General features: G+C 45.3%; 1 pseudogene; it reads left to right on the top strand.

Annotated features, from left to right (window-relative positions):
- The first annotated feature begins 117,153 nt into the window (after positions 1–117,153).
- On the top strand, positions 117,154–118,066 carry LOC129406807 (60S ribosomal protein L5-like; annotated as a pseudogene).
- The last annotated feature ends 26,113 nt before the right edge of the window (positions 118,067–144,179 follow it).

Raw genomic sequence — 144,179 nt, 5'->3', positions numbered from 1 at the left:
ATAGGCTCGGGGGATGCTCAGAAGAGACTCTTAAAATGCCCATTCTAATTTGAATCTTAAGAGAGAATAGGAGTAAGCTGATGAAAACTGCCAGTGATGTGGGTACAAAGGCAGTCTGTCCCAGGAAATAAGGGGAGACTGTTGCCAAGTCGTCAGGTATGACACTTGCTGTGCATTCTATTCACCAGAAGTTCAAATTCTCCAGCACCATATACAGTTTCCCAAGCACCACCAGGTGTCACTCCTGAGCACAAAGTCAGGAATAGACCCTGGGCATGGAGCAATGGCCAGGTACAGCTCCAAACAAACAAACAAAAAGTAGGCTCTTCAAATTTGTTTTAAAATAATTGGGGGTGCATTTGTAACTTTCAGATTCGTAAAACATAAAAATTTGAGATCTACCCCCTTTAATGTTCCAATAGATACACTAGACCAAGGTAAGTGTGTCTTACTAAATTTTAATCCAGTAACAGACACCAGGTCATTTGGTATGTGCTGCCTGGAATAGGTATTAGAAATAAGTATTGGAAATGATTCTGTGTCTCATATATGTTCTGAAAGATTCCAGAACTCACTAGTAAGTTCCCTCATGGATGAGGAGAGAGACTTGAGGGTTCTTGCTAATAAATATTCAATAACTATGTTCTAAAAGAAGGCCCTGATTTATGTCATTGGCCAATTTTCATGTTAAAAACATAAACTCCTTTTATGATCAATGTCAAGCCACCAACAGGGCTTCAGTGAGGACAGAGTGGGTAAGAACTATCTCCAGCGGTGATCGCCAGTGAGTCTGCCAGGCAGCCTGGCACTCTCATCACGTCTGTGCTATGCAAAACTTAGACCGTGGGAACCAGAACCTACTGCTTTTGTGTGTGGTTCAGTGCTTCCTGCCCAGACCCCAATTCATTTCCCCCTTGCTTGATTCTCTTTAACATATGCAAGTATGTCAGGAAAAAATAGTACATTCCTCTTCTTATCTGAGATAGGGCAGATCTGTCCATTCTAGTTTATGTGACTCCAGCATAAGATGAAATGACAATCCCCTGGAATCCTTCCTGACAAGAACAGTGACGGTGGAACATAGACATGGAAGCATGAACAGGGATGCTGAGGTAGAGATAGGGAAGGAAACTCCATCCAAGAAAACTGGCATTAGCTGCTGTGCCTGGTGGAGGCATTATTGACATTTACCTTCTTGCTCACAGATACAACATCAAGTGCTTATAAAACAATGCGAACTTGTTCTCTTGTGACCAAAATGAATTGATTCAAGATGTACCTCCAGGCTGAACAATGCAGCTTTCTGAGGAGTATAAAATCTCAGTATTTATTAAAACACTGAGTCATGACAGTAAGCCTGAGGTGCACTGATCCCGAGAAAGGCTTCCAGCAGATGAGTGTTGAGCCTGTTGTAAGTGAATGCGAGGACAGAGAGAGAGCTAATAAATATGCAGATCTTGCTTGCAGTATGCACAGTATTGCACAAATAGGGAAACCAAGGTTTAGAGAGGAAATTGCTCATTGTCCTAGAAATAAGAAGAATGACTAAAAGAAGGGGTTGTCCCAGGGTGAGAATAGCTGGGGAGAGGCAGCCCTTGAAAATCAAGGCTCTGAAATGTTTATAAAGTGAGACTTCAATTGGTATAGGGGTACAGGACTCTGACAGGATGAGAAATGGGTTGACAGCCCAAACAAAGGCTCTAGAGGAAATCTCGATGAGCTAGACAAGAGGGGCATGACTGGACCTCACCTGATTCCAGAAGATAAGCTGAACTTTTAAGGACCCACTGCCTATATTCATTTCCTGCATTCTAATGAAAGCTACACTTGTCTTCTTGCCTGCAGTCACAAGTCCTTCCAGAGTCATCTTCTCTCCCAGGGCAATCTTCAGTCAGTGGCCCTCTGACATTAAATGAAACGGACCATGGATTGATACCATTGCCCAGGAGAAGAGACTACTAGAGGAAGAAGGGAAGGTTAGGAGAGCAGATCACAAGGTAATGTTGGTGCAAACTGCTGCTTATATGATCACAGCACACAAACCCATAGCTTCTTCCTAATAAGCCTGAGGTAGGGTTTCTGCTCCCCATTCAAAATCTCAAAGGACAATTCAGACCAATGAACTGATATGCTTAAATTCCCACAGCCAAGAAGCAGCTGAGCTTCGATCTGAGTGATGTCAGTTCAATTCAACTCAATTCAATTCAATTCAATCCAACTCACATTTGAGCAATCATGTCCACATCTCAAATTGATACCTTGCTTCTGATTCCTGGGTTATGTTAGAAATTTAGACTCCCTGGGTCCATCCTACATCTACTGCATCAGAATCAGCATCTTAACAAGCTTCCTGAGTCTCATTTAAGTTTGAACATCGTATTTCTAGAACCCCTTCCAAGTAGCCTTCAAATAGATACTGCTTCCAAGGGAATTAAGTCTTGATTAATTTTTTTTCTGGTAGAGCATGGACTGGAGCAATAGCACAGCGAGTAGGGCATATGCCTTGCACTCGGCAAACCCGGGTTTGATCCCTCCATCCCTCTTGGAGAGCCTGGCAAGCTACCAAGAGTATCCCGCCCGCACGGCAGAGCCTGGCAAGCTACCCGTGGCGTATTTGATGTGCCAAAGACAGTAACAACAAGTCTCACAATGGATACGTTACTAGTGCCCGCCCGAGCAAATCAATGAACAACGGGATGACAGTGCTGCAGTGACAGTGCTACGGAGCATGGCCAAGATATTCTGCTATTCTTCCTTGAGATTTACCCTGGAGCAAGACAAATGTCAGAGGGTGGGAGCTTTTTCTTTCCCTTCCATTTCTGCATGATGGAGAGAAAAATGAGCAGGGCCATGTGGGACTTTTTGTAGGAGGTGACACAACCAAGATGAGAAGATGAGCATGTTTTAAGGTGAAACAGCCGCTCAGGCTGGCCACCAGCCAGGGCTCATCTGGCTGTATGGCACTTTTCATCACTCGGGCTGTCAAGTGGGAAGAACACAGTAGCTTTCTGATGTGAACACTGGTGGAAGCCGGAATGAGGCTGAGGTGGGCTGATTTCACCTCTGCTCTCCTAAGTGTGTGAGAACATACCCACTTCCCGTGACTTCTCCCATGGAAAGGGTGTCTAGGAGCAATAGCCACCCTTCAGTTGGCTATTCAAAGAACCTTTAGTCCCTCCTTCCCAGCCATAGTTGAATGGATGAAGAATGGAACAAAGAGACGGTATGGCCCCACCATTCAGAGATTCACTACCATCCCTATTCTCCCCTGCTGCCTTCCTCATTTCTCATTTGTTTCTGGGGTGTGTATGTGTGGGTGGGGGTGAGGCCACACTAGTCCATGCTCAGGAGCTGTTCCTGCTCTGTGCCCAGGAATTGTTGCTAGCACTATATGGGATGCATGAAGTGTGGGTTCAGTGGATTGTACCCAGACCTCCTGCATCCAGAGCATGCATTCAGCCCCTCGAGTTATCATTCCACCCCCACTCCTTTGCTTTATTCCCTCCTTTGTTCTCTGATGGTGCCCTCCTCAGTTCTTAGTTAGAATTTGGATACAGAGAAGTTGTCCATTCCAGTTACAGTGGGGTTCTTAGAGCAAGTGCAGTGCCTGCCTGCTTCGTGTCTATAGACCCAGTCAGTATTTGCTTAAAGCTGGTTTCTGAAGAAAAAAAAAAAAAACTTGCCCCCCTGGCTGCAGAGAGAAGTTGGAGAATTAACATGGAGAGGATAACAAGTGTAAGCCTGCAAGCAGCCCCGAAGAATGACCAATACCATTTGGTATATGAAAACCCTAAAACCCTGACTCATTTACCCTTGCATAGAATCTGTATGTCGGCGGGTCGGGGGGGTGGGGGAGAGGATAAGTCTGACTCTGACGTCTTCGAGGTGCTGAGAGGATTAAGTTTCATCCATCAAAAGGGTGACATGACTGATAATAACAATTCGTATTGTCCCTGCCTCACATCCTCACCACTGTCTCAGATTTCCTGGACCCATATCCCCAGTAATCACTCACGTATCAATTTCCATTTCAAGATCCGCTTCCAAAGACCACCTCAAAGGAGTGAGTAGAAAAACCAAAGAATGTTGAGGGAGAAGAAGCAAGGGGCCACTGTGGTCCCCAACCCCAGTGCTAACTCAGCTCCAAGCAGCATGCAGTTACAGACACAGACATCCTCAGAGAACTTCCCCTTTTCTGTAGAGACGTGAGGTCAGCCCTGGCCTTATAGTTGCCCTGAGAGCCTGTTAGATCTCTAGACACAACCGTGACACAAGATTGTTGCCCAGCCACTACCATTCGGACCACAGCAGTCCTGAGTATGTCCTGGGCTCCCAGGCTCCTCTCGGCACTTTACCTGTGTTGCCTCATGATTATCCTCAGTGCCTGTAAGGTAAGTGTTAGATCTACCTTCCATTGCTGATAAGGAAACCGAGTCACAAAATGTCATTGTTCACTCTGCATCTGCTCCACCCACAGCAGTCTGGTCCAGGTAGCCCGTCATGGTGCTGCCTCCTTGTCACTGAGACATGCGGGGGTCATGGGATTGGCCAGGGAGTTGAACCAATGGTGCCCACCTCTAGTGCGGGGAGGGGACAGCCCATTGAGGGAGAGTGAGCACAGGGAGCCACAAGAAAAGACTCGCACTCCAGGAGCCTCTGCAGGGAGAAAATAATTTACTGCCAGCAGGGTCCGGTTTCTATACACCTCAAGAAACAGGGAATGAACTTTTCATGGGGATATCCAGCACGCTTACACAAAAGGTGTGTAAGATGTTGCAGTTTATCATTCCTTCTTGGTTGGGGTCCTGTTTGCTCAATCATTCCCTTGGTGCCATCCAGGTTACTAGATGTTATGGCTGGATGCCCGAGGGGAGAGGGAAAGGGAAAAGAGAGGGGCAGCTGCTGAGATATTAAAGGGGACCTCCTACAGCTTTACCTGTTCAGGCCAAGTCTCAGGCGCTCCATTCTCACCCCTAGTTGCTCCCCAATTATTCTCTGCAACATCCCACAGAGACTGTGTTTTCACACGTTCAGAACATACATCTCTGGGCCCAGGGAAATATAGGAGATAAGGCATTTGCCTTGCATGAAGTTCACCCCAATTTAATCTTTGCTGACCTGTATGTCTCCTGAACACCACCAGGGGTCACCTTGAACAAAAAAATATATATAAAAATAGTTCCTAAGTATCCCAGGTATGGCCCCTAAATTCCCAAATAAAATTGAATGAATGAAAACAAGTTATTTTTTTCCAAAAAAAAATGGTTCTTTTTTTTTATTAGTTTATTTTTAATTAGAGAGTCATCGTGAGGGTACAGTTACAGATCCATACATCTTTGCGCTCATGTTTCCCCCATACAAAGTTCGATAACCCATCCCTTCACCAGTGCCCATTCTCCACCACCAGTAAACCCAACATCCCTCCCCCCCTCCCCAGTCCCGTCTCCTCCCACCCCACCCTGCCACTATGGCAGGGTATTCCCTTTTGTTCTCTCTCTCTGATTAGGTGTTGTGGTTTGCAATAAAGGTGTTGAGTGGCCAAAATGGTTCTTTTTTTTGAGAAGAAAAAAAGTGTCATAATATCCAAAACTTTCCAGGCTCTGGAGCTCATTTTGTTTGTTTGTTTTGGTTTGTTTTGTTTTCGAGACACACCTGATGGATTTGTTCAGGATTTACTCCTGGACCACATACGGCACCAGGGATGGAACCAGAGTCAATTCATGCAAGGCAAGTGCCTTACCTTCTGTATACTATTTCGCAGGGCCCTCTGAGTTTATTTCTTAAATGCATGGATTCCAGAGTAGCGCCTGACGCTGACCGGATGGTGTTCAGGGAGTCCAGCTGCAGCCCAGCTACCATTCAGAGCCAGCTGGTCTTAGCACCTGAAGGTGGGCTGAGACAGAGGGTGGGCAGCTGGAGTTCAGCCACTGGCAGCTGTGTGTCCAGCAGGAAGCCAGGAGTTTTTCTCTCTGACAGGTTAAGCAGCCATCCTCAAGGAGTTGGCTGCACCATCCAGAAGCTGGAGGGGGGAGTAGTGTCAGAGGGTTCTTCTTTCCTCAGCCTGAAAATCTATTCAGATTCTAGAACTGAGTGCCTTGCTCAGAGCTAGCTATTGTCCCAAGTCTACCTTTTGGTGCTACTCTTATCGATTTCCTGCAGGGCCTGTCTTTTGAAATTCAAAAGCCAGCACAGGAAATGAATGGTAAAGAGGAATGAGGCTGGAAGTTAAAAGAGGTGGGGAACCAGGGTGAAATTCTATCTTTGTAAGCTTTGGGGAAAGCTCAAACCTCAGGTAGGTTTTTGATTTTGAGTGTCGGATTCTGTTGCTCATTTTTCCTCTCCAGGAGACTCACTCTACAGGTCTGCGCCTTTTTCTTCTGTCTTACTCTACTCACCCAGAGACTTTACTGGTGCCCGCTCGAGTAAATCGATGAGCAATGGGATGACAGTGATACAGTGATATTCTACCCACCCTCCCACTCCCACGCTTCCCGATCAAAGAGATTTGGAAGGATCCTAAATGAAAGACTGATTATTGGTTACCTCCAGAGGAGGGATAGGAAAGAAGCTTTTTTTTTTTTTTTTTGCTTTTTGGGTCACACCCGGTGATGCACAGGGGTTACTCCTGACTCTTCACTCAGGAATTACCCCTGGCGGTGCTCAGGGGACCATATGGGATGCTGGGATTAGAACCCAGGTCAGCTTTGTGCAAGGCAAATGCCCTACCCGCTGTGCTATCACTCCAGCCCCTCGGAAAGAAGCTTTTTAAGAAAATATATATAGGAAAAGACTGGCAGAGGCAGGGGCCTTTGGACCACTACAGAGCAGTGCAGGCCTACTTTCTCGGGATAGTCAGTGTTCTTGAAAGCTCATTGTGATCAGAACTAGAATCCATCTTCCCTTTCTCTTTAACGTTTATTTAGTGTTTTGGTTTGGGGGCCACACCCTCTGGTGCTCAGAGCTTACTCCTGGCTCTGTGCTCAGGGCTCACTCCTGATGATTCTAGGAGGACCACAGGGGTGTTGAATATCAAACCACTGCGTGCAAAACTAGTCTTAATCCCTGTACTGTCTTTCCGGCCTCACCTCATCTTCTCTTAGTTCACACTCATTTCAGCATATTTTAGATTTCACATCCACTGTAGCTGTAATGAGGGAAAATCAGCTCAGATACTTCTAGTTTTCATTCACTTGCTACAAGAATCCAGGTGTGGTGTGCCATAGATCCCTGTCTTCCTGCCCACTGTGCCAAATTGGGTTAGAACATCAGACTGTCTGGGTTCTTCCCTGTACTTTCACCCCTGGGAAGTGCCCGGCACCTGCAGCTTCTTATGAGCAGGTTTATACACGGAAAGGGTTAGGTGCTCAATGGCCCAGCTACTAAGGCATCTCAGAGGCCATTCAGAGGGGATAACAGAGAAGCATTCAGAATAGGAAACGCACAGGTTCCTTGGTGAGAATCTGACCATAGGAGAATCATAACAGGAGGCAGTTTCAGTCTTCTTCCCAGCCATCCCAGTCATGATACTGCAAGAGATCCAGAAGCAAGGATGAGTAGGACTCACCAAGGGTCACATGGCAAAAGAATCAAGATGAGAACCCAGAACTCCATGCTCTTGGCACCAGGCCAATACAGCTGCTCTAACTCAATAGATTTTTTTCCAAGCATATTTTTTTTTACCCTAACTATTAAAGGTGTTCTTGTTCCTTACAGAGAATTTTCAAAATATCGAATGCAGAAGCTGAAGAGATAGTGGAGAAGGCATTCACCTTGCATGTGACCGACCTGGGTTCAATCTCTGGCATCCCACATGGTCCCCCAAAATCACCCTGAGAACCCTTAGGTGTGGCCTCAAAACAAACAAAAACCCAAAAGAAAATATGGAATGCATTGATCCTACAATCCTGTCATTAAAAGAATCACCATTAAGACTGGTTGCATAGGTCAAGAGCACTTTCCACGGAGAGGAGAGTGGATGCTCTACTGGGCTGTCTTCAGTTTCTTAAACTTTGAATTTGGTACAAAGTTTTCATTTTCATTTTGCTCTGTGCCCACCAGTTAGATAGCTGGTTCTCATTCCCATTAATTGTGTGTCTTCCTTTCCAATGCCAAGGGCCTGGTTTTATCTTCTCTATTCATTCATCATTTAACAACTGTTGATGAGCACCTACAATATGTGACTCCCAGAAGTTGTGGATTGGTCCTGGGGAGGAAGCTTTCCTTGTTGCTTTATGCCAAGCTCACAGACAATTGAGACAGAACTGCTACCCTAGGAAGACTGTCCATGAGGAAAAGATTAATTCAACTCACTTCACTCTACAAATGATGACCACAATATGGAGAGTATCATGCTGAGTGAAATGAGTCAGAAGGAGAGAATAGATATAGAATGACTGTATTCATTTGTGGGACATAAAAAAAAATAGTATAAGATTAATATATCCAATGCCAGGAAAAACAGGGATGAGTAAATGATTGGAAGCTTGCTACAGGTGTGTGGAGGACTAAGGGAGGTTAGGATAGGGAAGGGACAACTATGACAATGATGGTTGAAAATGATCACTTTGAACAGTAAAAATGATCACTTTGAACAGTAACTGAACGTTGAAAGTATGTAAAAGGGATATACCTGATAACCTTTCAGTATTTGTATTGCAAACCATAATGCCCAAAAGGAAAGTGAGAGGGGGGGAAGAGAGAGAAAGAGAGAGAGAGAGAGGACCTGCCATAGGGACCAGGGGAGAGCAGGAGGGCATTGGTTGTGGGAAACGTACACTGGTGAAAGGATGGGTGTGGAACATCATATGACTGCAACCCAATCATGAACAACTTTGTAACTGTGTATCTCCCTGTGATTCAATATATTTATTAATTGAATCATAGGGAGATACACAGCCCGGCAAGCTACAGAGAGTATTGCGCCCACACGGCAGAGCCTGGCAAGCTACTCGTGGCGTATTGGATATGCCAAAAACAGTAACAATAAGTCTCACAATGAGAGACGTTACTGGTGCCTGCTCAAACAAATCAATGAGCAACAGGATGACAGTGATATATATATATATATATATATATATATATATTTAATGACTACCACATAAAAGACAGGTCAGACATGGGTCCATGGATCTGTGCCAGCAGCCTATGCTGCATTTCGAGAGGTGTAAAGAGCTTAGATGGGGCATTGAGTAGGGCAGGGTTTGAAATGCAGACATTATTTATACCCAAGGGAAGACTCAGGGAACAGGCATAATTGGCAGGCACTTTTACAACCTAGCTGCCGGAAATGGGATTAGATTCTATCCAGTTCTTACCAAGGCCAATGCCATGGCCAGGGCCAGACACTTGCAGTGAGAAGCAAACCATTTAGTAATTATTGACCTTTCTCTGTCCTGAACTTCCCTCTATTTTTATAGTCAGAGAGTGGCTAGGGATATCTTTGCCCTGTAGTGTAGGGTAAGGTGCTTTTCAAAGTGACAAAGGGCCATTTCAAGCAAACAGTAAGTAGAAATGTAAAAGAAAGAGAATTCCCCCCAATTCTTTGGTGGATGCTTAAAATGCAAAGGACAAGACTCTGGAGGGTCCAAATGTTATTTCTCCACAAGGAAAAAAATAATGTAACCTTTCTTTCTCTGGACCAAAGGCATCTGATACAGATGCTCCGCATTTACAGCAATATACCCCACAGGATATTTGAAAGCTCTGATTTAATCTTTAATTTCTCCCCAACAAGGTGAGCGCCTGAATTGAACCATTGCAATAAGAATGAGATCTTAACTCTACAGCTAGAAGTCATGCTCAGTCCATATTTAGTTGCCTTTAGAAGTTCTAGGAAGGGGGGTTGGTCAAAGCATAAATCACCCCCCACCATGGTCCTACTTATCTTTCTCTGAATGAACCTCTCTCAAAATGAAAATCTCAGACCCATAAAGTGAAGACAAAAACATCCATTCAAAGTGAAGCTTTGCGTTCTCACTTCAGCTGTCTTCAGGGAGCCAAAGCCCTCCATTTCTCTGAAGTTTCCCTTTGGAGAAGACATCTATACACAGAAAATTCAAATTACTGGGTAGTTTGGACTGGACTTGGATAATTACCAGATTTCACTACATAATGATTGCCACCACATAATCATTGCACCCAAAAATGTACCCAATAATGCCAGTATGATTTTTTTTCCACAAAAGCTTCGCCTAATGGTAGCATCTACCCGCTTTTTGGCAAAGAAAAACTTTAAATAAAATCTGTGTCTTTTGTGTAGTGAAATACAGTCTGGATAATTTCTCCCATAAAATGTCCGCTGTCTTACCTCCTTCAATCAATACCCCTTCTAAGACCCAGGTGGCTTCCTAAAAAGCAAACCTAACCATCTGGGTCTTCAATGCCTATGTCCCCAAAGAACACCTGCATCAAGGGCAGGCTTGGCAGATGGCTCTGTGCACACACTCCATACCCCAGTGCACACAAAGATATAGCTTTAATTTGCTGCTTCTGTAAGTTCTCTGAAATCACAAATGCTATTCAAGCCCATGGTTGGCTCAAACACACTTGACTTTTGAAAAGACCAAAACTTAGTCAGGCAGAGGGAGAAAAGTGAGACAGGGTCCTTTGGCATCTAGGATAACCCATTCAGCTGTGTGAAGTGCTCTGGCAGAGAAGGAGAGGGTGTGAAGTGCAGGAAGGTATGAGTCATAGATTAATAGCACAGAGGCACAAGGAATCATTGCCCAAGGGCAATCCTAAACCAAGCCAGGGTGGGTCTATGGATCAATACACATCCTCCAACTCCCATTCTTTACTGACACATGGTCCCCAGCTCAGAAATGCTGAGTTCATTGGTCCCTGTGCCCATTTGTCCACATCTTCCATTCCCTAGATGCCACCTTCCAAATAAAACCCAGCTTCACACCCACTACCTTATCTTAGATGCTACTTTCAGAGAAGTCTCTCCTAGAATGCCATGTCTTTCCCCTCTTAAAACCTGCTCAAAATCTCTATGTGTTCAGACAAAAGTGAAGCTCCTTAACAACCAAGGCCTTTAAGAACTGGCTCTTGGCTTTTCATCCTTACTGGAACCACACTATCAGCAGTACCACCTACCTGCAAGGACAATAAACCCTGTGCACAGTCACTTCTTCCATCCTGAAGAGTCCTTTTCTTCTTTATCCTTGTAACCAAACTTATATCTCAAGCTCTGGCTTTAAGCCCACCCACCCCCACCCCTGCCCAGTTTAGAGCCCTGCCCTGTTGCAGTCTCTACGTTTAGTGTCTCTCCAAGGGGTCTTTCTCAGAGCATGGCATTTGCACTCATGTCCAGCTCCTGAATAGAATGTGTGATCCTCTCAAGCGGGACCAGATCTTAGTTTGTCAGTAGTATTCGGGATGTCATGCACAGTCTGGCACACTGAAGGGCACTTAGGCGAATAGAAATGACCAGATGGCTTATTGTACAGTGCTCAGTCTGATTTGGTGTCCTGGGTATTATTGGTCTTTCATGTGGGCGACCAAAAGATGCTTTTTTAAAGGAGTGGCATGAAATGTCTCATTCAAACACATGCTAAATTACCAACCACTGCACAATTTCCCCTCCTGTGGGAAGGATGATAATGGACGAGGCACAGAAAGATGCCAAGTGGGAGTGTTGGAGGTGGACACACACATGCCCAGGGAGATCAGGACTGGTAAGAGAAGTCAGTATCCATCTCTACCCAGCTCAGACACTTGAGTTTACATTACAGAGGAAATAAAGAATTTCTAGAGAAGACATATTGAAATAAAATAATTTAACTTAGGAACTATGACAGAAGAGAGAGAGGAGAGAACCCTGAAAAGTACAAGAAATGTTTTTTTCTCCCCAAGCTTGAGTGTGGGAAGACCCCAGAGTGTAGTACAGTGTGGAAAAGAGTTGTGCACCAAAGTAGAGGGGTGCAAGGTGCAAATGATGGCAGAATAGAGTAAAAAGGGCTTGCTTTTGCACATCTGGTTCTATAGACCCTTTTCTAAGATGCCTCAACTTGGGTATTTCTGTGCAGATGAGGGTCCTGATGCTGGGTTATTATCAAGAAAAAAGAACTTTGAGTTCTAGAAGTTTCTCTTCAGTCTTAGCAGAGGGTCCATTGTTGGGATTTGGGCAGGAATGCTCAGTCTGGAGCTGGGGGCTGGTGGCAGGAAGTTCTGTGCAGAACCCCCTCTTGATTTTGTCACTTCTTAAAATTCATGGCCCAGAGGGGCCCTACCCATCTGCAGATCAGAAGGAAGGGAGGATTCAAGTGTGTCAGAGATGGAAAAATCGGAGAAGCCAGACAGTTCAGAAGAGGGAAGAGAAACACATCAAGGGACAATACAAGGATGAGACACACAGACTCCAGATGCCCAGGCAAGCAGCACTTACATCACCATCACTCACAAACAGGAGATCAGAGCCAAGTTGCTTGGGCCTTGGCCTCATGGAGCAGGTCAGGAAGCAATGTATTTTGAAGGAGAAGGAAGTAATAGAGAAGCAGCACTTCAAAGAGAAGAATTGTTCTGAACACCCCAATTCAAGCTGAATCTGGCAAATTTCCCCAGAGGAACAAGAACACTATTTGTAGAACAAAGCTTGGGGAGAAAAAAAAATAATAATAAAACAAGGGTAATTGAGTTGATGGATCAGGTTTTCTGGAATGTGCTGTGTATTCTAAATATTCTTCGTTGTTTTCTTACTTTTATATAGATAGGACAAAACACCCTTTCATCACTGTGCACTGTGCGAAGCATCTGACTGTGGACTCAGCACTGGGAATGGCCCCTATTAATTTATTTCCATTTCTCTGGCATTGACTGCTGAAAACTGGTTAAGGAAATCAACAAAAGAACTGCATCATGTATGCAGCAAGGGAGGGGGATAAGAGGGTGAATGAATGGAGAGCCAAATGAGGTATGGGGAGGGGGGTAACTAGGAAAGGAAAATGAAGTGGGGGCGTCTTTCTTCAGTGTGTTTCTTCTTATCCTGCTTCTTCACAACCTCTAATTTTGCACCTAAGCCCATTATTCTTTGCCTTTCTTTCTGAGTCTTCTCTCAAGACAGGATCCAATTTCCAATTGATTGTTTTACCTATCTGGTAGAGTGTCTCTAAGACCTTTCTGATCTCTGAGAGAGAGATTTCTTGTATGAATGACCTCTCTCTCTACTCCTAAGACCCAAGTAGGTCAGTCCTCAAAAGTTTGTTTGGTATCTAAGGCCACCACACAGATGTCCTGCAAGAGAGAAGAGCTGAGACCCTTAAGAGAATCCTCTCTGGACCCCCATGAAATCTTCTGTGCTTGCAACCCCAGGCCCAACACTATTCTCCACAGGAAGTTTTCTCAGAGACATGGATTCCTCCCATCACTCTCTCTTCCCCATTCATCTTAGCATTTTGCATAATGCTCATTTCCCTAGAGTGTTTTCATCATGTTTATTTCAGGAACTCCAGCAGTCACTATTAGTGTGACCTACATATTTTTTTGATGTCCTAGGTGTTCTCCAATTATCATTAACCCAGTATGTTTTAAAACCAGTCTTAGAAGTAATTATAGCCGGGAACTAGTTTTTGCTTCTTTCCAATCAACAGGAGGAAATAATAAAAGAAGGATTTCAATCATGAGCTGAGAAAATCTGCTTCCTAAGCAAAAATCCAGGAGAGAAATTGGCCACTTGGGAAAGAAGGAAGCAAAAATTTCTTGATCCCCTATTGTGAGTTAGAGATTTTCACCTGCTATTTCCCACAAGTCTCATCACATCTTACAAAATAAGTGTCAAAACATCTACTTTTATGGATGGGGGAACAGAAACTTAGAGAAATGGCAGTCTCCCCAAGGTAAAAAGGCTAGTATATGTAGAAGCAGTGGTTTAAGTCAGCAAGCTTTGTAGGTCCACAAAATGGCCCAGAGGTTGCCTCTGGCTAGGTCTGACCACCGCATCCCACCTTCACCTGCTCTATGGAATAGCACTCCGCAGATTGAGCTCTTTTTCCTGACCTTGTCCCCCCACTCCCCCTCTCCATCACTGTATCACTGTATCACTGTATCACTGTCATCCCATTGCTCACTGATTTACCCCAGCGGGCACCAGTAACGTCTCCATTGTGAGACTTGTTACTGTTTTTGGCATATCGAATATGCCACGGGTAGCTTGCCAGTCTCTGCCGTGCAGACGAGATACTCTCGGTAGCTTGCTGGGCTCTCCGAGAGGGGCGGAGGAATCGAATCTGGGTTGGCCCTGTGCAAGGCAAACACCCTGCTGCTGTGCTATTGCCCTCTCTCCATGCACATACTTATAAGGCAGTTAATTGGTTGTTCCTGAGTTGAACATTTTTCCCGCGCTCAATGATAAATCACCAAGAGTTGGACATTTGACACAACTGATTGGTCTGGAGTTGGACATTGAACTAAAAATCAACCCATCTGATTGGATCCATTTCAAGACCAGCCAGTGTGATTAACTTGGATTGAACAGACAATCTAAGCCCAACCCATCAGAGTCCTTCTCTGGGATTTTTCACATTAGAACTGTAATTCTGAGCCAAACTATCTCTAATATGGAAGAAGAACAAGATCTAAGACCAGGAGCAGTGAGCAGCCTGACTCAGGGAAGACTAGAGTGAGAATGAATAGAGACAGGTAGCAGAACCTTTGATTACGGACAGTGTCCAAAACCCAGCTATGTCTCTGCCCTTATGGTTAGTTGGTCCACTTTACCTTGTCTTCCATGAGACAATAAATATCTTCAGTCTAAACTGTTTCTAGACAGATGTGAATCTTACAATGAGCAATCAAAGGGCCAATGTGCTTGTTTTCTAGTCCTTGCCTGGAGTCTGGATGAGTGACATCTGAAGGTAGCAGAATGTCACTCAGTTCTAACAGGTAAAGGTTATTCACTTGGAAAATCTTGCCTGAAAATTGAGTTTTTGTTTCTAAGGAATCAAAGCAACAACAAAAACTGGAACCCAACTCAGAGTGGTTTAGTATATGAGCAGGAGCACATAACAGGAAGAACACAGAGCAACTCCTCAGTTAGATACTATTCCCCTACCATGCTCCATCCCCCAACCTCCTTCTGCTCAACTCAACAGAGAGACAGTGCTAACTAAATCAGAATTTCAGCCACTTAATTATCGCCCTCATTGGGGTAACCAGTGTTGATGCAACATTTTTAAAAGCTGGATTTTTTTTTGCTGTCCTTTATAACAGTAAATAATGGAGTTATTGTACCATTGTTTTGCATTTTGTATGTTTTATTTTCCCAACTTGCCTTAAAATGCACCACTAGCAAAATAAAACAAGTTAAACTGGTGGACCCTACAAATCCATACCCTGGACAACTAGGGAGTCAGTGGCGTCTAAGAAGCAAGTAAACAGCATATGAAAGGCACCCGATGTTCAATTCAACAAACATTTAGAATCCCTGCTCCAGGCCAAACACTTTGAGAAACCATAGTGACACATGGTTTCTGACAGTAGTGAGCATTTATGATGGGCTAGACACTGGACTAAGCACTTTAGAGCTGTTGTCTCATTTTAATTCACTGGAAAAAAACTTCCCACGTGGTAGATATAACTAATTTCTGAATTTCACAAAGGTGAATTATTCTTCCACTAATTCCCAAAGCTAGTATATTTGTTCTTTATTGCTACCATAACAAATTATCGTGAATTTAGTGGCTTACAACACCCCACATTTAATATCTTACAATTTTGCAGGTCAGTAGTCCAACAAGGAACTCCAAAGCTAAAATCAAAGTGCCATCCAGTCTTTATATCTTTCTGGGCATGCAACAGGGAAAGGTCCCTTCCCTTATCTGCTTCTAGAGTCCCTTTCTTTCTTCAGTAAGTAAGCAAAGGCCATGTCCTTCTCCCGGGGCCCTCTAGGTGGTCAATGCAATCAAGTACTCGTGGTGATGAGTTGGGGTCTCTGAGTAATCTGATGGCCTCTCCTGCCTTGGTGGGCTTTGCTATCACCTCTGCAAAGTCCTTCTGCAGGACATTAACACATTTACAAGTCAGTGGAGTGGGGACAATGTGAGGGAGAAGACATTATCTTACATATCTTAGTGAGAGACAGTCAATCCTCCCTTCCAGAGTCTTCACCAGCGTTTCTCACCTGGGGCCATGTCCCAGTGGACATCTGGGAGATTCCAGGAAGGTGGACAGGTGTAAATCACATAAATATGAGGACCATGACATGAGACTTGGGAGCCAACTGGTAGGACAAGGGGACCACAGGGAGGAAACAAGGCCACAATGGGCAAGGATGGGGAAAAGGTAGACAAAACACCGGCCCTCAGCACTGGCGGACAGAGACAGCTTGCAGCTCTGTGAAGTTGGGTGGCAAATACGGAAAGTACCTCCTGCTCCTGGAAATGTGAATCCAGCTGCTGGTGGCTTGTTGTGGGAACTCCACGAGGTGCAGACTCCAATGCCCAGTTCCCTGCTGATTCTCATCATTTGGCAATGGGAGTGGCTAATGTGGCAGTAGCAGGGTACACCCAGCACCCAGAATGGGAATAGAAGCAGTCCTGACTGAGAGGGGCCAGGCATGGAAGTCACAGACCAGATTTATGTGGTTTTTGTTTGTTTTGTTTTTTTGCTTTTTTGGGGTCACACCCAGCGATACACAGGGGTTACTCCTGACTCTGCACTCAGCAATTACTCTTGGAGGTGCTCGGAGGACCATATGGGATGCTGGGAATCGAGCCCAGGTCGGTCGCGTGCAAGGCAAAACGCCTTACCTGCTGTGGTATTGCTCCAGCCCCACGGATCAGGAGTTCAGAAAATGAATGCCGCAATGTCCACATTTTTGCCCTGACTACACCTTGCATAGCTTCCACCTTTCTGTTAGATGCGTAATTCAAACCCATGTCACTTTTACTTTTTACCTTCTTTTATGTAGCCACCAGAACATTTCATATCATGTACAGGGCTTCCCACCCAACTGTATGTGCCCATCCAAAAGACCGCTTGGAGCACAGCAGTCACCCTGCAGAAAGTGGTCAAGTGACCAGAGTTGTGACAGAGACTGAGAGGAGTGGAGAACAAAACTGAAACTTGTGGAATCAATGCAACTCTGATTTAAGCATCTCTCTAACTTCCTTTTCCTCTGCACACAAGACACTGAGGTAAAGCAGTTACTACCCAGCTCTAACATTCCCTCTGGAGGGGACCCTTGGCCTAGTCCTGAGGTCTTTACTCCAGAAGCCAAGTGGAGAAGCCAGTCTTCTGTAAAACGTGTCCTCATCTCAGATTCCACGTGACAATACCACGTGACAACAGGTCACCTACCCTCTGTGATGAACTGGCTAAAAAGGTCTAGGGTTTCCTGGATCCCCACAGGTTGAACAGTTCACTAAAGTAGTTCACAGGACTCAGAAAGTGCTCTTACGGATTTTTCCAGTTTTATTTGTTATAAAGGACGACCCGAAGAAGAGGCGGATCTGGACAGGAAGGTCCCCAATGCCTTCTGAGTTCTCTCCCTACCGATCAACTCACCAACAGGGAAGCTTCTCCCTGCTCCCGGATTCATGTGAAAATCTGTCGCTTCATTACCAGGGGATGACTGATCCCTCCGTGAGGTCAGGCTGGTTCAAATCCCAACCCTCCCTTTTTGTTTTATTTTGTGGCCGTGGCAGTGCTCAGGGCTTATTCCTGGACCTGTGGATAACTTCTGGCAGGATTCAGGAGACCTGATGCTTTACTGGGAATGAAACCCAGGTCTTTCTGATGTCCTGTCCTGACCCTAAATCATCTCATTAACATAAATTTAGGTTTAACCCAAGAGCTCCAAAGATCCTCTTCTCACTTGGAAAAGTCTAAGGATTTTAGAAACTCTTCTAGCAACCCAGGACAAGGACACAGAAAATTATATATTGTGCAGCATGAGGCAAGGTTGTAGTGGGTAGCACAAAGCAATGATAAGCACTGAGTCCCCTCCATGCCTCATTCCTGTATTGCTCCGGGTGTTGGAATCTGCGCGGTGCAGCCCTTCATCCCAGAGCATCACTGTGAGGTGTGTGGGAGGGGAGGGAGACAGAAAAGGAGAAAAGACTGCAAGAGAAAGGGAGGAAGTGACTGTCAGTGAGGAAGGAAGGGAGGAAGAGAACAGAAGGAATGGAATTAGGAGAGAGACAGAAAGAGAGAGAAAAGAAAGATCCGAAAGGAGAAAGATGCTGACTCCATCTGGTAGGAAGCTGCTCTTAAGTGACAGTGAGTCAATGTTGAATCTGAAATCACATGGCAAAGAGAATGCAGCTGCAAGACTCAAATCCAGGACAACACCTAGCCAACCTGCACATTTTTAATTGGCACAAAGAGTGAACATGAATTTATCTCGGCTGTGCCTAACACAGCAAAGTGGCTGAGCCTGTATTCTGTTGGGTGATAGGACCCAGCAGAGGCTGATAATCAGGGAGCATCTTCAGTGGAGGTACTTGGAAAGGAAGGAGCCAGGGAGAGGGGAGGTCAAAGGGTAGCAAGGTCAGGGCCAGAGGGGTAAAGAGGAGGCCTAAAGTAGGGGAGATTAAGAGAGGAGAAAGTGTGATGATGGATCAGAGCGCTGGGATGTGGGGCTAGCTGACCAGCACAGTCTCTTGAAATCCAAACATAGGTGGACCTATTGTTACACAAACCCTGGCCTTTTGTTTATACCTGTGTCAAACAACTCAACTTTTATGCATATCCATATGACGTTCTTTCATCATCCCAGATGTCACTGGTGCAGTGAATTCAGCTGGTTCTCTTTCACCTTGACAATATATATTAGTTGTTCCTACAACAAAGACATCTTGACAAGCTTCCACCCCCAGTTAGCTGTCACATCTGTATGCCATCTATAAAGAACCAAGAGAAGGGATGACCCGTGGCTTTTACAAAACATTCCAGACAGGACAGGCAGAGTTTGTGGGGAGTCCAACTCATCTCCACTGGAGAGTCATATCACCCTGGGTTGGGGCTAGGGGATGTTCTAGAGAAAATGCTGGGGAGAGTATTCCTCACACACACTTGTTGCAGCCTGCAGTGGATACAGGCAGATTCAGTCAAACTTGCTGCTTCATCTCCCGGCAAAGTGATTGGTCCCCGGGCAGCCAATCTTATTCCTTCCTTAGAAGTGAAGCTCTGTTCTATTCAGCTGGGTTGCTGCCAATCCAATTCTGCTAAGGCACAGAGGCATCCCAAGGCATTCAGGAAGGGAGGCAGAGAAAGGAAGGGAGACAGGGAGATGATAGTGTCTCAGAGGTCCTGAGCTTCCAAGTTATATCAATCAATTACTGTCTTTCATTTCAAGAAGGCTTAAAGCATGTTTTTCTGTTGCCTGATTCAGAGACAGCCTATGAATCTGTGATCACGATCACGATCACGAAATCCCATTAATTACCGATTTCTCGGGCAGGCTCAGTAACCTCTCATTTCGTCCTTTCCCTGAGATCTTAGAAGTCTGTCTGGACTTGGCCTTCCCAATGATGTCACACTGGGGGCTGTTTCAGGGTCAGGGGAATGAGGTCCAGCTTGTTACTGGATTTAGCATATGAATATACCATGGGAAGCTTGCAAGGCTGTCCCATGAGGGCAGGAAACTCTCAGAAGATTGCCAGTTTCTCCCAGAGGGAGAAGAAGGCTAAAGATATCGCTTCTGGGAGCTCGCTTTCAAGTCTCTGGATGTTGGCCATTGATGGGATTACACACACCTGGGTTCCTCTGCTGGTACCTTCATGCATGAGGCCTGTCCAAAGGTGTGGAGAGGGGCCTCGAGCATGACTGTAACTAGGTTACGGTAGTCTTCGGCCGCTGGGAGCTCTGCTTTGGGTGGGGAGGGAAGCTGGAGCCCATCCCCTCCGAGGGGCCCCAGGGAAGACAGCCAGGCGTGCGGGCAAGAGACTCTCAGAATCTGTGATATGGTTTTGAAATCCACAATTGCACTACCTTTACCAGGTTCTCTGGGAATCATGGTGTCCAGGCATGGTTCTTGGCCTGACATTTTTTATTTTTGGTCCTGGCCTGGAAAAGTAGATCAGAGTTCAAAACTTATGTGAGAGCTACAGAGGGAGTAAGATGCTTGTCCTGCACACAGTCAACTCAAGTTCCATTGTCAGCACCATATATGGTCCCTGAACACCTCCAGGCTCACTCTTGAGCATGGAGTCAGAGATAAGCCTCTGTGCATGCACCACGATGTGGACTTAAAGCCAAAATCGAAAACAAAACTTTACATGAGCAATTAGCTGGCAGTTATTACCTTTTCAGCAGGAACCACCCTAGCAAAGCATCCTATGGGGAAGATATCAAAGAAAACTGCCAAGAGTCAAGTGTGCGAAAGGCTCGTGCTCAGGGCTAAGCCTGGGGAACAGGTATGCAAATAAGCTGTGAGCAAAGAACTGGGAGTAAAGGAGGGAGCACCAAGGGATTGGGCAGGAATAAAAGGACTGGACAGGATGTCAGTGACCAGCTGGAGGAAGATGAAGGGCATTTCTCCCTAAATTAGGGGAGCTATTCCCAAATTGTATGTGCCAATGTATGTCCCCATGGCCTGGTAGGGAATCCCGCACCGTGCTCCTCATTTATTATTGTCACTATTCATTGTTGGCAGCAGCGGGAGCCACAGGGAACAGCCACCCAACTGTGTGTGCAGGGCAGCTCGACTGTGGCTTCCGTTGTTGTTCCCACATCCTTGTTTACCACTGTCAGGTAAGCAGTGGCATCTGTTCAGAGATGAGGATGCTAACACCTGGGGAAGTGAGATCATTTGTTCACAGCTTCTAGGGAACACATCACTGACAAAGTCATTATCCTGATGGGAAAACTAAGGCCCAGAGAAAGTGACTCAATGACACACACAGCAAGTCACAGATTCAAACTGAAACTGGAAACTCAAGGTGCTCAGTGTCAGTCAGTGCTCTTCCTACGTGAGCTCAGGACTCTTGCAGCATCGTCAGTGTAATGCAGAGCAGGGAGCAGGTAAGGCCTGGACTGTTGCTAGTGTGCATTCTTGAATCCTTCCCTGAGAACTCTGACCAATGCCTAAGGTATATTCCTTGGTGGAGCAACAGAGGCTACCAGTGGTTATTCCACAAGCTGTGTAGAAGTAGTTGTGTTTTGCCTACCGGAGTCTACCCAAATTTGATCCAATCATTTAAAATGACGAGATTATACACGTAGGTCTGGACTGACATGGCCATACATTCCACCAGGCTTGGTGATAAATAAAATGTGGTTGCCTGGGCCAGAGTTAGTTACAGGGGTAAGGTATTTAACTCTTGCATGTGGCCAACTCTGATCCTATACCTGCCATTGCATATGAATTGATTCCTGAGAATAAAGCCAGGAATAAGCACTGAGTGTTGCTGCTGCAGCCAAAAAGCATCAACAGAAAAAGAAAGTGGGGGGCTGGAGAGATAGTATAACAGGGAAGGCACTTGCTTTGCAAGCAGCTGACCCAAGTTTGATCCCCAGCATCCTATATGATTACCTAAGACCTGCCAGTAGTAATCCCTAAGTGCAAATCCAGGAACAAATCCTGACTACCATTGGGTATGGCCCAAAATCCAAATAAAACAAAGAAGTGAGAGTCTGAAGCTGGATTGAGGGTTGAGTGTCAGGTGCACCAACAAGTCCACCTGAGTTTAGCCACATTCTCCAACACACCTTAGAGCACTGTTCCTGGGGTTCTCCAGGGCATCTACCATCCAGTGGAGCTATAAAAACAAATAATTGCCTCAACAGCAAGCAGAGCACTCTAGGGCCAAGTGCTTTTCTATAATATTGTGGTGTATCAAACAGGTCTAAACCTTCAGTAGTACAACATCAATTGCTCTTATAATCAGAGATTTTCTAGGGAATCCGGACCTCACCTTTGGTTCTGGGAGACTGGGAGCAAGATTGGGTCTTTTCTCACAAGCACCTAATCGAGGCATCTTCTCCTCAAAGCAAACAAATAGCAGTTGTGAGCAAGTCTAAGCAGAACCATACATTTCCAACTATAAATTCTGTTTTTGTCCTTATCTGCTAGCAACTCATTGGCCCATAGCCATACTTGAGTCTATAGAGCAGAGATCAAGACTAAAGTGTAAAGACACAAAAAGTTCTTTGCAAGGAGGATGGGTGGATAATCCCATTGCAAGAGGACCACAGAGAACTGGGAACGTGCAATCTACTACACTCATCCTGTGTCAGTCTTTTAAATCATTGATTTGGCACTCTGCTGGGCCCTGCAGGAAAGGAGACTGGAGAAGCAATGGGGTGAGTTGGAATCTATCTAAGCACCATGCCAGAGCACCAAAGCCAAGAGCTAAGCAGAGGCTATAGGACCATAGCAAGAAAGAGAAGAGCACATTGAATACTGTGGTCTTCAGAGAAAAGGGAGAAGGGCTAGGTGGTCCTGAACCCCAGGGTCAAAGGTAAGTATCATAGTACCCAAGTGTACCCCTCACTACCCATGGACAAATCAAAGCTAACAAGAAGGAAACATTCAGATGCACTTTTCATGCTCCATGTCCTTGACCTTGCAGTCCCCTTTTCAGGCTCACCTCCCTGATATGCCGTCCTTCTAGCATGCCTAGGCACTACAGACCCTTCAAGTCTCTTTCCAATCCTTCCTACACTACTGATGCACTCACACGCCAAACCCCACCTCTGCCTCCTCAATTGCCTTCCTGCTGAAGATGAGTCTCCTCATGAGACTCCCTAAGTGCCTTTTCTCATTCACTGAATGAAATCAAGCATCTGCTTCTTTTCCTTCATATGCTTATAAGAAGTAGGAACCACTTCATACTTTGGAGCATGTGGATTGGGGCACAATCAACTGTGCTCCTGGCTTTCTCCTGTCTCTGCGCTCAGGGATCATTCCTGGTAGGGCTTGGCAGGCCATATGGGATTCTGGGAATCAAATCTGGTTGCCACATGCAAGGCAAACACCCTATTTATGGTATCTCTCCAGCTTGACTTCATGCTTTTTAAGGGGCCACCCAAGGTCATACCCAGCGGTGCTCCAGGGGCCTGGAGCATGTGGTGTCAGGGATGGAATGGTGGGCTTTACACATGCTAGGTATGTGTTCTACTACTTGAGTGAACTCCTGGACCTGTTTTACATTTTATTATACACGGAGAAGCATCTAGCCCATGTTCACTCCATGCTGCATAGAAAGTGCTAGATAAATGTGTAGAATGAATGAGAATAAATGAATGAATGAATGAATGAATGAATGAATGAATGAATGAATGAACTAGGAATGCTAATTACACATACAGTGCAGAGTAGAGGGGGAATGTTGTCAAGTGTAGAACCACTACCAAGAATAGATTCAGCCAGCAGTTGGTGCCCAACACAACTTGGTTTGAATACAGATTAAGAGGCCAGTAGGACCTCCAGATGGTGGGGTGCATCCTGATTGTGCTCCCAGACAGCTGGACTGTGAAGACCATTAGGCACATCCATTAATCCATCCGTGTCTTTGGGTATCACTGCAGAGGAGTGTAGCACCCCAGACCCTGCTCCTGCAGGATTGATGGCCAGGAAGGATGAGTAATGAGGGAGGACAAAGGGCAGCCACCAAGCTGTTTCCAGGCAGGGAGTATCCAGGAACTTCCCATAGGGTCAGGAGGAAAATAACGGCAGAACTCAGAAAATGTCAGCCTAAGGCCCACGAAGAAACCTGCAGATGGGAAAAGGTCTGTTTCTCAGTCAATGGCACCCAGCAGCTTCCAAGAGGGGCCATTTAAAGTGACACATGGCAGGAGGAGCCCCCCAGAGAACCACTCCTCTTGAGGAGGAAATATTAAGCCATCAATCAGACACAAAGACTCTCCCAACCAGAGTCTCACGGATAAAGGATGGCACCATTTCTGAGCTAGTCCAGGGGATGGCCCAGTGAAAGGGCCCCACACCATGGGGGGGCACACTCAGTTGCATCTGTGACTTAGGGAGAGTCTGTGAGAGGGACAGCAACTGTCCCATCATTCTAGAACTTGATGGGAAAATTCCTTCTCTATTCCAGCAGTAGAGTGCCCTCAGCCAGATCTTCCTGATCAATCTCTCAGTCTCTGCCAGGATGCTTTCAGCGACGGAGAGAACAACTTCCTAGAAATGCTCTTCTATATTTGGAATTACGAGGAGGTTGTTTGGCTCTGAATCAAGTCCATGAGCCCTTCCGGCAACTTTACAAAGCATATGCCATTATTTCACTATCCCTTCCTGTAGACAGGAAACTAGAGTTCAGAGAGAAGACAATGTGCCAAAGATCACACAACCAATGAGCTATGGTTGTATTCATTTAGACACCCAGATAGCACACACTTGATCACTGTAAATGAATTGACTAATAGTTCCATTCCTGGGAGAGACATACCCAGTGGCTCAAATTTTTATGTAAACTTCACCCCAGTTTGACTTTTGGGAACCTTCACAATACAAACAGCCCTTCAGCTCTGTTTAGACATAAATCTCTATAAATGATTTCCAATAACACAGGCCTTGCCAGGAAAGGAAACATTTACACTGTTACTCATGTATAATATAGGTTAGTACTTAAAGATGCATTAAATGTGCAAATGTTTAGCATGTGGCAAAACGCTGGTTGTGAGCTAGGTCACTCCACAAAAGAGAAAAGAGGCTGGAGGGAGAGTGGTATATTTAGACTTGGACCCAAATTGACACTGCCCGTAAGTACTCTGTGTTCGTGGGCACAGTCGGCAATCCTGTTCCCTATTTGCCAGGGAGGAAAATAGCATGTTGGTTTCAAACAATTTCTCCTGAACTCTAATAGATGCTGATGACTTCAAGATGGTCTGACTGCCTTGTGGCTTCTTTGGAGACAGTCAAAATTAGGGTGGTATTTGGGGCATGACAAAGCCCCCAATCTGCCAGAGATGTGCCTAAATAACTCAGGAGTGGACATGGGTCCGATTAGCCATGTGTCACAATCAAAGGCATGGGCAGGAAATGAGAATTTTTTCTGCTGACTTTTGAAGGAAACAGGAGGATGAAGGGAACCCGAGGAAGTCGATGAGAACTGATGGGCAATCTAAAGAAATAAGAGAGAACCGATGGAAATCTGGTATTTGCTGGATGTTGACGACAAACATTACCCTTTCATCTGGGTTGATCTAATAATAACAGACATATTACTTCCTATTAATATGATATCATAACCAGTTCCAGTCTCACCTCTGCCTTGTTAAGGGAAAAGGAGATATTATCCATCATGTCCAAGCAAGATTTTGGAGAGAACAACAGTCAAACTTAGGACTGGATAGACTGGTACAAAAAGATTCAAGTATTTTTTTTCAGGGGAGAAAAGGGAAAAACAGAAAGACAGGAAGGATATGCTATGTTCCGAGCACTGTGTGCCTCTCTCCAACTTCCAACACTGGAATCCCAGACCCTGGAGATGACAGCTTTAGAAAGTGGGGTGCTTCAAGAATAGTATAGATAAGTACCAGGAGGATAACTCCACAGCTTAGAAGCCAGCCTCACATACTGGGGGAAAAGGCAGCTCAAATAGAGAAGGGACCACCAAGTAAGGGCTGCTAGGAGGGCCCACTTGGGATGGGAGATGCGGGCTGAAAGTAGACTATAGACCAAACATGATGGCCACTCAATACCTCTATTGCAAACCATAATACCCAAAAGGAGAAAGAGAACAAAAGGGAATGCCCTGCCACAGAGGTGGGGTGGTATGGAGGAGACAGAGTGGGGGTGGTGGAAGGGATGCTGGGACCATTGGTGGTGGAAAATGGGCACTGGTAGAGGGATGGGTACTCAACCATTGTATGACTGAAATGAAAGAATGAAAGTTTGTAAGTTTGTAACTGTACCTCATGGTGATTCACTAATAAAAACTTTAAAAAAAAAGAAAAAAAAGTGGGGTGATTAAGCCCTGAGAGTGGTCCCTTATCTTTGGGATTTGTGTCTTATAAAAAAGTTCCCCAGACCTCCATCCCTCTACTGACTGAGGACACAGGAGAAGACAGTGCCCAGTGCCATGCACCAGCGAGAGGGTCTTCACTGGAAAGCAGCCCTGCTGGTGCCTTCATCTCAGATTCTCCAAAGCCCAGTGCAGTAATTCCATGTGTTCATGAACCACCCAGTCAGAGTTATTCTGTAAGACTAGCCCAGGTGGACTGACCCAGGCACAGATAGTGAAAACCTGAACCAGGCTGACTGAGTCCAGTGGCATTTGCAGTGTCTGTCACCTCTGTCCCAGTCAATTAGTCCAGGAGCTGGAAGCATAAGTAGGCAGAAGAGTGGCACCTGTGGTCTTACCACCAGGTTCAAGGCTGTGTGTTCTTCAAGTTGTAGGAAGTTATCTGATGACTCCCCCCACACACACACATAAAGAGATAAATCCATGTCTTAACTCCCTGAATCAATGTCTATGACCTCCTAGAGTGGAAGAGTGATGGTTATCCCTCTGTGAATGGATTTGATGAAGGAGCCTAAAAGGAGGGATCATCCTGCAGAATTTTCAGACCAAAACTGTGTCCACATAGGAGGCAGACACAAAATACAAAATTCACCACGCACAAAGAGGGAGAAGGAATGTGAACATGGAGCCAGAGACTATAAAGGAGGGGTCTCAGGGGAAGGAGTGCTCCAGAAGTTTGAAGAGGCTAGGAGCAGATTCTCCTCAAGAATCTCAGCAGCCCAGCCTCACTAACCCTTGAGTCCAGCTTCCCTGATGGAGAAAGAATAAATGTTGTGTTAAGACACCAACTTACAAGAGATCTGTTGAGGCAACAGGCCCAGGAAACTGATACCCAAGCCCCACTCACTACTTCCCACCTTGCATCTTATCTTGGGTTTGTTACTTGGAAAGATGAGACTCCTATGAGAGAGGGCCCAGGAAGGGTCTGGAATAGCACTCCATGCTCACATGACACAGATGCAAGTTGCAGACGACACATGACAGGAGCTGAGACTTGTCAGACCCAAGACAATAGAGGAGGCCAATCCTGTGAGTGGCTGGTGTTTGCAAAATGAAGAACCTCTGAAAGTGGGGTGTGAGGGCTGCTGGGAGATGCTGATTCCTTGGCCCCAGCCATGGTCTCAGTCACAGCTGGGAACCAGCAGGTCTGCTCAGAGAACTCTCACTCCACCACCAACAAGGCCCATGTAAGGTAAAGGCACAGGCGAATCAAATATTCAGGAAGAGTCCATTTTCCTCACAGAATTGCATATTGGACACAATTGAAGCAATTGGGAATCTGGCATTTTTGAGCTTGTTCAGCCATCGGAAAAAGTATCTTTCAAAGAGATAGTTTTCAAAAAATGGGACGCAAGGGAAGAAAATGGTTATTAAAAATGCTTAAGAGCCTTCCTGAACTTCAAATGGGCTCTTCACAACAATAATACTGATGATTTAAGGGAAAAATGAATCAAGACTCTATTGATTAAATGTTCCTTAAATTACGTGTGGGTTTGGAAAATGTGTGCGGTATGCAAAGCACGTTAGAGGTAAAAATGTTTGAAAAATCACCCAAGACACTGGAAGAATTTGAAATGTAGCTGCAACTATAACCCCAAGAGTGAGCAGCTGGGGCAAACGTGAGCAGAAAGGTGAGCCCAGGACTCTCAACACTGTCCAGGAGGCAGGTCAGCTAGGCTGACTCCAGACCACTGAGAGCAGGCAAAAACTGAACCCTCCTGACCCAGTCCTGGGCTTCCCAATCCTCCCCACAGTCTTGTCTCTGCACCAAGAACCTCAGTACACAATCACCTCACAAATATTCATTTGCAGGATGAATGTGCCAGGTGTGAAGAGGGTCCACACTGATGCAGGGGTGGAGAGTCAGAACTAGAAGGGTGTAGGCCAAGGGGGCGACCATGGAAACCCACTGGAACAGCACTTGCCCTGCCCAGGGTGGCCAGACAGACCCCTGGAGGAGAAGAAACCCACAGAGAATCTGAAAGAACAGGCAGTGCTGACCAGAGGCAGAGAGAATGCAGGTAAGAGATTCACAGGAGGTGAGGTGGCACGGGCAAGCGCCAAAGAGAGGGTGGGTGAGCAGAAAAAGGAAGGAGCAGGAGAGATAGTCCAGGGGTTACATGAAACCAGCTCCAATTTGATCCCTAGCACTGCATGGTCACCTGAGCAATAGTGCTGAGAGCAGCCCTAGATGCTCTCCAAGCATCACAGGGTACGGTCAGGTTATCCCCAGCACCACATGCCCAGAGCAGTGGTGCCCATCCTTGGTCCTCCCATTGAACCACCAGCCCAGCTGGACAAGACTCACTGGGGGTGGTGGGTGGGCGTTGAGGGGGCAGGGGTACCTGAGCCTGGGCCTCCTGAGCACCCCTTGGAAGACCCAGAAATAAGAATAACTGTAATTAATAACCACTAAATGTGCTGTAGGACCCCTCGATCTGGACCCCCAGTCCCACTCCTGGAGACGTGGAGTCCACTTCCAGCAGTCTTTCTTCTTTGCTCACCCAGAGGCTCCAGAATCCACTGGACATCATGAACAGAGTTTTCAGCAGCCCTGGAATCCTGCTGGTTCCTCATATTCTCCAGGAGAACTCTCAGGCAGCCATCAGGGAGCTTTCGGAAAACCTGATGTTCCAACTTCAAATGCAAACTCCTCCAAGAGAAGGACAAACCACTGAGCCACTGGCACTCACCATGTGACCAATGGCCTTGCCCAGCCTGCCCTAATTCCAAATCTCTCCCACCCTGTCTCAGTTCCAAATCCCAAGGTGCTCTGCCTCTTGGCTCTCTGATCTGTCCCAGAGAGCACAGAGGGCGGGAGAATGGAGGGGAGAGCATGGAGAGAGCATGGAAAGAGAGAGACGGGGGCAGGGGAGGGAGAAGAGAGTGGAGAGAGAGAGAGCTGTGGGGACCATGGAGATTGGAAGCATGGAGGAAGAGAGAAAGGGGAGAAGGATGACAACAAAACCTCAGGAACTGCTGAAAGGAGCAGAAGCAGAGACCTTGGACGGGTCCCTCCCTGGTCCTCACCATCCCTGGGAAGCGGCAACTGGAGGTACAGGAAAGCTTGGGGCACAGTCTGGCTGAGCAACTCTCTCCTCCATGGGCCACACTGTCCAGTCTCCTCCCAGATTCCACACACCCTCTCCACGGGGACTGCGCATGACAGGAGCCAGCCAGCAGTCTGGGCCCTGGCTAGTCCTCCTCAGTCATGGGTTTCATGTCTGGGATATAAGGATGCTTCATCAGCATTGCAGAGTGGCGGGTACACACAACCCAGTTACAGACCCTCTGGCTGACCTAGTGCCCATCTAGTTCATCTTGATCAAGTGCAGCAGGAAAGACTTCTGGCGGGGGATGGGAAAGGAGGAGCGGCATCAGAGACTTTTCCAAAGTATATCCCACACGATCACACAGCACCAGGCAGCCTAATCGGGACAAGAACCTGAGGGGGATGCTATGCCACGCCCTAACTCCAGCATGCTGCAGGCTCTCGAGGCAGAATGGGCCCTGGCCTGCACCCAGGAGACGGAGCAGAAAGAAGGGAAAGAAAACAGGGCAGGAGAAAGGGTTGGAGACATAGTACGGCAGTTAAGGCACTTGCAAGGCAAGTGCCTGAACCTGATTCCATCCTCAGCACCCCATAAGGTCCCCTGAGCACCTCTTCAAGTGATCCCTGAGCACAGAGCCAGGAATAAGCCCTAAGCACTGCTGAGTGTGGCCCCAAAACAAAAACAAAAAGGGAGAAGACAAACCTAGAGAAGCTTCCATCCAACATGCACAAACCCCATATTTGATTCCCAGATATTGTTCCCCCTTTCCTCTGTCCACGGAGTGGTGCATGGCACATTCATATATTTAATTAGAATGGATTAAAGTTAATAGCTTCTTGAGTAGTTCCTGACCCTTCTTGAGATAATTGGAGACACCCTGGGGTGACGGGACGCCAGAAGGAAGAATTGCTGATCTCGCCAGTAAAGGATGAGCTGTTGGGGATCAGTCTCTCTTTATTTTATAACCCAGACAAGTTCCCTTAAGGTTTGGAACCATGTCCCGTCCCTCGGCTGCAGGTTGGAGGCATGCTCTTGGCAAAGAGACCCGCTAAAATTTTCCCTGTTGCTTGTCTGCCTACCACTCCCAGCACTTGTGGGTCCTGCATGCATTGTTTTTAATGGTTTTTCTTTGCAGTGTGTGTTTCCATAGGCACAGACATGGAAACACATTCCTGGGCATCTTCTGGCTGCCAAGGAAAGGTGCAGGTTTGCTCACAGCCTTGACTTAGCCTTTTTTGAGACCCCTGGCAGCAAAGAGGTGGGGCAAAGTATCATCTTCTCCCTGAAGATAGTAGAGGGGAGCTTAATTCAGCCTTGAAACTGGCTCCCTGGGACCTGTCACCACCCAAGATACTTCAAGTATGAATCCCATGAGGTGCTCTATGTCACAGAATCCTGGCCACAGCTCGACCTCTATTCTATTTTTTTTTCTTTTTGGGTCACACCCAGCAATGCACAGGGGTCACTCCTGGCTCATGCACTCAGGAATCCCCTTCGCGATGCTCAGGGGACCATATGGGATGCTGGGATTTGAACCCGGGTCGGCCGCGTGCAAGGCAAATGCCCTACCTGCTGTGCTATCACTCCAGCCCCTCGACCTCTATTCTGAGATGAGTGTCAGTTTGGTTCCTTGGCTGTTGGAAAATCCGACATTTAGACTGCAATGAGTAGGCAAGAGCTAAAGAAGAATCACTAAGGGGAAGGGGAAACCAGAGAGAGGGACCCGAGCTCCATCAACAACCATGCCTAGTGGGCTCAGAGCTCACCACACACAGGTTTTTGGGTGCAGAAGTGTGCCCAGGAACAGCATCAGGCAGTTCTGGGTTCAGTCTCACCCCACCTCTTACCTTGTAGACAAGTGCATGACCATGGGTCGGCCACTTGCACCCACAGCGTCACCCCCTATAAACCAGCAGCCTCCAGCCTCCACCTTAAGAGTGGGTGGAGGAGGGGTGGCTATCCTGACCATCATCATTTTGTAGATGAGAGAACAGGTTCAGAGCCACAGTGACCCACAGAGATTACCTATCCCTCCCCCCAACTCCTCCTGGCTTCTCACAACACAAGGGGGACTGCTTTCTAGACCCACTGTAAAGCCATGTCATTGGGAAAGAAAAGCATTTGCGACTCTTTCATGGCATCACCCTAAACTTCAGAAGCCGGGACTATTCCCTCTCCTGGCAGGACCCTGCTCCCACACTCCCGTCACCCCCAAGCAGCCCCTTCCTCCCCACCATCCATGTGGGGCAGGTTCCAAGGTGCCTGGCTGTGCAAAAAGGCCTGTGCTTTCAAGGGGGAACCACAGTTTCTAGGTCAAATTAGGTCAGGCCCGATCAGCAGTGCAGGAGCTGCTGCTTTGGCGTTAGGTAATCAACTCAAGGCTGGTTCTGCCCGGAGCCATTTAATTTGGGGGAGGCAAGATTTAGCTGACTTGAAAGAAGGGGGAAGCAAGCTTGCAGAAAGAGATTGATTTCAGCGAAACACAAATTCATACTCACTAAATGCCTTAACACTTCGGAATCAATTAAAATGAGATGGAGAAAAAGGCACAGAGAAATTGAGGATGACAGCAGGCCCAATTGGAAAAACAGGAGGCTGGGGTGGAGAGAGGTGGAGCAGAAAGCAGAACCCGAGGGCCCCAATCCTCCGGCCCTGTGGTGGGTGCTTCCTTTTCTGGCTCTGAGGCTCTGCTGAGCCACAAGCCCAAGACCCAGATTGGCGGTTCTCAAATATAACTGAGGATCAGAATCATGGGGGAGGAGTGTGTGGAATGAAGTAAGGGTTTACACAAGCCGAGATCCAGACCCACTGGCAGAGTTTCAGATTCATCCCATCTGCGGAGGAGCTGGGGATCAGGTCGTCTAAGCCAACCCTGTCTCAATGCAGGTGGTCAAGACCACACCCCAAGAAGCCAGGACTACCCTGGAGAGTTCATGGCGGCCCCTCTTCCGCCTCCAGTGGCCAACATCATGACCACACACGCTGCTCATCTCTTCGGGAAGCCTGGAGAAAGTGCAGAGGGCCCCGTGGCTGTCCCTCGGCATGAGGGGGAGTTTGTGGGGGTGTTTTTAAAAGGCAGAATCCAAGAATTTGGCAAGTGTGGGTGGTGGGAGAGAGAGAAAGGGAGAGGTCAATGAAATCCCTGACTTAAATAGCACACTTCCCAACTCAAAAAAGAAACTAGGCTAGACTAGCTGTTAAGGCTGTCAGGCAGTTTATTGTTTTATTTATTTACTTTTTTCCAATAAATAAATAAATATAATCTTAGCAGAGGTCCCAGAACTCATGCCCTTGGTGCAGAAAACTAAGTCCATACAGAAGCCAACCACAGAGATGGACAAAGATTATTCCTGATTGCCAGAGCATGGAACAATCCAGACATCCTTCCTTAGGCAAGTGGGTACATAAACCATGGTCCCTTCACACAAGTGGAGTATTATTGAGCACTAAAAAGAAATGAGCTCCCATGCCATGAAAATGCATATTGCTGAGGAATCTTAAAAAGCATTTTTCCAGGTGAAAAAAGCACATCTGCAAAGATGACACACCGTATGATTTCAATTACCTGACATAAGAAAAGCAAAGCCGTGGATGGAAACAATGAAAAGATCAGAGGGTGGGGCTGGAGAGATAATAGAGTGGGTAGGGAGCTTACCTTGCACTCGGCTGACTGGGGTTCAATCCCTGGCACCCCATATGGACCTCAAGCATCATCAGGATTAATTCTTGAGTGCAGAGGAAAGAATTACCCCTGAGTATTGCCAGGTGTGACTCCAAATCAAAACCAAACAAAATAAAAGGACCAAAGGTCTCAGGTGATCCAGATGGGAAGATACCATGACAGTATATGCCTGTCATTATCCATTTGTCAAAATCCATGAACTATAAACCAGAGACAAATAAGATGATTATGGACTTTGGGGCAAAAATGATGTGTTTATGTAGGTTATCAATTGTCGTAATTGATGGAGGAATGGTAGGAGTGGATATTGTTGTCAATAACTGTGTAGATAAGGAGGCCTGGCCTATAATGATAACTCCCTCGACTTTCTACTTAATTTTGCTACAAAGCTAAAACGTGTTGTAAAAAAATTAAATATTTGTTTTTGTAATGAGTTGATGGCTGTCACCAGTCCCGTGAAATATGGGCTGTGTTGGGAAGGCAGATGGTGAAACACAGGGTGGAGACTAATGCATACAGGAGGCATGTGGCAGGAGTCAATCCAACCTGCTGGTGAGGGGCCATCCCTGGACAGGCAGAAAGGTTATGAACCGGAAATTTGGAGCTCTTTCCTCCCACCCTGGCACAGATGATGTTGCAGCAGCTGGCACTCAACCAACACAGTCTCTGTGCTGCTGGAACTTACCCAGAACCTGGTCCCTCCCCCCACCCCGAGAAAACTGCTCCAACATGTTGGCACACTATTAAGTCAGGGGCTTTGGAACTATAGTTTTCTTCCTAATGCCCCTTTATGGTGACTCTCCCCAATCTGCCCCTCTGTGAGAGCTCTATAAAATGTACAAATATTCCCCAAGGAACTGAGTGAGTGCCTAATGGCCCTTAATAGCTATCATAAAACAAAGGATAAAATGTGAGGAAGGAGATTGGCCATGATAATAATTGTCCAAGAACAAGAGCAGTGAATTTCTTTGCCCCTCTTAGGGTGAATTTTAGGGCAGAAGGTTGTTGCTGCAGTGAGAAGCTGACCAGAGAGGGGATGCCCAATCTCTGGACATGTGAACTGGGGAAGTCTCAGGGCCAAGAGAGGGACACATGCCCATGACCAAGTGACAGAACATCTGTGGTGCTGAGGATTACGTCCGGTTGATAAGATGCAAGGCAAGCTCTTACCCCCTGTACTATCTCTTTGGCCTGAGAAATTGCTTTCTTGTAAGTTTCACTCCCTATCCAAATGGAGGCATGTGGTGGGTGCTCTGTGTACATCAGCTCACTGATTCTTGTGAGATCCAGTATCAGTCTAAAGATACCAACCAGCTGCAGACCAATGCATGATAAAGTAATCAAATGTGGAAAGACTGAAGCAGAATAAGAAATCTGCCAGTCTTTGTGGAAAATGAAGATATCTTCCTGGGAAACCTGAAAGAATCTGCAATTATTAGATAAATGGGAAAGCTATCAAACTCATTGAGTATAAGAGCAATGTACAAAAGAACGGATTTCATTATCAGCAAATATAAATGAAATTCTAAAGAATACCATTTACAATAGCAACCAAATGCATAAAGGGCATAGAAGCTCAAGACATTTGTGGAAGAGATTAGAGAGATTTACTGAAAGACATTAAAGAGGACCAAAATATGTGGAAAAAAGCTAACCAACTTGGTGGGCTAAAAGATTCAATCTCATAAAAATATCAATATGGGAAGGATTAGCCTATAGTCGCTACATAATTCTAATAAAAATACCCACCAAGTGTTTTTGTGGAATTTCATAGGTTGGTTTATAGATAAATAGGCAAATATGTGCATATGAATGCATGTATGCACATATATAATTTTTAACTTATGCAAAGACAAATATAAATTGCAACTACATGGAGATACCAATTATTTCCCCTAACTTTTCAAAACATAGATGGGAACTAAAAGCATTTTCAAATACTGCTGGTGAGAATTCAAAATTCTGTTGAGGTCATAGAGTAGAATTCTCAGAGCAGAAAGATGGATAGGAGTTAACTAATAGCTATGCAATTACAGCCTGAGAACCCACAATGTATCTTCCATGTATGCATTTTTCTCTACATCTTAAAGGCTGAAGTTCTATCCACTGAAACAGTTCAGAAACAATGCTTAAGCCAAGAGCAATAAAGACTCTTAAAGCCAAGATTATAGTTTTTCTAAATAACATTTTACACTAATAGGAACCAGAACTTCTTAAACAAATGGTTCATTCCAGGCCCGGGGTAAGAAATGTCCAAGATCAGCCTGGCACATCTTGTCATTTCAGACTTCAAAGAAGCTAACAAAAGCACTAAATTATCTCAGTGTGGATGCTCCCAGTGGCCTTAGTTAGGACAATTTGAATATCAATGAGAATAATGAGTTCCATGGATTAAAGAACAAAGATTTAATGGTGCATTAGTAATGTGCTTTAAATACATATCTGTTACCTTTGGAGAATGGTTAGATGCCACATCATTATTTTGAAAACTAGTAAATAAAAATGATACCAATATTTCTCAGTGGAGATATCTGATTCTGATCCAATTTGTCATCTTTCCCTTATAAAGTATAACTAGAGATAATTAATAGTTAACTAGGGAAATTTTTAGTTTATAATATAACTCCAGTTAATAAGTTAGAAGGAATAATAGATTAAAATGCAGCCATTCTAGAATCTCTAGTGAATTAATGATAAAGGCAATAATGATCACCAGTTGCCGTGAGCCAAAGAGAGATAAGCAAATAGTATATTTCCTGATAGAAGTGTGTACCACCACCTCCCTCCTTCCCCCAAACAAACCTGAATCTGACCAATCTTCAATTTATTTACTCATGGGAAATACACAGAGCACAATGTTGGGGGGAAAGGAAATGGTGAGAAAATCTTCAATGTCTTTATAGTGATATAAAAGCAAAATCCAAATCATGGAGCACTCCTAGGATGGACTTTGCTTGAATCCTGACCCAGCCTTTAAAACTATGATTCTGTCTGCACTGCACTGCACTGCACTGTCATCCCGTTGTTCATTGATTTGCTTGAGCAGGCACCAGTAACGTCTCCATTGTGAGACTTGTTGTTACTGCTTTTGGCATATCGAATACGCCACGGGTAGCTTGCCAGGCACTGCCATTTGGGCGGTATACTCTTAGTAGCTTGCTGGGCTCTCAGAGAGGGATGGAGAAATCAAACCCTGTTCAGCCATGTGCAAGGCAAACGCCTTACCAGCTGTGCTATTGCTCCAGTCCTGATTCTATCTTCATTAATTTGCTATGTCAGGATATTAAAGTTTCAATATGATATAACATTATGGATGTTTGTAAATAACTCTTAAAAGATACTAACACAAACAAAAAGAGTCAAGACACAAAAGAAGCAAAAGTAGAGTAACTTGTCCCACTAGCCACCAAGAACTATTCCAAAGTAATATGAAGTAGAAATGCAGTAATTAGATACTTTCTCTAATGGAGCAAAGTACACCGCCAAGAAGTTTATCTATTTAAAATATATCTATGTGCCTTTATGTGTACACATACATATGTACTCTGAACAGAACCAATTTTTCTGGAAAATTGGAAATAGTAGGACTAATTGACAATTGGTATTGGGGTAATTGAACTGATTAACCACATGGAAAATAAACTATTGAAGAAAAGACTCATCATTTTAATACACTAAAATTAGAAACTTCTTTACATTGTAAGATGTCTGAAAGAAAGTGGAAAAATAGCTCAAGCTACACATTATGTTGGCCACATATATATGAAATATGAGGTATTAGAATCCAGAATATATATTTAATTCTGAAAAATCAATAAGAATGTGACACAGTCCAATTAAAAACTATGAAAAAGAATTGAATAGGTATTCTCAGGAAAGGAAATTAGAATTACTAATAGACTCAAGAAAAGTGAAACTGAAAAGAAAATAGAATATTTTTCATGCCCAGTTAAAGCCGCTGATAGAGAACTGCTGAAAATGTGTATTGAGGAAACACATATTCTCAAAGAGAATGGAAAGTGACTCAAGCCCTTTGGGAAGTAACATGGCATCTCCTGGCAGAGTGCAGAGTGAGAATCACATCCCTCCACCATCGTAGGTGTGTGCCACATGTGCACCCAGGTATGCTTAAAGGACCTTCCTTCCTAGAAAGCTGAAAAGAATTCCCCAACTATCCATTAATATAAAGATGAGGTAAAATAATGTGTTGTGGTCACACCAAGGAAGAGAACACAGTAGTGAAAATTAATCAAGGGCAAAGACACAGACCATCACAAATAAATTTCTCAAATCTAATAGCAAGAGAGAGGGAAAAAAAGCAAGTTACCTATTTAGAGCATGATGCAATTTTTTATCATGCTTAGTCAAACAACAGATCCCAGTAATCTAGTGTTTAAGGGCACAGACATTACATCAGTGCTCATGTTCCAAAGCAAGGCAGATGAATGAGAAACCCACAATCTAGAAAGGGTTAACAAATGTGGAAGAGAGACAAAACTTCGACTGGTTTTTGAAAAACATTTTTATTAAAAAAATAAGTTTTGTATTTTTTTTTAAAAAGTTTGGGGCTCCTGAGGCTTAATGTATTACTGCATTTAATAGCCTGCATGTTTACCACACTTACTTTTGAAGCTAAGGAATGGTCCAGTATAAAGGGCATGGCTGACTCTCAAGGGCTGAACATGCATCTGGTTCTGCCCGAATGAGAGGGACTCACGTCTGGATGGAAATCAGGATGATTTCCTGGGACTGACAGCACAGCTCAAAAGGCCAACATGCAGTGTGTGTGTGTGTGTGTGTGTGTGTGTGTGTGTGTGTGTGTGTGTGTGTGTGTTAGGGTCCTTTGAAATCAGAACCAGTACTTGACAAATAATAGCTCAAGCATGGTGCTGGCACATCTAAGAGATCTAGTCTAGAGATTTGTGGGCAGCCCATGAGGCCAGTTAAGGCAGAGTCACTCCCACCATGAAGCCCTACCCCACCCCAGATCCATCAGCAACATTCCCTGGGAGCAAGGTTTCACCTCTTTGATCCCAATTTCCAAGGTACAGTTTCCGAGGCACAGTCATAGCTGGCTTAGCGTCTGTCTCCCACAGAAAGGGCGCTGGAGGGAGGTTGGGAGCTGTGCCAGTTGGGGGGAGGGGCAGATAATTAAGGAAATCATGGTGAATTAAGCTTTCTGCAACGAGGCACAAACATCTTTTCATGAACAGCAGCAGCATGTTAGCTTATGTTTTGCCAAAGAGAAAGGCAGGCCCCCTCCGTGGGGGTTTCAGCCTGGTAAAACACATCTGGCAACTCAGCCAAATATTTAAGGGTCATTAAAATCCCAAACTCCCCGTGCCAAGAACTTCCCTCCTTTGTTATTCAAGTGTGGAGGGTTGTGGAAAATGCCTTCCATATGGTTTGGGCTGCTGCATTCCTATTTACTCCATCAAATCTCTCCTTTGAAGAGCTATTTGATGTCAAAGATGCGTTAAGATTTTATAGACTTTCCCAATCCAGCTTTTAAAGATTCTCCCTTTGAACCAGAAATACTTGCCAAGAGTAAACAGAATTGAAACCACCAGGGGTCAAGGGCTTTGTTGGAAACAAAGATCCCAGTCTGATCAAGGGCTTTCAAAGGTTTGGGGCAAACATGCCTTTCCAACTGCGTGCCAAAAACCTCCCCCGAGGCGCATGTTTTCCAGAGAAGTTACATCCAAATAAACGTTTGAATGTATTCATATTTTAATAATCATGTCACACCCGCACCCACCACCTCCCACCAAGAAGCAGGGACACCAGAGAGTCACGAGCTTAAAATATGGATAGAACTTTAGAAAAGTTGGAGAATGTCTCTTTTAGCCATATATCGAAATCCTTCCCAGTGAGGATGTCTCAGATCTCTGAGAAAGCTAACAGACACAGATCTTGGAAAAGCTCTCAGAGCCAGAGCCAACATCCCCTCCAGGACAGGCAGAGCTAGCAGGACATTCGAGAGAGGTCTTGTTTATACCGATGAGGCTGCTGAGAACCAGATCCCAGAGGCAGTCAATAATTGGACCAGATGGATGTGGAGGGAGACAGCTCCAAGGGCTGAGGCATAGACTGTGCTTGTGGGATACCTGGATTTTATCCTCAGCACCACATGGTCCCCTCCAGCACTGCCAGAGTGAGTCCCACACACTGGATGAGGAATAATCTCTGAGCACCCATAAAATGTGATCCATAAATAAGTAAAATAATTAAACCAGAGGTGAAACCCCAAAGCTCCCAGATGAGATCCTTCTTTTCTGCTCCACTGTCTTCCTCCTCTGAAATCTTTGGTGTCTTTCCCCTGAACCTCTGCTCCAGCCTGCTCTGATCACTGTTCACTGCCCCGGATCACTGCCTCAGCCTCCCCTCACTCTGTTCTTCCTTGGGTCTCTCTGTTAGGCTGAGAGATCTTGGGGTCTCCCAAAACTGCAGAAGACAACCTCCTCTGAGGCAGTTCTGAAATGGAATCAGAATATAAGATTCTAGCTTTTGGGTGGGGCCTGCAGCATTGGGGTGCCAAAGGGCACAGATCAGGTACTGGGGTTCCAGATTCTGCCCCCTCAGTCTCAGAGAACTCCTAACTGCTCAGTGGTTTGGGGGCCCAGGTGTTCTCTCCTTCCCCAGTTTTGGGGGGCTTCTTCATTTCATATGTATCTTCCTTCAAGTCACCATAAATATTTTTTGTTTGCATTTCTGTGTTGAGTAAAATAAAACTGGCTGGAGATCAAATGTATGTGAATCCAAGCAATTATACCGTCCATCTTTCTCTTTGCCAGGAAGTAGGCAGATAAACTGTCGTGGGCCAAACACTTTAAATGATGATCAGAAATCTCTAGAGAGAGAGCATTTATTCTTTCTGCCATTCCACACACATTTTTATTTTGAGAACCTAAAATGTTCCAAACAATTAACTGGGGATGTTGGGTGAACAAGCCAGCTTAGCCCTCCCTCTCCAGGAGAAGGCAGATGTCAGGGGAACCCGCGCCCACGAGAAGAGTCATATCAGGAGATGCACTTCAAGGTGACAAGTGTGGGGAGGCAGAGGGTGGGGGAGGTTAGGAGGCAAGGGAAACAAATCAGCACAATGACCCCATGAGCAGTGACGGGATCAGAAACCCAGCCACTAAGCCCATTTCTGGTCACCATCCAGTTGTACAATTCTAACGACCACTCACCCTCCTTCCTTCTCTGTGGGGCCCTATTAAGTCTCTAGTCCCTTCCACTGCAGCCTCCCAAGTTCAACTCTGTTCATCTTAATCCTTGATTTGATATTTCAACCTTTCCCAAGCCCTGGTGTCTCAGTCTCCAGTGTCTTCTATTCTCTATAGTAGATCCTCCCGTGAAATTCATCTCAGGAACTTGGGGACCAGGAATTACCAGGGCAGAGAAGAAAAGATCTTACAGACAGGCTCATCCTGGTACCATAGTGAAGGAAGAAGGGGAAAGAGCAGACAGGGAGCACCACAGCCATGTGAGGTGATGAGAGGGTAGGAAACCTAGCGTCAAGGGGATCTGGTGTCACATGGAGATGGGACCCAGAAGGGCTCCATCACTATCATCAGCTTCTGTGCCCACCTCAAGGCCCCCTTTCCTCTCTCTTCTCCACCTTCCTCAAGTTTCAGCAGAACTCACAACTTTGAATTCACATGAACATGGGTTTAGGAATGTGCTCAAGTGGTAAAACACTTAGTGAGCATGTTCAAGACCCCCTAGTTCCATCCCTGGCATCTCATCACCCCCTAAGTATTGCCAAGTGTGGCCCCATATTTTAAAAAACCTAACTACGTAATAAACTTGGAAGACTAGGGATGAATGTATTCGAAAGGACTCTGTTTCAACTGAAGCGACCCCCTCAGAGTAAGTTTGGCAAGAGTTACGCTCTGCGTCCATGTTCTGCTGGGGCGTGAGAAGAAGGAGAAGGGAGAGAAGGAAAATCCCTCTGAAAGAAGTGTGAGTCCTCGGTCTTAGAACCAGAACCTTTTCCCCTCCAGATCATCTCGTAAAAGCAGTTTGTAAATCATTCAGCATCCCAACAGTAGATTACAAAGACCAAGAATAGCCTGCCAAGATGGGACCCAGCAGGGCTCCCAGGAAAAGGGACTGTGCACAAAACGGAAGCAACCAAGGCAACCCAGGAAACAGTGTCTCTCACCTTCAGGGCAGATTTATGCCTTTAATCCTGTTTTTTAATTAGATTTTTGTTTGTGCTGAAATCTCTGATAACTGAGCAATGGGTTCAACCAGCCCTCAGCTCTCCCTGACTTTGCGATCCCTCTCAACCCTGGAAAACCTTTTCTCTTTATAGTTAACCCAGTAAAAAGTTCTTTCCGGTTTCTCTCAATGAGGAAAATCTCTTCCGGTTTTCATTCAACCTAAGAAATAGACTCTTCTCAGTGTATGTCACTGGAGCAATACCCTGTCCCAGTTCTGGAGGCCACCTTGACCCTCCTCCAAGAGGTCTTTGTCTTAACCAGGATTGTGCTCATCATGTTGCCTAGTCAGTGATAACTCAAGAAAAGAAAAGAAAACCTCTTCACTGCAAACCAGCAGGGGTGGTGGAAAACTTTCCTATCCTTCCCCTAAGCTTAGGGGATGGAAGAGAAGCAGGAATTAGGAAAATCCAGGAGTCTTAGTGGAGAGACCAAAAGATTTAATGATCAAAAGAAACTTAAGCATGAGCAGGTTATAAAAGAAACTTAAGCATGAGCAGGTTTATAAAAGACAAGACATTTTCATGAGAGAGCACTAAAGTTCAGAAACTCCAAGTACATAAGGTTTATAAAAACAAGAATCTGAATGTAGTAGGTGGAGAAAGAATACAAAGGGTAAGGCACTAGCGTTGCATGCAGCAGACCTGAGTTTCATCACTGGCCCACATAGGGTCCCCCAAGCACTGCTAAGGATCACTCTTGAGCACCCTACTAAGCACTTCCAGGTATGATAAAAAAGCAAACCCGAAAGTTAAATGAAATTCCACTTTAAAAAAATGAAAATGTAAAGTACAAAAAGATTTTAGGAACAATAAAAAGAAGGAATCATCTTATAAAGTCCAAAAGAATATATGCCCTAAAGAGGTTTGAGCTTGATGAGTCTGACTTAAGGAAGTCCCCAAAATACATGAGCATCAACCCCAAAGATTTATTAATAACGATATTTGAATGCCTGCTCATTAGAATTACCTCCCAAGAGATGGTTCCCCCTTCTGCACATGCTCCTCACCTCTCTATGACCTTCACTGGATGGTGATGGGCTAGAAAGAAACAGGCATGCACATACTAGCTCCTGCAAACTGAACACACAGGTCTGTGATCTACCATCTCCCAGCGGCCTTTAGGACATGACCTGAGGAGGACACCATGTTCAAACAAAAACATAGACTCCAAAGCAAAGGAGAACATGGGCGTTTGCTCCTCTGGATAAAAATGTGATGGCAACTCCCCAGTGAGTGTCCTGTCAACAAATATCTTTTTGTTTCACCTTTTACCTTTTATATTTATGATCCAATGCTTCTCACTCTGCATCAAGATCAGGGACCACTGTGGTGTTCACATCACTCTGGGTAACTGTTTAGCTGGGAATAGACAAGAACTGGAAAAACTATGTGGGGTTTCTGCCCCTTTCTCCCTGATAACACAAAGAACATCTTTGCTCCTCCCACTGTTGGGAAACTGGATAACCAATCCCTTTGTGTATGAAGATGATAGACTTAGGAGATCCATACAGATTCGGGAGAGCTGCTGAAAGTTTACCAGTACAGAAGGAAAAATTCAAGGTGCTCTAGCCCTCCCGGAAATTGGCATTTCCTCGAGGTACTTCCCAGAAAGCTTTGGAGAAACCAGAAAAGTCTTTGGAGCCTTGGCTGATCCCTGGCCTGGAGCTCTCTGTGACTCTAGGCAGTGAGGTGAGGGTAATCTATTCCCTTTCTTGGCTTTACTGTTAGCTAAAAGAAAGCCACCATAAGCCACATCATATCCCACAGGTACAAAGCTCACAGCTGCATGGAGGAAGACATCGAGGAGTTCTGAGATGCTTCCCCATATTATATGCAAGCTCGAGATTATATTCTACTGCTGCTGGCAAGCAGACCTCAATGGGGAAATGGACTATTTAAGTATAGAAGACAGAATATTTGCCTATGGAAATCCCAATATCTGGCTGAATGAACATCAAGAGGCTTTCAGATTTTGAGATCCTATCCACACGCAGGAACCACCCCAAGTAGGAGAAAATGTGAAAAACAGGAAGTGAACAATTCATCACAAAAATGCCTTATTAGAAGTTACTTACCCTGGTGAGCCTGCAGTTGTTAAGAGTAGGTCTGTCAAACCAAGGAGGGGCCTCTGACAGTGGCTGGGAATTAGGTACATGGGCGTGGGGTTGTAGGGTGTTCAAGGTCATTTTTTTCCCTTTATGATTACCAAAAATGAAATGACCTCTTCAAAATCCATTCTGGAAGGCCCAATACAGCTCCAGGCAAGGTTCTCACAGCACTGCCCCTTCCAGATCTGCCACATCTTTCCCCACTCCTTGCCAGGACACTGGCTATTGCTCCAACCGCCAGTCCTTGAATGTTCTTCTGGGGTCCCTCCCACCCTCTTTCACCCACCTGCCCATCTCACTAGGGCTGCCCCACAGAATCACACTGTGAGAGAAATTGTCTGTGGACCCAGGCAGGCCATCCTGGGGCAAGGTGAGGACTGGAGGCCACAGTGAGTGGGGTAAGCAGAAGGATGAGCTTCTGGTGAGTGATCAGTGCACCTTTGAAAGCATGCTTTGGACAGTTGCTGAATCTGGTTTGGGGTGATGGGACTAGGGGAAGATCGGATGATGAGTGTGTTCCTTGTCGAGAGTAGGGGCATCCTTCTTGGGATATCTGGTCTCATTCTACAAGGAGCAGATTAGGATGGGACTATTCCTTGTGAAGGACCTCTCCCTTCCCTCCCCAACGGGTTGTAACATATTGGTTCGTGGATGCTGGTGCTGTGGTTTGGCCCATTATCCCCAGAGGGTCTACTGGATTTGGGCTTCCCTGATCCATGCAGGTTGAATCTGATAAAACTCCATAGACAAGCTGGACAGTCTTGAGGGCCTCTGCCTTACACAGAGCAGAATACATAGACTTCTCCCAAGCAGCTCCTTTTTCCTTCCCTCCCCGCCCCGGAAAGGTTGGAGGAATTAATTGTTCTCTGGCTTTTACTAGGAGAGTCTGGCCAAGCTCCTACAGACTCGCCAAATGTGTGTGTGTTTCGGAGGGAGGGTGGGGTGTAGACAGAAATGGGGGAGCGGCTTGGGCTAAGCCCCTGAGTTTGCCATCTCACACATCTATACTGAGTCCAACAATGGGCTTTATTGTCTAGCTTCCATCCCCTGGCCTCTAGTGTTCTTGGAATTGCCCCTGGGGGTGCTGAGTTTCTCTTTATGCCTGTCTATCATCCAAGGATAAGCTAATATTCTGACATCCCACACACTGATTTTGTGCTTTCTTAGTTGCTATTGTCGGCCTGTTGGGACATCTCCATTTCTACACACATTGGACTGGAAACCTGCTATCAGACCTTGGAGTTTTGCAAGGACCAGAGCAAAAAGATCCAGGAAGGGGTTTCATTCATTTATTATCCCATATCTATCGGTCTAATGGGTGTAGAAACAGGAGCCAGCAAGGATCCTTGCCAAGAGGAATTTCAGACAGAATGGCAGGTGGAGAACCACTGGCTACAGGAGCACTGATGTGGCCGGGCCCCGTCAGGTCTGGTTTGGCTTGTCCAGGAGAAGGCGGTAAGACAGGAAGGACTGCCAGCCTGTCCTCTGGAAACATATGAGAGTCACCACTGTCTGAAGCATCACTACAACTCAGGGATGCTGGGTCCAAGACTCCTTGCTCCTTTCAGCTGAAACTCCCAGGGCTCAGACTCCAGCTCAGGGTAACAGTGAGGAGAAAGCACATATATTTGCAGGCTCCTATCCCTGCCAGAAAGTTATCCTTCAGGATCCGTTGCTCTTCTTCCAAAGACTCGTAGAGGACCAATTTGAAACACATGTGGATAGAATGCTAGGATCAATAGAAAGATGGAAATCAACCACACACAAGCCAGGAGTTGGCTAGCATTGCCCATGGGGTCCATGAGGAGTTCTCACTCCTACATTCCAGGCACCCAGAGCCCAGATCTGTGCACTGCCAGCGTGTGCCCATCAATGCACAGAAATGAAGAATAACAAGTGTGAAAAGAAGAATGCATAGAAACAGGAAGGCCCCCAAGCCACCAGCTCTAGACCCCTGCAAATGAAAAGAACTAATTCCAAATTAACTCCAGGACACAACTGGAGTTCAGATAATGTAGGAGAGGCCAAAAATCATGAAGAAACCAAAGGGGCTCGCTCATATGAGTGAAGAAAAGTGGTGAGACCTTGCAATACCAAGAGAAACAGTCTTAAGAGTCCCAAATTCCTGGCAAGAAAGGTTTTAGAAAACCATTTCCGTCCCATTACTGGAGAATCTGCAGAGAGCCCAATGTGGGCCCTATTCACTTTCCTCCTCTTCAAGCTCCAAGCTTCAAGCACAGTCTTATACACATGTCCTGCTTTAGCACACATCTACCACATCTATCATGTGTCTTATGACCAAGACTTCCTTCATAGTTAGCTCATTCTTTAAAACTCTTGCTTCAAGACCCAGTGCCTAATTCTCTGAGAGCATCTGCTTCCACATCTCATATGTATGTATGCTATTGCTCAAAAAACCTTTTATCTTCCTGGTTTTCCCTCCACTCTGTCTTGTCCTTGAATTCTTTCTCTAACAAAGATAAGAACCCGGTTTGGGGTGATGGCCACTCTCCCATCTATTTTTTTCTTTTGGACCCTGAAAGAGTTAAATTGCTTCCCAGCCCAGACTCAGAAGGTATTCTACCACTCAGTTTAATGACAGGATCTATTCCCAGGTGGAATAGATAAGTAGATTTAGTGTGGAGCTGGCAGGTTCAATGTCCACACAGCTGGACTACACGGGGTCCTCCCTGTCTTCCCAGGCGCCAGGGGTGAGCAGAATAACTTGGGCTCCACATTATCTCTGTACCCTTTGTCTATTCCCTGATAACCACAGATAAGCTATGTCTTTAAAAATTTTTTTTTATTTTATAAAGTAGTTCAAAGTATATTATTACATTTAATATTCAAACACCAATCCCACCACCATGACACCTTCCCACCACCATATTTCGAATGTTTCCATCCCAAATCCCAACCCCTGCCCCAAAGCAGAACTGAAATGTATATTTTGTATTGTTTGTTATGAAAATCTGCTGAGAATGCTAGATTAAAGTATCCTTAGAGGGAAGAGTGTGAGGATTGTTGCATTTCACTAACATGTTGTTAAATGTTGAGTCTTGTGTGTTTTTTAATATACATATCTGTTAAAAAAATGTGTATTTCCCTCTAAGATTGGTTGCCTCCTATTTTGAACCCTGTCAAATGTGGCGCAGTAATCCTGGAGTATGGCTAGAGTATTTGGTTTGACGTATGGCACTTGAGGGTTGGAGGATGTGGAGAGGGGCCGTGAGTGTGGTGGCAGCTGTGTTGTAGAAGCTTTTGGCTGCTGGGGCTGGGTCCCTTGGGGCGGGGAGGGATCTCACCTGACCCCCTCTGGGGCACCCCAAGTGAAACAGCTTAAGCCATGTCTTTAAAAAGTGAAAAATAAAACCTACGATTTACTAAGAGCTAGAGTGTGAAAAACAGGAAGACAAGTCCCCCAGGAATATAGAGCGATCATGATATCCCTGCTCTATACCGAGATCAGCTCCAGCAATCCTTCAACCCACAGAGCAGGCTGCAAAAAATGGCAGAAACTCGGCCTGCAACCAACTGAAGGGTGCAGCTGGGCTGTGGCATTTTTGCATGCCTGCCATGTTGACACTGGTCTTCTCCCTGGGCTAGAGATCAGCAAAGGCAGGCTTCAGCTACCAGATCTGATGACAGGCAACCCCTGCCACTGCTCTAGAGAGGGTGTGCAGAGGGCCAGAGAGAGAGAGAGAGAGAGAGAGAGAGAGAGAGAGAGAGAGAGAGAGAGAGAACGCAGCAAAGAGAACCAACAGAGCTGTCCCAGAGTTTCTGCCGAAAGCTCATAGCAGCTAAGGTTCCTGGGGGCAGGCCCTGGACCTGGCTGACACATGTCTACCCCATGGAAATATTATATGTGTCTCAGAAGCCTGGTCACTGACACTTCCCATAGAGCCCACCAAGGTCTTTCCACTCCATTTTTACCTGGAGCCCCTGAGTCACACGTAAACTGGTAAAGAAGGGCTACTTGCTCAAGAAAGAGCCTCATTTTAACATAACCAAGAAAAGTAAGAACAAATTTGTGGAGAAGATCCAGCTAAAATGTTTCCACTCAGTCATAGAAATGGCGTGCAAAATAAAAAGGCAACCTATGGAATGTAAGAACATTTGCCTAAATATATCTGAAAGGGGTCAATATCCAAAATGTATGAAGGTCTCATATGACTCACAGCATAAAATTAAAATGTATTTAAAAATGGACAAAGGATTGTGCAGACAATCTCTTAGGAGGCACAGATGACCTATAGATAAAGAAAAAAAGGCTTGTCATCTCCCATATTCAAGAAATGCAAATCTACACCGCAGTGAGCTGTCATGTCTCCCTGAGAGAATGGCTGTCATCAACTAACAGAAGATAGCAGGCACTGTCAAGGGTATGGATCCTAGGAACCCAGATGCACTGTCAGTGGGAACCAATATCAGAGAGGCCACTATTAAGAACAGATAAATATTCCTCAACAAATAAAAACCACAGATAGGTCCACATGATACAGATATCTCTGTTGGAGTGTTTTTCCAACAAAACACTAAGCAGGAAAGGTATCTGTCTCAATATTTCCTGCAGCATGAACCACAGTCATTTAGATATAGATGCAATACTATCAGGTGATGATGATTGAATAGGAGCATGTGGTCACATGGACTGTGAAAATGATGCAGCCACTGCAAGGGGATTCGACCATGTAGAAGAATCTCCACGGTATTATGCTAGTGAAACCTGCCAGACAGAAAAGACCAATTCTGCCATCTAACTAGTAGTTATATAATGGACAAAAATAGCGGACTTGTAGAAACAGGGAGCAAAGAAGTGCTGCTGGCCATCAAGACTTAGGGTCTTGCCTGGTCAATAAACTTGGAGCACCCCTGGTGGGAGATCTCCAAAGCTGGAGATACAGTTGTGGAGATGAGAGAGACATCAGGACATGTTAGTGACCAGAGCAGGGGTGGGGAGCATCATGCCTGCAAAACTATATAGTCTGGCCCTGCTACACAAGAGTTCAAACACAGATGCTTCCCAAGGCTCATCTGTCATCTTTGCATGGCCTGTGAATGGTATTGCAAATATCCAAAAAAACCCTCTGCAGAACGAGTTCCTGGGCAAGAGGGAACATCCAAAGTCACTGGAAGAAGAGAATGATGCATGGCACAGGCCTGCCACCCAGTCATTCACATTTATGTACCTAAATCACCTCCAGCACCGTGCCTATGGCACTGAGTACAGAGATACACAGAGACCAGCCTTATTCAAACACTGACGTTCATTCTCCAGCTGGCCTCTAAGAAAACAAGCTAGTCCTACACCCACAAGCAGTCACCCACAGCGTCCCCTGACCTCTGTCTGTAGAAACGTGTCGTTTTCTGCACATGGAGGTGCTTGTAGGCTTTGCTCAGGCTGCTAATATTGCAATCTCCCTAAGGACTAATATCCCAACCTGGTTTCCACTTGCAGATTAAGGTCCCACTCACAGCCAAGCCTTCCTTGCACATACCTAGCTCAGCTGCATGGGCTGGAATCTGCAGGAGCACTGGCTCCCAGTAACTCTTGATCAAACCCGCTGAGCACCTGTGGGTTTGGGGGCACAAAGAGTTTGGAGCACTCTGCAAATCCTGATACATGGAGTTCCCTTCCCAAGCACCACTATCAAGGCCCTTCCACGGGAGCAGCAGAGCATAGAGTGAAAGATTTTCCAAGGCCTTACAGGCCACGACCAAGGAAGCAATTATTCCAGGAGGAATCACAGGGTTCCTGTGGGAACCACGGGATACATCACACCTCCTCTGTCCTGGACCAGGCCCAGGGACCACTTAGAGGATGTGAGGTCAAAAACCAGGTAGACACGTCAGCAGAGGGGATGATAGTTAGGCAGACGTGGTAGAGAGAAGGGTTCTGCTGGTGACCCCCGGGCCTCTACACTGCTACAACTCCTCTCCCCTGTGGTTGACGCAAGTCTGAAGCAGGACGTTGCCTGGAGTTTCCCTGGTGGCCCAGCCCATTTTTCTTGTTCCTCCGGCTTCTTTCTCCCCAGGGTCTCTGATCCTCCTCAGCTACAGGCCTAGTGATGTCCCTGTGTGAAAACCAGGAATGAGCATTATCACAGTGAGTCTCTCAAATCAAGGAGCAGGGCCGCTGCGCTCAACACCCTAAGGAGTTCAGGCTTATGTTTTCACTTTTGTTTCTGTATAAGCCATAAAAATGCATTAAAATTATCATGGGTAATTATACTAACAGCAATATAACATGGAGTATGTTGTCTGTGGACTCAGTCATAAAATATAAAAAAAAATGATTAATCACTTTTTTATCTAAAGAGTGAAAGTAGAGACAAAGCCCTTTGGCCCAGGGAAGATGCATCACAGCCTTGAGAAGCACCTATCTCTGCAGCCTGCTGCCTCAAGGTCAAGTTGCACCACTTGACTGACATTGTATTGTACCACCTGACATTGTACTGGGAGCATGTACATGGATTTAATGTCACAGCTCCAGGTACCCCTCTTGTGCTGTCACTAGCACACACACAGGGGCTCATGCACACACACACACACACACACACACACACACACACACACACCTCCAGAGGAAATGATGAATGATTGCCTTTTGGTAGTGCCTTGCACTGGAGGAGTTCAGTCACACTCAGACATTGAATATAGACTCAGCCTTTATCAGCTATGAGTGTGGATAATTTTGCAGATTCAGGATATGAACATATTCTGAAGCAACCTCAGTCATACGACTATCTAATCTACCAGCTCTTGCCAGGTCCATTAAACCAATGCTTATCATGTGGATGGCACCTGGGAAGCCTCGGGAGATGGGCTCACCAGCACCCTCCAGGCAGTCTCAGACTGTGGTCAGGGCAGCATGGCTGGCCAGGGGCCTGAGAAGACACTCTTCGGGTTGACAAAGGAAAGAAACCACTGAGCAACTCCGCTTTGCAGGGTGAACCCCAGTCTGAAAAAAAAATGCTGTTCCATGAACATTTCTCAGGCCTCTGCCACACACGTATCCCCACAAGCTGTGACCCTCACCTCTTCTGTACTGGAGACTCTTGAGTCCACAAGCTGAGGATGTGGATTGGGGTACATGCTCTCCTAGCCCTGGACCCTGAAGAAGGACCACAGGTGATGGCCCAGGTACCTGGGAACCTGGAGGCAGATAACTGAGCCTCTCTCTGGCCCCGTTCCCACAGGCTACAATCAGGCTGTAATCAGGGGTGGCTTTGTGGGTCTTGCTGTCCCCAGAGTTTCCCAGGTGCCAGCATATGACAAGAGGTGCTTAGCCCACCTGGCAATAATCAGCTCATTATACAGCTCCCAGCTTCAGAGGCCCCAGTCCCCCCCTCTCCCACACCCTTCACTCTGGAAGCTCAGAAGATGAAACCAAAGTTGGGGTTGGAGGCCCTCACTCTAGTCAGCTCTGCTCCAGAAACCTTCTGGTAAGGCGGAGAGGACAGGGCAGGGCCTCCCTGGAGGCTGAGGCTGTGGCTGTGGAGTGGTCTTAGGATTATCTGCTCTCCACAGCATCCCCGCAGACACCTCACCCATGCCACCTGCCTGAGAGTTCCTCTAGTCACAAAAGACCAATGACCCCTTCGCACATTCCTGGCCTCAGTCAACAGACCCCACCACGATATCTCAGCAATCCCATCGCAGGGCCACAACAGGGGATCTGCAGTCCTCTAAACTAGCTTACCAAAAGTCTGTGATCCCTCGAGGTCACACCCCAGTCACATCAACATTGCAGCCACCCCAATCATTCCAGCCACAAAAACCATGCCAGTTATAACTCTTGTTGTGCCCAAGTTTCAGATCCCCAACTGTGGAGAGACCAAGTCCACATACGATAATGCAAAAGCAAAGGAACTTTTTTTTTTGGCTTTTTGCTTCACACCAGGCAATGCCCAGGGGGTCATTCCTGGCTCTGCACTCAGGAATTACCCCTGGCGGTGCTCAGGGGACCAGATAGGATGCTGGGAACCAAACCCAGGTCGGCCGCGTGCAAGGCAAACATCCTACCTGCAGTGCTATCACTCTAACCCCCGCAAAGGAACTTTATTGCTAGCTCGAGCTAGGATCCGAGTCTCATCCAATGCAGTGGAGTCTTGACAAGGTCCCTGACTCCAAATCACAAGCAGTTTATAGGGTTCAGTTAAGAAGTGGTTTATATACTGGTTTATTTTTTAGCATTGCCCTGTTAGAATGGTGGTCAGCAATTTGACAGCAGGTTCCAGTAACAGTTTGGGATTCTTTCCAAGAAGGGTGCGGCGACCCCTCATTGTTGTCCTCATGACTGTCCAGATCCAACTGCCCAGTAAGAAATCTAGGTGAATGACTCAACTGGGAGTTTACCAGAACCTGCAAGTCCTGCTTTGGGGAAACAGAAACTGAATCCTCGTTGAGACTTAATGTTAGTTGCGGCTTATAACGGCATCAGTTTCACCCTCACACACTCCCATGGTCACACTAGCCACACCAGTCACATGAAACATGCCAACTATATAAGTCACACCAGCCAGTTCTGTCATACCAACCACACAGGTCAAAGCAGTTATGCCAATCAGACAAGTCACACCTGCCGTACTGTAATGGAAAGTGGAAAGTGCAGAAGTGGCTGAGTGCAGAAGGGCCTGGGGAGGGAGCAGGCTACCCTAAACTACAGATGATGGGAAGTTGAGACCAATGTGAGGGTCTCACAATGTTTCCATGGGTTGGGGGCATTTCCTGATAAGTGCTGTATAAAAATGCTCATTTGATCTAACTCTGGGTCCAGCCTTTCTGGTGTGAACAGAGTTGAGCCCGCTTGCAAAATAAAGACTGTTTTCCCTCCATCTTCTCTGAGTGTTATCTGAATCCTTTGGGAAGGCTCATTTCACTGCCACAATACAGATATGTCTGACACACCAATTACATCAACCATGTTAGTCACACCAGCCACACCATCTGTCAGTCACAACAGTGATGACTTGTTGACTGACAGATGGTGTGGCTGGCCACTTGACACAGTGAAGCCTTGACAGTCACTTCAGTCACACCAATCACATCAACAATGTCGGTAACAGCAGTCATGTCAATCCCAAGCGGCCACACCACCTGCACCAGTTACACTAGCCATGGATGCCGTCAGGTTCCTTCTCTCCTTGTTTTGTTTCTCCCTACCTGAGAAGCCAGTGTCTTTTAAATACACTTTGAAGCTACTTCTTTCAGATCTCAGATCTAATCATTTCCAGTTGCCACACCCTGAATATCCTGACTATTAACCAGCACAGACTTCCTTATTGCTAATTAGCACTAAAACTTAAAGGCCTTGGGACTGTGTTATATCACAAAGCTCAGTCCTGGTTCATCCAAAGATTAACATCCTGAAGGGAGTCCTGTAGGACATCTACATTTTTATACTCTGGACAGAATGGGTCTTGTAACTGAGCCACTTTGGTGACATTTTATGCAAAGCACTTAGGAAGTACCCAGAATAGAATAGAATTCCTTGGGCTGACACATATAGTCCCTGCAGAGCTTAAACTGAGGGTTGGGGTGGGTGAGAGGAGAGGGTAGAGGAGCTTGAAGCCAAGTTTTCTAGTTCCATCTTGACCCGACTACACTGCCCCTCTCTTAAGACATAAGGGATTTCTTATGTCTTAAGGGTCAGTCCATTTAAGAAGTTGAGCCTAGGAGTTGGAGTGGTAGTACAGTAGATAGGGTTTGTCTTGTTTAACATGGTCAACCTGGGTTCTATCCCTGGCACCCCACATGGTCCCCCAAGCCTGGCAAGAGTGATCCATGAGCACAGAGCCAGAAGTAAGCCCCGAGTACAGTGGGATGTGGTGAAACAAAAAAAATGAGTTTGTAAAAGAGAGGGACATTGGGATACTTGGAGGAGGGAGGTGGGTACACAGGTGATGTAGTATGGTGTTGGAAGTACTCAGGAAACCATCGTTAACAATGTTCACAGTCACTGTCACTGTCACTGTCATCCCGTTGTTCATCGATTTGCTCGAGTGGGCACCGGTAAATCTCCATTGTGAGACTTGTTGTTACTGTTGTTGGCATATCGAATATGCCACGGGGAGCTTGCCAGGCACTGCCATTCAGGCGGTATACTCTCAGTAGCTTGCTGGGCTCTCCGAGAGGGGCAGAGGAATTGAACCCAGGTCATCTGCATGCAAGGCAAACGCCCTACTGGCTGTGCTATCGCTCCAGCCCAATGTTCACAGTACCTCAATAAATTTTAAAAAGAGACAAGTTGACTCTAAATCCTTGACAAAAGAGCTTCAATGGAAGTAAAATGAAAATCCAGGCAAGATCTTCAAGAATTGTGGGTTCTACATCTTACCCAGAATGTTTTCAGACAGGTGTTCCTGGCTATAAAGTGCCTCTGATGTCCTCCGGCATTCAGAAAAAAATGGCACAATAACTGCTGTACTATCTCTCTCATTATCAAGTGCTGAACTACCCAGATTATTCATTAATGCAAATCAACTAGAAACTTCTAGGAACAACTCTAGTCCAGAAAGTCACCACCAGATATTAGAATTCATTCTAGTTCATACACAAAAACAATTAAGAGAACCAGAATCTCCCCTACATAAAAAGTAACATTCCTAAACACGTATTTCTTTCCTCCTTCATAATTAGAGTAATAAATTATCTACTAATAATTGTGGCCAGTTATTTTGCATAAGCACAGTATGCATTGATATGATCCCACATCTTCCTTTAGCCTACAACTTTAGATGACCTTCACATGGTTTCTCCAGGTTGAGGAGTCATGTCACTTTCCTACCTCAGGAACCATTTATCAGTACTATCCAGGTTAGAGTCTGAAGTGCTTATTAGCACTTGATAACCAAATTACAGCAAGTCAGCTTCTCTGACAGAGATTGTTGTATTTTTCAAAAATAGAGGCCTCAGGCTGGTCTGTTTATTCACTTAATCCCACAGAGAACTATTTAAGTGGTAATCAACCTGCCCCAATCCATTGAAGCCTATGGTGGGATTCATATCATTCACAGTGTTAAAGAGTAAGGTCAAATTTTAGAGCAACTGAGAGCTTAAATTAATCCAAGACAACAAATCCAGGGTTTTAAATAAAATGTTGTTTATCACTGAGTCACCTATAGCCCTTGAGTTTGGGGGTTAATGACTCAACCCTTGAGGTTCCAGAGTATTAAAGGGGCTACTTTGTCACTGTACATTCAGGAATCCTTTAAGTAAAACATTATACTTTCCCACTTTGTTAAAAATTAATCTTATTTCTAAAGAAGTTTTGCCTCTTACATTCCCAGCAAAATATCAGAAATATAATCAGTATCCAAGTTATTACAAAGATTGGTTCTCATCCTTGGTATTTATGCAAACAAGACATTGTCAGGAAATCCTTAAAAAACACTGAAAGTGTCAAGAAAGGAGAAAATTAAATGTTTCCATTTTACTTTCAAGACACAATTTACCAGGTTTTTATGGCCAAACTTGTTCATTTTCAATAATCCAGTCTGTGCCTTACAGAAAATGTCCATCTGCAAATTTTTAGTGTCCAGATTTTTCATGAGTTCTGCAATTTTATCTTCAATTTTATGATAAATCTGTGCTTTGGAGTATGTGTTAAACACCTTTACCTACAGACCTCTTTGAAAAAGACATTAAAACAGTTCTGCAAATGGCAAAAGACTTTAGCATGCTAATGGCTAAAAAATCTTATTATGATACAATTGGCAAGGAAGTTTTCCCTATTGTGACAATAAATTTTCAAATTCACCCAAATAAATTCATCAAAATGACCAGATATTTAGCCTTCAGGATTTCCAAATAATTTTAGATATCCACATTATTTTTCACATGTATGTTAAGAAGGCTGAACATTTCTTCTTATGTGACAATGCTTCCCATGGAGTCTTAACACAAAAAACAAGTCTGACTCCTATTTATTTACCCCTCCATAAGGGTAATCATTTTGAGATATCTTAACAATACAAAGTACTTCCATATTTCCTTAAACATCCTCTTTAGCCCACCAAATTTTTTTTCTTAGAATTTTGATTTCTCAGAAGTTTGGTCTCACGGGTATTCAAAGGTTTCAAACAGAGTTGGAGGGGTCAGAGTGATACTACAGCAGGAAGGGCATTTGCTTCACACATGACCCAGAGGGTACAATCCTTGGCATTCCATATGATTCCCCAAGCCCTTCCAGAAGTTATCCCTGAGTACAGATCCAAGAGTAGGGCCTGGGCACCACTTAATGTGGCCCAAAAAACAACAACAAAGAAGTTAAAAACACACATAGCAACCATGAAATAATATTTAAATACTCATTTAAACAAAGCAACAAGGACTTCAAAGGTGCAAAAAAAAGAACCTTTTTGTCTTAAAAATACAGGTTTATTTAAAGACTTGATAATAAAACTGACAGAAGAGTTATTTTAATAATATATATCTTTATTTACTAGGCAGTCCAATTAAACAACTTACAGTGTCTTATAAAAAGAATCCCAGTCTTACATAACTCTTTGTCCTTTTAGCAAAAGAGAGTTAAAAATCAGATTTTACTCAAATATAAATATAGATACTAAAACCTCATTTATAATGCCCTTATAAGAATTCAGCCTGACCTATCCAGTTTATTTCCTTAAAACACAGTCCTCAGATCTTCTATACATTCCTTTTACATCCATATCCATTACAGAATTCCTTCTTTTCCCACAACAAAGCTATCTCTATTCATTTTCTTGCTTACTTGAAAGGCACATCTGTACTCAACATTTTGAAGTTTAAACCCCTAGTTTTAAAAGTACTGAATGAATACCCACTACTAAAGAGTAAAACTTGACTTTCCTAGAACAATTTAAGACAAAACTTCAAAATACACCTCTAAACCCTCACTGAGTTTCCAAAGATTATGGCTTCAGCTTTATCGCGGGTTGAACCCTAATACATTCAATCACTATTTTTTTGAAACAATTCATAAGTTACTCTCAGAAGTGGTGAGACTGGGCATGGGCATCCAGATAGGAAAGGAAGAAATCAAGTTCTCACTATTCACAGATGATATTATATTGTATTTAGAGAAACCCAAAGCCTCTACCAAGAAACTCCTAGAAACAATAGTAAAGTCGCAGGCTATAAAATCAATACCCAAAAGTCCATGGCTTTCCTATATGCAAATAATGAGAGAGAAGAAAGTGATATGAAAAAGCAATCCCATTCACAATCATGCCTCAGAAAATCAAGTACCTCGGAATCAACTTAACTAAGGAGGTGAAAGATCTGTACAGAGAAAATCACAAAACGTTACTTCACGAAATAAAAGAAGACATGAGGAAATGGAAGCACATCCCTTGTTCATGGATTGGGAGAATTAACATTGTCAAAATGGCAATACTTCCCAAAGCATTATACAGATTCAGTGTGATCCCTATAAGGATACCCATGCCATTATTCAAGGAAATGGACCAAACACTCCTAAAATTTATATGGAACAACAAACCCCCTTGAATAGCTAAAGAAATTTTGAGGAAAATGAAGATAGGAAGCATCACCTTCTCCAACCTCAAACTCTATTACAAAGTGGTAATAATTAAAACTGCGTGGTACTGTAACAAAGGCAGAGCAGTAGACCAATGGAACAGGGAAGAATATTCTTACACACCCTCTCAAATATATGATCATCTAATTTTTGATGAGAGCAAGAAATGTAAAGTGGAGCAAGGAAAGCCTCTTTAACAAATGGTGCTGGCAAAACTGGACAGCTACATGCAAAAAAATGTGCTCAGACTTATACCTAACACCATGCACAAAAGTCAGATCAAAATGGATTAAAGACCTCAACATTAGACCAGAATCCATAAGGTACATTGAAGACAAGGTCGGCAAAACCCTCCACGACATTGAAGCTACAGGTGTCTTCAGAAGACTCGCCACTGACCAGGCAAGGGGAAACAGAGATAAACAAATGGGACTACCTTAAACTGAGAAGCTTATGTACCTCAAAAGATACAGTGACCAGAATACAAAGACAGTCTACAGAATGGGAAAGGATATTCTCCCAATATACATCTGATAAGGGGTTGATATCAAGGATTTACAAGGCACTGGTTGAACTCCACAAGAAGAAAACATCCAATGCCATCAGAAAATGGGGAATGAAATGAACAGAAACTTTCTCAAGAAATCCAAATGGCTAAAAGACACACACTAAAAGACCTCATCACTAATCATCAGGGAGATGCAGATCAAAACAACAATGAAATACCATCTCACACCACAGAGACTGGCCCACATTCAAAAAAACAAAAACGAACAGTGTTGGCGCGGATGTGAGGAGAAAGGGACTCTCCTTCACTGCTGGTGGGAATGCCAGCTGATTCAGCCCTTTTGGAAAACAGTATGGACACTTCACTTCTCAAAAAATTAGAAATTGAGCTCCCATTTGACCCAGCAATACCACTCCTGGGAATATATCCTGGAGAGGCAAAAAATATAGTAAAAGTGACATCTTCACTTAGATGTTCATTGCAGCACTGTTCACAATAGCCAGAATCTGGAAAAAAACTGAGTGCCCGAGAACAGATGACTGGTTAAAGAAACTTTGGTACATCTACACAATGGAATACTATGCAGCTGTTAGAAAAGATGAAGTTGTGGAATTTGTATATAGGTGGTTCAACATGGAAAGTATCATGTTAAGCAAAATGAGTCAGAGAGGAACAGACATAGAAAGATTGCACTCATATGTGGAATATAAAGTAGCAGAATGGGAGACTAACACCCAAGAATAGTAGAGATAAGTACCAAGAGGACTATTCCACAGCTTGGAAGCTGGCCTCACATGCTAGGTGAAGAAGCAGCTCTGATAGAGAAAGGACCACCAAGCAAAGGGTGCTAGGTGGGCCCATTAGGGATGGGAGATAGACTATATCTGAAATAGATTATAGACCTAACATGATGCCTACTTAATGCCTCTGTAGCAAACCACAACACCCCAAAAGAGAGAGAGCACAAAAGGGAATGCCCTGCCACAGAGGCGGGGTGGGGCAAAGGGTACACGGTGGGGGTGGGGAGAGAGATGCTGGGACAATTGGTAGTGGAAAATGGGCACTGGTGGAGGGATGGGTACTCGATCATTGTATGACTGAAACGTAAGCATGAAAATTTGTAAGTTTGTAATTTTACCCCATGGTGATTCACTAATAAAAATAAATAAATAAAGACATGATAGAAAAAAATAAAACACAAAAACATGTTGAAAAAAGAAACAATTCATAATTTACTCTCATTAAATTGCTCTTAAAATTTTAAGGTACCAAAAAAACCTCTTGTTCATAATATTTCTAGAGATGTCTATGATTTGATTTAATCTCTTACTCTCAAACAAGCTTATCTGACTTGAAAATTCCATTGACATTGGCCCAAGTAACTCCATTTTGTCTTCATAGTTTATCACTGTATCACTGACATCTCATTGCTCATCAATTTGTTCGAGTAGGCACTAGCAATGTCTCCATTGTGAGACTTGTTGTTACTGTTTTTGGCATATTGAATACATCACAGGTAGCTTGCCAGGCTCTGCCTTGCAGATGAGATACTCTCGATAGCTTGCTGGGCTCTCCAAGAGGGACGGAGGAATCAAACCCGGGTCTGCCACATGCAAGGCAAACGCCCTACCCTCTGTGCTATCGCTCCAGCCCTAATCAAAACAAAAACAAAAACAAAACCCTCTGAGACCAAGTCAGTTAACTTTCCTTATATATAAAAAAAAAAACCCAAAGAGTAAACCACAACTAATTATGATTAGTAAACACAGGATAAAATTTGTATCTGAATTTGTATGTAGATTCCTCACAACTGTGAGGAGAGGCCCTTATGAAAAAAGAAAAGAAAATAGTAATGAGGCAGCAGAGTAGGCTAGTCAGCTGCTCCGGTCTCTGCCACAGTCCACAGCCACTGCTGCCCTGAGACATGATGCCTGTGCCCACCATCACTACGGACCCCCCAGGCTAGTCATCTCTACACCAGTCCACAGTCACACTCCCGCACACTCAATTCCCCCACGTCTCCAGCCCCATCACGTGTCACCTAACAGAAATCCCCACCTCCGGGTCTCTGATCCCCTCTCCTGGTTCCAGCTAATCTCACACCGAGTGTAGGATTGTTCTTTTCCTTCCAGAGGCCTGGGAGGCTGCCATGTGCATGAGACCTCACAGCTGGAAAGCTGGGGGACCATCATTCACGAGGCCCCAACCCCTTAGCTGTGCTGGTAGCTGATACCCAGTCCCTATGGCTGGGTATCAGGTGAGCAGCCTGCTCACTCAATGCTAATTTTTGTTGTGTCAAGTTCTATCCTAGACAGGTGATGGATTTAGGATGAACCAGATCAACAGGGCTATTGTGGGCCAGAGACAGCTCATCAGGCAGAGCACATGCTTTGAATGTAGGCGGTCTGGGTTCAATCCCTACCCAAAACACCACCAGGAGCAACCCTTGAGCACCAAGCTGGGAGTCACCCTTGAGTACTGGGGGACGTAGTTCCCCTATCTCCATACCCCATCCCCAACCCAACCAGGGTCATTATGTAGGAAAGCTTCTAACAGGGGGAAGTCTTCCTTTTCAGTCAGACCAGGCCTGGGGGAACCATTGATCTCACTCAACCAGCCTGAGTTTCCTGCAAAGTAGCGGACCCTTGCATGAGCCATGAGATCCTGCAGACATTGTCTGCTCCCACAAACTGCTTAGAGCGGTAGCTCCCCTGGGAGACCTAGGCGGGATGATCCTAAGGTCTCTAGCCACCACCCACCTTGCTGGAAGGGAGAGTTGGAGGAAGCCTGCCAGTGCCCTTCCACTCCAGGGCCCTCTGCGCCCAGATGAGGCATCAGAGGGGCAGGGGCAGGGTTTTGTAAGACAGAGGCAGCTGGGGCCGACTGGCAGCTACATAAGGCCTAGGCCATCGCTTAGACTGATGGCAGCCAGCAAGGTGAGGAGAGCAACAGAGGTGCATCTGTTGGTGGCTTTACATACCTGGGAGGAAGTGAGATGTCCTAGAGAGACAGGCCTGTCCTAGCTGCATCCCTCCCACTGCCCCACCCCCCAAAACCATGGGCATCCCCTTTCCTTTCTGCACTTCCTCCTCCGTGGATACCCCCACTGACCCCTCTCCCAGACTCCCTCTCTCCCCAGAGCAGCCTCCATCCTGCATCCATGTCTTTTCTTAATTCAGGGTGCTGGGCGCTGAATCCAGACTCCTTCAAGGGCTGCTCAGGCCTGAGTGGGATCTCGCATTCTCCCCTTTGCCCCCAGCGCCCCAGAAGGTCCAGGCCCTAACATGCTGTGTTGATAAGATGCGCTTGGCAACAGTATTCTGCCCTGAAATGGCACGGGGCTGCATTGTACTGGCATCAGGTAAGTCGATCTCCCTGCGAGGACGGGTGGTGGATGGGTGTAAGAGGTGTGAAGGGGACGATTTTCCTGTCTCGAGAAGGCACAGCCTCCTGCTCAGTGAGGAAAGCGGAAGTGGGATGGAGTCCCTGGGCACCCGCCTACACAGAAATGTGACATCGGTGGGCAAGGCAACAGACACCCCAGCAGTCGGCCCAACTCTGCTCTGAGAGATGATGCTCCTCGTGGGCCCTGCAGTCCAACACCCTGTTGTGGGCACTTCTGGGATGGCTCAGGACTAAGGCCTTGGGGAGCATCGACTCTGGCCAGTACAGCCCACCACCACTGTGGCTTCTTCCTGACAGGGGAGGAAGGTATAATACAAGAGGCTGCAACTGCCAGGGTGGAGACAGAGGTAGAGGAGGAGGCGATAAATTCTGGTACAGAGAGAGCCCTGAGTGCTGCTACACTAACCTCTGCAACTCAGTGATGGGACGAGGCCTGGGAGTCCCCACGATGGGGATGATGCTCCTGGCTCTGGTGCTGGCCATCCTCCTGGGACAATTTTTGTTACCATTGAGCCACGTGGGCATGGAAAAGGCTCAGGAAAACTCCCTGAAGAATGCACTCAGGTTCCAGGGCTCCCCCTAACTGTATAGGTCAGGGGCAGGGAGCCTCTCCCTTAGCCAGGGAATGACGGCAAGCAGAGGGCTGATGCCACATGGGCCCCAGCCCTGGAATAAAGCTCGTGTGCCTATCAGGGTACCACTGTCTGGGTGCCACCCTATGATGATACTTTCTGGGTGCTGTAGCTCTGCTGTGGGGGGTTCTGGGAGTCGGGCACCAGGGTGGGAGTGGGGAGGGGGTCTTGCAGGGATGAAAAGAGCTGGACAGAAGGTGAGCAGTGGCTGTACACACTCAGCACTGTCCAGGGCAAGGGCACTGGGTGGCCTGTCATCCCCAGCCCACCTTTCTGGGCCCCTGGCACAAAGTTCTGGGGATGCCACTATAGCATCAGGAAGCTCAGGAGCCCCTGGCAGGGCCCCTACCTACCTGCAGCCCCAGACAGAGCACAGAGTGTGTGAGGCACATCTAAAATCACAGCATAGGCACAGGCTCAGAGTGAAAGGATGGAAAACAATATACAAGCCAACAGAAAACAGAAAAATGCTAACACAGCCATACTTGTGTCAGATCAAACAATAATTCAGTGAAGTGGCCAGCTACAAAGTCAATACACAAAAATCAGTGGTGTTCTTATATACAAATAATGAATCAGAGGAGAAAGTAGTCGAAGAAACTATTCCATTCAAAACACTGTCCAAGTAGATACAAGGGCCAGGGGGATTGCCCCATAGCTGGAAACCTGCTTCATGAGTGGAGGGGAGAAGACAGATGGAATAGAGAAGGGATCAGTAAGAAAATGATGGCTGGAGGGACCAGTTGGGATGGGAGATGCATGCTGAAAGTACATAACGGACCAAACATGATGACCTCTCAGTGTCTGTGTTGCAAGCCATAATGCCCAAAAGTAGAGAGAGAGTATGGGGAGTATTGTCTGCCATGGAGGCAGGGGGAGGGTGGGAAAGAGGGGCAACTGTGGTGGTGGGGAATGTGCACTGGTGGAGGGATGGGTCTTTGATCATTGTGTGATTGAAACTCAAGTATGAAAGCTTGTAACTATCTCACGGTGACTAAATAAAAATTTTTTTAAAGATAATTAAAAAATATGAACACTAAAAAAAAACCAAAACAAAAACCAAACCAAAACATTGTCCAAGAACCTCTAGTACCTAGGTAATTTCTGAATGCAGAGCCAAGAGTGACCCCTGTGTATCACCAGGTGTGACCCAAAAAGCAAAAACAAATTTTAAATAGAATAATGGGAACAATCTGTGTTGGCAGGATTCTGGTGAAAAATGGAATTCTCATCCACTGCTAATGGGAATGTCATCTAATTTAATCCCTATGAAAAACAGCATGGAGAGTTCTTAGTAAACTTAAAGCCAAGCTACCCTATCACCTGGCAGAGAAAGCTAGGAGCTCGGGCTCTGTCACCATCCCCTGTGGCTGCTGCCCTGGGACATACCACTTGTACCGAACCACCACCTAGGGCCCCCTGAAGCGATCACACTCTGAACCCACTGTGGGTGTCTAGGCTCAGCTCCCCGAAGCCTTCTGCCCCTTCAGAGGGCTGAAGTCCCCACCTCTGGATCACGGTGACCTCTTCCCATTCCACCCTGTGTCACAGCAGTGTTATGATTGGTTATGAATGGTCTCCTATACCCACAGGCCTGGAAGGCTGCTCCACATCTCAGTCTCAGAGTTGGGCCCTTCAGACACCCTTTCCTGAGACCCGCTGCCCATCTACACTGGCAGCTGGTACCTGGTCCCAGAACTCTGTGAGAGCAACCTGCTTCTCTTGTGCCAAGTTCTATCCCAGACATCTGGGTTCAAGAAAGTCAAATCAAAGGGGTCATCATGAGCCCTGGGGGAAGGGCTGGCTTACAGCATTTTTGCACACACTTTTGCATGCAGAGACCAGGATCCTCAGCACCGCTTGGTCCTTTGAGTGCCACAAAACACTAACCACTGAGCTTGGAGTAATCGTAGAACAAAACTCGCCCAGAGTCACTATGAAAGGAAGTTTCTGGTAGAGGTGTTATACCTGGGTTTTGGGTTTCCCTTTCACAGAGAGACCAGTTCTACAAGTATGAATGGAAAAGCAAAGGAACCATTATTGCTAGCTCAAGCCATTGATAGCTTGAGCTAGTGTCCAAGTCTCATCCAGCCCAGTGGAACTTGACAAGGACCCCAACTCTAATTCTCAGGCGGTTGATGTATATTTTGGTTACATAAAGATTACAATGTCTGTTACAGAACAGTTTTTCTAAGAACTAACAGGTTTTTTCTTAATATGGCTGGGTGCTGGGTGCGAGGGCGCTTGCCGATTAGTCCCAACCACCTGCCAGGCTTGGAGACTTTCTCTCTAGGTTGTGATCAGATGCCCATGCTTGTGGTTCTGGGGTCTTACTTTCGTTAGTACCAGTCCCCTTCCTCCAGGAAACTGAAACTTAATCTTTGGGTTTCCTGTTTCCAATTAGCTATTTTCTTAGCTTGACAAGAGCCAGTTCTGGCGTTTCTCTTGTCCTCACAGGGGAAGATCCTGCTTCAAGGTCACCTGGAAGAAGGGATCTCACTCAACCAGTGTGAGTTCCCAGCACCCTCACATGAGGTGGGGATCAGAGGAGACTTCGCAGACCTTGCATGAAGCTGGCAAGGGCTCAGTCCCAACCCCCCACCCCCCAAGGCAATGCTTCAGTCCCAGCCCTGGCCCATTTCCAGTGAGAAACTTAGGGGAAAACCTGCCAAGTCCCTTCTGATCTTGATTTTTGGGAACTTCTATACATAGTTGAGGCCAGCATTGGGCAAGTGACAAGAAGAGGTGGGTGGGGACTGTTACAGGAAGAGAGGGAGGGGCTGGCTGTCAGCTACTAAAGGCCTGAGTCCCACACTTGCTGGTCCCCCAGGCTGATTGATGGGCAGGATGAGGGCTGCGGCACTGCTGTTGCTACTGGCCCTTCAGTGCCTGGACAAGGTGAGTTCGGGGGCAGAGGGGATGCAGAGGGGCTGTGGTGGGCCTTCCCAGATGCAACTCTCACCTCCCAACCCACCAGCACCAGAGCAGCTTCCAGCCATGTCTCTCCTGGCTCTGGGTGCCAGACTCCTTTCTGGCTGTCAGGTGGGGCCGAATCTCCTGTTTTGTGTTTCTTTCCACCCCTCTAGTCTGGGCCTTGAAGTGTCACAGTTGCCTTCCTGACGCAGAAACATGCGCTGGTCCAATACAATGTGCACCTGAGCATAAAGCCTGCTTTCATGAGACACAGAGTAAGTGCCCTGCCCCAGGAGAAGCCAAGAGGCTGGAGAGGTCAGGTGTAGGACAGGAATGGGGGAAGATAGGGGGAGGAAATACTCCCTACCAAGGAAAGCAGGGCCTTCCCTTGCTCTCTGAGAAACCGAAATGGCAAAGGGGTCCCTGGGAACTTCCCTACAAACGGCTTCTGTGGGTGAACTAGATGCCAGCCATCACTCCAAGGGTCCAGCTACTCTAGGTGACCACTGTGGGCAGGGATGCTCCTCCAGGGCCCTACAGCCCAGCACCCTGCTCAGAACTGTAGGGGTGGTTGAGGGGATGCAGACACTCCTGATGCTGGGGGCAAAGTCACAGGGGATCACAGGGCACAGATAAGGGACAGGACTGAGTCCCAGGAGGGGTCCACCCTGGGCCAGATCAGGTGAATCTCCCGCCAGGACACCAACACTGTGTCTTTTCCCATGATAGCTACCATAGAGAAACAAACAATGATCAACTACACGCAAGTGATAAAGACGTGTGTGCCATCCTGCCTGAATATTGGTCATGTTCCAAGCAGAGAGGACAATATCTCAGGCACCCTGGAGTTCAGCTCTCGTGTCTCTTGCTGCACCACTGACCTTTGCAATGCAGCACCGGGCCGGGGGCTGGGGGCCGCCACGGTAGGGATGATGCTCCAGGGATGATGCTCCTGGCCCCAGTGCTGGCCGCACTCCTGGGGGACTTCCTCTGACTGTTGAGCCTCAGGAGCACGAAGGGGGCTCTGAAAGCTGCCTCCATTGATGCACTCAGGTTCTGAGTCTTCCGCGACTTGTGTGGGGTACAGGGTGCCCCTCTCCCAGTCACGAAGTAACAAGTAGTCAACTGATGCCAGATGTATTCGGCTGCCCTCACCCCCAACTCTAAAATAAAACTCGTTTGCCCATCTGGGAACTGCTGTCTTGGTGCTGTTGTGCTGCCCTGCTGGTGGGGGGTGCAGGGCACCAAAGTGGAGTCTTGGGGGACCATAAAGCTACAGAAAGTACTCTGTGGCCCTACATGGACAGGATGGCCCCAAGCAAGGGCATCAGATAGCCTGTCAGCCTCCATCTACCCATGCCCAGGGTCAAAGTCTTGTCCACTTCTCAGACAGCTCCCTGGGAGCCCCGAGGAGAGCTTCCTTCTATCTACAGCCCCAGGCCACGTTCAGGTATCTCTTGCCCCTGAGCAGGGTGAGTCTGTGTATCCCTCTGTGGCTGCTGAGGGTGAGATGAGGAAGAACTTCTCAAAGACTATGGGAAGCAAGGCAAGACCTGCCTTCAGGAAGGGACCCTGCTGGGCTGGAGATGGCAGACCAGGGCCCATTCAGCACACACATGCCGGGATGGGATCTGAGGAAATGGGTGCCACCGGCTCCCCCAGGCCACTGTCCCTGTGTCCTCACATAGGTGTCCCTGTGTCTGTGTCCTGATCTCCTGACCTGAATTGCTGCAGTGAAGGGTCCAGCTCCCAGCACATCCAGCTCTCAGGCCCAGGGACAGGGTGATGTAAACAGATTTCAGGAACTTAAACTCAGCCCAAGGAAAGGACAACCTAGGAGGAGAGGCTGGGCCATGATGCTGGCGGCAAAGTCAGGACATGCAGGGCATGGATTAGAGAAAGCCACCGAATACCAGGGCCAAAGCTATGCAGTAGACAAATCTCATCTGCACCCCTCCTCTGCAGTTTGAGCATGCCGGAGTCCTGCTCCCCAGAGGGGCTCAGTGACACCAGCGTCATAGGGTCATGGTCCTATTGTACCCACCCCAGCTGCCCTGCTTTAGCACAGGGGAAGAGAGTGCAGGGCACAAGGGGATAGGCAGGACTCATGCAATCATGAAACAGGGATAGCCTGTGAGCAAAGACCTTAACCTTTCCCAAGGGGGGCTGGAGCGATAGCACAGCGGGTAGGGTGTTTGCCTTGCACTCAGCCAACCCAGGTTCGATTCCCAGCATTCCATATGGTCCCCTGAGCACCGCCAGGGTTAATTCTGGAGTGCAGAGCCAGGAGTGATCCCTGTGCATTGCCGGTGTGACCCAAAAAGAAAAAAAAAAACCCTTTCCGAAGGGAGTGCTTCCTCCTCACCTCCCCGTAGGCCCACAGTCAATGGTATTCTGCCCACGGTCGGTGTTCTTGCTTTCTCCAGCTCTGGGTCACATGCACTCATCCAAGCTGTCCAACCATGAAGTGTGTTAGTCAGAGACTGAGGACATCCCCACAGGGACCTACCAGATCCGTAGAATGGCTCTCTGAGAGATCTGGGGTACATCTAGCATGCAGCAGCTGACGACATGGGGTCTCTGGTTAACTCCATAGCGTGGTAGAACTGGAAGCCTCATATCAGAAGTTGTGGGGGGGCAGGTTGGAGGGGTAGAGGTGAGGGAGGGGTTAAACATCTTATTTTGCTCATGGGAGCCATACCTTGGACATTTTATGAGCTGGCTACTCCTGCCTCTGTGCTTAGGGATCTGGGCCACCTCCTGTGGTGTTCAGGGGAACATGAAGAGCCGGGGATTGAACCCAGGCCCCGCATGCAGAGTGTGACCTGCAACCCACTAAGCTCCCTTCAGCCCCAATATGTCGGAGTCTGAAAGCACCTGGGAGAGCAGGAACCATGGAGCCTGTGCTGCACCCCAGAGGGAGATGGGGCCACACTCTCAAGGAGCAGCAGTTGCTCACCAATTCTCCCCACTGGCTGATCGGCACAGTAGAACAAACAAAAGAAACACATGAGTTTACGCATGGCTTCAAGATTTGCTGTGTGCACCCCAATATGACAAATTTCTGAGAGTTCCGCTATGGTCCCCTCTGACTATCTGCTCCAGCCACTTACTACTGCCCATCACCCCATGTTTGGGCCAATTCCTTGGCTCTCAGCAGTTCATGATGTCGAGCACATATCTCCCATTCATGGTCAAACATGCCTCATACCCAGCCCAGGTCCACTGACTAATCAACATGCTAAAGTTCATTCACAAAGACACATGCCCAGGTCCAGGGAAAGAGCACAGGGGGGCGGGGAGGTAGAGAATCTGCCCTGCACACAAAAGGTTATGAGTTCAAACCTCCAGTGTCCCACAGATGCCCAGTAGCTCTGCCATTAGTGTCGGCGCCAGCTCTGTGTCTGTGATCTCAGGCACCAGGACAGATTTCTGGCTACACTGCAGCCAGGTGTGTGTACACAACACAAAAGGGACACAACCCTTAGGGAGCACCACCACTAAAAGGATGAGCGAGCACCAAAGTCAGGAAATGTAAATCCTGGCATGCTGACTCTGGTGTATCCTACAACAATCATCTGTGTGGATGGTGAGCATGTGTGTAATCAATCATCACAACAAAAGAGTGAAAGCTTCAGTGAGACAGTTGTGTGAGCACCAAATTGCAGTCACTGAAATGGCAACAAAGGGGAAGAAAGGAAGGCAAGGAAATGAAATTTAAAAATAAACACACACACTTGTGGGTACTCCATGCACACACGCACACATATGCATGTATACACATGTCTATATACCTGCACATGGAGACACTGAGCACAGACCCACGTGGGACTCCACAGACCATTGACAAGAACAGGTAAGAGCAGAGATAGTACACAGTTCAGGTACTGACCTGGCACCTGGACAATCTGTGCTCAATCCCCAATCACTGTATATGGTCCACCAGGTGCAGCCAAGAGTAATTCAAGAGCACAAAGCTAGGAGTAAGCCCTGAGCACAGCCATTGTGGCACCAAAAAAAAAAAATACAAGCAGACAAAACCAAGTTTCCTCTATTTTAACAAAAGCAGTTTCCATGCTAAGATTCAAAAAGCCCATTCGCAGTGGGAGTGACAATCAGGGATGTAGGCAACCCTACATGGCTCAGACAGAAGAGGATCATTGCATGGGCAAGAGACAGGAGCAGGAAACCCTAACACAAATGGAGAAGGCTGCTCTATCTGCATGGAAAGAGTTTTCCTTACATGTTCTGCACATGAAAGGACACCTCAATTCCCTCTGATAGGATTTGTGTCCCTGCAAACACAAGGGTCAGGGAAACATGAGAAACCCACTATAGGAGACATCCCAACATAGGCAGCTAGAGTGGCAAGCAAGATACCTGCACAGGATGCAGAGGGGGTGTTGTGGGGTGGGTTGAAGTGGGTTTTTTACAGGAAGGGTGTGTTTAAGGTTGTGGGTGTCGTGGAGGTGTGGTGGGTGAATCCAACACAAACATGGGGTTTCCAATCATCATCCTTGGGGTAACATCTGCCCATTTAGTGAAAGAAAAAAAGAAAAGAGCTGGGAACAAAGGGACAAAGTACCATCAGGAATTAGGGAAACCAGGAAGGACGTTCCTAAGAACAGAGGACTTGGCGAGACAGTTATCCATTAAATTTTCCCCAGCCCACCATGACTCTGTTCAGCAGGAAATGTCCAGATCTGTGGCCACACCGTTTCTTTGACTACCTGATGGTGGGGACCAAAAGGACTAGCTTCAAAAGGAAATGCCTCACAGAAAAGAAGCTTCCCCTTGTGCAAGAACCCCTAGGAGAAGGATAACAATGGGCTATTTCAGCAGAAAGTATGAAGTTTTGATTGAACCCCAACTTCCATAGAAATGGAGGGAAGAACTGACTGTTGGAAATGAAACTGGGCCAAATATCAGTAGATAGGGCAAGCCCACACCCCAAAGGCTACTTATCTTGCTACATTTCCCCCCACCCAAGTCTCTTCCTGGCTGAGGTTGCCATAAGACAGTGCTTCAGGGGACCAGCCCAGAAAGGGAGTTCATGGTTCATTCTGCCCCCAGGGAGCTGCAGTGCACCCTAGCTTCTCTGTCTTTTGAGGGGGCCTAGGAGGGAACCTGGGGACACTGATGGAAATTGACACTGGGATAAGACTGTGAGTTAGAGCACAGTATGCCTAAAATTCAAACTCAACTATGAATATTTGTAAATTAAAATTACTTCATTTAAAACAATAATCCCTTTTACCTAGCTTGTGGACAAGATGGTGGCTGTGAGCACATCTGTCTACTATCTTCCGGCCTACTGGCATGTTGTCACCAGTCACACCAATCACATCAACAATGCCAGTCACAATAGTCACATACAGGGTCAGTTGTGCCAGCTAGGCTGGCTACACCAGCCTTCTAGCTCCTCTGATCCTCAGTTCACCTCTTCCTACCTGACAGATATTAGCAGAGCCCCAGTTTCCTTCCACATGTTCAAACACCAAGATCCTTCTCTGCCCAGACGAGACCCAGAGCAGCCACACACGAACGGCTCCTCTGCTCCTAAAAGACTATGCTCCCGGAGGCCTACTATCCACTTTCAGCACTCATCGGCTTCTAACGGAAATGCATCTAGACTGTGAACTGAGCTACAACCCCGTGCCGCCCCGGGAGGGGAAAGGTTTTTCTCTTGGGCTCTTCTTTCCGCTGCAGCAGCGATGGTGGTGGCGGTGGCCGCATGGAGACCGCCATCTTATAGAGCCCAGTAACCAGAGGTACGAGCTTGCAGTAATGTGACTTCTGGCAGAAATCTCTCTGGATTTAATTACTAAAATACCTGAAATCCAAAACCTCATATATACTCTCCACTCTCAGCAATGGAAAACAAATTATCAAATGATGCCTTTTCAGCAGGTTTGATTGTTGGGGGAAAATTCCAAATAATAATAGTGAGTTTTCCTCCACAAGAAGAAAACTGCCAACCCGATCAAAAAATGGGGTGATGAAATGAACAGAAACTTTCCCAAAGAAGAAATCTGAATGGCTGAGAGGCACATGAGAAAATGCTCGACATACTAATGATCAGGGAGATGCAGATCAAAACAACAATGAGATATCATCTCACACCACAGAGACTGGCCCACATCCAAAAAACAAAAGCAATCGGTGTTGGCATGGATATGGGGAGAAAGGGACTCTCCTTCACTGCTGGTGGGAATGCTGACTGGTTCAGCCCTTTTGGAAAACAATATGGATGATTCTCAAAAAATTAGAAACTGAGCTCCCATTTGACCCAGCAATACCACTCCTGGGAATATATCCCAGAGAGGCAAAAAGGTATAGTAGAAATGACATCTGCATTTCTATATTCATTGCAGCACTGTTTACAATAGCCAAAATCTGGAGAAAACTGGAGTTCCCCAAAAGAGATGACTGGTTAAAGAAACTTTGGTACATCTACACAATGGAATACTATGCAGCTGTCAGAAAAGATGAAGTCGATTCGGGCATCCAGCGCAGCATCCGATAGCAATGCACTGGGACTGCGAACTGGGCTACAATTCTGTACTGCCGGGGGTGGATTTTTTTCCTCCCCACCCTGTCTTCCTGCATGGAAAGCGGCGGGCTGGCGGCACCCATGTGGCAGGTGCCATCTTCTAGACTCCAAACCCAGAGGTATTCGGTTTTCACTTTTGGGGCTCCCAGGAACTCATGGGAAAGGGGCGTAACCGGCACGCCCTCGGCCCAGATAAATCCGGAGCCGCTGCGCGCGAATCGGACCCTCTGCGCCTAAAGACTTTGAATTCAGAGACTTCTTACAGCAATGCACTGGGACTGTGAGCTGGGCTATGTAATTTCTGGCAGAATTTTCCCTGGACTTTATACAGAAATCCAAAACTGACTTAATATTTATAATTGTCAGCAATGTGAAACAGTTCCTTTTGAACAGGTCTGACTTGGGGGGGGGGAAAACTCCAAATAATAACAGTAAGTTTTTGTTGAAATATTGAAGGTTTTTAATGTAGCAGCCACCTCTCTGGACTGTGAACTAAGCAAAAGCCCCATGCTGGCCAACGCGGTGTGGCGTACACCATACTATGAGGCACAGGAAGGTGGATGAGGGTGAAAAGGAAGAAAAAAAGGGGGGGGAAAGGAAAAAGGAAAAAAAAAAAGAGAGAGAGTTATGTACTTGTAGCAGTGGGGCTACATATCTCTTCATTTCCAGCAATGGAAAACTAATTTTCAAATGTAGTAGGTCTGTCTCTCTTGGGTGGAAACTCCAACAACTATAGTGAGTTTTGTGTTGAATTATGGAATGTAATCAAGGTAAAGAAAAAATGAAGTGAAATTCATTAGTTATACAGTAGGGGGTAGGGGGTGGGTTCGGGGGGGTATACTGGGGTTTCTGGTGGTGGAATATGGGCACTGGTGAAGGGATGGGTGTTTGAATATTGTATAACTGACATATAAACCTGAGAACTTTGTAACTTTCCACATGGTGATTTAATAAAAAGTTAAAAAAAAAAGAAAAAATAAATAACACCAACAAAAAAAAAAAAGAAAAGATGAAGTCAAGAAATTTGCATATAGGTAGACCAATATGGAAAGTATCATGTTGAGTGAAATGAATCAGAAAGAAAGAGATAGACAGAAAGATCACACTCATCTGTGGATTATAAAGTAGCAGAATGGGACACTAACACCCAAGAGTAGTAGAGATAAGAACCAGGAGGTCTGTCCCACAGCTTGGAAACTGGCCTCACATGCTGGGGGAAAAGGCAGCAGAGACAGAGAAGGGAACACCTAGTAGAGAATGTTGGGAGGACCCACTCGGGTTGAAAACTACGTACCAAAAGTAGACTATAGACCGAACATAATGACCACTCAATACCTCTATTGCAAACTACAACATCCAACAGGAGAGAGAACAAAAGGGAATGCCCTGCCGCAAAGGCAGGGTGGGTTGGTGGGGGCTGGGATGGGGGTGATGGGAGGGATACTGGGATCATTGGTGGAGGAGAATGGGCACTGGTGGAGGGATGTAAACTAAATACAAACATGAAAGTTCATAAGTTTGTAACTGTACCCCATGGTGATTCACTAGTAAAAATTTTTAAAAAATAATAATAATAGTGAGTTTTCTGTTGAAAGATTGAATGTAATCAAAGTATAGAGAAAATAAAGTGAAGATCATTAACCACACAGGGGTGTGTGGGGGGTAGGGTGGGATGGGAGGTATACTGGGGTTCTTGGTGGTGGAACATGTGCATTGGTGAAGGGATGTGGGTTTGATCATTGCATGATGGAGACTTAAACCTGAAAGCTTTTTCACTTTTTTCATGGTTATTCAATTAAAAAAACAACCACCAAGATCTTGGGTGTGACCATGTTCACCTGATTTCTCAGAAACAGCCACACCCTGACCACCCTCATTACTGATGGCACAGACAGTAGCACAGACTTCCTTTCTATGGTCCTGGCATTGGGGCTCGGTGCCCTGGAAAAGGAGTTAGGCAGTCATGGCCCAATGCTCTGTCCTCTGTGTCTGACGACTGGACAACCTGCAGGAGGTCCTCTGTTCTATAGTATCCATGTGCCTCTGTAGCCTGTAGATCCTGTTATATTTGATGGCATTTGATACAACGCCCTGGGGAATGAACCAAAAAGAAGGGAGATGAGTCCCCACGCACACATATTCCTGCTGAGCTTGAACCACAGAAGGTTCATCTTGGAGCTTACGGGCATCAAGTCATGTCACCCAATTCCATCCCCATTTCACTGCCCTGCCTCTCCCCACTGTTGTAACTTTGGGGAGTCAGATGGAAATAGGGGGCTCCCTCCACTACTACAGCCCCACCATCCCGCTCCACTGCCTGCCAGCTTATGTGATGTTGACTGTCAGTGTCATGTCACTGTCATCCCGTTGTTCGTCAATTTGTTCAAGTGGGTGCCAGTAATGTCTCCATTCATTCCAATCCTGAGATTTTAGCAGCCTCTCCTTATTCGTCCTTTCCAATGCTACCATATTGGAGGCTCTTTCAGGATCAGGGGAATGAAGCATAGTAAATATGTTTTTGGCATATCAAATATGCCACGGGTAGCTTGCCAGGCTCTGCAGTACAGGTGGAATACCCTCAATTGCTTGCCGTACTCTCTGAGGAAATGCTGCATCGCTCTCTTCCGGGAGCTTTGTTTTATAGTCTCTGGATCTTGGCCATTGATGAGATTACATGGCACCGGGGGCAGTTTGTGAGATGGCTACCAAACTACAGAAAAACTAGGGGTCTGGGTGGAGGAGGCCCAGTCCCGATTCGAGAAGGCTTGGAGATCTCAGCTACGGGTCCCGCATACCTGGGTTTCTCTCCCGGTTCCTTCATGCATGAGGCTCGTCCAAGCATGTGGACAACTGGAAATGGTGGGGCTGGTACTGGCCTGGAAGCCCTAAGACAAGCAGATGCCCCCAAAGTGAGGCTCTCTGTCTGGGACACTGAAAGAGGAAGGCTCTGTTTCCCCTGGCCAGTTGCTGTGAGTAGTGCCATTTTGGACTGCCCCCATCCTACATTATTAATATTCCTGTAAATTCCTGGGCTCTTTTTGATAAATTAGGCTCATGGATACTAAGAGTCAAAGGATAACAAGTCAAAAAGAGAATCCAAAAGACCAGAAACTAGCCAGACTACCCTGTATAATATTTACAACTGCCCCTTGCACCATATAAACTCATCAACAGCCATGATCTAGAGACTCAGAAATAAAGATCCCAGAAGAGAGCAAGATAGGCCTCACCCATGAGTGAATCTGCTGTATAATAGTATTCTAAATTTCAGAATTCTTGGACCTCTCATACTCTACACTGCTAGTGTACCAACAGTAGCACACAATATTAGACTGTAACAAACATGTTGGTAATGTCTTATGCAAGGGGTCCCCCCAGTTCCAGATTATCTCAACACCTAGTGTAGGGTTGTTCTCTTCCTTCCAGAGACCTGAGAGGCTGCTATGTGCATGAGACCTCAGAGCCGGAGAGCTGGGGGATCATCATTCATGAGACCACATCCCCCGAGATGTGCTGGCAACTGATACCCAGTCCCCTTTCTCCAGGAAATTGAAACTTAAGCCTAGCTAGTTTCTTAGCTTGACAAGAGCCTGTTCTGGTGTTTCTCTTGTCCTCATATTTCACCCTTTTTCTTTTAGATCAGATGGGTAATCTTCCTCATTATCAAGGGAAATGGTGTAATACTCTGTCTCAGGACCTGGAAGTGAACTGCACTGGGATTCTGCCCTTACCAAAGATCACTAGCTTGTTCAGGATGCTTGATGGTCAGGAGCAAAAGCAGGAACACTCGGGGTTTCATGTGGGATGGGATCAGGGTGACAAGCCAATTCTCCCAACTTCCTCTCTATAACAATATACCTGTAGCAAAATCTTTACCAATAAGCATAATTCAGGAGTATCAGTAGGTCCCTGAACAAACACACGTCCCAGAGTGGGCCATAACTGGCACAAATCAAGGTTAATTCTACCTGCCTCAGTCTCAGTGCCAAAACTGGGGCAATAAGGAGCTCACTCTGCAGCTTTCACTGCCCGCATGCAGAAACAGGATAACCCATGCCCTTCCCATGGTTCCTTTAAGTCCTTTCTTCAGTCTTATCTTGAGAAGGTCTTCTCTCATTGTCCGGACATGCCACTGGTCGGTATCATCTGTTTCCGAGGGAGGCAGCTCTTACGTGTGAAGCGTGGACCCAGGTTTTGATTTCATCCACCTTCAGAGCTGTGGTCAGGATTACAGTGTAAGAATCTCTCCACTGAGGTCCGAAGGTGACAGTCTTATGTCACCTGATCCAGACCAGATTTCTCAATGCGTACAGATGAGGAGTCACCAGTTCCACTTCATTCTGGCAGTGTGCTCCAATCCCCGCGTGGTGCTGGGCTTTGATACCTATGGGCCAGTAATTATTGGAGAAGAGAGAGTCTTCTTCTTCTCTCTACATTCTGACCTACACTTCCTTTTTCAAGGCTAAGTTGCATTAGTGGCAGTTGACTAAAAGAATTTCAAAGGGAGCAGATTTCCTCCATAAAGGGGGTTCATATTATCAACAGGGCAATTGAAAGGGATTTTTGTGGGTGAAGATTTCCTTAATCTAACTACTTACATCCATATTCCCCTAGAAATTCCACCACCTTAGATCTTTGAAGGGAAAATGGTCGAAGATCCATCTTCTGGAGCTGCTTCCTGCTGATGCAGGTGTGCTGGCCCTCCTGAACAAAGGGTGAAATCTCAAGCTACCTTCTACTCATTGTCCTGTTCAATCCTAATGATATGTCATTGTATTAGTCCAGGGGGTCAGTAATTTTCAACTTCCCTTTTGAAAAATCATTCCAATGCCCATTCTTCTTCTTTTATAGAGTGCTCTGGCTTAGAGGAAACATTCCCTAACTGGGTTATTAATCCCATGATGGCCCAAGAATACATAACAAAAAGTTATGTATTAACTAAGAATGAATATGTAGAACCAGTTCAGAAGCCACTCTCAGTACTTTAGCTAATTGAGGGCTGGGAGAAAGCAATTGATCTGGCACTTTAAGCTGAGTTCCCACCTAGTAAAAGTCCTGACTTCCTCTTTTCTGGCCAGAGTGGTGGCACTATGTACAATATTGAGTTTCTTTATAGACTAGACAGCTTACTTACTGAATTACCCAATTATTCAATCACCTTTGTAGAATTAGAATCTGATTCTTATAAAAAGCAAGTTACAGAAGTATGATTGTCTCCCCGCCTTCATTTCAACTTTGCCAAACAGCTTAACAAGCCTGGCTTATTCCTCTGCATAAACACAACAAGATTGGAGAACCCTCCACTTGGAGTACCCTGTTTCTTACTGAGAATTCCTGGGGGTTGGTCAAAGACAGAGCAGGAGACACACCAATAAAGGCATTTAATGTTTTACCTCATGTCAGGGCTACTCCAGGCTCGGCTATAAGATGTGAAGATCAGGTCCCACGATGAACTAGAGGTAGAGCCTTCAGGTTAAACTGGATGTGGCTGCTGGCCTCTCACCCTCTGTAGGAATGTCCTGGAACTCAGGTGTCCATTCCATCCCTCCTTCAGGGCTGGGAGAGATTCCGGCTTCCAGTTTTTGTCATTGAAGGCAGGATCCAGGTCAGTCATTGCAGATTTCCAACTTCCTTATTTTTCACGACACAGACAAATGTCTAGTGCTTTCTTGAGCCAGCCTGCCTCTAGGTCTCCCTGAGGTTTGTAGGGTGCTTGAAACAGTAACTGTTAAATACCTGCTCCTGTCATTTAGACCAGTCCCCTGATTCTTTTCCTGGAAGAGGGCTTTTGGGGTCGCATAGTTGGTTTTCCTGTCTGCACTAGGTGTAGACCCTATTGCAGAAAAAAAAGACTTTTGTCTGGGCCTATGCAAACAAATACAGTGCCATGGAGCATTAAAAAACATGCTGAAGGTACAAAGGAGAGAAAAGAAAATATTTTACCTTACTCACAATGAGATCCACATATTTGCTATGGGTTTTAGTCAAGAGAAGCATTAAGTTTGTCTAACTTAATACAGTTTGTCTAACTCATTTACTTCCATGGTGAAAACCTTGATTTTCAATTGTCTAAGAGCACTGTAACAGGAGTTTGAATACTCAAACAATTCTGCAGATTTAACTTAAAGAATTTCTTACAACAATATAGTTGATCAGTTTCTTTCTTAAAACACAACCTCAGATCTACATGTTTCTCTATGTACTCAAACCTCCTACACATTCCTTTATGTTTTTCCACTAATGATATCTCCATCCATCATACTTACTTAAAATACTCTCTTACTTCTTTTTTTAATTTTTTTAAATTTTTAATTAGTGAGTCACCATGAGGGTACAATTACAGATTTATACATTTTTGTGCTCATGTTTCCCTCATACAAAGTTCGAGAACCCATCCCTTCACCAGTGCCATTCTCCACCACCAGTAAACCCAGTATCCCTCCTACCCTCCCCAATCCCATCTCCCCCCACCCCACTCTGCCACTGTGGCAGGGTATTCCCTTTTGTTCTCTCTCTGATTAGGTGTTGTAGTTTGCAATAAAGGCATTGAGTGGTCATTGTGTTCAGTCTCTAGTCTACATTCAGCACGCATCACCGTTCCCCCACATGGCCTCTGACCACATTTTGCTTGGTGTTCCCTTCTCTGAGTTGCCCAGAATGAGAGACCAGCCTCCAAGCCATGGAGTCAACCTCCTGGTACTTATTTCTACTATTCTTGGGTGTTAGACTCCTACTCTGTTACTCTATATTCCACAGATGAGTGCAATCTTTCTATGTCTGTCTCTCTCTTTCTGACTCATTTCACTTAGCATGATACTTTCCATGTTGATCCACTTATGTGCAAACGTCATGACCTCATTTTTTCTAACAGCTGCATAGTATTCCATTGTATAGATGTACCAAAGTTTCTTCAACTAGTCATCTGTTCTAGGGCACTCGGGTTTTTTCCAGATTCTGGCTATTATAAACAGTGCTGCGATGAATACACAAGTGCAGATGTCATTTCGACTATACTTTTTTTAATCCTCTGGGATATATTCCCAGCAGTGGTATTGCTGGGTCAATACTCTCTTATTTCTTCCTTATAGTCATATCTCACAGTTTTAATGCTCTTACTTTACTGAACTAATATAGCTTGATCTACCAAGAAATTTGGAAAGTAGTTGCTAATCATTATCTCATTTACCTCTGCAGTATTCTTTCAAAAGTATTACATCAGTTCTATACATATTCAGTTTACAATGCCCACAATTAAAGATCTTATAACATATATCTACTTAGCAACAGTTCACTTTTTATTAGAAATTTTATCTGTAGAACTCCAATTTCTAGGGAAACAGATTTCAAATAATTTTAACATTTGCAGAAAACAGGATAGTTATTTCATTTGGGCGTCACCCACAGTTGCTGGGGTGGCCCAGGGCCTTGCATATCACTCACACCCTTCCCCGTGTTCAGAAACCACTAAAGCCAAATGGGTTGTTCTTAGACGCTTGCATTTTAAAATCACCATTTTTTCTTTCTCTCTCTCTAAAGCAAAAAGAGAGCTGGTCTGGAGCTCCAATAGGAAAGCACAATAATTTTAACTTTTGTCAAGACACAATTCTGTGCTTTCGATAGCTCCTGAAATGTAGGTTACCGACAATCTCAGAAATCAAACAAAACACTGATAGAGTAAAAATTTTGCAACCAATCTTATAATAAATCTTTAGTATATGTGCTGCCGAAGCGAGCACAATCTTATAACTTTAGAAACTCACACTTTAACCCATTACTCTTTAAACTTGTTTTGATGTACCACAATAATTTCAACTCACACTCTAATAATCCAGTGCAAATATAAACAATTATATATATTAAAATGCAAGCATAAGAAAACCCTTAAACCATCAATGTTAGGAAACAGTAAAATCTCCTAAGAGTTAATTTTCAAAGTTCTTAGTTATCTCAAATCATAAGGTTTTTACACCAGATGCTTTAACGATTTCACAATTCAAACATACTTTTAGACGCAGAAAGAGGCCATTGATACTCACCAAATTTTACATAATTCAGCAGGTAAGTTGCTATTTGTTTTTATAATTTTTTAAAACTTTTTTATGAATCACTATGAGGTATAGTTGCAGACTTACAAATTTTTGTGCTTACGTTTCAGTCATACAATGATCGAGTACCCATCCCTCCACCACTGCCTATTCTCTACCCCCAATTTTCCCAGTATCCCTCCCAACAACACCACCCCTGCCCTCCATCCCTTGCCTCTGTGGAAGGTACATTCCCTTTTACTCTCTCTATCCTTTGGGGGGCAGGGGGTGGGCTGGAGTAATAGCACAGCCGTAGGGCATTTGCCTTGCATGTGGCTGACCCAGGTTTGATTCCTCTGCCCCTCTCGGAGAGCCCGACAAGCTACCGAGAGTATCTTGCCCGCACGGCAGAGCCTGGCAAGCTGCCCATGGCATATTCAATATGTCAGAAACAGTAACAACAAGTCTCACAATAGAAATGTTACTGGTGCCCGGTCAAGAAAATCATGAGCAATGGGATGACAGTTATACAGTGATCCTTTGGGGTGTTATGGTTTGCAATACAGTTATTAAGTGGACATCTTCTTCATTCTATAGTCTACTTTTAACATGCATCTCCCATCTCAAGCGACCCCTCAAAGAATTCTTTACATGCTGATCCCTTCTATATCTCAGCTGCATTGTCCCCTAATATGTGAGGCCAGCTTCCAAGCCATGGAGCCATCTTCCTGGTCCTGATCTCTACTATCCTTGGGTGGTAGTCTCCCATTATGTTACTTTATATTCCACAAATGTGTGCAATCCTTCTATATCTGTCTCTCTCTTTCTGACTTATTTCACTCAACATGATACTTTCCATGTTGATCCACCTATATGCAATTTTCACAACTTCATCTTTTCTAACAGGTGCATAGTATTCCATTATGTAGATGTACCAAAGTTTCTTTAACCAATCACATGTTCTCAGGCACTCGGGTTTTTTCCAGATTCTGTCTATTGTAAACAGTGCTGCAATGAACACACTAGTGCAGATGTCATTTTGACTATACTTTTTTGCCTCTCCGGGATATATTACCAGAAGTGGTATTGCTGGGTCAAATGGGAGTTCAGTTTCTAATTTTTTGAAAAGCATCCATACTGTTTTCCAAAAGAGCTGAACCAGTCAGCATTCCCACCAGCAGTGTAGGAGGGTCCCTTTCTCCCACATCCATGCCAACACTGGTTGCTTTTGTTCTTTTGGATGTGTGCCAGTCTCTGTGGTGTGAGGTGTTATCTCATAGTTGTTTTGCATCTCCCTGATGACTAGTGATGAAGAGCATTCTCTCATGTGACTTTTGGCCATTTGTATTTCTTCCTTGAGAAAGTTTCTGTTCATTTCTTTGCCCCATTTTTAAATGGGATTGGATATTTTCTTCTTGTAGAGTTCAACCAGTGACTTATATACCCTTAATTTCAACCTCTTATCAGATGCATATTGGGTGAATATCCTTTCCCATTCTGTAGATTGTCTTTGTATTCTGGTCACTCTATCTTTTGCGGTGCAGAAACTTCTCAGTTTAAGGTAGTCCAATTTGTTTATATCTGTTTCCACTTGCTTGGCCAATGGTGTGTCGCCTTTAAAGATATCTTTAGCTTCAATATCGTGGAGGGTTTTGCCGACCTTGTCTTCAATGTACCTGATGGATTCTGGTCTAATGTTGAGGTCTTTAATCCATTTTGATCTGACTTTTCTGCATGGTGTTAGGTCAAGGTCTAAGCCCATTCTTTTGCATGTAGTTGTCCAGTTATGCCAGCACCATTTGTTAAAGAGGCTTTCCTTGCTCCACTTCACATTTCTTGCTCCCTTATTGAAGATTAGATGATCATACATTTGGGGTGGTGTGTAAGGATATTCCACCCTGTTCCATTGGTCTGTGTCTCTGTCTTTGTTCCAGTACCATACTGTTTTAATTGTTACCACTTTGTAGTAGAGTTTAAGGTTGAGGAGGGGTTTTTTTCCCAAGAATTGCTATTCGTGGGTGTTTGTTGTTCCATACGAATTTCATGATTGCTTGGTCCATTTCTTTGAAGAATTTCATGGGTATCCTTATAGGGATTGCATTGAATCTGTATAATGCTTTAGGGAGTATTGCCATTTTGACAATGTTGATCCTCCCTATCCATGAGCAGGCTATATGTTTCCATTTCCTCATGTCCTCTTTTTTTCATGGAGTAATGCTTTATAGTTTTCTTTGTAGAGTTCCTTTACTTCCTTAGTTAAGCTTATTCTGAGGTACTTGATTTTCTGGAGCACAAATGTGAATGGGATTGCTTTTTTCATGTTGCTTTCCTCTGGCTCATTATTTGTGTATAGTAGGACCATGGACTTTTGGGTATTTATTTTTCAGCCTGTGACTTTACTGTACAAGTCTATTGTTTCTAAGAGTTTCTTGGTAGAGGCTTTAGGATTCTCTAGATATAGAATCATATTATCTGCAAATAGTGAGAGTTTGATTTCTTTCTTTCCTATCTGGTTGCCCTTAATATCTTTTTCTTGCCTAACCGCTATTGCAGTACTTCTAGTTCTATATTGAACAGAGGTGGTGAGAGCAGGCATCCTTGTCTTGTCCCTTATCTTAGAGGAAAGGCTCTTAGTTTTTTCCCATTGAGGGTGATGATTGTCATGGGTTTGTGATGAATGGCTTTTACTATCTTGAGGAAAGTTCCTTCAAAACCCATTTTGGTGAGAGTTTTCATCATAAATGGGTGTTGGGTCTTGTCAAATGCTTTCTCTACATCTATTGATATGATCATATGGTTTTTATATTACTTCTGTTGGTATGATGAATTATCTTGATTGATTTCCTAATGTTAAAACATCCTTGCATCCCCGGTATGAATCCCACTTGGTCGTGGTGTATAATCTTTTTAATGGTTGTTGGATTCTATTTGCTAATATTTTGTTAAGGATCTTTGTATCACTGTTCAATCAGGGATATTGGTCAATAATTTTCTTTGTTAGTGATGTGTTTGGGGTTTTTTTTGGCATTAGGGAGATATGTGCTTAATATCTCCCTAATGCCAAAACTCTGTTTGGGAGAGTTTCTGTTTCTTCAATTTCCTGGAAAAACTTGAGAAGAACTGGAAACAGGTCCTCTTTAAATGTTTGGAAGAATTTCTAGTGAATCTATCTAGACCTGGGCTTTTATTTTGAGGAAGATTTTTAATTACAGTTTCAATTTCCTTGATATTAATGGGTCTATTCATGTATTCCAACTCTTCTTGGTTCAGTCTTGGAAGATTGTAGGAATCAAGGAATTTATCCATTTATTTTAGGTTCTTCAGTTTCATGGCATACAGACTTTCAAAGTAGTCCTTGATGATCTTTTGAATTTCATTGGTTTCTGTTGTGATGTCCCCATTTTCATTTCTGATTCAGTTTATTAGGGTTCTCTCTTTCTCTTTCTTTGTGAGTCTTGCTAGTGGTTTATCAATCTTGTTTATTTTCTCAAAGAACCAGCTCTTTGTTTCATTGTATCTTTCAGATTGTCTTTTGGATTTCCATGTCATTAATTTCTGCTCTAAGTTTTATTATTTATTTCCTTCGGTCTGGTTTGGTTCCTTTTTCTGGTCCTTTTCTAAGATCTTGAGCTGTGAAGTCATGCTATCTATGTAGTCCCTTTCTTCCTTCCTGAGGAATGCTTGCAGAGCTATAAATTTTCCCCTTAACACAGCTTTAGCTTCATCCCATAGGTTCTGGTAGCTCATGTCTTCATTCTCATTTGTTTTTGTTTGTTTTGATTTCTTCCTTGATTTCCTTCCTGACCCACTCATTGTTCAATAATGAGTTGTTTAATTTCCAGGTGTTAGATTTGGTGCTTCATGTCTGTGTGTGATTAGCTGCTATCTTCAGCGCATCACAGTTTGAAAAGATAGTTGATACAATTTCTATCTTCTCAATTTTATTGAGGTATATTTGTGACCCAGCACGTGATCTATTTTGTAAAATGTTCTGTGTGCACTGGAAAAGAATGTGTATTCTTTCTTTTGGGGGTGTGAAGACCTGTATAGGTCTATTAGCCCTCTCTCTTCCATTTCTTCCTTCAGAGCCATTGTTTCCTTGCTGAATTTTGTTCTTGTTGATCTATCTAGAGGTGATAAGGTGGTGCTGAAGTTTCTGACTACTATTGTGCTGCTAGTGATGTCCTCCTTAAAGTCTGTTAGCAGTTGTTTTAAGTATTTAGCTGCTCGCTCATTAGGTGTGTATACATTTAAGAGTGTGATTTCTTCCTGTTGTACATATCCCTTGATAAATAGAAAATGATCTTCGCTGTCCCTTCTAATCTTTTTCAACGTGAAATATATGTTGTCGGAAACTAGTATGGCTACCCCAGCTTTTTTGAGGGAGTTGTTTGCTTGCAGGACTGTTTTTTATCCTTTGACTTTGAGCCTGTGTTTGCTTTGACTGTTCAAGTGTGTTTCTTGTAGGCAGCAGAAGGTTGGGTTTAGTTTCTGAATCCATTTTGCCACTCTGTATCTCTTGATTGGTGCATTGAGCCCATTAACATTGAGAGATTTTTTTCCTAACATGGCTGGGTGTGTGGGTGCTGGGTGTGGGGGTGCTTGCTGATTAGTCTCAAACACCTGCCAAGCTTGAAAACTTTCTATCTAGGTTGTGGTCGGATGCCCATGCTTGTGGTTCTGGGGTCTTACTTTCGTTAGTACCAGTCCCCTTCCTCCAGGAAACTGAAACTTAATCTTTGGGTTTCCCGTTTCGAATTAGCTAGTTTTTTTAGCTTGACAAGAGCCAGTTCTGGCGTTTCTCTTGTCCTCACAGGGGAAGATCCTGCTTCAAGGTCACCTGGAAGCAGGGATCTCACTCAACCAGTGTGAGTTCCCAGCACCCTCACATGAGGTGGGGATCAGAGGAGACTTCAAAGACCCTGCATGGAGCTGGCAAGGGCTCTGTCCCAACCCCCCAACCCCCAAGGCAATGCTTTAGTCCCAGCCCTAGCCCATTTCCAGTGAGAAACTTAGGGGAAAACCTGCCAAGTCCCTTCTGATCTTGATTTTTGGGAACTTCTATACATAGTTGAGGCCAGCACTGGGCAAGTGACAAGAAGAGGTGGGTGGGGACTGTTACAGGAAGAGAGGGAGGGGCTGGCTGGCAGCTACTAAAGGCCTGAGCCCCACACTGGCTGGTCCCCCAGGCTGATTGATGGGCAGGATGAGGGCTGCGGCACTGCTGTTGCTACTGGCCCTTCAGTGTCTGGACAGAGGTGAGTTCGGGGGCAGAGGAGATGCAGAGGGGCTGTGGTGGGCCTTCCCAGATGCAACTCTCTCCTCCCAACCCATCAGCACCAGAGCAGCTTCCAGCCATGTCTCTCCTGGCTCTGGGTGCCGAGTCCAGACTCCTTTCTGGCTGTCAGGTGGGGCCTGAATCTCCTGTTTTGTGTTTCTTTCCACCCCTCTAGTCTGGGCCTTGAAATGTCACACTTGTCATGCTGAAGCTGAAACATGCGCTGGCCCAGAGCAATGTGACTCCCGACATAAAGCCTGCTTTCATGAGACACAGAGTAAGTGCCCTGCCCCAGGAGAAGCCAAGAGGCTGGAGAGGTGGGGTGTGGGGCAGGAATGGGGGAAGGGGAGGGGAGGCAATACTTCCTGCCAAGGAAAGCAGGGTCTTCCCTTGCTCTCTGAGAAACCGAAATGGCAAAGGGGTCCCTGAGAACCTCCCTACAAATGGCTTCTGTGTGTGAACTAGATGCCAGCCATCACTCCAAGGGTCCAGTTCCTCTAGGTGACCACTGTGGGCAGGGATGCTCCTCCAGGGCCCTATAGCCCAGCACCCTGCTCAGAAATGTAGGGGTGGTTGAGGGTATGCAGACACTCCTGACTCTGGGGGCAAAGACACAGTGGATCACAGGGCACAGATTAGGAACAGCACTGAGTCCCAGGAGGGGTCCACCTTGGGCCAGGTCAGGTGAGTCTCCCGCCAGGACACCAACACTGTATCTTTTCCCATGACAGCTATTGTAGAGAATCAATCAATGAACAGACACTCAGCAGTGGTAAAGACATGTGTGCCTTCCTGCCAGAATCCTGGTTTTGTTTCGAATGGCCTGGTGCATCGCTTTGGTCTCCTGGAGTTCAGCTCTCATACCTATTGCTGCACCACTGACCTGTGCAATGCGGCACCGGGCCGGGGGCTGGGGGCCGCCACGGTAGGGATGATGCTCCTGGCCCCGGTGCTGGCCGCACTCCTGGGGGACTTCCTCTGACTGTTGAGCCTCAGGAGCACGAAGGGGGCTCCGAAAGCTGCCTCCAGTGATGCACTCAGGTTCTGAGTCTTCCGCAACTTGTGTAGGGTACAGGGTGCCCCTGTCCCAGCCACAGAGTTGCAAGTAGTCGACTGATGCCAGATATACCCGGCTGCCCTCACCTCCAACTCTGAAATAAAATCGTTTGACCATCTGGGAACTGCTGTCTTTGTGCTGTTGTGCTGTCGTGCTGGTGGGGTTTGCAGGGCATTAAAGTGGAGTCTCGGGGGACCAAAGGGCTACAGAAAGTACTGAGTGGCCCTACATGGACAGGATGGCCCCAAGCAAGGGCATCAGATATCCTGTCAGCCCCCACCTACCCAGGTGCAGGGTCAACGTCTTGTCCACTTTTCAGACAGCTCCCTGGGAGCCCCGAGCAGAGCTGACCCCTAGCTACAGCCCCAGGTCACGCTCAGGTATCTCTCACCCCTGAGCAGGGTGAATCTGGGGGTCTGTCGGTGGCTCCTGACCCTCCTGAGGGTGGGATGACGCAGAACTTCTCAAAGACTATAGGAAGCAAGGCAAGACCTTCAGGAGAGGACCCCGCTGGGCTGGAGAGGGCAGGCGAGGGCCCAGTCTATACATGCGGGGGTCTGAGGAATGATTGCCACCGGCTCCCCCAGGCCACTCTCCCTGTGTCCTGTTCTCCTGACCTGAATTGCTGCAGTGAAGGGTCCAGCTCCCAGCACATCCAGCTCTCAGGCCCAGGGACAGGGTGACGTAAACAGATTGAGGGAACTTAAACTCAGCCTAGCAAAGGACAACCAAGGAGGAGAGGTTGGGCCATGATGCTGGCGGCAAAGTCAGGATATGCAGGGCACGAATTAGTGACAGCCACCGAATCCCAGGGCCAAGGCTCTGCAGTAGACAAATCTCATCTGCACCCCACCTCTGCGGTTTGAGCATGCTGGAGTCCTGCTCCCCAGAGGGGCTCAATGACACCAGTGTCATCAGGGTCATGGTCCTATTGTACCCACACCCGACTACCCTAGATTAGCATAAGGGGAGGGATGTGCAGTGCACAAGGGGATAGGCAGGACTCGTGCAATCACGAAACAGGGGGATCCTGTGAGCAAAGACCTTAACCTTTCCCAAGGGAGGGCTGCATCCTCCCCACCCCAGGCCCCCAGCCAATGGTATCCTGACCACAGCCAGTGTCCATGCTTCCTCCAGCTCTGGGTCACATGCACTCATCCAAGCTGTCCTACCACGAAGCATGTTAGTCAGAGACTAAGGACAGCCCCACAAGAACCTACCAGATCTGTTGAATGGCTCTCTGAGGGATCTGGGGGACACCTAGCCTGCAGCAGGTGACTGCATGGAATCTAGTGAGGCCCAAAAGCAGGCTCCTCAGAAGCCATGACAAGCTGCAGCTAACATTAAGTCTCAACTAGGTCTCAGTTTCTGTTTGCCCAAAGCAGGACTTGCAGTTTCTCATAAACTCCCAGTTGAGTCATTTGCCAAGATGAGGAATTGGGCAGTTGAGTCTGGCCAGTCATGAAGGCTCACTGCACCCTCCTCAGAAACTGTTACTAACCATTGCCTAATTGCTGACCGCCAATGTAATGGGGCCAATGCTAAAAATAGATCACTATATAAATTGCTGCTTAAATTGCTCTGAATCCTATATAAACTGCTTGTGATGTGGAGTCAGGGTCCTTGTCAAGACTCCATTGTGTTGAATGAGACTTGAACCCTAGCTTGAGCTGCGCTGGCTAGGCCTAGTAATAAAGTTCCTTTGCCTTTGCATTATCATGTGTGGAACTGGGTCTCTCCGCAATTGTGAATCTGAAACTTGGGCACGACATTTGATGCATGGGCTGGGAACCCCTTGCAGTATTGAGATTCCTCCACATTCCATATAGGAACTTTATCCAGGTTTGCTGGATTTAGAAAAACCGGAGTAAGCCGGATCTTTCTTTCATAGAAAACCGGCAGAACGCTAGTCAGGGGGACTAGAAGAAGGGCCCAACCTGGGAGACTGGCAGAGGATCTAGGCAGACACGCCAGAAGTTCGCTTGTCGGTAGTGTGGGAGACGTTCCGACTACTCCTGAAACGCCCCAAGAATGGTGGATGCTGTTCAGTAAGGAAACTTTCGAGGTGCCTGAATCTGAATCTGAATCTGAATCTGAAGCATGCATTGTTTCGTCTTTTATGGCTGTTTTGTGTCTCTTGTCTGAGTGTCATATTTTTGTGTCTGTTTGTCCTTTTTCTAGTGAGTTTTTTTTTTCGTCTCTGGCCCCCTCATTCACCATCTAGTCATGGGTCAGAATTAGTCGACCCCACTTTCCCTTGTGACTATTTCAGTGATTTCAGGTCCAGAGGCAGCAACCTCTCAGTAGAGGTGAAGAGAGGTAAACTGATAACTCTCTGTTCTGCAGAATGGCCAGCCTTCAATGTTAGCTGGCTAGCAGAAGGTACTTTTGATCTGGAGACCATTCTGAAAAGTGAAAGGTTAGGTGTTTTTTTCCCACCCCTTACATCCTGGTCTGGCAGGAACTAGTTGAGAGACCCCTGCCTGGTTAAATAAAAACAAGAGTGTTTAGAAACAGTGCAAATGTAAAATTAGGCTACATCAAAACAAAGTTTTTTCATGCTTTCATAAACATTGACAGTCCAACTAATACTGCTATTTAAAAGTTTGGTGGGTATCAATGGCCTTTTTCTGTGTATGAAAGCATGTTTGAATTGTGAAACTGTTTAAGTATTTGGTGTAAAAGTCTTTATGATTTAAGATAATTAAGAATTTTAAAATTAAGCCAAAGTATAGAAGAGACTCTCCTCAATACAGACAAAGCTATCTACCACAAGCCTATGGCAAGTATCGTACTCAATGGGGAAAAACTAAGAGCCTTCTCTCTAAGATCAGGGATGAGATAAGGGTGCCCACTCTCACCACTTCTGTTCAATATAGTACTGGAAGTACTTGCAATAGTGATTAGGTAAGAAAAATATATTAAGGGCATTCAGCTAGGAAAGGAAGAAATCAAGCTCTCACTATTCACAGATGATATGATACTATATTTAGAGAACCCTAGAATCTTACCAAGAAACTCCTAGGAACAATATACTTGCATAGGAAAGTTGTAGGCTATAAAATCAATACCCAAAAGTCATGGCTTTCCTAAATGCAAATAATCAGAGAAAAGAAAGTAAAAAGCAATCCCCTTCACAATTATGCCTCAGAAAATCAAATACCTCAGAATCAGCTTAACTAAAAAGGTTAAGGACCTGTACAAAAAAAAACTACAAAATGCTACTTAAAAAATAAAAAATACGCAAGGAAATGGAAAGATATCCCCTGCTCATGGATTGGGAGAATTAACATCGTCAAAATAGCAATACTCCCCAAAGCATTGTACAAATTCAGTGAGATCCCTATAAGGATACCCATGACGTACTTCAAAGAAATGGAGCAACACTCCTGAAATTTATATGAAACAATAAGCCCCCACAAATAGCTAAAGCAATTCTTATGGAAAAGAAGATGGGAGGCATCACCTTCCCTGAACTCAAGCTTTACTACAAAGCGGTAATAATTAAAACAGCATGGTACTGGAACAAAGGCAGAGCCAGAGACCAATAGAACAAGTTAGAATATCCTGACACACACCCTCAAATATATGATAATCTAATCATTGATAAGGGAGCAATAAATGGAGCAAGGAAAAACTCTTTAACAAATGGTGCTGGCAACACTGGACAGCTACATGCAAAAAAATGGGTTCAGACTTATACCTAACACCATGCATAAAAGTAAGATCAAAATGGATTAAATACCTCAACAACAGACCAGAATCCATCAGGTACATTGAAGACAAGGTCGGCAAAACCCTCCACGACATTGAACTAAAAGTATCTTTAAAGGCAACACACCATTGGTCAAGCAAGTGGAAACAGACATAAACAAATGGAACTACCTTAAACTGAGAAGCTTCTGCACCGCAAAAGATACAGTGACTGGAATACAAAGACAGTCTACAGAATGGGAAAGGATATTCACCCAATACCCATTTGATAAGGGGTTGATATCAAGGATCTTCAAGGCACTGGTTGAACTCTACAAAAAAGAAAACCTCCAACCCCATCAGAAAATGGGGCGATAAAATGAAAAAAACTTTCACAAAGATGAAATCCAAATGGCCAAAAGACACATGAAAAAATGCTCTTCATCACTAATCATCAGGGAGATGCAAATCAAAACAACAATGAGATACCATCTCACACCACAGAGACTGGCCCATATCCGAAAGAACAAAATCAACTGGTGTTGGTGCGAATGTGGGGAGAAAGGGACTCTCCTTTACTGCTGGTAGGAATGCCGACTGTTTCAGCCCTTTTGGAAAACAATATGGATGCTTTCAAAAAAAAATAGAAATTGAGCTCCCATTTGACCCAGCAATACCATTTCTGGGAATATATCCCAGAGATGAAAAAAAGTATAGTAGAAATGACATATTCACTTAGATGTTCATTGCAGCACTGTTTACAATAGCCAGAATCTGGGAAAAAAACTGAGTGCCCGAGACAGATGACTGGTTAAAAAAAATTTGGTACTTCTACACAATGGAATTGTGTTAGAAAAGCTGTTAGAAAAGATGAAGTTATGAAATTTGCATATAGGTGAATCAACATGGAAAGTATCATAAGTGAAATGAGTCAGAAAGAGAGGGATAGACATAGAAAGATTGCACTCATTTGTGGAATATAAAGTAATAGAATGGGACACTAACACTCAATAACAATAGAGATAAGTACCAGGAGGATTACTCCACAGCTTAGAAGCCGGCCTTGCATGTTGGGGGAAAAGGCAGCTCAGAGAGAGAAGGGGTCACCAAGTAAAGGGTGCTAGGAGGGCCCGTTTGGGATGGAAGATGCGGACAGAATGTAGACTATAGACAGAACATGATGGACACTTAATACCTCTACTGCAAACCACAACACCCAAAAGGAGAGAGAGAGCAAAAGGGAATGCCCTGCCACAGAGGCAAGGTGGGGTGGGGAGGACGGGATAGTGGTGGTGAGAGGGATGCTGGGACCATTCGTGCTGGAAAATGGGCACTGGTAGAGGGATGGGCACTCGACCACTGTATAACTGAAATGGAAGCAAGAAAGTTTGTAAGTCTGTAACTGTACCTCACGGTAATTCACTAATAAAAATTTTTTTAATAAAAAGAAATAAGAAGGCCATAACCAGCAGTGAAGTATTCAGGTCGCTCTGGCAGGCACCGCCAGCTGGAGATTGCTCCGGACCCCAGACCTGGCCCACAACACTGGGGTGCCAGATGGAGAAGGTACAACCAGCACCCCTTCTCCAGATGGAGCCCCGGGGACACTGAGCTTCTACTAACATGGCTCTGGTATGTGGGACTGGGACACCTCCAAACCATGGGGGGCACTGGAATGGGGCGGCGCCAGCCCAGTTTCCAATTTGCCCCAGCCTCCGAAAGTCATGCCCTCGACCTGCCCTCAGCGCCATCTTGCCACAACCAGCAGTGAAGAATTAGGGCCGGGCCGGCAGGCACCGCCAGCTGGGATTGCTCTGGACCCCAGACCAGGCCCACAACAGTGGGGTGCCAGACGGAGAAGGTACAGCCAGCACGCCTTCTCCAGATGGAGCCCCAGCGACACTGAGTTTCTACTAACACAGCTCCGGTATGCGGGACTGGGACACCTCCAAAATGCATAAGCGGCCGCGCAACCTTTCCTGATATACAAAATATATGTTCAGGAATGGCTCTGCCACCCCTGAGCGTCCATTATTCCAGAGGCACAGAAACCAATCTCAGAACGCAGTGACTGCTGGCAGTTATAGTCCTGGACTCTGAACTAAGATACGGCCCCGTGCAGCACCAGGATGGGAAGGGTTTCTGTCCCTTGGCCTTTCCCGCCCTGGACAGCATGGTGACCACCACCATTCAGAACCAATTGGACAGAGAGGTAGGAGTTTGCAGTGATGGGACGCGATGCATGGGGAATCTTGCGATGGAGGAGGCAGAACCATCCCTGCTTCCTGCCCAAATGAGACCCCGAGCAGTCACCAATGTACAGCTCCTCCGCCCCTGAACAGCCATGATCTCAGCGCCACAGAAACCAATCTTGGAATGCAGCGGCTGCTGACAGAAATACCTCTGGACTTAATACCAGAATTCCAAATCTGGGCGGCCGCTTTCACCACCGTCTAACATCTTATGCTCTTTGTTACCAACAATAGAAAACATACAATCTAATGATGCCATTCCGACAGGTCTGACTGTTGGGGGAAAAACTCCAAATAATGATAGTGAGTTTCCTGTCGAAAATTGAATGTAATCAAAGTAAGGAAAGAGTAAAGTGAAAATCATCTGCCACACAGGCAGAGGGTGATGGGAGGGGGGCTATGCTGGGGTTATTGGTGGTGGAACATGTGCACTGGTGAAGGGATGGGTGTTTGAGCATAGTATGACTGAGACTCAATCCTAAAAGCCCTGTGACTCTTCTCACGGTGACTCAATTTAAAAAAGGAAGGAAGGAAAGAAAGAAAGAAAGAAAGAAAGAAAGAAAGAAAGAAAGAAAGAAAGAAAGAAAGAAAGAAAGAAAGAAAGAAAGAAAGAAAGAAAGAAAGAAAGAAAGAAAGAAAGAAAGAAAGAAAGAAAGAAGAAGAATCAGAGTAACATGAAAAAATAAATAAATAAAATTAAGCCAAAGAATATTTTCCTATGTTTCATAAAAATTGATAGATTGAGGGTTTTCTTATGCTGGTAGGTTGATGTATATTTGTATTTGCACTGGATTATTAGAATGTGAGTTGAAATTAATGTGGTACCTGAAAACAAGTTTAAAGAGCAATGGGTTATAATGTGAGTTTCTAAAATTATAGAATTGGTTGCAAAATTTCTTATCCTTACCAGTGTCTTATTTGATTTCTGAGATTGTTGGTCACCTAAATTTCAGGAACTACTGAACCCACAGAATTGTGCCTTGATAAAAGTTAAAGATATTGGCCTTTCGTGCCGAAGCTCCAAACTAGCTTTCTTTGACTGAAGGGAAAAAGAAAGATTCACTTTTAAAATTCAAGCTGCTACAGGAAGCCCATTTGGCTTTAGTTGTTTCTGAGAGTGGGGAAGTACATGAGGCACAAGGCCCTGAGCCTCCCCAGCAACTGTGTGTAACGCCCAAATGAAATAACTATCACATTTTCTGTGAGTGTTTTGTTTCCCTGTCACTGTCACTGTCATCCTGTTGCTCATCGATCTGTTCAAGCGGGCACCAGTAATGTCTCTCATTGAGAGACTTATTGTAATTCTAAAGATAAAGTTTCTAATGTAAAGTGAACTTTCGCCAAGTAAATATGTGTTACAAGATCTTTAATTGTGAGCATTGTAAACCTTCTGAATATCTAAAGGATTGATACGATTAACAACTTCTTTCCAAATTTCTTGGTAGATAAAGCTATATCAAGTTCAATAAAATAAGGAGGTTGAAACCTGTGAGATATGACTCTAAGAAGGGAATATAAGTGTATAGTTTAAGTAGAAAGGATGATAGGTGGAGATATCATTAGTGGAAAAAGGGAAAGGAATCCTGTTAAAGTGAAACTGATTTTGAGGAACAGGACAGAATGAACATAAAGGAATGTGTAGAAGGCTTGAGTATGTGAAGAACTGTGTGTGTAGGTTTGAGGTTGTGTTTTAAGAAAGAAAACTGTGAGCAAACTGTATTGTTATAAGAAATTCTTTAAATTATCTGCAGAATTGTTCTAGTATCCAGAATTTTGTTACAGTGCTCTTAGATAATTGGAAATCAAGGTTTTCAACATGGAACTAAATGAGTTGGGTAAAATATTTGCTTTTCTCTCCTCAGTGCCATGAAGATTAAGGCATTATGTTTGTTTGCATGAACCCAGAAAAAGCCTTTTCTCTCTGCATTAGGGTCTATCTCTGGTACAGACAGGAAAACCAACTATGGGACCCCAAAAGCCCTCTTCCGGGGAAAGAGTTGGGGATTTTTCTAAATGACAGGAGCAGGTATTTAACAGTTACTGTTTCAAGTACCCTACAAACCGCAGGGAGACCCTAAAGGCAGGCCAGCTCAAGGAAGGACTGGACATCGTCTGTACCATGGAAAATGAGGAAGCTGGAAATCTGCAATAACTGACTCAGCCTGGGCCCCGCCCTCAGTGTCCAAAAAACTGGAGGTGGAGATCTCTCCCAGCCCTGAATAAGGGATCAAATGGACTCCTGACTGCCAGAACACTCCTACAGAGGGCAAGAGGCCACAAGCCACATCCAATTCAGCCTGAAGGCTCTTCCTCTAGTTCTTCGTGGGACCTGATCTTCACATCTTATGGCAGAGCCTGGGGTAGCCCTGACATGAGGTAAAACATTAAATGCTGTCATTGGCTTGTGTCTCCTGCTCTGTCTTTGACCAAATCCCAGGACTTCTCTGTAAGTAACCGGGTATCCCAAGTGGAGAGTTCTCCAATCTTGCTGTGCTTATGCAAAGGAACAAGCTGGGTTTGTTAAGCAGTCTGGCGAATTTGAAATAGAGAAAAGAAAACCATGTTTCTGCAACTTGCCTTCTGTAAGAATCAGATTCTAGTTTTACAAAGGTGATTGAATAATTGGATAATTTGATAAGTAAACTGTCTAGTCTATAAAGAAACAATGTTGAACATGCTGTCATTAGTCTGGCCAGAAAAGCAGAAGCCAGAGCTTTACCAGGGGGGACCTTAGCTCAAAAGGCAAGATCAATTGCTTTCCCCCAGCCTGTTAATTGGCTAAAGCACCGAGAGTGGACTTCTAAACTGATTTAAGTATTCATTCTTAGTAAATACATATAGAGAGAACATCTTTTTAACAGTTCTCAATTCTTACTCCATCATGGGATTAATACTCCATTTAGAGAATATTTCTTCTAAGCCATTGTAGAAGAGGAAGAATGGGCTTTGGAACAAGGTGTCTAAAGGGAAGTTGAAAATTACTAATGCAGTTAAATATTAGTGAAAGGGATGAACAGGGCAGTAAAAAGAAAGTAACACAGAACAGTGCTTCCTATGCCATTGATAATTGGTTCTTGTACCCTGAGCACTGGAGCATTTGTCATTTGTTTTTCTGCCTCCTTTTTTGGTAATTTGAAAATAGCATTCCTTAGCCTAACTGATTTGACTTTTCAAATTCATTGCCTGGGACTCATTAAAAACTAAGGCAACCTGAGATTTCACCCCTTGTGCAAGCAGGGTCAGCATCCCTGTGTCAGCAGGAAGCAACTCCAGAAGAACTTTGACCATTTTCCTTTTAAAGATTTAAGGTGGTGAAATCTCTAGGGGAATATGATGTAGATAGATTAAGGAATTCCCCTCCCACCTTAAAAATTCCAATTGCCCTGTTGTGAGTGTGAATCCCCTTTATGGAGGAACTCTGTTCCCTTTGAAATTCTTTTGGATCAACTGCCACGATTCCAATATAGCCTGAAATAGAAGTGTAGGCCAAAATATATGATCTCTGTCTCCTCCAGTCATTACTAGCCTTCACAGGTATTAAGGCCCAGTTCCATGCAGGTCTTGGAGCAAACTCCCACAGTGAACTCCTCATTCGTATGCATTAGGTGATCTGGTCTGAATCAGGTGACATAAGACTGCCACCCATGAACCTCGGTGGAGAGGACCTTGTATGGTGATCCTGACCATAACGACTTCTCTGAATGAGGATGGAATCAAAAATCTGCCTCCCCCACTGAAGACAGATTGATACCAACCAGTGGCATGTCCGGACAATGGGAGAAAAACCCCTCAAGATAAGACTGATGAAAGGGACTTAAAAGAACCATGGGAAGGGCATGGATTATTCTTTGTTTCTGTATACTCGTAGTGACAGCTGCATAGCGAGCTCCTTACCTGCCCCAGTTTTGCACTGGGTACTTTCTCATACTGAGACAGGTAGAATTCACCTTGATCTGTGCCAGTTATGACCCACGTTGGGATGTGTGTTTGTTCAGGGACCTACTGAGTCTATTGTAACCAAAACTATAGAGTGGCCTCTCAGCAACTATACCACAGGTCTGCTAGAATGGGTCCTATACCGGGGACCCAACAATACTTGACTTGCTTGCACATAACCCCTCGCTTTTCCCCCCTCCTACTTTGCCAATTCCAGTACTCGAATTGTGTTTAATGGTAAAAATTGTGCTACAGGTATCTTGTAATAGAAAAGGAACTAGTAAAGTCAACTGATCCCATCCCACCTGGGACCCCCAGTGCTCCTGCTTTTGCTCTGACCAAGGGCCCTTGCACCCTGAACAAGCTTAGTGGCCTTTGTAAGAGTGGAATAAATACAGTACAGCTGATGATTTCCAGACAATAATACTAAGTACGCTGTGGCTGAGGAAGATTTCTCAGTTTAGTTTAAAGAAAAGGGGGGTAATATGAGGCCCAAAAGCAGGCTCCTCAGAAGCCATGACAAGTTGCAGCTAACATTAAGTCTCTACCAGGTCTTAGTTTCTGTTTCCCCAAAGCAGGACTTGCAGTTTCTCGTAAACTCCCAGTTGAGTCATTTGCCAAGATAAGGAATTGGGCAGTTGGGTCTGGCCAGTCATGAAGGGTCACTGCACCCTCCTTAGAAACTGTTACTAACCATTGCCTAATTGCTGACCGCCAATGTAATAGGGCCAATGATAAATATAGATCAGCATATAAAAAGCTGTTTAACTCTGAACCCTATATAAACTGCTTGTAATGTGGAATCGGGTCCTTATCAAGACTCCACTGTGTTGAATGAGACTTGAACCCTAGCTCGAGCTAGCACTGGCTTGGGCTAGTAATAAAGTTCCTTTGCCTTTGCATTATCATGTGTGGAACTGGGTCTCTCCACAATTGGGGATCTGAAACTTGGGCACAACAGTCTCTGGTTAACTCTATAGAGTGGTAGAACTAGAACCCTCATATCAGAAAGTCGGTGGCAGGGGGGGCGCAGGTTGGAGGGGGAGAGATTAGGAGTTGAACATTTTATTTTTATTCATGGGAGCCTTACCTAAGAGTTTTTAGGGGCTGGCTACTCCTGCCTCTATGCTTAGGGATCTGGGGGTTGGTCACTTCCTGTGGTGTTCAGGGGAACATGAAGAGCCGGGGATTGAACCCAGGCCCCCCGCATGCAGAGTGTGACCTGCAGCCCACTAAGCTCCCTTCAGCCCCAATATGTCAGAGTCTGAAAGCACCTGGGAGAGCAGGAACCATGGAGCCTGTGCTGCACCCCAGAGGGAGATGGGGCCACACTCTCGAGGAGCAGCAGTTGCTCACCAATTCTCCCCACTGGCTGATCGGCACAGTAAAACAAAAAATACTGGAGTCTACACATGGCTTCAAGATTTGCTGTGGGCACTCCAATATGATGAATTTCTGAGAGATCCACTATGGTCCCCTCTGACTATCTGCTTCACCCCACCCACCTCTGCCCATCACCCCATGTTTGGGCCAATCGAGGGCTCTCAGCAGGTCATGATGCTGAGCACACATCTTCCGTTCATGTTCAAACATGCCTCATACCCAGCCCACTTCCACTGACTGGTCAAAATGTTAAAGCACATTCACAAAGACACCTGCTCAGGTCTACAGGAAGAGCACAGGGGGACAGGGGGTAGAGAATCTGCCTTGCATGTGTATGGTTATAAGTTCAAACCCCCAGTGTCCCACAGGCACACAGCATCTCTGCCATTAGTGCCGGTGCCAGCTCTGTGTCTATGATCTCAGGCACCATGACAGATTTCTGGCTACACTGCAGCCAGATGTGTATACACACCATAAATGGGGCAAAACCCTAGGGGAGCACCACCCCTAAAAGGATGAGCGAGCACCACAGTCAGGAAATGTAAATACAGGTGTATCCCACTACAATCAACTGTGTGACTGGTGAGCATGTGTGCAATCTATCACCATAACAAAGGAGCGAAAACTTCAGTGAGGCAGTTGTGTGAGCACAACCACCAACTGCGTGAATCCTGAAGGGCACCATCACAAAATACTGACCATCAGAGCCATGGCCTAGGGGCATGCGCCAAAATTGCAGTCACTGAAATGCCAACATAGGAGAAGGAAGGAAGGCAAGGAAATGAAATGAAAAACTAAACACACACACTTCTGGGTACTCCATGCATGCATGCACATATACACATGTATACCCGTGTCTATGTACTTGCATATGCAGACACTGAGCACAGACCCACGTGGGACTCCACAGGCCATTAACAAGAACAGGTAAGAGCAGAGATAGTACACAGTTCAGGTACTTACCTAGCACCTAGCCAATGTGTGTTCAATCCCCATCACTGTATATGGTCCCCCAGGCACAGACAAGAGTAATCCCTGAGCACAAAGCTAGGAGTAAATCCTGAGCACAGCCATTGTGGCACGAAAAAAAAAATTATAAGCAGAAAAAAAACAAGTTTCCTCTGTTTTAACAAAAGCAGCTTCCATACTAAGATTCAAAAAGCCCATTTGCAGTGGGAGTGACAATCAGGGATGTAGGTAACCCTACAGGACTCAGACAGAAGAGGATCATGGCAAGGGCAAGAGACAGGAGCAGGAAACACAAATACAAAAGGAGAAGGCTGCTCTATCTGCATGGAAAGTGTTCCTTACATTCTTCCACCAACGTTCTGCACATGAAAGGACACCTCAATCCCCTCTGAAAGGATTTGTGTCCCTGCAAACAAAAGGGTCAGGGAAACATGATTAACCCACCACAGGAGATATCCCAACACAGGCAGCTAGAGGGGCAAGCAGGATAGATGCACAGGACACAGAGGTGGTGTTGTTGGGGTGGGTTGAAGTGGATTGTTCACAGAAGGGGTGTCGTGGAGGTGTGGTGGGTGAATCCAAGACAAACATGGGGTTTCCAATCATCCTTGGGGCAACATCCTGCCTGTTCAGGGAAAGAAAAAGACAAAGGAGTGGGGAACAAAGGGACAAAGTACCAGCAGGAATTTGGGAAACCAGGAAGGACTTTCCTAAGAACAGAGGACTTGGTGAGACAGTTATCCATTAAATTTTCCCCAGCCCACCATGACTCTGTTCAGCAGGAAATGTCCAGACCTGTGGCCACACTGTTTCTTTGACTACCTGATGGTGGGGACCAAAAGGACTATCTTCAAAATGAAATGCCTCACAGAAAAGAAGCTTCCCCTTGTGCAGAACCCCTAAGAGAAGGATAACAGAGGCGATTTCAGCAAAAAGTATGGTTTTGATTGAACCCCAACTTCCATAGAAATGGAGGAAAGAACTGACTGTAGGAAATGAACCTGGGTCAAAGATCAGTATAGATAGGGCAAGCCCACACCCTAAAGGTAATTTATCTTCCTCCTGTGTTGGCTGCCTCCTGGGGCAATTATTTTCACCATTGAGCCACGTGGGCATGGAGAAAACTCAAGGAAACTCCGTCAAGAGTGCATACAGGCTCCAAGGCTCCCGCAAACTGTATAGGGCAGGGGGAGGGAGACTTTCCCTTAGCCAGGGAATGACAGGAAGCAGAGGGCTGATGCCACATGGGCTCCAGCCCTGGAATAAAGCTCATGTGCCTATCAGGGTACCACTGTCTGGTACCACTGTATGGTGATGCTTTCTGGGTGCTGTTGCTCTTCTTTGGGGATTGTGGGAGTCAGGTACCTGGGTGATGATGATGAGGGGGTCTTGCAGAAATGGAAAAGCTGGACAGGAGTGACCAATAGCTCTACACAAATAGCGCTTTCCAGAGCAAGGGCACGGGGTGGCCTGTCATCTTCAACCCACCTTTCTGAGCCCCTGGAACAAAGTTCTGGGGCTGCCACTATAGCTTCAGGGAGCTCAGGAGCCCCTGGCAGGTCCCCTGCCTACCTGCAGCCCAGACAGAGCACAGAGTGTGTGAAACATATCTAAAATCACAGCATAGGCACAGGCTCATAGTGAAAGGATGGAAAACAATATTCAAGGCAACAGAAAACAGAAAAATGCTAAAACAGCCATACTTGTGTCATACCAAACAACATTCACTCTAAAGAAAGTAAATAGAGATAGGGAAGGACACTATTTATTGGCAAAGGGACAATATATCAAAAAGTACTAACTATAACTTATATACACCAAATGTAGGATCACAAAGTCTATAAGGTTTTTGTTCACAAACCTAAGGCAACACATGGATGGAATCACAATAGTAGGGAGGGATTTCAACACTTTACTGTCAGTATTAGACAGATCAAATAGACAGAATGAAAGTAAAGGCATAAGAGCACTAAATGAAGAACTAGAAGAGCTTTAACTAGTGGACAAATATAGGGCCTTACATCCTCAAAAGCTAAATACTTGGAATATTTTCCAGGATATATCACATATTAGCCATAATACAAACCTACATAAATTTACAAACATAAAAATTATAAAAATTATCCTATCAGATCACAATGCCACAGAGATAGAACTTATTCATAAAATGAAGATGTGGAAAAACTCTAACATTATGAGACTGAATATCATGCTACTAAATAACAGCTGTATCAAAGAAAAAATCAAGTAAGAGATAAATCAAGTAAGTCTTTGAGACAAAGGATAATAAGAAAAAAAGTTACAAAAACTTAGGCGAGAGTAAAAGCCATACTTAGAGGTAAACTCATAGCAATGAAAGACTACATAGGTGAGAAGGAAAAAATCAACAACCTAGATGCAACCTATTCTCAAGCATCTAGGAAACCAATAACAAATGAATACAAAGACCAGCAAAAGAAAGGAAAAAATAAAAACCAGAGCAGAAATCAGTGATATAAAAACTAAAAAAGCAATACAAAGAAAAATCAATGACACCAGAAACCTGTTCTTCGAAAGACAGACTATATTCATGAAGAATAAAAAAAGAAAGTACTCAAATAAACAGGATCAGAAATGAAAGGAGAGAGATTACAACAGACATCATGAGATATTCGTATAAACAACTCTATACTGTAAAGTTGGAGAACCTCGAAAAAATGAACATATTCTTAAAAACATGCAATATCCCAAAACTGAAAGGAAATAGAAAACCTAAACAGGCAAATCAAAAGAAAGGAAGTTGAAAAAATAACAAGAATCTCCCCCAAAACAAAAGTCCTAAGCCCAGTCAGGTTTATCGGTGAGTTTTATCAAACCTTCAGAGAACACTTCCTTCCACTGATCCTTAAGCTCCTCCAAATATCAAAGAAATAGGAAGCCTTTCTATGCCTTGTACATAGCTAACATTACACTGATACCCAAAGTAGAGAGAGACATTACTACAAAAGAAAACTTCAGAACAATTCCCTTCACAAACATTAAGAAAAAAATTCTCAGGAAACTTTAGCAAACCAATCTGACAGCACTTCTACAAAAGCATACACCACAATAAAGAGGGGTTTATCCCCAGGAATGCAAGGATGGTTCAACATACAGAAGCCAATTAACATAATGCACCACATCAGAAAAAGACAATATAAAAATCATATGACTCTATCAATCAATGAAGAGAAAGCTATTAACAAGATCCAAAATCCATTTAGGATTGAAAAATAAAAAATCCTCAAAAAATAGCAGAGGAAATAACCTTTCTCAAGATAGTAAAGACTATCTGTAACAATTCCTCAGAAAATATTATTCTTAATGGTGAAAAACTGAAAGCATTGCCACAGATATCAGCTACAAGGCAAGGATATCCACTGTCTCTTCTCTTGTTCTACATTGTAAATGAAGTCCTAGCAACAGCAATCAGGCAAGAAAAGGAAATCAAAAAGGTCAAAATTGGAAAAGAATGAATCAAATTATCTCTATTTGCAGATGACATGATGTTATACATAGAAGCCCCAAAAGAATTCTCCACACACACACACAAAAAAAAACCTTATAGAAACAATAAACCAATTCAATAAAGTGACCAGCTACAAAAACAATACACAGAAATCAGTGGTGTTCTTATATGCAAATAATAAATCAGAGGAGAAAGTGGTCGAAGTATCTATCCCATTCAAAACATTGTCCAAGAACCTCAAGTACCAAGGAATCAACTTAACAAAATAAGTGGGAGACCTATACCATGAAAACTTCTAACCACTTAAGAAATAAATAGAAGTCCTAAGAAAATAGAAAAATATATTTGCTCTTGGATTGGAAGAATAAATATTGTCTCCAATTGAGTGTTGTGTCTTGCAGTATTGGAGATAGAGAGATCAAAACGGAATGCCCTGCCACGGAGGCAGGGTGGGGTGGAGGGAAGATGGGATTGGGGATTGGGAGGGATACTGGGTTTATTGGTGGTGGAGAATGGGCACTGGTGGAGGAATGTGTTTGTGAGCATTGTATGAGGGAAAAAGAAGCTTGAAAATGTGTGAATCTGTATCTATACCCTCATGGTGATTCACTAATGAAAGAATAAAATAAATTTTAAAAAAGAATAAATATTGTCAAAATGACCATTTTAACTACATAGATTCAATGCCATCCCTATCTAAATCCATACTATATTCTTCAAGGTTTGTATGGAATCATAAAATATCCTGAATAGCCAAAATCATACTGAAAATTAAGAAACTGGGGAGTATCTCACGACATATTTTGAAACTATACTATATAGCCAAAGTGATAAAAAAAGAAAAGAATCAAACCCAGGTTGGCCATGTGCAAGGCAATTTCCCTACCCACTGTATTATTACTCCAGCCCCTGGTCAGCTAATTTTTGATAAAAGTGCTAAGAGCATGTAATGCTCTTAGCAAAACCAGCTAACAATGTGCAAAACATTAAAATTGGATTCATATCTCAAACCTTACACAAAAGTCTATTCAAATTGGGTCAAAGACATTGAGATCAGACTGGAATCTATAAAACACATCGAGAAAAATATAGGCAAAATGCTCCAAGATCTGGACCTAAAAGGAGTCTCTACTGATACAATGCATAGATAAAAAATAATAGTATTAAAATAAACAAACAGAATAACATCAAATGAAAGTTACTGCATGGCCAGAGAAACTCAGACTACAACTAAAAGTCAGCTGAAAGGTAGAAAATATTTTGAGTCAATTCATCAAATAAATGTTGATATCTAGGATCTATAAAGTACTCACAAATATAAATAACCAAAAAGCCCAAACACATCATCAAAAAATAGGGAGAAAAATGAACAGAGATTTCTCTGAGGAAGACCCATAGATGACCAATAGGCACATGAAACAATGCTCACTATCATTTATTATTAGGGAAATTCAAACTTATTATAAGGGAAATCACATTTTCTTTTTTTTTCCCCGTTTTTTTAAATTTTTTTAATTTTTTTCTTTTTTCTTTTTTTTATTAGTTTATTTTTAATTAGAGAGTCATCGTGAGGGTACAGTTACAGATCCATACATCTTTGTGCTCATGTTTCCCCCATACAAAGTTCGATGACCCATCCCTTCACCAGTGCCCATTCTCCACCACCAGTAAACCCAACATCCCTCCCCCCCTCCCCAGTCCCGTCTCCCCCCACCCCACCCTGCCACTATGGCAGGGAATTCCCTTTTGTTCTCTCTCTCTGATTAGGTGTTGTGGTTTGCAATAAAGGTGTTGAGTGGCCATTGTGTTCAGTCTCTAGTCTGTATTCGGCCCGCATCACCATTCCCCCGCATCACTTCCGACCACATTTTACTTGATGTTCCCTTCTCTGAGTTGCCCAGAATGAGAGACCAGCCTCCAAGCCATGGAGTCAACCTCCTGGTACTTATTTCTACTATTCTTGGGTGTTAGTCTCCTAGTCTACTATTCTATATTCCACAGATGAGTGCAATCTTTCTATGTCTGTCTCTCTCTTTCTGACTCATTTCACTTAGCATGATACTTTCCATGTTGATCCACTTATATGCAAACGTCATGACCTCATTTTTTCTAACAGCTGCATAGTATTCCATTGTATAGATGTACCAGAGTTTCTTCAACCAGTCATCTGTTCTAGGGCACTCGGGTTTTTTCCAGATTCTGGCTATTGTAAACAGTGCTGTGGTGAACATATAAGTGCATATGTCACTTCGACTACACTTTTTGGCTTTTCTGGGATATATTCCCAGCAGTGGTATTGCTGGGTCAAATGGGAGCTCAACCTCTAGTTTTTTGAGAATCGTCCATACTGTTTTCCAAAAGGGCTGAACTAGCCGGCATTCCCACCAGCAGTGAAGAAGGGTCCCTTTCTCCCCACATCCTCTCCAACAGCGGTTGCTTTTGTTCTTTTGGATGTGTGCTAGTCTCTGTGGTGTGAGGTGATATCTCATGGTTGTTTTGATCTGCATCTCTCTGACGATTAGTGATGTAAAGCACTTTTTCATGTGCCTTTTGGCCATTCGTATCTCTTCCTTGGTAAAGTTTTTGTTCATTTCTTCATCCCATTTTTTGATGGGGTTGGATGTATTCTTCTTGTAGAGTTCAACCAGTGCTTTATATACCATTGATATTAACCCCTTATCTAATGGGTATTGTGTAAATATCCTCTCCCATTCTGTAGATAGTCTTTGTATTCTGGTCACTGTATCTTTTGCGGTGCAGAAGCTTTTTAGTTTAATGTAGTCCCATTTGTTGATTTCTATTTTTAATAGATTGTTTAGTCCCGTGTCATCTTTGGAAACCACATTTTCTTAGGGAAATGCCAAGACAAGACAATAATGAGATACCATCTCACATGTTGAGGATCACACATATCAAAAAAAAAAATGGGAACAATCTATGTTGGCAAGGATGTGGTGAAATTCTCATCCACTGCTAATGGGAATATTGTCTGATTTAATCCCTATGGGAAACAGCATGAAGAGTTCTCAGTAAACTTAAAACCATGCTACCCTATCGCCTGACAGAGAAGGCCAGCTAGGAGCTCAGACTCTGTCATCATCCCCTGTGGCTGCTGCCTGGGACATACCACCTGTGACAAACCACGACCCAGGTCCCCTGAAGTAGTCACACTCACACTCTGAACCCACTGTGGGTGTCTAGGCTCAGCTTCCCCAAGCCTTCTGCCCCTTCAGAGGGCTGAAGTCCCCACCTCTGGATCAGGGTGACCTCTTCCCATTCCACCCTGTGTCACAGCACTGTTATGAATGGTTATAAATGGTCTCCTATTCATAGCCTGGCAGGCTGCTCTGCATCTCAGTCTCAAAGCTGGACCCTTCAGAGACCCTATCCTGAGACCCCCACTGACTACCCACACTGACAGATGGTACCTGGTCCCAGAACTAAATGAGAGCAACCTGCTTCTATTGTGACAAGTTCTACCCCAGATATCTGGGTTCAGGAAAGTCAAATAAAAGGGGCCATCATGAGCTCTGAGAAAAGGGCTGGCTTACAGAGTTTATGCACACACTTTGCCTACACAGACCCAAGTTCTGTCCTCAGCACCATTTGGTTCTTTGAGCACCACAAAACACTAAGCACTGAGCTTGGAGTAACCCTAGAACAAAACTCCTCAGAGCTATTATGAAAGGAAATTCCTGGTAGGAGAAAATCCTGCTTTAAGGTCACCTGGAAGCAGGGATCTCACTCAACCAGTGTGAGTTCCCAGCACCTTCACATGAGGTGGGGATCAGAGGAGACTTCGGAGACCCTGCATGGAGCTGGCCTGAGCTCAGCGCCCCACCCCCCACCTCAGGGCAATGATTCAGTCCCAGGCACGGCCCATTTCCAGTGGGAATATTGGGGGTAAACCTGCCAAGTGCCCTTCCCTTCTGATCTTGATTTCTCAGAGCCTCTGAACCTGGATGAGGCCAGCATGGGGCAGGTGACAGAAAGGGTGGCTGGGGACAATTACAGGAATAGAGGGAGGGGCCAGCTGGCAAGTATTTAAGGCCTACTTCCCGAGCTCCCTGATCTCCAGGTCTGACTGTTGGGCAGGATGAGGTCTGTGGTGCCGCTGCTGCTGCTCGCCCTTCAGTGCCTGGACGGAGGTCAGTCCTGTGGCAGGGGTTGGTGGGGGGGGCAGAGGGGATGCAGAGGGGCTGTGGTGGGCCTTGCCGGATGCAACTTTTACCTCCCACCAGAGCAGCTTCCAGCCATGTCTCTCCTGGCTCTGGGTGCCAAGTCCAGGCTCCTTCCTGGCTGTCAGGTGGGGCCTGAATCTCCTGTTTTGTGTTTCTCTCCACCCCTCTAGTCTGGGCCCTGAGATGTCACAGCTGCACTGCTTATGCTGAAACATGCACTGGCCCAGTAGAATGTGGCCCCCAGTATAAAGCCTGCTATAATGTGAAAAAGAGTAAGTGACCTGCTCTAGGAGTAGCCAAGAGTCCGTAGAGGTGGGGTGTGTGGCAGGAAGTGTGGAGGGTGGGGGGAGGCAATACGTTCTGCCAAGGAAAGCAGAGCCTTCCCTTACTCTATGAGAAATGAAATGGAAAAGGGGTTTCTGGGAACCTCCCTACAAATGGCTTCTGTGGTGAACTAGATGCCAGCCATCACTCCAAGGGTCCAGCTACTCTAGGTGACCACTGTGGGCAGGGATGCTCCTCCAGGGCCCTACAGCCCAGCACCCTGCTCAGAAATGTAGGGGTGGTTGAGGGCATAAGACACTCCTGACGCTGGGGCAAAGTCACAGGGTATCAAAGGGCACAGATTAGGGACAGCACTGAGTCCCAGGAGGGTTCCACCCTGGGCCAGGTTAGGTGAGTCTCCCGCAAGGACACCACCACTGTGTCTTTTCCCATGACAGCTACCGTCATACAGAATCCAACAATGAGCTGGAACTCAGAAGTGTCGAAGAGCTGTGTGGTGTCCTGCCAGAATCCTAGTCCTATTCCAAGCAGCCAGCAGAAAGCCATTAGTTTCGTTGAGGTCAACACTCATATCTCTTGCTGCACCACAGACCTGTGTAACGCGGCACCAGGCCGGGGGTTGGGGGCCGCCACGGTAGGGATGATGCTCCTGGCCCCGGTGCTGGCCGCTCTCCTGGGGGACTTTCTCTGACTGTGGAGCCCCAGGAGCAAGAAGGAGTCTCCGAAAGCTGCCTCCAGTGATGTGCTCAGGTTCTGAGTCTCCCCTGACTTGTGTGGGGTACAGGGTGCCCCTGTCCTAGTCACAAAGTAACAAGTAGTCGACTGATGCCAGATGGGCCCGGCCTGTCCTCCTCACCCCCAGCTCTAAAATAAAACTCGTTTACCCATCTGGAAACAGCTCTCTTGGTGTTATTGTTCCTTTCTACTGGTGAGGGGTGCTGGGCATCAAAGTGGGGTCTCGAGGGGCCAAAGGGCTACAGAAAGTACTGAGTGGCCCTACATGGACAGGATGGCCCCTCCTAAGGTCATTAGGTAGCGCGTGAGCCTCCACCTACACATGCCCAGTTCAATGTCTTGTCCACTGCTCAGATAGCTCCCTGTAATCCCAGAGCAGAGCTGCCCCCTATCTATAGCCTCAGGCCATAATCAGTATCTCTTGCCCCCAAGCACGGTGAATCTGGGGGTCACTCTGGGGGTGAATCAGTGACTCCTGACCCTCCTTGGTGGGGGGATTAGGAAGAACTTCTCAAAGACTATGGGAAACAAGGAAAGACCCGTCTTCAGGAGAGGGTCCCGCTGGGCTGGAGAGGGCAGGAGAGGGCCAGCCTACACTGGAGTGCCAGGATGGGGTCTGAGAGTCATTGCATGGGCAAAAGAGGGGAGCAGGAAACCCTAAAACAAGTGGAGAAAGCTGCTCTATTGAATCAAAAGAGTTTCCTTACAGTCTTCCACCCAAGTTCTGCACATGAAAGGACACCTCAGTCCCCTCTGAAAGGATTTGTGTCCCTGCAAAAAGGGTCAGGGAAACATGAAGAAACTCACCATAGGAGACATCCCAACACAGGCAGCTAGAGAGGCAAGCAGGGTAGCTGCACAGGACACAGTGCTGGTGTTGTGGGGGTGGGTTGAAGTGGATAGTTCGAAGGAGGGGTGTGTTTAAGGCTGTGGGTGTCGTGGAGGTGTGGTGGGTAAATCCAAGAAAAACGTGGGGTTTCCAGTCATCATTCTTGGGACAACATCCTGCCTGTTCAAGGAAAGAAAAAGAGAAAAGAGTGGGGAACAAAGGGACAAAGTAACGTCAGGAATTAGGAAGACCAGGAATGACGTTCCTAAGAACAGAGGACTTGGCGAGACAGTTATCCATTAAATTTTCCTGAACCCACAATGACTCTGTTCAGCAGGAAATGTCCAGATCTGTGTCCAAACCATTTCTTTGACTACCTGATGCTGGGAACCAAAAGGACTGGCTTCAAAAGGAAATACCTCACAGAAGAAGCTTCCCCCATGCAAGAACCCCTAGGAGAAAGATAACAATGGGCTATTTCAGCAGAAAGTATGAAGTTTTGATAGAACCCCAACTCCCATAGAAATGGAGGAAAGAATTGAAGTAGGAAATGAACCTGGGACAAAGGTCAGTACAGATAGGGTAAGCCCACACCCTAAAGGCTACTTATCTTCCTCCAGTGTTGGCAGCCCTCCTGTGGCAATTTTGTCACCATTGAGCAAAGTGGGCATGGAGAAAACTGGCGGAAATTCCCCCAAGAGTGCACTCAGACTGCAAGGCTCTCACAAACTGTATAGGGCAGGGGGAGGGAGCCTCTCCCTTAGCCAGGGAATGACAGCAAGCAGAGGGCTGATGCCACATGGACTCCAGCCCTGGAATAAAGCTCATGTGCCTATCAAGGTACCACTGTATGGTGATGCTTTCTGGGGGCTGTTGCTCTTCTTTGTGGGTTGTGGGAGTCAGGCAAATGTGTGATGATGGTGAGGGGGTCTTGCAAGATGGAAATGGGTAAACAAGAGGTGACCAATTGCTCTACACACATAGTGCTGTCCAGGGAAAAAGCAATGGGTGGCCTATCATCCCATTTCCCCCTTTCTAGCCCCTGGAACAAAGTTCTAGGGCTCCCACTATAGCTTCAGGGAGCTCAGGAGCCCCTGGTAGGGCCCCTGCCTACTTGCAGCCCCAGACAGAGCACAGAGTGTGTGACACATATTTAAAATCACAGAATAAGTACTGGCTCAGACTGAAAGGATAGAAAACAATATACAAGTCAATAGAAAACAGAAAAATGCTAAAACAGCCATACTTGTGTCAGACCAAACAACATTCACTCTAAAGAAAGTAAATAAAGATAGAGAAGGACACTTCTTATTCTTTAAGAGACAATATATCAAAAAGTACTAACTATAACTAAAATATATATACACCAAATGTAGGATCACAAAGTGTGAGGTTTTTGTTCACAAACCTAAAGAAACACATGCATGGAATCACATTGTATAACTGAGATTTAAACCTGAAAACTTTGTAACTTTCCACATGGTGACTCAATAAAAAATTTTTAAAAAAAATTTAAACATAGAAAAATTTTAACATTTTCTTCTGCATAATAAAAAATAATTAAAAAATTGTCAAAACAAACAAACAAAAAGAATAAAAAGAGAAAGTACTCGAATAAATAGGATCAGAAACGAAAGGGGAGAGATTACAACAGACATCATGAGATATTAGTATGAACAACTCTATTCTGTAAAGTTGGAGTACCTAGAAGAAATGAACATATTCTTAAAAACATACAATCTCCAAAAACTGAGAGGAAGCAGAAAACCTAAACAGGTAAATCACAAGAAAGGAAGTTAAAATAGTAACAAGAATCTCCCCCAAAACAAAAGTCCTAGGCCCAGTCAGTTATATCAGTGAGTTTTATCAAACCTTCAGAGAAAACTTCCTTCCACTGATCCTTAAGCTCCTCCAAATATTGAAGAAACAGGAAGCCTTTCTATGCCTTGTACATAGCTAACATTACACTGATACCCAAAGTAGCCAGAGATATTACTACAAAAGAAAACTTCAGGCCAATTCCCTTCACAAACATTAAGAAAAAAATTCTCAGGAAACTTTAGCAAACCAAATCCAACAGCATTTCTAAAAGCATACACTACAATCAAGAGGGGTTTATCTTAGGCATGCAAGGATGATTCAATATACAGAAGCCAATTAACATAATATACCACATCAGAAAAAGATATATAAAAATCATATGACCTTATCAATCAATGAAGAGAAAGCGAATTAAAAGATCCAACATCCATTTATGATTTAAAAGTAAAAAATCCTCCACAAAAAAGAACCTTCCTCAACATAGTAAAGACTATCTATAACTATTCCTCAGCAAATATTATTCTTAATGGTGAAAACCTGAAAGCATTGCCACAGATATCAGCTACAAGGCAAGCATATCCACTGCCTCTTCTCTTGTTCTACATTGTATCAGAAGTCCTAGCAACAGCAATCAGGCAGGAAAAGGAAACCAAAAAGGTCAAAATTGGAAAAGAATAAATCAAATTATCTCTGTTTGCAGATGACATGATGTTATACATAGGGGCCCCAAAAGAATCCTCCACACACAAAAAAAAAAAAACTTCTAGAAACAATAAACCAATTCATTAAAGTGAACAGCTACAAAACAATATACAAAATAAGTGATGTACTTATATGCAAATAATGAATCAGAGGAAAAAGTGGTCAAAGAATCTATCCCATTCAAAACATTGTCCAAGAAACTCAAGTACAAAGGAATCATTTTCACAAAATAAGTGGGAGACCAGTACCATGAAAACTTCTAAGCACTTAAGAAATAAATAGAAGTCCTTAGAAAATGGAAATATATTATTTGCTCATGGATTAGAAGAAGAAATATTGTCTAAATGACCATTTTAACTATATAGATTCAATGCCATCCCTGCCTAAATCCATATAAGAAACTGGGGAGTATCTCATGACGTGTCTTGAAACTATAATATATAGCCAAAGTGATAAAAAAAAAAGTATGGTATTGGAATAAGACAGACTATCTGACCGATGTTTCAGAATAGAATATTCAAGAACAAATTTCCACATATTTGGTCAGCTAATTTTTATTCTTTTTTGGGTCACACACAGCAATGCTCAGGGGTTACTCTTGGCAGTGTTCAGGGGACCTAATGGGATTCTAGGAATCAAACCCAGCTTGGACAAGTGCAAGGCAAATTCCCTACCCACTGTGCTATTGCTCCAGCCCCTGCTCTGCTAATTTTTGATAAAAGTGCTAAGAGCATAAAATGCTCTTAGCAAAACCGGCTAACCTCATGCAAAAGATTAAAACTAGATTCATATCTCAAACCTTACACAAAAGTCAATTCAAATTGGGTCAAAGACATTTAGATCAGACTGGAATCTAAAAAACACTTCAAGGAAAATATAGGCAAAATGCTCCAAGATCTGGAGCTCAAAGGAGTCTCTAATGATACAATGCCACAGACAAAAGTAATAGTATCAAAAATAAACAAACAGAACCATATCAAATGAAAGCTACTGCATGGCAAAAGAAAATCAGACTACAACTAAAAGTCAGCTGAAAAGGATAAAATATTTTGAGTCAATTCATCAAATAAATGGTTGATATCTAGGATCTATAAAGTACTCAAAAATATAAATATCCAAAAATCCCAAATACCTCATCAAAGAATAGGGAGAAAAATGAACAGCGATTTCTCTGAGGAAGTCCAATAGATGACCAAGAGGCACATGAAACAATGCTCACTGTCACTTATTATTAGGGAAATTCAAACTTATTATTAGGGAAACCACATTTTCTTAGGGAAATGCCAAGTCAAGACAATAATGACATACCATCTCACACTGTTGAGGATGACACATATCAAAAAAAATGGAAATAATCTATGTTGGCAGGGATGTGGTGAAATGGAATTCTCATCCACTGCTAATGGGAATATTGTCTGATTTAATCCGTATGGAAAACAGCATGGAGAGTTCTCAGTAAACTTAAAACCATGCTACCCTCTCACCGGGCAGAGAAGGCCAACTAGGAGCTCAGACTCTGTCATCATCCCCTGTGGCTACTCCCTGAGACAACCAACAGGGCCAAACCACGACCCAGGGCCCCTTAAAGTAGTCACACTCACACTCTAAACTGACTGTGGGTGTCTAGGCTCAGCTACACCAGGCCTTCTGCCCCATCAGAGGGCTGAAGCCCCCACCTCTGGATCACGGTGACCTCTTCCCATTCCACCCTGTGTCACAGCACTGTTATCAATGGTTATGAATAGTCTCCTATTCCCAAAGGCCTGGCATGCTGGTCGGCATCTCAGTCTCAGAGATGGACCCTTCAGAGACACTTTCCTGAGACCTCACTGCCCACCCACACTGGCAGCTGGTAGGTGTTCCAAGAACTCCATGAGAGCAATCTGCTTCTTTTGTACCAAGTTTTATCCCAAACATCTGGGTTCAGGAAAGTCAAATAAATGGGGCCATCATGAGCCCTGGGGGGGAGGGCTGGCTTACAGAGTTTATGCACACACTTTGCCTACACAGACCCAAGTTCTGTCCGCAGCACCATTTGGTTCTTTGAACACCACAAAACAGTAAGCCCTGAGCTTCGAGTAACCGTAGAATAACGCTCCTCAGAGCCATTATGAAAGGAAATTCCTGGTAGGGGAAGATCCTGTTTAAGGTCACCTGGAAGCAAGTATCTCACTCAACCAGTGTGAGTTCATAACACCTTCACATGAGTGGGGATCAGAGGAGACTCCGAGGACCCTGCATAGAGCTGGCCGGAACTCAGCGCCCCTCCCCCCACCTCAAGGAAATGATTCAGTCCCAACCACGGCACATTTCCAATAGGGATCTTGGGGGTAAACCTGCCAAGTTCCCTTCCCGTCCGATCTTGATTTCTGAGATCCTCTGAAACTAGATGAGGCCAGCACGGAGTAGGTGACAGAAGTGGTGGCTGGACACTGTTACTGGAAGAGTGGCAGGGGCCAGCTGGCAAGTATTTAAGGCCTGAATCCGAAGCTCCCTGATCTCCAGGTCTGACTGTTGGGCAGGATGAGGTCCAGGTACCGCTGCTGCTGCTCGCCCTTCAGTGCCTGGACAGAGGTGATTCGGGGGGGAGAAGGGGATGCAGAGAGGCTGTGGTGGGCCTTCCCAGATGCAACTCTTACCTCCCAGCACTGCAGCACCAGAGCAGCTTCCAGCCATATCTCTCCTGGCTCTGGGTGCCAAGTCCAGGCTGCTTACTGGCTATGGGATGGGTCCTGTTGTGTGTTTCTCTCCACCCCTCTAGTCTGGGCCCTGAGATGTCACAACTGCAGTGTGAACGCTGAAACATGCTCTGGCGCAGCACAATGTGCCCCCAAGTTTAAAGCCTGCCTTAATCACAAACAGAGTAAGTGACCTGCTTTAGGAGTAGCCAAGAGTCCGCAGAGGTGGGGTGTGTGGCAGGAAGTGGGGAAGGTGGGGGGAGGCAATACTTTCTGCCAAGAAATGCAGGGCCTTCCTTTACTCTCTGAGAAACCGAAATGAAAAAGGGTCCCTGGGTTCCTCTCTACAAACGGCTTCTGTGGTGAACTAGATGCCAGCCATCATTCCAAGTGTACAGTTCCTCTAGGTGACCACTGTGGGCAGGGTTGAACTTCCAGGGCCCTACAGCCCAGCACCCTGCTCAGAACTATAGAGGTGGTTGAGGGGATGCAGACACTCCTGACGCTGGGGGCAAAGACACAGTGGATCACAGGGCACAGATTAGGGACAGCACTGAGTCCCAGGAGGGGTCCACCCTGGGCCAGGTCAGGTGAGCCTCCCACAAGGACACCACCACTGTGTCTTTTCCCATGACAGCTACCGTCATACAGAGCCAAACAGTGACCAGCTACTCACAAGTGGCGAAGATGTGTGCATCATCCTGCCAGTATCCTAGTCCTATTCTGAGCAGCCAGCAGAAAGTCATTAGTTTCATTGAGGTCAACACTCATGTCTCTTGCTGCACCACTGACCTGTGCAATGCGACACCAGGACAGGGGCTGGGGGCAGCCACGGTAGTGATGATGCTTCTGGTTCTGGTGCTGGCCACACTCGTGGGGGACTTCCTCTGACTGTGGAGACCCAGAAGCACGAAGGAGTCTCTGAAAGCTGCCTCCAGTGATGTACTCAGGTTCTGAGTCTCCCCTGACTTGTGTGGGGTACAGGGTGCCCCTGTCCTAGTCACAAAGTAACAAGTAGTCGACTGATGCCAGATGGGCCCAGCCTGCCCTCACCCCCAGCTCTAAAATAAAACTCGTTTACCCATCTAGAAACTGCCCTCTTGGTGCTCTTCTTCCTTTGTGCTGGTGAGGGGTGCTGGGCATCAAAGTGGGGTCTCGAGGGACCAAAGGGCTACAAAAAGTACTGAGTGGCCCTACATGGACAGGATGGCCTCTGGCAAGGTCATTAGGTAGCCTGTGAGCCTCCACCTACCCATGCCCAGGGTCAAAGTCTGGTCCACTGTTCAGATAGCTCCCTGAAATTCCAGAGCAGAGCTGACCCCTATCTAAAGCCCCAGGCCATGCTCAATATCTCTCGCTCATGAGCATGGTGAATCTGGGTGTCCATCTGGGGGTGAATTGGTGGCTCCTGACCCTTCTCAGGGGGGGATTTGGAAGAACTTCTCAAAGACTATGGGAAGCAAGGCAAGACCTGTCTTCAGGAGAGGACCCGCTGGGCTGGAGAATGCAGGCGAGGGCCCAGCCTACAGTTGAGTGCCAGGATGGGGTCTGAGGGTCACTGCATGGGCTAAAGAGGGGAGCAGGAAACCCTAACATGAGTGGAGAAAGCTGCTCTATCTGCATGGAAAGAGTTTCCTTACAGTCTTCCACCCAAGTTCTGCACATGAAAGCACACCTCAATTCCCTCTGAAAGGATTTGTGTCCCTGCAAACAAAAGGGTCAGGGAACCATGAAGAAACTCACCATTGGAGACATCCCAACACAGGCAGCTAGAGAGGCAAGCAGGGTAGCTGCACAGGACACAGTGCTGGTGTTGTGGGGGTGGGTTGAAGGGTGTTGTTCAAAGGAGGGGTGCTTTTTAGGCTGTGGGTGTCGTGGACATGTGGCCGGTGAAGCCAAGACAGACATGGGGTTTCCAATCATCATCCTTGGGGCAACAAGGATGTTGCCCGTTCCTGTTCAGGGAATGAAAAAGACAAAAGAGTGGGGAACAAAAGGACAAAGTACCATCAGGAATTAGGGAAACCAGAACGGACGTTCCTAAGAACAGAGGACTTGGCGAGACAGTTATCCATTAAATTTTCCCCAGCCCACCATGACTCTGTTCAGCAGGAAATGTCCAGATCTGTGGCCACACCGTTTCTTTGACTACCTGATGGTGGGGACAAAAGGACTAGCTTCAAAAGTAAATGCCTCACAGAAAAGAAGCTTCCCCTTGTGCAAGAACCCCTAGGAGAAGGATAACAGTGGGCTATTTCAGCGAAAAGTATGAAGTTTCGATTGAACCCCAACTTCCATAGAAATGGAGGAAAGAACTGCTGGCAGGAAATGGAAACTGGGCCAAAGATCAGTATAGATAAGGCAAGCCCACACCCTAAAGGCAACTTATCTTCCTCCAGTTTTGGCTGCCCTCCTGGGGCAATTTTTGTCACCATTGAGCAAAGTGGGCATGGAGAAGGCTCAATGAAACTCCCTGGCCCTTTTGGCGCTGCTGCGGATCGAGCATGATGGAAGAGCCCGAGGGAGCGCCCTTGGACTCCAAGCAGCCCACTGAACTAATTCCGGCACGGGAACGGAGACCCCACGGCGGGCTGCGACAGTGGAAGCCGGGCATTCCCCAATTCTTTTAACCTCTCTCTCTCAACCCCTTCCTCCTGAGCACAGCACAGGGTCTTCTCTCTGGGTTTCTCCATCTTATGAGCACCATAAAACGGTAAAAGTTTGTAGTGATGTTATTCCTGGCTGTACTTTCCCTGGACTTTATACAGAAACCCATAACTGCGCGGCCACTGCCACGGCCACGCGACCTAATGTCATCTAAGCATCAGCAATATGTAATGGTTCCTTTTTAAAGGGTCGGACTTTTGTGGGAGATCCAAACAAGAATAGTAAGTCTTTTGCTGAAATATTGAAGGCAATCAAAGTGGTAGCCATCTCCTAGACTGAACTAAGCCATATCCCCACTCCGGCTGAGAAGAAATATCCTTCTTTCTCAGGAAGAAACGCGGCGTGGCGTCAACCATAGTGTGATGTCCATTAAGCAGACACAGACCTGGTGGCGTGGGAGTGGGATATAAGGGGAAAAATTATGTACATGGAACAGCGGGACGCTGGTGGAATCTCGAGCCGAAGCCGATACCAGCGCAATACCTTTGGTTCCAGAAACTGCTTGCAGACACTCTACTAGACTATCAACTAAGCCAGAGCCCCACGCCGGCTGATGACGGGAAATAACCATCTTTTTTGGTTTTTTTCCCTTTGTCAGGCAGCGTGGCGATTACTAAACAGGCGTGAACTCGGTGGCGCGGGTCAAGGGGGGAAAAAAGAAAAGTTATGTAACAAACAGCGGGACTTAATATCTCTATATTCTTAGCAATGGAGAACTATCAAATGCTTCCTTGGCAATAGGACTGTCTTTTTCTTTTTGGGGGGAAACCCCAGCAACAATAGTGAGTTATGTGTTGAAACATGGAATGTAATCGAGATAAAGCGTAAATGAAGTGAAACCTATCACTTGCAAGGGCGGGAACTGGGGAGGTGGCAGGGGGCGGTAGGTATACTGGGGTGGTTGGTGATGGAATATGGGCACTGGTGAAGGGAAGGGTGTTTGAGTATTGTATAACTGACATAATCCTGAGAACTATGTAACCCTCCACATGGTGATTCAATAAAATTTTAAAAAAATAAAAAAAGAAACTCCCTGAAGTGTGCATCAGGCTATGCTAGGCTCTCCCAAACTGTATAGTACAGGGGCAGGGAGTCTCTCCCTTAGCCAGAGAATGACAGCAAGCAGAGGGCTGATGCCACATGGACCCCAGCCCTGGAATAAAGCTCATGTGCCTATCAGGGTACCACTGTCTGGGTACCACTCTATGGTGATGCTTTCTGGGTGCTGTTGCTCTTCTTTGTGGGTTGTGGGAGTCAGGCACCTGGGTGATGATGGTGAGGGGGTCTTGCAGAGATGGAAAGGGTGAACAGGAGGTGACCAATTGCTCTACACACATAGTGCTGTCCAGGGCAAGGGCACTGGGTGGCCTGTCATCCCAAACCCAACTTTCTGGGCCCCTGAAACAAAGTTCTAGGGCTCCCACTATAGCTTGAGGGAGCTCAGGAGACCCTGGTAGGGCCCCTGCCTACTTGCAGCCCCAGACAGAACACAGAGTATGTGACACATATCTAAAATCACAGATTAGGTACTGGCTCAGACTGAAAGGATAGAAAACAATATACAAGTCAACAGAAAACAGAAAAATGCTAAAACAGCCATACTTGTGTAAGACCAAACAACATTCACTCTAAAGAAAGTAAATAAAGATAGAGAAGGACACAACTTATTGGTAAAGGGACAATATATCAAAAAGTACTAACTATAACTAACATATATATATACAGCAAATGTAGGATCACAAAGTCTATAAGGTTTTTGTTCACAAACCTAAAGAAACACAAGGATGGAATCACAATAGTAGGGAGGGATTTCAACACTTTACTGTCAGCACTGGACAGATCAAATAGACAGAATGAAAGTAAAGGCATAAGAGCACTAAATGAAAAACTAGAAGAGCTGATACTAGTGGATAAATACAGGGCCTTATATCCTCAAAATCTAAATACTTGGAATATTTTCCAGGATATATCACATATTAGCCATAAGACAAACCTACATAAATTTACAAACATAAAAAATTATAAAAATTATCCTATCAGATCACAATGCCACAGAGATAGAACTTATTCATAAAATGAAGATGTGGAAAAAATCTAATATTATGACACTGAACATCATGCTACAAAACAACAGCTGTATCAAAGAAAAAATCAAGTAAGAGATAAATCAAGTAAGTCCTTGAGACTAAGGATAATAAGAAAAAAGTTACCAAAACATATGGGACAGTAAAAGCCATACTTAGAGGTAAACTCAGCAATAAAGGACTACATACAAGAGAAGGAAAAAATCAACAACCTAGATGCAACCTATTCTCAAGCATCTAGGAAACCAATAACAAATGAATTCAAAGAACAGCAGAAGAAAGGAAAAAATAAAAAACAGAGCAGAAATCAGTCATATAAAAACTAAAAAAGCAATACAAATAAAAATCAATGACACCAGAAACCTGTTCTTCAAAAGATAGACTATATTCATGAAGAATAAAAAGAGAAAGTACTCAAATAAATAGGATCAGAATCAAAAGGGGAGAAATTACAACAGACATCATGAGATATTAGTATGAGCAACTCTATTCTGTAAAGTTGGAGAACCTAGAAAAAATGAACATATTCTGGGCTCTGTGTCAAGCCGCGGACGGCTGTCTCTGTTTCACAGGATGGGTTTTGTTAAAGTCATCAAGAATAAGGCGTACTTCAAGAGGTACCAAGTGAAATTTTGAAGACGGTGAGAGGGAAAAACTGATTACTATGCTCGGAAACGCTTGGTAATCCAGGATAAAAATAAATACAATACACCAAAATACAGGGTGATCGTCCGTGTTACCAACAGAGACATCATTTGCCAGATTGCTTATGCTCATACAGAAAGAGATATGATAGTTTGTGCAGCATATGCTCATGAACTTCCAAAGTATGGTGTGAAGGTTGGCTTGACAAATTATGCTGCAGCCTATTGTACTGGCCTGCTGCTGGCCCGCAGGCTTCTCAATAGATTTGGCATGGACAAAATTTATAAAGGAAACGTGGAGGTCACTGGAGACGAATATAATGTGGAAGCATTGATGGACAGCCTGGCGCCTTCACCTGCTACTTGGATGCAGGACTTGCAAGAACTACTACTGGAAACAAAGTCTTTGGGGCCCTGAAAGGAGCTGCAGATGGAGGCTTGTCTATTTCTCACAGTACCAAACGATTCCCTGGCTATGACTCGGAAAGTAAGGAATTCAACGCTGAAGTACATCAGAAACACATTATGGGGCAGAACGTTGCAGAGTATATGCATTACCTAATGGAAGAAGATGAAAATGCCTACAAGAAACAGTTTTCTCAATACATAAAAAACAACATAACTCCAGATATGATGGAGAATATGTATAAGAAAGCTCATGTGGCTATACGGGCCAATCCTGTTTATGAGAAGAAAGCTAAGAGAGAAGTTAAAAAGAAGAGGTGGAACCGTCCAAAATGTCTCTTGCCCAGAAGAAAGATCAGGTAGCCCAGAAGAAATCAAGTTTTCTCAGAGCTCATGAGCATGAGCGGGCTGCTGAGAGCTAAAACCAACCATGATTTTTTTATGGAGATTTTGCAAAGACAGTAATAAATCTATCAACCAAGCAGTGAAAAAAAATGAGCATATTCTTAAAAACATACAATTTCCTAAAACTGAGAGGACGCAGAAAACCTAAACAGGTAAATCACAAGAAAGGAAGTTGAAATAGTAACAAGAATCTCCCCCAAAACAAAAGTCCTAGGCCCAGTCAGGTTTATCGGTGAGTTTTATCAAACCTTCAGAGAACACTTCCTTCCACTGATCCTTAAGCTCCTCCAAATATCAAAGAAATAGGAAGGCTTTCTATGTCTTGTACATAGCTAACATTACACTGATACCCAAAGTAGACAGAGACATTACTACAAAAGAAAACTTCAGACCAATTCCCTTCACAAACATTAAGAAAAAAATTCTCAGGAAACTTTAGCAAACCAATCTGACAGCACTTCTAAAAAAGTATACACCACAATCAAGAGGGGTTTATCCCCAGTAATGCAAGGATGGTTCAATAAACAGAAGTCAATTAACATAATATACCACATCAGAAAAAGACAATATAAAAATCATATGACCCTATCAATCAGTGAAGAGAAAGCTATTAACAAGATCCAACATCCATTTATGATTTAAATATAAAAAATCCTGAACAAAATAGCAGGGGAAATAACCTTTCTCAAGATAGTAAAGACTATCTATAACAATTCCTCAGAAAATATTATTTTTAATGGTGAAAAACTTAAAGCATTGCCACAGATATCAGCTACAAGGCAAGGATATCCACTGTCTCTTCTCTTGTTCTACGTTGTATCAGAAGTCCTAGCAACAGCAATCAGGCAAGAAAAGGAAATCAAAAAGGTCAAATTGGAAAAGAATGAATCAAATCATCTCTATTTGCAGATGACATGATGTTATATATAGAAGCCCCAAAAGAATTCTACACACACAAAAAAAATCTTCTAGAAACAATAAACCAATTCAATAAAGTGACCAGCTACAAAAGCAATACACAGAAATCAGTGGTGTTCTTATATGCAAATAATGAATCAGAGGAGAAAGTGACCAAAGTATCTATCCCATTCAAAACATTGTCCAAGAACCTCAAGTACCAAGGAATCGACTTAACAAAATAAGTGGAAGACCTATACAATGAAAACTTCTAACCACTTAAGAAAAAATCAGAAGTCCTAAGAAAATGGGAAAATATTTTTTGCTCTTGAATTGGAAGAATAAATATTGTCTCCAATTGAGTGTTGTGGCTTGTAATATTGGAGATAGAGAGATCAAAAGGGAATTCCCTGGCACAGAGGAAGGGTGGGGTGGGGGGGGAGATGGGATTGGGGATTGGGAGAGATACTGGGTTTATTGGTGGTGGAGAATGGGCACTGGTGGAGAAATGTGTTTGTGAACATTGAATGAGGGAAAAACAAGCTCAAAAATGTGTGAGTCTGTATCTGTACCCTCATGGTGATTCACTAATGAAATAATAAAATAAATTTTAAAAAAGAATAAATATTGTCAAAATGAACATTTTAACTATATAGATTCAATGCCATCCCTACCTAAATTCATACTATATTCTTCAAGGTTTGTATGGAATCATAAAATATTCTGAATAGCCAAAATCATACTGAAAAATAAGAAACTGGGGAGTATCTCATGACATATTTTGAAACTATACTATATAGCCAAAGTGATTAAAAAAAAAAAAAGAATCAGACCCAGGTTGGCCATGTGCAAAGCAAATTGGATACCCACTGTACTATTGCTCCAGCCCCTGCTCAACTAATTTTTAATAAAGGTGTTAAGAGCATTAAATGCTCTAGCAAAATTGGCTGCCACATGCAAAACATTAAAATTGGATTCATATGTCAAACCTTACACAAAAATTTATTCAGGGGCTGGAGCAATAGCACAGTGGGTAGGGCAATTGCATTGCATGTGGCCGACCCGGGTTCAATTCCCAGCATCCCATATATCCCCAATGGTCCCCTGAGCACCAGCAGGGGTAATTCCTGAGTGCAGAACAAGGAGTAACCCCTGTGCATTGCCGGGTGTGACCCAAAAAGCAAAAAAAAAAAAAAAAAAGTCTATTCAAATTGGGTCAAAGACATTGAGATCAGACTGGAATCTATAAAACACTTCGAGGAAAATATAGGCAAAATGCTCTAAGATCTGACCCTCTAAGGAGTCTCTAATGATACAATCCCACAGACAAAAGTAATAGTATCAAAAATAAACAAACAGAACGACATCAAATGAAAGCTACTGCATGGCAAAAGAAACTCAGACTACAATTAAAAGTCAGCTGAAAGGCAGAAAATATTTTCAGTCAATTCATCAAATAAAGGGTTGATATCTAGGATCTATAAAGTACTCACAAATATAAATAACCAAAAAGTCCAAATGCCTCATAAAAATATAGGGAGAAAAATGAACAGAGATTTCTCTGAGGAAGATCAATAGATGACCAATAGGCACATGAAACAATGCTCACTATCACTTATTATTAGGGAAATTCAAACTTATTATTAGGGAAACGACACTTTCTTAGGGAAATGCCAAGTCAAAACAATAATGAGATACCATCTCACACTGTTGAGGATAACAAATATCAAAAAAAATGGGAACAATCTGTGTTGGCAAGGATGTGTTGAAATGGAATTCTCATCCACTGCTAATGGGAATGTTGTCTGATTTAATCCCTATGGAAAACAGCATGAAGAGTTCTCAGTAAACTTAGAACTATGCTACCCTATCACCTGGCAGAGAAGGCCAGCTAGGAGCTCAGACTCTGTCATCATCCCCTGTGGCTGCTGCCTGGGACATACCACCTGTGACAAACCACGACCCAGGTCCCCCTGAAGTAGTCACACTCACACTCTGAACCCACTTGTGGGTGTCTAGGCTCAGCTCCCCCAAGCCTTCTGCCCCTTCAGAGGGCTGAAGTCCCCACCTCTGGATCAGGGTGACCTCTTCCCATTCCACCCTATGTCACGGCACTGTTATGAATGGTTATGAATGGTCCCCTAATCCCACAGGCTTGGAAGGCTGCTCTGCATCTCAGTCTCAAAGCTGGACCCTTCAGAGACCCTTTCCCGAGACACAACTGACTACCCACACTGGCATCTGGTATCTGGTCCCAGAACTAAATGAGAGCAACCTGCTTCTATTGTGCCAAGTTCTATCCCAGACATCTGGGTTCAGGAGAGTCAAATAAATGGGGCCATCATGAGCCCTGGGGGAAGGGCTGGCTTACAGAGTTTATGCACACACTTTGCCTACACAGACCCAAGTTCTGTCCTCAGCACCATTTGGTTCTTTGAGCACCACAAAACACTAAGCACTGAGCTTGGAGTAACCCTAGAACAGAACTCCTCAGAGCCATTATGAAAGGAAATTCCTGGTAGGAGAAGATCCTGCTTTAAGGTCACCTGGAAGCAGGGATCTCACTCAACCAGTGTGAGTTCCCAGCACCCTCACATGAGGTGGGGATCAGAGGAGACTTCGAAGACCCTGCATGGAGCTGGCCTGAGCTCAGGGCCCCTCCCCCCACCTCAGGGCAATGATTCAGTCCCAGCCACGGCACATTTCCAGTGGGTGGGAATCTTGGGGGTAAACCTGCCAAGTGCCCTTTTCTTCTGATCTTGATTTCTGAGAGCCTCTGAACCTGGATGAGGCCAGCAAGGGGCAGGTGACAGAAGGGGTGGCTGGGAACCATTATAGGAGAGAGGGAGGGGCCAGCTGGTGACTATTTAAAGCCTGAGTCCTGAGCTCCCTGATCTCCAGGTCTGACTGTTGGGCAGGATGAGGTCCGTGGTGCCGCTGCTGCTCCTCGCCCTTCAGTGCCTGACGGAGGTGAGTCGGGTGGCGGGGACGGGGTGGGGGCAGAGGGAATGCAGAGGGGCTGTGGTGGGCCTTCCCGATGCAACTCTCTCCTCCCAACCCACCAGCACCAGAGCAGCATCCAGCCATGTCTCTCCTGGCTCTGGGCGCCGAGTCCAGACTCCTTCCAGGATGTTGGGTGGGGCCTGTATCTCCTGTTTTATGTTTCTCTCCACCCCTCTAGTCTGGGCCCTGAGATGTCACCAGTGCACTGCAAACGCTGAAACATGCACTGGCCCAACAGAATGTGACCCAAAATTTAAAGCCTACCTTCTTTATAAAGACCGTAAGGGACCTGCTCCAGGAGTTGCCAAGAGTCTGCAGAAGTCAGGTGTGGTGCAGGAAGTGCGTGGGGGAGAGGGGGAGGCAATACTTCCTGCCAAGGAAAGCAGAGCCTTCCCTTACTCTATGAGAAATGAAATGGAAAAGGGGTCCCTGGGAACCTCCCTACAAATGGCTTGTGTGTGAACTAGATGCCAGCCATCACTCCAAGTGTCCAGTTACTCTAGGTGACCACTGTGGGCAGGGATGCTCCTCCAGGGACCTGCAGCCCAGCACCCTGCTCAGAACGGTAGGGGTGGTTGAGGACACTCCTGATGCTGGGGGCAAAGACACAGGGCATCACAGTGCACAGATTAGGGACAGCACTGAGTCTCAGGAGGGTTCCAACCTGGGCCAGGTCAGGTGAGCCTCCCGCAAAGACACAACCACTGTCTTTTCCCATAACAGCTGCCATCATACAGAGCCAAACAGTGACCAGACAGACACAAGTGGTTAAGACATGTGTGGAAGATTGCGAGTATCCTAATCTTGGTTCAAAAAGCCAGCAGCAATTCTTAGGCATCATGGAACTTAGCACTCATACCTTTTGCTGCACCACTGACCTGTGCAATGCGGCACCAGGCCGGAGGCTGGGGGCCACCACGGTAGGGATGATGCTCCTGGCCCCGGTGCTGGCCGCACTCCTGGGGGCCTTCGTCTGACTGTGGAGACCCAGGAGCACAAAGGAGTCTCTGAAAGCTGCCTCCAGTGATGTACTCAGGTTCTGAGTCTCCCCTGACTTGTGTGGGGTACAGGGTGCCCCGTCCTAGTCACAAAGTAACAAGTAGTCAGTCCACTGATGCCAGATGGGCCCAGCCGGCCCTCACCCCCAGCTCTAAAATAAAACCCGTTTACCCATCTAGAAACTGGCCTCTTTGTGCTGTTGTTCCTTTCTGCTGGTGAGGGGTGCTGGGCATCAAAGTGTGGTCGCGAGGGACCAAAGGGCTACAAAAAGTACTGAGTGGCCTATATGGACAGGATGGCCCCTGGCAAGGTCATTAGGTAGCCTGTGAGCCTCCACCTACCCATGCCCAGGGTCAAAGTCTGGTCCACTGTTCAGATAGCTCCCTGAAATACCAGAGCAGTGCTGCCCCCTATCTACAGCCCCAGGATATGCTTAATGTCTCTCGGACCCAAGCACAGTGAATATGGGGGTCCATCTGGGGGTGAATTGTTGGCTCCTGACCTCCTGGGGGGGGATTCAGAAGAACTTCTCAAAGACTATGGGAAGCAAGGCAAGACCTGCCTTCAGGAGAGGACACCGCTGGACTGGAGAGGACAGGCGGGGGCCCAGCCTACACTTGAGTGCCAGGATGGGGTTTGAGGGTCACTGCATGGGCTAAAGAGGGGAGCAGGAAACCGTAACACGAGTGGAGAAAGCTGCTCTATCTGCATGCAAAGAGTTTCCTTACATTCTTCCACCCAAGTTCTGCACATGAAAGCACACCTCAATTCCCTCTGAAAGGATTTGTGTCCCTGCAAACAAAATGGTCAGGCAAACATGAAGAAACTCACCATTGGAGACATCCCAACACAGGCAGCTAGAGAGGCAAGCAGGGTAGCTGCACAGGACACAGATTTGGTGTTGTGGGGGTGGGTTGAAGTGGGTTGTTCAAAAGAGGGGTGTGTTTAAGGCTGTGGGTGTCGTGGACATGTGGCAGATGAAACCAAGACAGATATGGGGTTTCCAATCATCATCCTTGGGGCACATCCTGCCTGTTCAGGGAAAGAAAGAGTTAAAAGAGTGGGGAACAAGGGGACAAAGTACCATCAGGAATTAGGGAAACCAGGAATGACCTTCCTAAGAACAGAGGACTTGGCGAGACAGTTATCCATTATATTTTCCCCATCCAACCATGACACTGTTCCACAGAAAATGTCCAGATCTGTGGCCACACCCTTTATTTGACTACCTGATGGTGGGGACAAATGGACTAACTTCAAAAGGAAATGCCTCACAGAAAAGAAGCTTCCATGACCAAGAACCCCTAGGAAAAGGATAACAGTGGGCTATTTTGGCGAAAAATATTAAGTTTTGATTGCACCCCAACTTCCAAGTAAATGGAAGAAAGAACTGACAGTTGGAAATGAAACTGGACCAAAGATCAGTAGAGATAGGGCAAGCCCACACCCTAAAGGCAACTTATCTTCCTCCATGTTGGCTGCCCTCCTGGGGCAATTTTTGTCACCATTGAGCAAAGTGGGCATGGAGAAGGCTCAAAGAAACTCCCTGAAATGTGCACTCAGGCTGCTAGTCTCCCACAAACTGTATAGGTCAATGGAAGGGAGCCTCTCCCTTAGCCAAAGAATGACAGCAAGCAGAGGGCTGATGCCACATGGACCCCAGCCCTGGAATAAAGCTCGTGTGCCATTCGGGGTATGGTGATGCTTTCTGGGTGCTGTTGCTCTTCTTTGGGGGTTGTGGGAGTCAGGTCCCTGGGTGATGATGGTGAGGGGGTCTTGCACAGATGAAAAGGGGTGAACAGAAGGTGACCAATAGCTCTACACACATAGTGCTGTCCAGGGCAAGGGCACTGGGTGGCCTGTCATCCAAAACCCACCTTTCTGGGACCCTGGAACAGAGTGCTAGGGCTCCCACTATAGCTTGAGGGAGCTCAGGAGCCCCTGGTAGGGCCCCTGCCTACTTGCAGCCCCAGACAGAGCACAGAGTGTGTGACACATATCTAAAATCACAGATTAGGTACTGGCTCAGACTGAAAGGATAGAAAACAATATAAAATTCACCAGAAAACAGAAAAATGCTAAAACAGCCATACTTGTGTAAGACCAAACAACATTCACTCTAAAGAAAGTAAATAAAGATAGAGAAGGACACAACTTATTGGTAAAGGGACAATATATCAAAAAATACTAACTATAACTACCATATAAATATACCAAATGTAGGATCACAAAGTCTATAAGGTTTTAGTTCACAAACCTAAAGAAACACAAGGATGGAATCACAATAGTAGGGAGGGATTTCAACACTTTACTGTCAGCACTGGACAGATCAAATAGACAGAATGAAAGTAAAGGCATAAGAGCACTAAATTAGAACTAGAAGAGCTGATACTAGTGGATAAATACAGGGCCTTACATCCTCAAAATCTAAATACTTGGAATATTTTCCACAATATATCACATATTAGTCATAAAACAAACCTACATACATTTACATAACGTAAAAATTTATAAAAATTATCCTATCAGGGCCGGAGCGATAGCACAGCGGGTAGGGCGTTTGCCTTGCACGCGGCCGACCCGGGTTCGATCCCCGGCATCCCATATGGTCCCCCGGGCATCGCCAGGAGTAATTCCTGAGTGCAAAGCCAGGAGTAACCCCTGAGCATCACTGGGTGTGACCCAAAAAGCAAAAAAACAAAAAAAAATTATCCTATCAGATCACAATGCCACAGAGATAGAACTTATTCATAAAATGAAGATGTGGAAAAAATCTATATTATGAGACTGAACATCATGCTATTAAATAACAGCTGTATCAAAAAAATGAAGTAAGAGATAAAAATGTCCTTGAGACTAAGGATAATAAGAAAAAAGTTACCAAAACATATGGGACAGTAAAAGCCATACTTAGAGGTAAACTCAGCAATAAAGGACTACATACAAGAGAAGGAAAAAATCAACAACCTAGATGCAACCTATTCTCAAGCATCTAGGAAACCAATAATAAATGAATTCAAAGACCAGCAAAAGAAAGGAAAAACTTACAACCAGAGCAGAAATCAGTGATATAAAAACTAAAAAGCAATACAAAGAAAAATCAATGACACCAGAAACCTGTTCTTCAAAAGATACACTATATATATGAAGAATAAAAAGAAAAACTAATCAAATAAATAGGATCAGAAACGAAAGCAGAGAGATTACAACAGACATCATGAGATATTAGTATGAACAACTCTATTCTGTAAAGTTGGAGAACCTAGAAATATGAACATATTCTTAAAAACATGCAATCTCCCAAAACTGAAACTAAACAGAAAACCTAAGCAGGTAAATCACAAGAAAGGAAGTTGAAATAATAACAAGAATATCCCCCAAAACAAAAGTCCTAGGCCCAGTCAGGTTTATCAGTGAGTTTTATCAAACCTTCAGAGAACACTTCCTTCCACTGATCCTTAAGCTCCTCCAAATATCAAAGAAATAGGAAGCCTTTCTATGCCTTGTACATAGCTAACATTATACTGATACCCAAAGTAGCCAGAGACATTACTACAAAAGAAAACTTCAGAACAATTCCCTTCACAAACATTAAGAAAAAAATTCTCAGGAAACTTTAGCAAACCAATCTGACAGCACTTGTAAAAAAAAACATACACCACAATAAAGAGGGGTTTATCCCCAGGAATGCAAGGATGGTTCAATATACAGAAGCCAATTAACATAATACACCACATCAGAAAAAGACAATATAAAAATCATATGATCCTATCAATCAATGAAGAAAAAGCTATTAACAAGATCCAACATCCATTTAGGATTGAAAAATAAAAATCTTCAACAAAATAGGAGGGGAAAGAACCTTCCTCAAGATAGTAAGACAATCTATAACAATTCCTTACCAAATATTATTCTTAAAGGTGAACAACTGAAAGCATTGCCACAGATATCAGCTACAAGGCAAGGATATCCACTGTTTCTTCTCTTGTTCTACATTGTAAATGAAGTCCTAGCAACAGCAATCAGGCTAAAAAAGGAAATCAAAAAGGTCAAAATTGGAAAAGAATGAATCAAATTATCTCTATTTGCAGATGACATGATGTTATACATAGAAGCCCCAAAAGAATTCTCCTCACACACAAAAAAAAACTTCTAGAAACAATAAACCAATCCAATAAAGTGACCAGCTACAAAAACAATACACAAAAATCAGTGGTGTTCTTATATGCAAATAATGAATCAGAGGAGAAAGTGGTCAAAGTATCTATCCCATTCAAAGCATTGTCCAAGAACCTCAAGTACCAAGGAATCAACTTAACAAAATAAGTGGGAGACCTATACCATGAAAACTTCTAACCACTTAAGAAAAAATCAGAAGTCCTAAGAAAATGGGAAAATATTTTTTGCTCTTGAATTGGAAGAATAAATATTATCTCCAATTGAGTGTTGTGGCTTGTAATATTGGAGAAAGAGAGATCAAAAGGGAATGCCCTGCCACAGAGGAATGGTGGGGTGGGGGAGAGATGAGATTGGGGATTGGGAGGAATACTGGGTTTATTGGTGGTAGAAAATGGGCACTGGTGGAGAAATATGTTTGTGAACATTGTATGAGGGAAAAACAAGCTCAAAAATGTGTGAATCTGTATCTATACCCTCATGGTGATTCACTAATGAAAGAATAAAATTAACTTAAAAAAAAGAATAAATATTGTCAAAATGACCATTTTAACTACATATATTCAATGCCATCCCTACCTAAATCCATACTATATTCTTCAAGGTTTGTATGGAATCATAAAATATCCTGAATATCCAAAATCATACTGAAAAATAAGAAACTGGGGAGTATCTCATGACATATTTTGAAACTATATAATATAGCCAAAGTGATAGAAAAAAAAAGAATCAAACCCAGGTTGGCCATGTGCAAAGCAATTTCCCTACCCACTGTACTATTGCTCCAGGAACTGCTCAGCTAATTTTTGATAAAGGTGCTAAGAGCAAAAATTATTCTTAGTAAAACTGGCTAACCACGTGCAAAACATTAAAATTGGATTCATATGTAAAACCTTACACAAAAGTCTATTCAGGGGCTGGAGTGATAGCACAGTGGGTAGGGCATTTGCATTGCATGAGGCCAACCTGGGTTCAATTCCCAGCATCCCATATATCCCAAATGATCCCCTGAGCACCATCAGGGGTAATTCCTGAGTGCAGAACAAGGAGTAACCCCTGTGCATTGCCGGGTGTAACCAAAAAGCAAAAAAAAAAAAAAAAAAGGTCTATTCAAATTGGGTCAAAGACATTGAGATCAGACTGGAATCTATAAAACACTTCGAGGAAAATATAGGCAAAATGCTCTAAGATCTGACCCTCTAAGGAGTCTCTAATGATACAATCCCACAGACAAAAGTAATAGTATCAAAAATAAACAAACAGAACGACATCAAATGAAAGCTACTGCATGGCAAAAGAAAATCAGACCACAACTAAAAGTCAGCTGAAAGGGAGAAAATATTTTGAGTCAATTCATCAAATAAAGCGTTGATATCTAGGATCTATAAAGTACTCACAAATATAAATAACCAAAAATCCCAAATACCTCATCAAAAAATAGGGAGAAAAAATGAACAGAGATTTCAATGAGGAAGACCAATAGATGACCAATAGGCGCATGAAACAATGCTCACTGTCACTTATTATTAGGGAAATTCAAACTTACTATTAGGGAAACCACATTTTCTTAGGGAAATGCCAAGTCAAGACAATAAGGAAATACCATCTCACACTGTTGAGGATGACAAGTATCAAAAAAAATGGGAACAATCTGTGTTGGCAGGGATGTGGTGAAATGGAATTCTCATCCACTGCTAATGGGAATGTTGTCTGATTTGATCCCTATGGGAAAGAGCATGGAGAGTTCTCAGTAAACTTAGAACTATGCTACCCTATCGCCTGGCAGAGAATTCCAACTAGGAGCTCAGACTCTGTCATCATCCCCTGTGGCTGCTGCCTGGGACATACCACCAGTGACAAACCATGACCTAGGGTCCCCTGAAGTAGTCACACTCACACTCTGACCCCACTGTGGGTGTCTAGGCTCAGCTCCCCCAAGCCTTCTGCCCCTTCAGAGGGCTGAAGTCCCCACCTCTGGATCATGGTGACCTCTTCCCATTCCACCCTGTGTCAAAGCAGTGTTATGAATGGTTATGAATAGTCCCCTATTCATAGCCTAGCAGGCTGCTCTGCATCTCAGTCTCAGAGCTGGACCCTTCCCGAAACCCCACTGACTACCCACACTGGCAGATGGTACCTGGTCCCAGAACTAAATGAGAGCAACCTGCTTCTATTGTGACAAGTTCTACCCCAGACATCTGGGTTCAGGAAACTCAAATAAATGGGGCGATCATGAGCCCTGGGGGAAGGGCTGGCTTACAGAGTTTATGCACACACTTTGCCTACACAGACCCAAGTTCTGTCCTCAGCACCATTTGGTTCTTTGAGCACCACAAAACACTAAGCACTGAGCTTGGAGTAAACCTAGAACAGAACTCCTCAGAGCCATTATGAAAGAAAATTCCTGGTAGGGGAAGATCCTGCTTTAAGGTCACCTGGAAGCAGGGATCTCAGTCAACCAGTGTGAGTTCCCAGCACCCTCACATGAGGTGGGGATCAGAGGAGACTTCGGAGACCCTGCATGGAGCTGGCCTGAGCTCAGCGCCCCTCTCCCGCAACTTAGGGCAATGATTCAGTCCCAGGAACGGCCCATTTCCGTTGAGAAGTTGGGAATCTTCGGTGTAAACCTGCCAAGTGTTTACTCAGAGCCTCTGAACCTGGATGAGGCCATTACAGGGCAGATGACAGAAGGGGTGGCTGGGGACTGTTACAGGAAGAGAGGGAGGAGCCAGCTGGCAACTATTTAAGGCCTGAATCCCGCAATCCCTGATCTCCAGGTCTGACTGTTGGGCAGGATGAGGTCCGTGGTACCGCTGCTGCTGCTCGCCCTTCAGTGCCTGGATGGAGGTGAGTCGGGTGGCGGGGGCGGGGGGTGGCAGAGGGGATGCAGAGGGGCTGTGGTGGGCCTTCCCAGATGCAACTCTTACCTCCCAACCCTACAGCACCAGAGCAGCTTCCAGCCATGTCTCTCCTGGCTCTGGGTTCTGAGTCTAGGCTCTTTCCTGGCTGTCGGGTAGGGCCTGAATCTCCTGTTTTGTGTTTCTCTCCACCCCTCTAGTCTGGGCCCTGAGATGTCACAACTGCAGTGCGAACGCTGAAACATGCTCTGGCCCAGCACAATGTGGCCCCCAGTTTAAAGCCTGCTATAATGAGAAACAGAGTGAGTGACCTGCTCTAGGAGTCGCCAAGAGTCTGCAGAGGTGGGGTGTGGGGCAGGAATGTGGGAAGGTGTGAGGAGGCAATACTTTCTGCCAAGAAATGCAGGCCCTTCCCTTACTCTATGAGAAAATGAAACAGAAAAGGGAGTCCCTGTGAACCTCCCTACAAACGGCTTCTGTGTATGAACTAGATGCCAGCCATCACTCCAAGTGTCCAGTTATTCTAGGTGACCACTGTGGGCAGGGATGCTCCTCCAAGACCCTACAGCCCAGCACCCTGCTCAGAACTGTAGGGGTGGTTGAGGGCATGCAGACACTCCTGACGCTGGGGGCAAAGACACAGTAGATCACAGGGCACAAATTAGGGACAGCACTGAGTCTCAGGAGGGGTCCACCCTGGGCCAGGTCAGGTGAGCCTCCCGCCAGGACACCAACACTGTGTCTTTTCCTATGGCAGCTATCGTCGGAAAGAACCAAACGGTGACCAGCCTTTCGTCAGTCCTAAAGTCATGTGTACAGTCCTGCCAGTATCCTAGTCCTATTCCAAGCAGCCAGCAGAAAGCCATTAGTTTCTTTGAGATCAACACTCATACCTCTTGCTGCACCACTGACCTGTGTAACGCGGCACCAGGCCAGGGGTTGGGGGCTGCCACGGTAGGGATGATGCTCCTGGCCCCGGTGCTGGCCACACTCCTGGGGGACTTCCTCTGACTGTGGAGCCCCAGGAGCACGAAGGAGTCTCCGAAAGCTGCCTCCAGTGATGTACTCAGGTTCTGAGTCTCCCCTGACTTGTGTGGGGTACAGAGTGCCCCTTTCCAAGTCACGAAGTAACAAGTAGTCGACTGATGCCTACTGGGCCCGGCCTTCCTCACCCCCAGCTCTAAAATAAAACTCGTTTACCCATCTGGAAACAGCTCTCTTGGTGTTGTTGTTTCTTTCTGCTGGTCAGGGGTGCTGGGCATCAAAGTGGGGTCTCGAGGGACCAAAGGGCTACAAAAAGTACTGAGTGGCCCTACATGGACAGGATGGCCCCAGGCAAGGGCATCAGGTAGCCTTTCAGCCTCCATCTACCCATGCCCAGGGTCAAAGTTTTGTCCACTGTTCAGATAGCTCCCTGGAATCCCAGAGCAGAGCTGACCCCTATCTACAGACCCAGGCCATGCTTAATATCTCTCGACCCCAAGCAGGGTGAATTTGGGGGTCCCCCCGGGGGTGAATCGGTAGCTCCTGACCCTGGGGGGGGATTAGGAAGAACTTCTCAAAGACTATGGGAAGCAAGGCAAGACCTGCCTTCAGGAGAGGGCCCCGCTGGGCTGGAGAGGGCAGGTGAGGGCCAGCCTACACTTGAGTGCCAGGATGGGGTCTGAGGGTCATTGCATGGGCTAAAGAGGGGAGCAGGAAACCCTAACACTAGTGGAGAAAGCTGCTCTATCTGCATGCAAAGAGTTTCCTTACATTCTTCCACCCAAGTTCTGCACATGAAGGACACCTCAATTCCCTCTGAAAGGATTTGTGTCCCTGCAAACAAAATGGTCAGGCAAACATGAAGAAACTCACCATTGGAGACAAATCAACACAGGCAGCTAGAGAGGCAAGCAGGGTAGCTGCACAGGACACAGAGGTGGTGTTGTGGGGGTGAGTTGAAGTGGGTATTTCGAAAGAGGGGTGTGTTTAAGGCTCTGGGTGTCGTGGAGGTGTGGTGGGTGAATTCAAGACAAACATGGGGTTTCCAATCATCATTTTTCGGGCAACATCTGCCCATTTAGTGAAAGAAAAAGAGAAAAGAGTGGGGAACAAAGGGACAAAGTACCATCAGGAATTAGGGAAACCAGGAAGGACCTTCCTAAGAACAGAGGACTTGGCGAGACAGTTATCCATTAAATTTTCCCCAGCCCACCATGACTCTGTTCAGCAGGAAAAGTCCAGATCTGTGGCCACACAGTTTCTTTGACTACCTGATGCTGTGAACCAAAAGGACTGGCTTCAAAAGGAAATACCTCACAGAAGAAGCTTCCCCCATGCAAGAACCCCTAGGAAAAAGATAACAATGGGCTATTTAAGCAGAAAGTATGAAATTTTGATAGAACCCCAACTCCAATAGAAATGGAGGAAAGAATTGAAGTAGGAAATGAACCTGGGACAAAGGTCAGTATAGATAGGGTAAGCCCACACCCTAAAGGCTACTTATCTTCCTCCAGTGTTGGCTGCCCTCCTGGGGCAATTTTTGTCACCATTGAGCAAAGTGGGCATGGAGAAAACTTGGGGAAATTCCCCCAAAAGTGCACTCAGGCTGCAAGGCTCTCACAAACAGTATAGGGCGGGGAGAGGGAGCCTCTCCCTTAGCCAGGGAATGACAGCAAGCAGAGGGCTGATGCGACATGGACTCCAGCCCTGCAATAAAGCTCCTGTGACATTCAGGGTATGGTGATACTTTCTGGGGGCTGTTGCTCTTCTTTGTGGGTTGTGGGAGTCAGGCACCTGGGTGATGATGGTGAGGGGGTCTTGCAGAGATGGAAATGGGTAAACAAGAGGTGACCAATTGCTCTACACACATAGTGCTGTCCAGGGAAAAAGCACTGGGTGTCATCCCAAATCCGCCTTTCTGGGCCCCAAGAACAAAGTTCTAGGGCTCCCAGTATAGCTTCAGGGAGCTCAGGATCCCCTGGTAGGGCCCCTGCCTACTTGCAGCCCCAGACAGAGCACAGAGTATGTGACACATAATTAAAATCACAGAATAAGTACTGGCTCAGACTGAAAGAATAGAACACAATATACAAGCCACCAGAATGGTCTTGTATTCATAACTGGCAGGCTGCACTGCATCTCAGTATCAGAGCTGGACCCTTCACAGACCCTTTTCCGAGACCCCACTAACTACTCACACTGTCAGATGGTACCTGGTCCCAGAACTCCATGAGAGCAACCTGCTTCTCTTGTGACAAGTTCTACCCCAGACATCTGGGTTCAGGAAAGTCAAATAAAAGGGGCCATCATGAGCCCTGGGGGAAGGGCTGGCTTACAGAGTTTATGCACACACTTTGCCTACACAGACCCAAGTTCTGTCCTCAGCACCATTTGGTTCTTTGAGCACCACAAAACACTAAGCACTGAGCTTGGAGTAACCCTAGAACAAAACTCCTCAGAGCCATTATGAAAGGAAATTCCTGGTAGGGGAAGATCCTGCTTTAAGGTCACCTGGAAGCAGGGATCTCACTCAACCAGTGTGAGTTCCCAGCACCCTCACATGAGGTGGGGATCAGAGGAGACTTCGAAGACCCTGCATGGAGCTGGCCTGAGCTCAGGGCCCCTCCCCCCACCTCAGGGCAATGATTCAGTCCCAGCCACGGCCCATTTCCAGTGAGAATATTGGGGGTAAACCAAGTACCCTTCCCTTCTGATCTTGATTTCTGATAGCCTCTGAACCTGGATGAGGCCAGCACGGAGCAGGTGACAGTTGGGGTGGCTGGAGACTGTTACAGGAAGAGAGGGAGGGGCCAGCTGGCAACTATTTAAGGCCTGAGTCCGGAGCTCCCTGATCTCCAGGTCTGACTGTTGGGCAGGATGAGGTCCATGGTGCCGCTGCTGCTGCTCGCCCTTCAGTGCCTGGACAGAGGTGATTCGGGGGGGGAGAAGGGGATACAGAGAGGCTCTGGTGGCCTTCCCAGATGCAACTCATACCTCCCAGCACTGCAGCACCAGAGCAGCTTCCAGCCATATCTCTCCTGGCTCTGGGTGCCAAGTCCAGGCTCCTTCCTGCTGTGGAGTGGGACCTGCATCTCCTGTTTTGTGTTTCTCTCCACCCCTCTAGTCTGGGCCCTGAGATGTCACAACTGCAGTGCGAACGCTGAAACATGCTCTGGCTCAGCACAATGTGCCCCCAAGTTTAAAGCCTGCCTTAATCACAAACAGAGTAAGTGACCTGCTTTAGGAGTAGCCAAGAGTCCGCAGAGGTGGGGTGTGTGGCAGGAAGTGGGGAAGGTTGGGGGAGGCAATACTTTCTGCCAAGAAATGCAGGGCCTTCCTTTACTCTCTGAGAAACCAAAATGGCAAAGGGGTCCCTGGGTTCCTCTAACAAACGGCTTCTGTATGTGAACTAGATGCCAGCCATCACTCCAAGGGTCCAGCTACTCTAGGTGACCACTGTGGGCAGGGATGCTCCTCTAGGGCCCTACAGCCCAGCACCTTGCTCAGAACTGTAGGGGTGTTTGAGAGCATGCAGGCACTACTGATGCTGGGGGCAAAGTGACAGGGTATCAAAGGGCACAGATTAGGGACAGCACTGAGTCCCAAGAGGGTTCCACCCTGGGCCAGGTCAGGTGAGCCTCCTGCAAGGACACCACAACTGTGTCTTTTCCCATGACAGCTACAGTCATACAGAGCCAAACAGTGACCAGCTACTCACAAGTGGCGAAGATGTGTGCGTCATCCTGCCAGTATCCTAGTCCTATTCACAGCACCCAGCAGAAAGTCATTAGTTTCTTTGAGGTCAACACTCATGTCTCTTGCTGCACCACTGACCTGTGCAATGCAGCACCAAGCCGGGGTCTGGGGGCCGCCACGGTAGGGATGATGCTCCTGGCCCCGGTGCTGGCCACACTCCTGGGGGACTTCCTCTGACTGTGGAGCCCCAGGAGCACGAAGGAGTCTCTGAAAGCTCCCTCCAGTGATGCACTCAGGTTCTGAGTCTCCCTTGACTTGTGTGGGGTACAGGGTGCCCCTGTCCTAGTCACAACAAGTAACAAGTAGTTGACTGATGCCAGATGGGCCCAGCCTGCTCTCACCCCCAGCTCTAAAATAAAACTCGTTTACCCATCTGGAAACTGCCCTCTTGGAGCTGTTGTTCCTTTGTGCTGGTGAGAGGTGCTGGGCATCAAAGTGTGGTCTCGAGGGACCAAAGGGGTACAAAAAGTACTGAGTGGCCCTACATGGAGATGATGGCCCCTTGCAAGGTCATGAGGTAGTCTGTGAGCCTCCACCTACCCATGCCCAGGGTCAAAGTCTGGTCCACTGTTCAGATTGCTCCCTGAAATCCCAGAGCAGAGCTGCCCCCTATCTACAGCCCCAGGCCATGCTCAATATCTCTCGCCCATGAGCATGGTGAATCTGGGTGTCCATCTGGGGGTGAATTGGTGGCTCCTGACCCTTCTGGAGGGGGGGATTTGGAAGAACTTCTCAAAGACTATAGGAAGCAAGGCAAGACCTGACTTCAGGAGAGGACTCGCTGGGCTGGAGAGGGCAGGCGAGGGCCCAGCCTACAGTTGAGTGCCAGGATGGGGTCTGAGGGTCATTGCATGGGCTAAAGAGGGGAGCAGGAAACCCTAACACGAGTGGAGAAATCTGCTCTATCTGCATGGAAAGAGTTTCCTTACATTCTTCCACCCAAGTTCTGCACATGAAGGACACCTCAATTTCCTCTGAAAGGATTTGTGTCCCTGCAAACAAAATGGTCAGGGAACCATGAAGAAACTCACCATTGGAGACATCCCAACACAGGCAGCTAGAGAGGCAAGCAGGGTAGCTGCACAGGACAAAGATCTGGTGTTGTGGGGTGGGTTGAAGTGGGTTGTCCAAAGGAGGGGTGTGTTTAAGGCTGTGGGTGTCGTGGACATGTGGCGGTGAAGCCAAGACAGACATGGGGTTTCCAATCATCATCCTTGGGGCAACATCCTGCCTGTTCAGGGAAAGAAAAAGACAAAAGAGTGGGAAACAAAGGGACAAAGTACCATCAGGAATTAGGGAAACCAGGAAGGACGTTCCTAAGAACAGAGGACTTGGCGAGACAATTATCCATTAAATTTTCCCCAGCCCACCATGACTCTGTTCCACAGAAAATGTCCAGATCTGTGGCCACACCCTTTGTTTGACTACCTGATGGTGGGGACAAAAGGACTAACTTCAAAAGGAAATGCCTCACAGAAAAGAAGCTTCCCTGACCAAGAACCCCTAGGAAAAGGATAACAGTGGGCTATTTTGGTGAAAAATATAAAGTTTTGATAGAACCCCAACTTCCAAAGAAATGGAGGAAAGAACTGACAGTTGGAAATGAAACTGGACCAAAGATCAGTAGAGATAGGGCAAGCCCACACCCTAAAGGCAACTTATCTTCCTCCATGTTGGCTGCCCTCCTGGGGCAATTTTTGTCACCATTGAGCCAAGTGGGCATGGAGAAGGCTCAAAGAAACTCCCTGATGTGTGCATTCAGGCTGCTAGTCTCCCACAAACTGTATAGGTCAATGGAAGGGAGCCTCTCCCTTAGCCAAAGAATGACAGCAAGCAGAGGGCTGATGCCACATGGGCCCCAGCCCTGGAATAAAGCTCATGTGCCTATCAGGGTACCACTGTCTGGGTACCACTGTATGGTGATGCTTTCTGGGTACTGTTCCTGTTCTTTGGGGATTGTGGGAGTCAGGTTCCTGGGTGGTGATGGTGAGGGGGTCTTGCATAGATGGAAAGGGGTAGACAGGAGGTGACCAATTGCTCTACACACATAGCGATGTCCAGGGCAAGGGCACTGAGTGACCTCTCATCCCAAACCCACCTTTCTGTGCCCCTGGAACAAAGTTCTGAGGCTGCTATTATAGCTACAGGGAGCTCAGGGGCCCCTGGCAGGACTGCTACCTACCTGCAACCCCAGACATAGCACAGAGTGTGTGAGACATCTAAAATCACATCATAGGCACAGGTTCAGAGTTGAAGGATGGAAAACAATATACAAGCCAACAGAAAACAGAAAAATGCTAAAACAGTCATACTTGTGCCAGACCGAACAACATTCGCTTTAAAGAAAGTAAATAGAGATAGGGAAGGACACAACTCTTTGGTTAAGGGACAACACATCAAAAGGTACTAACTATATATATATATATATATATATATATATATATATATATATATATATATATATGTATGTATATACACAATGTAATGTCACAAAGTCTATTAGGTTTTTGTTCACAAACCTAAAGAAACATATGGATGGAATCACAATAGTAGGGAAGGATTTCAACACTTTACTGTCAGCACTGGGCAGATAAAATAGACAGAGTGAAAGTATAGGCATAAGTGCACCAAATGAAGAATTAGAAGAGCTGGTACTAGTGGATAAATACAGGGTCTTACATCCTCAAAAGCTAAATACTTGGAATATTTTCCAGGATATATCACATACTAGCCGTAAGACAAACCTACATAAATTTACAAACATAAACAAATTATAAAAATTATCCTATCAGATCACAATGCCACAGAGAGAGAACTTATTCATAAAATGAAGATGTGGAAAAACTCTAACATTATGAGACTGAACATCATGCTACTAAATAACAGCTGTATCAAAGAAAAAATCAAGTAAGAGATAAAAACATCCTTGAGACTAAGGATAATAAGAAAAAAAGTTACCAAAACATATGGGACAGTAAAAGCCATACTTGGAGGTAAACTCATAGCAATAAAGGACTACATAGGAAAGAAAGAAAAAATCAACAACCTAGATGCAACCTATTCTCAAGCATCTAGGAAACCAATAACAAATGAATTCAAAGACCAGCAAAAGAAAGGAAAAAATAAAAACCAGAGCAGAAGTCAATGATATAAAAAGTAAAAACGCAATACAAAGAAAAATAAATGACACCAGAAACCTGTTCTTCAAAAAATAGACTATATTCATGAAGAATAAAAAGAGAAAGTACTCAAATATATAGGATCAGAAACAAAAGGGGAGAGATGACAATAGACATCATGATATATTAGTATGAACAACTCTACTCAATAAAGCTGGAGAACCCAGAAGAAATAAACATATTCTTAAAAACATACAATCTCCCAAAACTGAAAGGAAACAGAAAACCTAAACAGGTAAATTACAAGAACAGAAATTGAAATAGTAACAAGAATCTCCCCCAAAACAAAAGTCCTAGGCCCAGTCAGGTTTATCGGTGAGTTTTATCAAACCTTCAGAGAACAGTACCTGCCACTGATCCTTAAGCTCCTCCAAATATTGAAGAAACAGGAAGTCTTTCTATGCCTTGTACATAGCTAACATTACACTGATACCCAAAGTCGACAGAGACATTAGTACAAAAGAAAACTTCAGACCAATTCTCTAAACAAACATTAAGAAAAAAATCCTCAGGAAATTTTAGAAAACCAATCCAACACTATTTCTAAAAAAGCATACACCACAATCAAGAGGGTTTACCCCAAGAATGCAAGGATGGTTCAATATACAGAAGCCAATTAACATAATACACCACATCAGGAAAAGATAATATATAAATCATATGACCCTATCCATCAATGAAGAGAAATCTAGTAACAAGATCCAAAATCCACTTATGATTTAAAAATAAAAAATCCTCAACATAATAGCAGGGGAAATAAACTTTCTCAAGATAGTAAAGACTATCTATAACAATTCCTCAGAAAATATTATTCTTAATGGTGAAAAACTGAAAGCATTGACACAAATATCAGCTACAAGGCAAGGATATCCACTGTCACTTCTCTTGTTCTATATTGTGTCAGAAGTCCTAGCAACAGCAATCAGGCAAGAAAAGGAAATCAAAAAGGTCAAAATTAGAAAAGAATAAATGAATTATCTCTATTTGCAGATAACATGATGTTATAAAATGAGGCCCCAAAAGAATTCTTCGCACACACAAAAATAAAACTTCTAGAAACAATAAACCAATTCAATAAAGTGACCAGCTACAAAAACAATACACAAAAATCAGTGTTGTTCTTATATGCAAATAATGAATCAGAGGAGAAAGTGGTCAAAGAATCTATCCCATACGAAACATTGTCCAAGAACCTCAAGTACCAAGGAATAAACCTAACAAAATAAGTGGGAGACCTATACCATGAAAACTTCTAACCACGTAAGAAATAAATAGAAGTCCTAAGAAAATGGGAAAATATATTTTGCTCTTGTTTTGAAAGAATAAATATTGTCTCCAATTGGGTGTGTTGGCTTGCAATATTGGAGCTAGAGAGATTAAAAGGGAATGCCCTGCCACAGAGGCAGGATGGAGTGGGGCAGGAGATGGGATTGGGCGGTGAGAGGGATTCTGGGTTTATTGGTGGTGGAGAATGGGCACTGGTGGAGAAATGTGTTTGTGGACATTGTATGAGGGAAAAACAAGCTCGAAAATGTGTGAATCTGTATCTGTACCCTCAAGGTGACTCACTAAGTAAAGAATAAAATAAATTTAAAAAAAGAATAAATATTGTCAAAATGACCATTTTAACTATATAGATTCAATACCATCCCTACCTAAATCCATACTATATTCTTCAAGGTTTGTATGGAATCATAAAATATCCTGAATAACCAAAATCATACTGAAAAATAAGAAACTCGGGAGTATTTCATGACCTATTTTGAAACTATACTATATAGCCAAAGTGATTTAAAAAAAAAAGAATCAAACCCAGGTTGGCATTGTGCAAGGCAAATTCCCTATCCACTGTGCTATTGCTCCAGCCCCTGCTTCGCTAATTTTTGATAAAACACTAAGAGCATGAAGTGCTCTTAGCAAAACCGGCTAACCACGTGCAAAACATTAAAATTGGATTCATATCTCAAACCTTACACAAAAGTCTATTCAAATTTGGTCAAAGACATTGAGATCAGACTGGAACCTATAAAACACATCGAGAAAAATATAGGCAAAATGTCCCAAGATCTGGCCCTCAAAGGAGTCTCTAATGATACAATGCCATAGATAAAAATAATAGTATCAAATATAAACAAACAGAACTACATCAAATGAAAGCTACTGCATGGCAAAAGAAACTCAGACTACAACTAACAGTCAGCTGAAAGGGAGAAAATATTTTGAGTCAATTCATCAAATAAAGGGTTGATATCTAGGATCTATAAAGTACTCACAAATATAGATAACCAAAATGCCCAAATACCTCATCAAAAAATAGGGAGAAAAAATGAACAGAGATTACTCTGAGGAAGACCAATAGATGACCAATAGGCACATGAAACAATGCTCACAAATCACTTATTAGTAGGAAAATCCAAACTAATTATTAGGGAAGCCACATTTTCTTAGGGAAATGCGAAGTCAAGACAATAAGAAGATACCATCTCACACTGTTGAGGATGACAAGTGTCAAAAAAAATGGGAACAATCTGTGTTGGCAGGGATGTGGTGAAATGGAATTCTCATCCACTGCTAATGGGAATGTTGTCTGATTTAATCCCTATGGGAAAACAGCATGGAGAGTTCTCAGTAAACTTAAAACCATGCTACCCTATCGCCTGGCAGAGAATTCCAACTAGGAGCTCAGACTCTGTCATCATCCCCTGTGGCTGCTGCCTGGGACATACCACCTGTGACAAACCACAACCCAGGGCCCCCTGAAGTAGTCACACTCACACTCTGAACCCCCTGTGGGTGTCTAGGCTCAGCTCCCCCAACCCTTCTGCCCATCAGAGGGCTGAAGTCCCCACCTCTGGATCACAGTGACCTCTTCCAATTCCTCCCTGTGTCAAAGCAGTGTTATGAATGGTTATGAATGGTCCCCTATTCATAGCCCGGCAGGCTGCTCTGCATCTCAGTCTCAGAGCTGGACCCTTCACAGACCTTTTCCCGAGACCCCACTGACTACCCACACTGACAGATGGTACCTGGTCCCAGAACTAAATGAGAGCAACCTGCTTCTATTGTTCCAAGTTCTATCCCAGACATCTGGGTTCAGGAAAGTCAATTAAATGGGGCCATCATGAGCCCTGGGGGAAGGGCTGGCTTACAGAGTTTATGCACACACTTTGCCTACACAGACCCAAGTTCTGTCCTCAGCACCATTTGGTTCTTTGAGCACCACAAAACACTAAGCACTGAGCTTGGAGTAATCCTAGAACAAAACTCCTCAGTGCCATTATGAAAGGAAATTCCTGGTAGGAGAAGATCCTGCTTTAAGGTCACCTGGAAGCAGGGATCTCACTCAACCAGTGTGAGTTCCCAGCACCCTCACATGAGGTGGGGATCAGAGGAGACTTTGAAGACCCTGCATGGAGCTGGCCTGAGCTCAGCGCCCCTCCCCCCACCTCAGGGCAATGATTCAGTCCCAGCCACGGCCCATTTCCAGTGGGAATCTTCAGTGTAAACCTGCCAAGTGCCCTTCCCTTCTGATCTTGATTTCTGAGAGCCTCTGAACCTGGATGAGGCCAGCTCGGAGCAGTTGACAGAAGGGGTGGCTGGGGACTGTTACTGGAAGAAAGGGTGGAGCCCGCTGGCAACTATTTAAGGCCTGAGTCCCACGCCTCTGATCTCCAGGTCTGACTGTTGGGCAGGATGAGGTCTGTGGTGCCACTGCTGCTGCTCGCCCTTCAGTGCCTGGACGGGTGGGGGTGGGGGACAGAGGGGATGCAGAGGGGCTGTGGTGGGCCTTCCCAGATGCAAATCTCTCCTCCCAATTCTCCAGCACCAACGCAGCTTCCGGTCATTTCTCTCCTGGCTCTGGGTGCCGAATCCAGGCTCCGTCCTGGCTGTTGGGTGGGGCCTGAATCTCCTGTTTTGTGTTTCTCTCCACCCCTCTAGTCTGGGCCCTGAGATGTCACAGCTGCATTGCTGACGCTGAAACCTGCACTGGCCCAATACAATGTCGCCCCCAGTATAAAGCCTGCTATAATTATAAAGAGAGTAAGTGACCTGCTCCAGGAGTAGCCAAGAGTCTGCAGAGGTGGGGTGTGGGGCAGGAAGTGCGAGGGGAGGGATGGAGGCAATACTTTCTGCCAAGGAAAGCAGGACCTTCCCTTACTCTATGAGAAAACAAAATGGAAAAGGGGTCCCTGGGAACCTCCCTAAAAATGGCTTTTGTGGGTGAACTAAATGCCAGTTACTAGATGCCATCACTCCAAGTGTTCAGTTACTCTAGGTGACCAGTGTGGGCAGGGATGCTTCTCCAGGGCCCTACAACCCAGAACCCTGCTCAGATGGTTGATGGCATGCAGACACTCCTAATGCTGGGGGCAAAGACACAGGGTATCACAGGGCACAGATTTGGGACAGCACTGAGTCCCAGGAGGGTTCCAGCCTAAGCCAGGTCAGGTGAGCCTCCCGCCAGGACACCACCACTGTGTCTTTTCCCATGACAGCTATCGTCGTAGAGAACAAAACAGTGACCAGCCATTCAGCAGTGGTGAAGGCATGTGTGCTGTCCTGCCAGAATCCTAGTCCTATTCCGAGCAGCCAGCAGCAACGCTTAGGCCTCCTGGAGTTCAGCTCTCATATCTCTTGCTGCACCACTGATCTGTGCAATGCAGCACCAGGCCGGGGTCTGGGGGCTGCCACGGTAGGGATGATGCTCCTGGCCCCGGTGCTGGCCACACTCCTGGGGGACTTCCTCTGACTGTTGAGCCTCAGGAGCATAAAGGAGTCTCGAAAGCTGCCTCCAGTGGAGTACTCAGGTTCTGAGTCTCCCCTGACTTGTGTGGGTTACAGGGTGCCCCTCTCCCAGTCATGTAGCAACAAGAAGTCGACTGATGCCAGATGGGCCTGGCCTGTCCTCACCCCCAACTCTAAAATAAAACTCGTTTACTCATCTGGAAACTGCTCTCTTGGTGTTGTTCGTTTCTGCTGGTGAGGGGTGCTGGGCATCACAGTGGGATCTCGAGGGACCAAAGGACTACAAAAAGTGCTGAGTGGCCCTACATGGAGAGGATGGGCCCCGGCAAGGTCATTAGGTAGCCTGTGAGCCTACACCTACCCATGCCCAGGTCAAAGTCTTGTCCACTGTTCAGATAGTTCGCAGCAATCCCAGAGCAGAGCTGCCTCCTATCTACAGCCCCATTCCATGCTCAATATCTCTCGGCCCCTAGCACGGTGAATCTGGGGGTCCTTCTGGGGGTGAATCAGTGGCTCCTGACCCTCCTGGGGGGGGGGATTCGGAAGAACTTCTCAAAGAGTATGGGAAGCAAGGCAAGACCTTGCCTTCAGGAGAGGGCCCCACTGGGCTGGAGAGGGCAGGCAAGGGCCCAGCCTACACTTGAGTGCCAGGATGGGGTCTTTATCATGGGCTAAAGAGGGGAGCAGAAATCCCTAACAGGAGTGGAGAAAGCTGCTCTATCTGAATGGACAGAGTTTCCTTCCATTCTTCCACCCAAGTTCTGCACATGAAAGGACACCTCAGTCCCCTCTGAAAGGATTTGTGTCCCTGCAAACAAAAGGGTCAGGGAAACATGAAGAAACTCACCATTGGAGACATCCCAACACAGGCAGCTAGAGAGGCAAGCAGGGTAGCTGCACAGGACACAGAGTTGGTGTTGTGGGGGTGGGTTGAAGTGGGTTGTTCGCAGGAGGGGTGTCGTGGAGGTGTGGTGAAAGAATCCAAGACAAACATGGGGTTTCCAATCATCATCCTTGGGACAACATCCTGCCTGTTCAGGGAAAGAAAAAGACAAAAGAGTGGGAAACAAAGGGACAAAGTACCATCAGGAATTAGGGAAACCAGGAAGGACGTTCCTAAGAACAGAGGACTTGGCGAGACAGTTATCCATTAAATTTTCCCCAGCCCACCATGACTCTGTTCAGCAGGAAATGTCCAGACCTGTGGCCACACTGTTTCTTTGGCTACCTGATGGTGGCAACCAAAAGGACTAGCTTCAAAAGGAAATACCTCACAGAAAAGAAGCTTCCCCTTGTGCAAGAACCCCTAGGAAAGGATAGCAATGGACTATTTCTGCAGAAAGTGTGAAGTTTTGATTGAACCCCAACTTCCATAGAAATGGAGGGAAGAACTGACAGTAGGAAATGAAACTGGGCCAAAGATCAGTATAGATAGGGCAAGCCCACACCCTAAAGGCTACTTATCTTGCAATTTTCCCTCCACCCAAGTCTCTTCCTTGCTTAGGTTTGCAGATAAGACAGTGCTTCAGGGG

This window comes from Sorex araneus, chromosome 8, assembly GCF_027595985.1.
Source record: "Sorex araneus isolate mSorAra2 chromosome 8, mSorAra2.pri, whole genome shotgun sequence".
Classification (NCBI taxonomy): Eukaryota; Metazoa; Chordata; class Mammalia; order Eulipotyphla; family Soricidae; genus Sorex; species Sorex araneus.
The sequence above is the reverse complement of the archived record's forward strand: the minus strand, read 5'-3'. Positions and strand labels throughout refer to the sequence as shown.